At 48.0% G+C, this 143,485-nt stretch overlaps 1 protein-coding gene and 1 long non-coding RNA gene across 3 annotated transcripts; both read left to right on the forward strand.

Annotated features, from left to right (window-relative positions):
- Positions 1 to 45,944: 45,944 nt before the first annotated feature.
- PTP4A3 (protein tyrosine phosphatase 4A3) lies at positions 45,945 to 89,214 on the forward strand. 2 transcript variants are annotated; one of them, XM_064643400.1, is made up of 6 exons: positions 45,945 to 46,075; positions 77,768 to 78,590; positions 79,936 to 80,028; positions 83,570 to 83,700; positions 84,007 to 84,081; positions 84,562 to 89,214. In XM_064643400.1, exons 2-6 carry the CDS (start codon positions 78,486 to 78,488, stop codon positions 84,677 to 84,679), a joined length of 522 nt encoding a protein of 173 aa, XP_064499470.1. In that variant the 5' UTR covers positions 45,945 to 46,075; positions 77,768 to 78,485; the 3' UTR covers positions 84,680 to 89,214. The 2 variants fall into 2 exon arrangements, with proteins under 2 accessions (XP_064499470.1, XP_064499512.1); XM_064643442.1 differs by lacking the exon at positions 45,945 to 46,075 and adding an exon at positions 46,930 to 47,037.
- An 11,038-nt stretch (positions 89,215 to 100,252) lies between these two features.
- On the forward strand, positions 100,253 to 101,969 carry LOC135415712 (uncharacterized). Its single transcript, XR_010431250.1, has 2 exons — positions 100,253 to 100,471; positions 101,582 to 101,969. It is a non-coding gene; the product is annotated as an uncharacterized LOC135415712 (long non-coding RNA).
- The last annotated feature ends 41,516 nt before the right edge of the window (positions 101,970 to 143,485 follow it).

Consider the following 143,485-nt stretch of genomic DNA (forward strand, 5'->3'; position numbering starts at 1 on the left):
TTGGGCTCATTCAGCTGTGGTTGAAGGAGGATGCACAAAAGTACTTCTCAATAATCTTGTGTAGGTTTAAAAAAAAAGACACTGAACACTTTGTCGCCTGTTTTAAGAATTTATCTTTTGCTATTCAACAAAAGTAAGCAGATTCCTGTGATTCCATCTAACCATTTCAGTAGGAACTTCATATGAATAACACTGAAGAGCTTGTTTTCTAGTTTCTTTCGGTGGTAAGGCTGGGACAGGGGTTAACATTCTCCTAAGGTAATATTCTTAAAATCCTCTAAAAAACATCAATCTCTCATGAGACAGATGATCACCTGGGCATGAAGGAGCCAAAATTTAATTGTCTCTTTCGAGCAGAATCATACCTAATCTAAATTTTCCCTTTTATAAATTCAAAGTCATAAAAAATCCTCTCTCCCTCCCTTATTTGCTTTAGTTGGTCTGGATAAAGGCTACTTTAAAAAACACTCTATGCCTGTGTATTTACATACAGCTTAACATAATGAGCCACTAATCTTATCTGGGGCCTCTAAGCAGTACTGAAATATAGATTGTTATTAATAATGATAGCACTTACATGTTACTGCTGCTGAAATGCCAATCCTTCCCTCCCTGCTTGCAAATGCAGCAGAAGGGTATGTTAGCTGAAATTCAAATTATTATGTCAGGAAAACAACATCAACCACAGCAGAAACTCTCTGCTTTTCTGAACATGTTCCTCCTTTGAGTGAATTCTTGTAGTGCAGATTCCTAAACCAAAAAAATTAAAAAAAAAGTAAGATACTACATGTGGGAAACTTCAGATTGAGGTTTCAGCTGAACTGAGCTGACATAAGTCAGGCAAGTGAGACTCTACCAAGCCTGATAAATCAGAGAATAACTTTGGAGTCTCATCATCTTCGCTGATAACTGATGGAAAGGCTGTTCATGAAGGTCCTTGATCCCAAGACTCAGAATATGCAGCTTAGCTGGGAAAGCTGCCATGACTCCCTTCCCAAAGTTGTCCAGCTCTGTTGACCACAAAGGCGCCTCTCTTCAGGTTTTCCATCCTTACAGTAAGTTAGGAACATTAGTTGCACAACAATATTCCACCTGTAAACAACATTTCATGGAGACAGAGACATTGTGCTGAAACATGTTGATTTTGGTGAAATATTTGACAGGAAATTTGAATTGTTTTGACTTCCTCATTTCACTCTGGCATTGAAATGCTTTGTTTTGGTAAAAACAGAGAGAGTTTGTTTTGACTTTCTTACTCTGTTTTATTTCCCCCTAATTTTATATTGCAATCCTTCCAATACTGTGTTTATATATTTGCCTGTTACAAAAACAGTTCCTTCAGCCATCTGAAAATACACTGAGATGAAAAAAAATGAGTATATTTCATCTTTTCTATGACTAGTATTGATTACTTCATCACATAATGTTTGTACAGTCACTGATGTTTGGGATGGCTTTTTTTTTTTCTCATTTCACTAAAGTCCCATCTTGCCGCAAAAGCAATTTTCAAAATGGCAGCTTTTCCCACAGACAGGAACATTTATTTACCATCAAAACTAATGTGCTCACTAACAGTGTAAAATCACATTCAGCTGCCAGGACAGTTAATTTGCCCACTGCCTGGCCACGGCTGCCCTTTTTCCTGCTGATTTACAGGCCCTCTTTGCACAACCTTCCCCTTGCATTGGAATAAGTTATCTGGCCTCCTCAGTGGGGAAATAAGATACTATTTCAGGTACAGTGCTCTAGTGGAAGGTGTTCCTGCCCGTGGAAGGTGTTCCTGCCCATGGAAGGGGGTTGGAATGAGATGATCTTGAAGGTCCCTTCCAACCCAAACCTCTTTGTGATTCCATGATTCTCCACAGTGTCCACAAAGGGCAGCTTGTGACTCCTGGTTCAATGCAATGGAAAACCATAGCAGTAATCAGGTTAATTTTCACATTAATCCTTGCGAGGGTATGCAGGAAATCTAGGAATATCTCCAGAGACTTGAGCACCTTGGTTCTGAACGACATCCTGGTAGGGTTAATGGATGGTGGCAGTGTATCTCCACCCCTCTTACCCCTAGAATGTCATCTCACATCAGCTTTTGATCCAAACAAATCCCAGCAATTAGAGCTAGGGAAGATCTGTGCAATCTATGGGCTGGGAACAAGATCTTTGCTGAAGATTTGCCCTTGCTATCTGATTTCTGGAAGTCAGGAGAGGCAGTCCAAGTGTCCACCTGGAAGTCTAATAACTGAAATACTAAGCTCAAAGCCAGGTCTGTGTACAACACTGTGCCATGTTATATCCCATGTGAACGCAGCCCTGGGACCCCCCCTACCACTGTCCCAGTGCAGTAAACCCCCTCCTATTCTGCATAGCCCAACTGGTGTTTTCTAATGCTTCAGGGTGTGATTTCAGGCTGCTCTGATATGTATCCGATGTTTCCTTTCAGATTTATAACCATTACCCCCCACTTAACTCTCAATATTCTTCATACCCACCATGCATGAAAACTCTGATGTTTTATTCAGGGGCTGTTGTCTCTGGCCAGACTTCTGCCAAATTAAATACCAGCAGCATAACGATGCTGTTGCACGGCTTCAGTTTTAATTCTCTGACAAGGTTTTTATTGCTCCAGATTTTGACTAACATATTCGTATTTCTCGATGCTTTCCTCGTTCTCACTTCTATTTCCACCTCTGTACTGCTGTTATCTATTATTACCAGGTTGCCACAGTAACTGCATTCCTCAACACTGCTTATTTGTTCCACACCAATTGTTATATGGACTGTGTTTGTTCCCATCCTTGCCAAGGTCTTGGTCCTTTATTTTTTTGTGTTGAAATTTCGCCCTTATCTTCTCCCCTTTGTCAGTGGTTTGGAAGCTTTTGGCTGCACATCTTGGAGCAAGAAAGAAGAGAGGTACCTCCTCCTCCAAGGCCCCATGTTCACAGTTCTTACTGAATAGATTGCTGTTTTCTGAGGCAGTTGGCTCTCACCCACCATTCCCTGCATGTCATCAAGGTTTCCACCTCCCTGACCATCCAAGGAGCAAGGATTCTCCCTCTTCATCCTGGTGCTCTCCACAGGACTGCCCTGGGCTTGAGATACAGCAAACTGCCCACCCAGCAACTCTGTCGTGCAGTAACATCCCCATGGGCAGCACTGGGCAACCGCAAATCCCACTCCACGCCAGTGCACCCTTCCTGAAATTGTTAAACGAACTCTGCACGTTCGGCAAGGGGATCTCCTTCACTCTCTCTGTCAATCTCTGTGTTTTGCTGCCCTCTCCTGCTCAGCCAGGAAACCTCTCAAATCTCTCAAACCGGGACTGCAAAGCCCCCCTGGAAATTATAGGCTCCCTCATACCTATGACAGGTCTCATGAGAGCAGAACATCCCTGATGGGAGCAAAGTGGCAGAGGCAGCAGGTAGGTACAGAGTGTTAGTGGAGACCAGGATTAACGCTTTCCAGGTTCTGGAAAAACACCCAGCCATGGAGCAAATGCTCTGCAGAAGGAGCAGTAATGTAATGCTTCTGCAGCTTGACCCAAGCACTAAAGGGGGCATTTTCCAATGCTCATCTTGCCCTTGGTGTAATGAAAATGCTTCTCTCCCCTTTTAGTCCATCCTACCCTTTTTCCTTAATTCTCAGCAGCTCAGGGTGTGGTGGTGGGAGGAGGACAGAGAAGTGCCAGCATTGCAGACATCGCTGCAGTGGAGCCTCTGAGGTCACACTCTGGGGCTCCCAACTGTCCCCCCGCTGTGCTCCACTCCCTCAGTAAAGCAGCAACAGCAAGGTCGGTGACTGTGACCACCTAAAACAGCAAAGAGCAGTGATCCCACCCCCTTCATGCAGCCAGGGAAGCACCTCGCTGCCAATTTATCTGCCTCGGCAATGTTATTGCCTACAAAAATGGGACTTATTCTCCATTTCAGGCATCACTGGAGTGATTTCATGGTTCTTTTACTGATCTATTGATTAACGACCTTGCTGTGCTGCAGAACAAAAACCTTCTTGGGGCTGAAACAGAAACCCATCACAGAGGGCATGAACTGCTACATTGCTGCTCAGGCATCAGGAATGGAGCTACTTTCTCCCGTTAAAACTATCAGAGGTAAGAGGAGACTGGGGCTGATTTTAGTGTTTTCATTCACTTTATCCCTGAAGGGAATGCAAACGATTCCTCGAACTCTCTCCTTGTGATCAGATGCTGAGACATCCCTTGGTAATGGAGTCAACTAAGTCATAGAATAACTGAATCATAGAATACTTTGGGTTAGAAGGGACCTTTAAAGATCACCCAGTCCAACCCTCCTGCCATGATCAGGGACATCTTCAACTAGATCAAGTTGCTCAGAGCCCTGCCCAACCTGACCTCGAAAGTTCCCAGGGATGGGGCGGCCACCACTTCTCCTCTTCCTTTGCTGCTCTCAATTGACAGCTGTACAACGTTATTGAATCCATGGCTTGCTTTAGATATCAAGCTGTTTTCCCCACCTAAAAACAGATTGGCAAAAGTTTACACACTGCAACGTGTTTTACATTCGCTACTTTTTTGTATCCTTTGTAATTTTTTTCTCTCTGAACCCATGGTCAAAATGCCAAGAAAGGTACCATTGACAGCAAAAGATAGAAGTTAATTACAAGAAGGCTGGAGAGGGAATTTTCACAAGGTTTTGCAGCAACAGGACAAGGGGTAACGCCCTTAAGCTCAAGGAGAGTAGGTTTAGATTAGATATTAGGAAGAAATTCTTTACTGTGAGGGTGATGAGACACTGGCACAGGTTGCCCAGAGAAGCTATGGATGCTCCATCCCTGGAGGTCTACAGGATGAGGTTGAATGGGGCTCTCAACAACCTGGTCTAGTTGAAGGTGTCCCTGCCCATGGCAGTGGGGTTGAAACTAGATGATTTTTGAGGTCCCTTCCAACCCCAAGCATTCTATGATTCCATGATACTCTGAACGTAATTCCTACCTGACTAACACAGACATCAGGTGATGCTTGTTCCACACGAGCAGAGAGGAAAGACTAAGGCCAGGGTGGTGCTACAGACGCTGCACAAACATGGACATGGGCATAAATGTGACAATAAAAAAAGTCACGGAGGAAAAAAAAGCTGAATGAAAATAGACCTTGAAAAGTCAACTAACATAATATTTACTGGATTTTCATAGAATAATTTATTGAGCAAGATAAAATGACATCAGCCCATAAAGACTAAAAATAAACATATTGTAAGAGTTATGCAAGCATAAGTGGAGGAATATAAAACAGGAAGAGGGATATATCCAAGACAAGGATGGGATGAACAACCAAGCTACCCCAAATCTTTCCCAAGAACATTGTAAGTCCCTTATAATGATGTCAACATCTGAAGCTAAGGAACTCCATGGGGAAAAAAAAAAAAAAGGAAAAAAAAAGAAAAATAAGGAAAAAAAAATAAAGGAAAGATAAGAGAAAAAAAAAAAAGGTGGAAAATGGCTGGGAAAACTACTCCAAAACCAGTTTTATTTTAAACTCAGATACTAACATTTGCACTGAAATGCTGAGCCACAGGAGTATGGAATCAACTGAGCCTGTAAAAACAAAATAGGCCACATTATTAGACAGCACTTTTAAAATTAGTTTTGATGTTCACTTAATTATATCCCCTTGGCTGAGTCAGAAAAACAGAATCTTACCTTATTATTACCATTTCACATTGTTTTGAAGGTCTTTGATTGGGTTCAGTGGATGATATTAATGGGATCTGTCAAAGAATAAGATAATCTTCATCTCAGTGAAACAGTTATCTCTCCCAAAGGCACGTTTTTTGATAAATGGCTCTTTCATGTAGACACAAGGCATCGAGTCATGTGTTCAAAATATAATGCCTTACATGATTAACAAAAACTTAACATGGGAAAGGTATAATGTACTTAAGAAAAATCTCTTTATTCCCAAGAAGGAAAAGAAAGATGGGGTAGAAAGAGTAACACATACTGCCAGATCTACAGCAACTGCATCCACTCATGGTATAATTATTAAAATTCCACAGCCCTCCAGTGAGGTGGGGGTCCAGGGAACTTAGGACCATATATCATCCAGAAGTGCCTAAAAATGTAACTCTGTTGGAAGAAAATTCCTTGATAAGTTTATCAAAATTACTACCAGAATGAGTAATTTCTTCCAACACAGTTAGAAGTTGTGTGTAAAATCAATCAACTCAGTGAAAGCAGAAAGGTGTGTTTGTCAAAGCAGTATTACCAGCAAGGAAGCATATCACAGCAAAACTGCAGCAAACTGCACTTTTTTTGCTCAGAAAAGCTATAATTTGGCAAAGAACTTCAGCATGTGCCCATATGATGAAGTATATTACATATGATGGAAATCAAGCAGTGAGGTTGTTATTCCCCAGAACGGTGTAACTGAATTTCCTCCATTTGGCAATTAACAGAGCATGGGAAAAATACTTTAGAAATCCAAGAATAAATATATCCAGAGAAGTAGCAGCACCAGTCTGATTGGTACAAGACTCTTGGCTATGATGTCCAAACCTCACAAAGCTTGTACAACTACATCCACTACTGATTCACCTGCGATCGAACACACTACAAACCTACCAATAAACCAGAGTGCCTCAGGCCTTTTTGGAAACCTATTCTACATGAGAAACTCGAGAATCCTGACTTCTATTATTTATGATTTAATGCAGAATCTCTAGGGCTTTGTCAAGGCTGAGGAACGTGCACGCTCCAGGGCATGTGACAACCTTCAGCTAATAGAGGTCAGGAGGAACAACAACACCTCCTCGCTGGCACTTTGTCCCATGGCAGCAGGAATATCTGCAGCTTCTCAAAGTGTGTGCTATGAGCTATTGCAAAAGGCAAGTACCTGACCTTATCTGCAATTCCTTCATCTCTGGCCACCAGGATCATCTCCATGAGGATCTCAAAGAATATCAGTAATGGGACATCAGCTCATGGTAGGATGCCTGGGATGATCTTTGCTTCTTCCCCAGCTAAATGCAACCCATCCAGAGGCTTGAGTGTCTCTGTGTAAGGTGTGTCAAACCTGTGCAAGGTGTGTCTAACCTGTGCAAGGTATATCTAACCTAAAAGGAGATTTTAACAAGGTGGGGATCAGCCTCTTCTCACAGGCAACCAGAGACAGGACAAGAAGACATAACCTCAAGCCACAGCAAGGGAGACTCAGGTTTGACATCAGGAAGAATTTCTTCACTGAAAGGGTGGTTAAGCATTGGAAGTGGCTGTCCAGGTTGGTGGTGGAGTCACCATCCCCGGAGTTGTTCAAGAAACAACTGGACATGGCACTTAGTGCTCTGGTTTAGTTGACATGGTGGTGATCAAAGGCTGGACTCGATGATCCTGGAGGTCTTTTCCAACCTAAAGGATTCTGTGGGTCTGTGATTCTATTCCAGCTTTCAGGTTAAATCTGAAGAGTGCAGGAAATGTAGCTGTACACTGAGAACTGCAACTAGAACTGGAAATGTGGGGAGGACAACATAATAGGGGGGATATTCAAAGAGAAGGGAGGATATTCAAAGACAAGTGAAGAAAAGAGATTTGCTAGGTGTAATGTCACCCTTTACCTTTTTAAGTTAGTGATGGAGCAGCCTTGTGACTGTGAAAAGTGCTAATCGGAGACCTCTGGACTCAGGTTTCACAGGTTATATGATGGTTTCCTTGCCATCATATAATCTGGGTTTCCCAGTCATCTGCAGGGCCCTAGTTCCTGATTATCCTCTGACACATAAACATCAGTTCAATCCCAGGCTGTTTTGCAATGAATCAGTCTTGTAGAAAACAGCCCCCACTTTGTCATGGAGAGTTTTTACCCTAAAACTGTTGCTCAGTGAGCAATGTGCATGAGATTTCATGAGGTTCAGCTCTCCTTGCCTTCCAGTGTGTTCAGAGTCCCAGCTGGTTTTGCATCTCCACAGCACAGAGCCCAGTGCAGTGTGAAGCAATAGGTCTACTCTGGAGGAGGCAAGTCCTGGTCACTGTGGAGGAATAGTGTGCATAACCAATGAGGAGAATAGGGAAAGGGATGAAAGAATGACTGAGAAAACACAGGAGATAATGTGATGAAAACCCTAGACCTTGTAAGTTCTCTATGTTGATCACGTTATTCCTACTCAACAGTGTTTCCCACTGTAAAGCACTCAGTTACAACTCAGCACTGCAGTCCCTTTCCCCAGTGTGCTGACCTCCCATCTCACCTGCAGAAATGATGGCCAAACACAGCAAAGCTGAACTCTGCAGGGTCAAAATTTCTCCTGGAATCGTTACAGCCATGGTATGCTCCAGTCTGTCCCAGTAGGGCTGCGTGGAGCTTTGACAGAGGAAATCTGGGCCCAGTCCTCGAGAGTTCGTGAACCTTTCAGCAATACTGGCCCCTGTGCCAAAAAATCCTGGGCTGACATCCAAGAAAAACTCCAGCTCCAAGAACATCCCGCCTTGCCAATAGCTCTTCTGCATCCATCCACCCAGCTCACACCAAGAAATGCTGGATGCTCTTTTCATCTTAATTGCACCCCCAGAAGTGGTGAGGGATCTTGCAAGCAGGAAAACAAGTGAGAACAGAGAGCCAGGTGTCTGCTAAAAGCAACTCCAAGGATCCTTTCTGCTCTCCAGTAGCTGGTTTAACGAGTGGGTATTAGTTCACATGAAATTACAGCTGCATTCCTGCAGAATTATACACTCCATCCACATCTGTTCTTTTGCTGAATATCGAGGAAGAGGGAAGGAGAAGCTATTAGGCTTTTCCTCCCATTCTGCAAGCATTTGGGCATTTGGTTTTATGTATCTGTTAACCTACTCTGGGAAAATGACTTTCCAACACATGGCATGAACCCAGGGAGCTGCAGACAGAAAAAGGGATTTGATGGTGTGTGCCACTACAGACAATAGCTTTATACAGGCATTGTTAGGACAGGCACAACCAGCCCACAGCTGCCAGGCTTCATTTGCTCCCCACACAGTCCAGAAAAGCTCTCATGGACCTGAACCTCATCCCTGGACCTGAACCTCATCCCTGGACCTGCAGCAGTGCCAATCTGCCAGGACCTGCCTGGTTATCTGACCCCTCGGTCGCTGTGGGAGATAAGCAGAGGATGGACAACTCAAACTCTCTGATGGCTACTGGGACTGTGTTGTGCAGCCCAGTCAATGCCACCCTGATGTCATCGAGTCATAGAACATCCTGAGTTGGAAGGGACCCACAAGGTTCATCCGAGTCCAGCTCCTGGCCCTGCATAGGACAACCCCAACAATCCCACCGTGTGCCTGAGAGCGTTGTCCAAACCTCTCTTGAACTCTGGCAGGCTTGGGGCTGCGTCTATTTCAATGTCACCTTGCTGTGTCCTGTCCTGCCTGTGCACTACCCTTGGAGCACTTCCAAATCTCCAGATATGTGTGAAATATCCACATTTTTCAATTCTCAGCTGTAAGGAAATCCTGGCATGCTGCAGGTGGGAGCAGAGAGGCTTCTACGTTGGAATCACAGTGTGTACCCGATGTTTGGAGTCTCCTTCCAGCTCCTTTTTTCAGGAAGTTGGGATATACTCAGGAGATTTAGACACCCACCAAGCAGCAGCAAAGGGCAGCATGCTCTGTGCTGGGGTTTGAACTTCTTTCAACCACAGGGTACACAACAAGTAGCTCAAGGGTTTACAAAGCGCTGGCACATCAAAGAAATCACGATGTGGATTTATTTAGGTTTAGTCAGACAGGGTTGGACAGGCCTAGACAAGCAGGCTGCTGTCATTTGCGCTGCATTCCTAGCTACTGCAGGCTCAATGAGCAGTGAAACTCTGCCCATCATAGATGTACTAAGTGGGCAGGATAGCAGTGGAACAGCTTAGCACCACATCACTATAGAGCCTGTACCACTGACATTGATTTTCCTTTCTATCAAGGAAAAACAGAGGGAAACTGCTTCTAGCACTGCCACCTCCAGGAATTTCCAATCGTCCATGCAGAGAAGCCTGTTATCATGGCTTTGCAAATTATAAAGGAAGCAAAAATCCTGCTGCTGATTTGACAAGCAGTGCCAGCCCTGTGAGGAGCAGGTTCAGGTCCTCCTGCCACCTCCCATTCCCTCCACCGCTCCGAGAAGGCTGTTTGATCTCTCTGTGTCCTTCACATCTGCCTCTGTAAAATCAGGCTAACGCTGCTGACCCAGAGGGCTGTTATAAGGAGGAAGGTCTTCACTTATCTCTGGTACCACACAGAAGGAACCAAGAGAGAGCTTAAGGAGAGGAAAAGGGAATTATGTTCTGCTGCTTAATTGAATAAGCTGCTGTTTGCAAGTAGTTGGGGGAAAACACTCGAGTGTCTGTGAGTGGGGTGAAAGAGGAGAATTCCTCTAATTTATGTCTCGTTGTCACTGAGATAAATACGGGTTTCTCTTTCTTAAACCATCTTGTCCAGGAGCTGCTTTATGCTGATGACGCCGCCCTTGTTGCACACACAAAAGCAGCTCTGCAGCGTTTAACATCCTGCTTTGCAGAGGCTGCTGAGCTCTTTGGGCTGGAAGTCAGCTTAAAGAAGACAGAAGTTCTCTATCAACCTGCACCTCAGGAAGTCTTCCTTCATCCCCATATCACCATTGGCCAATCAGAGCTCAAATCAGTTCAGCAGTTTAATTACCTAGGCAGCCTCATCTCCTCAGATGGTAAGACTGACGAGGAGATAGACAACAGGTTAGCAAAGGCATATAGTGCTTTCGGAAAGCTTCATAAAAGAGTTTAGCGAAATAAACACCTAAAGAAAAGTACAAAGATCAGTGTTTACAAAGCCATAGTGCTGTCTACTCTCTTATATGGATCTGAATCATGGGTCATCTACCGCCACCACCTGCGTCTCCTAGAATGCTTCCATCAACGCTGCCTCTGTACAATCCTAAACATCCACTGGTCAGATTATGTGACCAACACATCTGTTCTAGAACAAGCAGCAGTCACAAGCATTGAGGCCATGTTACTGAGAACACAGCTGTGTTGGGCAGGGCACGTCTCTAGGATGAAGATGTGCCTCCCTAAGATCCTGCTTTATGGTGAACTTGCCACTGGCTGCCGCAAGAGAGAAGCCCCAAAGAGAAGATACAAGGCTCCCTGAAACAACATCTCAGCCTGGGCCATATTGATCATCATAACTGCTCTACTCTGACCTCCAATCAGGAGGCCTGGAGACACACCATCTATAACGCTGCTGATGCCTTTGAGAACGCACACAGGATCACCCTTGAGGAGAAAAGGCAACGCAGAAAGAATCGTGCCTTGCAGAATACACCATCTAAGGAGTCTTTTTGCTGTGCCTTTTGCAACTGGTCATGCCTATCTCGTATTGGCCTTTTTAGCCACCAACGCGCTTGCAACAAACGTGGGTACAGCCCTTCCCAAATTTTTGTTCGCAAAGCCTAGCCGTGATGATGATCACCTAATACTTAAACTAGTGGCAAGCTAAGACCTGGAAGTTTCACCTATTTGTCTCATGAAAAAAATTTTTCTCCCTTCAGCTTCCCACCCAGTCCAATTTAAAAACTCCAATTTTGCTGCAGATTTACCCAGTAGTGGAACTGGGAGGAGTTTAAGCCTGTTTTCAACCAAAATGGTGGAGAGCCCGGGGCCCATCGAGCTCTCCTGCACATCAGCACACTGCACATCAGGATCTCCCCTTGAGCAGGGATACCTTTTAAGGTTACTCCTTGAGCTTGAGAGAATCCTTATTGTGTCAGACACTTGATAAATTAATTCGGAATAAGTGCACTGAAACATTGACATCTTAGTTAAGTGATATAAAGGATTGATAGTACACATAATCCTTTAGGTATAAAGCACTGACCAAGTCTGAAACTAAGTCTGATTCCAGATGCACCTAAGCTCCCCTCTGAGAAGGAGTTTAAAATGCAAGGGTGTCCTTTCTAAACCTCATGACTCAGTGGGAGGGTGTCCCTGACAGTTTAGTCTGCCGCTGTCCTCTGTGCAGTAATTAATCAAGTGTACCTTGATATCGAATCTTGTTAAACCACTGTCACATTGATCACCAAACTTTGTTAAATCACTGATTTATATCAATAAACGTGTTGCTTCTTCTCTGTTACAAGTGAAGTCCATCACTCCATCTGTGACAACCTGATCTGGCAAAGTCTACACTGGAGGTTGCCAGACCAGCTGTAGCCCAATCTCAAAACAGGCAAAGATTACAGAAAGCCAAGATCAAACACCTTCCCACAGGCTGCACTTTGCCTTCACACACTCCTCAACCCATGTCATCTTTATCCCAGCATTCATGTGTGCAATGCAAACACTGTTTGGGGTTGGACCCACACACATGTTGAATTAGCCACAGGAGCACAACTTTGACGACTGAATATGGTTTTGGATGAGGATCTATCAAATCCAGGCTGGAATAAAAGACAACTTAGAACCTTCCCAATCACCTGACATCACAGGTAGCACTCAGATTTGGAATATCCACATGTAGGTGTTGACCTGTACCTGTGGGATAGTGTTTAACTTCCCATTAAAATCAGCACAGACTATGGGCAGCACTCAGGTGCTTAGACATATGTCTCCAGTGTCATTTTAAATACCCTGGGCAATCCTATCTGACTTTAACTAAAGCTTCAGCCAGGCACAGCTCTCCTGCATGGCCTCTCTCTACCACAGTTTGGGTACCATGGGCTATGTCAAATTGCTCTAAAAGGTAAAAAAATCAAGTCCTTTCCATGGTAAGCAGTGTCAGCTGAGCCTGGAGAATCATTCACTCTAACACAGATGCTTGTGAGCTATTGATCTAGAGAGAAGTCAGTCACTCATAAGTCCTGTGCTATTTCTGTCTGGCCCATAGAGATTTTTGCATGCCATGGGGCATGTCAGATAGCACTGGGAACCTTCATTTGGCAAATGAATCCCACCTTTGTGCACTAGTGAAAAACAACGTAAAATGCTTCCAAAAAGAAATCATACCCAGTGTCAATGCAAATGATCTCATGAGGTATAATACAGCTGGCAAACAAATCCAGCCTTGTGGGTCAGTTTTTCTTTCTTTTCTCTGAGCGAAATTCCTACCTGAAATTTTAAGCCTGCAAGTCTGCATTAAATAGCAGCATCTCACTTAACTAATTTTACATTTATATTGTCTCTCTCATGTGTTTGCTGCATGGAATGCTCACTGTGCTCCTTGCCAATAAGCCATCCAGGGAAGCAGAACCACATTAATGGTCGGGGAAAAAAACAAAAGCCAGTCAATGAGAACATCAGCGGTAATTTCAGGATGAGAAATTCATTCGTGTCTTTATTTGTGCCTGGGAGCTCTCGTTGTTCTTAGTAAGAACCCTCGGGTATGAAAAGTGGATGTGATTTCTAATTTAAATAGCATTTGTATAACCCTCCAAAAATGAATCTTCATGAAATGATAAAGCAGGGCTCTAATATTGCGTTTTGAAGGGCGCCACATGTTCTGAATAATGTTGTAGGTGCATAACTGAACAACAGAGACAAGCACCACTGCCCTTTCCAGGACAGAAATGGGACTTGGATGTGCCTCAAAGATATCATGTAGCTCCATGAAAACACAGGGTGGATAGAGGATCTGTGCTTCTGGAGCAGAAGCATGGGGAGTATTCCCTGAGGCATTCCAAGAGGTCATCATGGCAACAAGCTGCTGCCCCACAAAGGATTGAAGGGATGCCAATGACACTGATCACAGAATCTTAGAATATAGAATTATATAATGGTTTGAGTTGGAAATGACCTTAAATATCATCTAGTTCCAACACCCTGCCATGGGCAGGGACATCTTCCACTGGACCAGGCTGCTCCAAGCCTTCTCCAACCTGGCCTTGAACACTTCAGGAGTGCCTGAGTTGGAAGGGACCCAGAAGTATTATCAAGTCCAACTCAATATTTGTTGGGATGTGCTATAGTGCAGATCATGTCTCATTCTGAACATCTGAAATAGAGAGTGATACCTCCAACCCTATAAACTTTTGTCAAGGTGGTGACATTGACAATTAGATGTAAGACTCTCCACTTAATGGATAAGTGGAGTTTGCTTAATTATTGCAAATTATCAAAAGACATTTCTTTCTCTGATGTGACATATCAAACCCTGCTACAGAGCTCATGTGGATACACATGTTGGTACCCTTTGCACACCATAAATCAATGTGGTATCTCTCACTTATCAGAGAATCAATAATGTACCAACAGCCCTGTCTAACGGACTGCCAGACCCTTAGATATGGCGTAAAACACAAACCAGCTTGATCACTTGATAAGGTTAAAGCAGGAAAGAATACATTTATTTGAAGATAGACTTGCATCACTGGCCTACAGGTACAGGAAACCATGATGTCAGATTTTATTCCACTGTTGTAGAACAAAGATCTTCCTTAATTGCCACAGTATCTCAGATAGCTTCTGCCTCCTGTCCTAAGTGAGGTTTGGACAGGAGATGGAATCTTCATCCATGGATTCTATGTTGTTCACACTGTCTAAAGCAATTTGAGTGTCAAATATAGGTTTTGAAAGTGTCTTTTGCATTCTTCCTTTTAGATCCATCTCCTGCCCTGCAGTGTGAAGGAAATCCTTGTGGTACAAAGGATTCTAGATCATTTAAAATATCATTTCCCAGTCTCACTCACCTTCTTGCGGTCACTTCCTTCTTATTTCCTACACTATTTCCTTCAGGGTTTTTAACCTCTGTATTGTGATCCTATGTAGAGTTTAGGGTCAAGTAGGCTGAAAAAATATTTTAAATACATTAAGTACTACTCATATTGATTCAGAAGGTTGAGCGGGTCTCCAGCATGTGGCTAAAGTAATTGCTCTCACTTCCTTGCTCCACAGAGCAGCTCAGGGTACCCAGCATGGCCTCCCAACACAGCAGGGGAGAAGTCAGAGCATAAAAACCACATTTCTCTTTTATCTCAGAAAATAAGAACAAGTGATTTGCACAGTCAGCATCAAATGGGCATCGATGACGTGAAAACCAGGTCATTGTCAACCCATCTGCATGTTATGCTGGAGGTTAAGGTGAACTTGAGGGAGTGCTGGCTGATGGACATGAAAAAACCAGCTTGAAATCGGAGGTCTGGTGTTGAATTTCTCTGTCCCAGGAAAAAACAGTTCCCAGCAGGAAGAAGTTTTTCTAATGTGCCGGTGTGGGAATTAACCCCTTCCTCTGGAAATAATTTTGTCTTATAAGTGAAAAATTATCAATTCTATGGCTGGATTGATGTCAAAATCCACTTTAATGACAGATTAAAAAATTATCAGAAAACAATTCTTATCTCAATCATACACAGAGGGAAATTGTGGCAAGGAAAGGGACTGCTGGGAGCTCAGAGGGGCAGGACCTGGAGCTCAGGGGTTTGTGGCTGGTCACTTTTTTGAGTGCCTGTGCATCTTTTTTGGCCCAGAATCTGATGGTATATACAAAATTTTTGAGCAAAAAAAAAAAAAAAAAAAAAGAAAGGCAGTTAGAAGTCTTTTATCAAAATGGCTCAAAGAGAGCCCAGAGATCTGAGCTTTCAAATCTGAAAAACTAAAAAATGCCATCTACAAAAGCACAACCTTCAGAGGCGACTCCCACAACTCCAGCACTTGTCCACATTAATCTGCTTTAAAATGGCATTTTTAGTTTCTCCACTAATCCTGAGCAAAACGTGCCACGCTGCCCACCAGGGTCTCCCTTCTTTTTACTTACCCCATCCCAGCCATGGTTGGACTGGACACATGGCCAGCACAGGGTCTCTGAGCAGTGTCATCCTACATGGTCTTAGTCCTTCCCTGCCCCATTATACCACAGCTGTAATTGCTTTGCTTCTGTGTCTTCACAGAGGAGCCTCTAAAGTAGCCCTGTTGTGTTTGAAAGAGCTTTGAGGCAACACCTTCCCCAGGACCAGGAGACCACAAAAGGCAGAAGAACCCCTAAAACTGACCTTTTACTGGAGCAGTCTGGGAAAAGCATCTTATCACCACACAATTTCTGCAGTCCATCCTCTGCAATGTTAATGCACCACACAGAGTCTGTGGAAATGGAACCACACCAGAAACCACAGGGTTCCCAAAACATGGATATAAATTATGTCCTCTCTACCATCTCCTACAGTGGTGGCCCATTTGAAAGATGTTCAGGCTGAGGAGAGAGCTGGGAAGATAAAAAATGTAAAAAGGCACAACAGCCCTCACCCACTCAAATTCCCTGCTCTGGGAAGAGAAGCCTGGGAAGTCTGTGTGGCTGTGGCTCACTGATGTCAGGCATGGAGTGGGGGTCAGTCTTCAGCCCCTCTGGAGCTGACTCCCCACTGCTCTGCACTGGGAGGACAGCCCATCTCAGAGATCTGAGGTCCAGCTCCCACAGCTTTGATATCTCCATCCTTCCAGCCCAGTGCTCAGATTTGCCCAAGCTCTGTTCACTGCAATGTCAAGATAACAGCCTGGGAAGAGATGGAGGTGCCCCCATTATAGAGTCAGTTCACACTTTGAGGGGTTGATCTGGAAGTCTCCTGCTCTTCAGCTCCAAGACAACATGCCAAACTCCTTCCCTTACATGGTAAAAATAAAAATCATGGAATCACAGAATACCCTGAGTTGGAAGAAACCCACAAGGATCATCAAGCTGAACTCCTGATCCAGCCCAGGACAGCCCCATGGACCACACCACATGCCCAAGAGAATTGTCCAAACACTTCTTGAACTCTGGTAGGCTTGAATGCCTTCTTCATGTACTCTCTCTTATACTCTGCCTGAACAGACATCACTAGTATATTAGGAGAGGCATAAGGGAGAAATTCCACTGTGAGTTACTCAAAGAAAAATAATATGCCTTTCTCCTCCATGCTGATTAAACATTTGTACATTTTTATTTGACTATAGATCAACTTCTGGGGGTAAAAATCTATATCAAAAATTATTTGTGTTTTCATTGCAGAGGTTTATTTGGCAAATAAAGTTAATTTGGCTAATTAGAGAAAGGAAAGAAAAGCACACTCCCTTTTACTGAGCAATAAACAGGGGGTAGTGAGTTAATAAAATAGAAACATAGCTATCATGATGGAAAGAGAGGGTTTTTCCAGCTTTTCAGCTTCATCTCAGAAAAAGGCAGGGCTCTGCACTCTCTCTTGAGTAACCAGAACTCACCCAGCAATGGTGGATGGCTTCACACTTCCCACATTGCTCCTCTTGAACGTGTCCAAAAAGCCTTGCAACCACTGCAACCCTGTTTGCTACTCATCAAATCCACCCTGTAGCCGCTCTGCCTTTCTTCATCCCTTAAGTGCTCTGAGCCATGATCAACAACACCTGGCAAAGGAGCAAAAGGAGCCTGTGGCTGCTGGGTTAGCACTGAAACTCCTGTCTGAGAAAATGGGCTGTGGGAAAGAGGTGAAAATGGGATTCAATCTGTCAGGCACTGATACATGCAACCAGTGTTGTGAAACTGGAGGGGGAAAGCTCTTCCTGGGGAAGGAGAGGGCTGTGCAGGATCACCCTGAGAGCCCTCATGCACCAGGGAGGTACAGGGAGGTGCACACCAAAGGATGTCCCCTAAGAACAGGTCAGCCTGTACTCTGGGGGGTAAGTGCTCCTACACCCCATCAATCTGCAGGTCTCCCTGCACGGAGCAGGATCCCAGAGGAGGATGTAAACCCCGGGCACTACATGGGCAGAACTCTGCCCTTCGCTCCAGGTCCTTGGGTTCAGCCACAGGGTGGGCAGAGCCCAGAGGCAGTTTCACACGACCTTCCTCCCTGAACCAAAACTGCTGACGTCCACCCAGCCCCGTTTCTGGGCACAGATCCAGGCCTTGCCTGTGAAAGTTTGTCCCCCTTCCAAAACACATCAGCTGGAGTTGCTGAATCCCTGAACCTGCTCTGAGAATAACCCTGGGCTGCGGTTCACCTATGTACGAGCACAGTCTCGGTTTGCCTGGTGCACAGTTTTCCAGCAGCAGCCTGGAAACCCCTTGCAGATTCATTAAATGAATTAAGCACTAGCATCCTCAGTTCATAGACCAAACTCTCTCTGCCCTACGCAGTTGTTTTTTTCCCTTTTTTTTCTTCTGTTAGTCTTATTTTCTGCCTAAAATAAATAAGGAAATTATTCCTTTGAGAGGTGTCCTTATCTTTAACAAGATACCTGGATTTCCATATTAAGAGACTGATTCTTATTTCTTGGACATAATAAAAAAATTGCCCTGGGGAGTTCTGATTTACATTCAGCAGCTGGCGAGAAACCTATTGATAAAAACTAAGTATTCAAAGAAGAATTGGACAGACTGTGTCTGAGGATTATCTCTCGACCTAAATAGATGTGTAAAAAATAAATAAAAGCAATAAAAGCCATTCCATCTGAACAGGGATAGAGACAGTCTCCTTTTGCAGTAAGAAGAGCCATTACTATAGTTCTCATTAATGGAATCAAAGAATGGTTTGGGTTTGACATGGGCAGGGACACCTTCCACTAGACCAGGCTGCTGTCTCTGGGACAGTGAAGGAGAAAAATAAACAAATACTGAATTGCAGAATAACATTTCATGTAGTGATTTAGCCTCACTCTACTTATGGGTTGGAAGGAAATTAGTTTAAAGAAACATGATAAACTGATAAGTGCATTGTGGCAATTCATTCCTTCCTCCAACACAGGTCCAGTCCAGTCTGGAGGCTTCTTAGCTTTAGTGGGCAGAGGTAAAGACTATCACAGTGTAAAAGGTCTGAACTATGTTTAGCTTTTACAGTAGCCCTCAAATGGCTAAACTTCTTATTGAAAGTCAGACAATCATAGAATCATTTGTGTTGGAAGGGACCTTAAAGCCCATCTTGTTCCAACCCCCTGCCAGGGGCAGGGACACCTTCCCCTGGACCAGGTTGCTCTAAGGCCCATCTCACTTGGCCTTGAACACTTCCAGGGATGAGACATCCACAATTTCTCTGGGTAACCTGTTCCAGTGCCTCATCACCTTCATAGCAAAGAATTTCTTCCTAACATCTAATCTAAATCTCTCTTCTTACAGTTTAAAACCTTTCCCCAGCCTGGATACTTACAACTGCTGTTCACGAACAGAAAAAAAGAAAACATTTCGGGCAGGAAAGTGATATTTTCCCCACATCAGCCCTATGGCTCAGGCCTGGGAGAAAAGATACCTGACATCTGCTCTGCAATAATTCTTGGAAACTTGGGAATGAAGAGAGTGAGGAGTGTGCAGGAAGGACTGCTGGCACTCCAGAGAGGTACAGTAGTGGTGTTGACCGAGAATGAAGGCAGACAGGAGCTGTCACATCACAGGCATGAGCTGTGACCTCTTCCCAGCTGAGCTCTGCATGGGCAAATACCAAAGTACCTGGGACAAACTGGGGAAAATAGCCTCAACTCCAGCCAGAAACTTCAGTGGGGAGGGAGGGGAAGGGAGCAAAACAGGATGTTTTCAAGGTAGGAGAAGCACCATCTCTTGAGAAGCCAGGGGCATGCCTGCTCTCCAATGGGATGGCTCTGCATCTTCCTTGTCTTCCCTCAGGGTTTTACCAGCTCTAAAAAGACCCTCCAAACCCCTCATGAGGCCAACTCAGAGGATTTAAGACTAAGATCATGATTTGGGGATGTACCATGATGATGTTCAGGTGTGAGGGATTTTTGCAGCACCCTGAAGAGAGATGGGTCATTTGTAAGGAAAATAAAACAACTGGCTCCCTGCTTGGCCTTGTGTTTTCTCAAGGAGGCAGATGTTTGATTCCAGGATTTTGGCAGAGACTTGTGCACCAGAGATAAGAAGACCACAGAAAGGAGAGAGCAGATAGACAGATATCTATGCTGAATCCTAAGTATATCTGTCTGAGGAGGGTGTAGAATGTATAATAAATGATTCCAGCAAAATGCCATAGCCTATTAACTAAGTGAAAAACTAATTTTATAGAAAATCTTTCACACTTTTGGAAATAGGTAGCAGCCCTATTTAAGGCTACCTGTTGGTAAACAAGCCCAGTTCAGTGGAAATCTTTCACATTTATATGAACCCTAGGATTTATATGTTTTATTAATGATCAGCAATGTCATATTTATCAACCTATAGGCCAAGAAAGAAATGAACTGATGAAAGCTAGAACTTGTGCTTGGTTGGGCTGACTGCTCCCATCGTGGTGACTGGCACTCAGAGGCAATCCAGTCAGCTCCAGACACTGAAAAATCCTGAGTCAGGCCTTAAAACCCACATGCCCTTCTTGAAAACCCACAAGAGAATTTGACATTTATGAATAATAATAACACAAACAGCAGCAGCAACAACCTTGGCGTCTTACCCTTGTCTTTCTGCTGTATTGCCAGCTTGTATTTCTCAGCTAGAGCTTATTTTTGATCATGAAGTCTGAGAATATAATGGGTTAGAGGGTCCTAGGAGCTGGATGTATCAGAAAAAAAAATTATATATTGCAAAACTAACAGTAACACAACAGCGTTGTGCCTGGCATCTTTACAAAGAAGAAATGATTGTATTTTCTCCATTCACCTAGACAAATCTAGCAAGTATCTGTCCTCTCAAGCAACTAAGAGAATTTATGGAACAGTAAAACCCTGATGAATAAAGCCAGATAAGGAGCAATAAATGACTGGCTTGAAAAAAAAGAAAAAAGAAAAAAGAAGAAAAAAAAAAACAAACTTGCCTTGCAAAATGCTGGAGCTGCTTAAAAACCATTGGGGAAGAATTAAGCAACTTCATAGCTGATTTCAGTCTGCAGGCTCTGGGACAACAGTGGTTTGCATCCCAATGACCTTCTGCACATGAAGCATTTTTAACCCCCTTTTTATATGTTGTGCATTTGGACATTTTTTGTTGTATCCTTTTCTCAATTTATTCAGTTTTGCCTTGACAAGGCGGAATAAAAGATCAGCAATGGGAAAGACAAAAATATCCTTGATTTTCATTTTCCAAAAATGGCCAGTTTGGAGGCAAAAAAAAAAAAAATTGTTTTGTTTAGTGGGTTAAGGCAAATGCCCCATTTTGAAATACAAAATGCTGTCTCCAATCCAAACAAACCTTCTGGCATTAGGAATTATGTGATTTGATTGTGCAAGTCCAACGTGTCTCAGCGGACTTAGGGCAAAGGGAGCAGCATTGGGCATGTTCAGGAGCTGCAGTCACAGCTCTGGCCTCTGTCCCCGTCTCCCTCCATTTCTCAGCAACCTCCAATCTGCTGCCTCAGTTTCCTTCCGTGCGAAACACGCTAAAAATAGCAACTGTCCTCCCTGAGGAAGCTCTGAGGAGTAATTAACTTGTGCTTGCAAAGTGTCAGCAAGCACTAATTACTATCATTATGCAGGAGAGGAGCAGTCAGGTTTGCTTTGGTCCTAATGGTGCTTGTTTTCCTGGACTCGATAAGCCACGGCGTCAATGAGCCATTGATGGGGCTGTAAGTGACTCCCCAAAGCACTGCAGCAGGTTCTGAAAATACAAGCATTGACAAATTAATTCAGCTCTCCAACAGCCTCCGGGAAAGTGAAGGCTCCAGCCTCCCTCTCATGTTGCTGGGGGAAAGGAAAGAAAAATTTATTCCCGTTATTCCAGGCTGATAAAGTGCCTGGGCTGAGCTGCACATCCCTATCCACCCTTTGATTTGCCCTGCAAGCTTAATGTTGTCACACGAGCATCATGGTGGCTCTGGTGCAGCACCTGGAGCCATGCCCTGGAAGCAGGGAACTGGGAATGGATTCATCACTGATCCAGGCTAGTGCAGGAAGAAAGGGAGAAACCACCTGTTTTTCAAAGGAAGGAAAGAGAAGGAAGAACATAGCCTAAGGAAAGAGTCAAGGCTTGCCCTGTACCTTCTGGCCAAAAATCAGGTCCTGGGTAAAAACTAGGAATGGTTTAGGGAAGGATCAGAGATAGGGACATTACTAAATTCATCTGTGGAATAGGGACTTCTGATGGCAGACAGGCCTTTTGTGAACACAGGGGTGTTACAAAATAGAGGATCTGATGTGCCCAAATAAACATTTATCTGCCTGGGAGAACAACAGCTTCTCTGTCACCCTCAGCTTTCACATCAGGAGAGTCTGCCGGCTCAACAGGTCTGTGCAAGTTCAACCAGAAAGGTTGATCCCGTGGCAGGGGGGTTGTAACTAGACGATCTTTAAGGTCCCTTCCAACCCAAACTATTCTATGACCCTATGAAATTACAGTGGGGTCCAAGAACATGCTGTTATTTGCAGTCTGCAGAGGTCCATCCTCCGCAGGACCTTTCCCAGACAGTGCTCCAGAGATGGGCATCTTTCCTCACCATGGCACCACCAGGGCCTGCAGATCAAGAAAAGATTTTCTTCAGGGTTGAAAAGAAAATAGCCAAGCTCAGGCTTAAGTGCAGGCTGGGAACCACAGCTCAAATTTAATTGCACTCCCCAATTAGACAACTGAAAGAAAATAATCTTGCTGATTAGTGTCTATTTGTGAAGACCTAACGAAGCAGGGAGATGGGAATAGTCTTTGGCCTGGACATCTTCCAAGGTGGTAACAGTAAAAACGAGGAGCTATTCCCACAGTCCTGGGAAGAGCCAGTGCAAAGGAGTCCTCTTTCACAGCTCTTTCCTGTCTTGCAACAGTTTCTTAAGTTAAATACTTATATATGTATGTTCATTCACATACCCTAGCAAAACAAGGCAAAATTTCAAATGTTAGTGTCTGAAAAGTGGAGCTAATCAAGCAAAATACCTTCAATCTTGAAATTTCCCTTACAAGACTTTAAAAAACCTTTATTTCAAAATACAATCTGATCTTTCCAAGTACAAAGGCATTTATAGATTAACACTTTAAGTATAAAGCCTTTGAAGTCCCTTCTCATCTCTGCAAAATGTTTTGAAGATGGGAGAGTTCAAACTCATCCTTCCCTAACAAACAGGCTGGGAGGTCTCTCACCTTCTGCTGGTGAAAAATTAACACTTACGAGTCAATTACTGCTACAAATGTGGGGTGAGGGCTGATGCGGACAGGGATGTGGAAGAGGTGGGAAGGAAGAGGCAGCCTGGTGTTCAAATACCACTGAGGAAGGGTGACAGTCCCCCAGCAGGAGAATCTGGGGCAGGTCCCACCAGAACAGCAGCAGTGCAGAGCAGCTCGGCTGTGTGCAGGGCAGGATGGTGGGAATCACAGCTCCTGGCATAAAGCTGGGAGAGAAATGCTGTGAGGCATCTCTTGCTACTTGGAAACAAAAGATCCTTATTTCTCCCGGGAAAGAAGGTGCCCCTTTAGAGCCAGATAGCCCTGATCTTTCTGCTCCCTCCAAAGACGCTGCTCGCTCCAAAGACCCTACAGTTAGTAGGACTGAGCTGGAAAACCCAGCCTGTGTTACCCGAATAGGACATTAGATGTCACCCGCGCACTGCATTTAGTGTCTGTTCCCCCTCTCATGATCCTCACTTGGGAAAGTACCGCACATCCCATTTCCCCCCTCATCCCACGACCGCTGATTCAAGCTGGGGGGGGGGGGGGGGGGGGGAATCTCAGGGGGTCACATGGGCCAGGCACCTGAGATGCTCTCAGTGCCAGGATAAATGCCCGCAGCTGGGGATCCGATATCTCAATCTGGAGAAGATGGGATTGGAGAACGGAATCCACACCCCCTCATCCTTCAAGAACAAGGTGGGTATTTGGCAATAACCCAGCAGAGCCAGGAATCATGAGAGGGACCAAGATGCAGATGTTTAACTCTGAGCACAGTCCCTGACCCATCCCAGTCAGCACTGCTCATGCCTGGGAACCCTTTGAGGGGGGCTGAAGGGTTTGGAGACAAGTCCCCACTGGGATGCACCCCTAATACAGCAAGAAGAGAGTTGTGTGTACAGTTGTGTGGAATTTAAATGTTCTGTGCCACACACATCCCATGGTCAGGGAATAGGTTCTCAGAGGAGACTGTAGGCAGAGATGGCTCAGGGGTGCCTGGATCAGCCCCACTTTGTCAGGCAGCCAGGGTGCTCTGCACCCCTCAACCCTGTTCCCCTGGCTGAAGGTCTCCTTCACATGACCTCTCCTCCAAGGACTGCTTTGCCCTCCCGTTCCCTTGCTGAAGGAGGGGAACCAAAACCCTTGGAGCATGGCCACGAGGCTGGAAAGCTGGGATGGGGCCAACTGAGCAGCCCCACACTGGGAACCACCCCTGGTGCCCCTTGGGCACTGTCCCAGCCCTACACCAAGTGGAGCAGGATCTCCATGAGGCCTGACAGGGTCTGGCAGCAGGAATCCCGTCATCCCACAGCTCCACGGATGGGGGAAGGAGGCCGACCTCATTAAAGCCATGGAAATCCCCTTCCACATTCCGGGCTGCGGTGTTTCCTCTCTTGCAAGGGCGTGAGGCAGTGGCAGGCAGGGGGAGGCACTTTGGGGAACATGTTTACAGAACTGCTGCCAAACCACAGGAAGTCCCAGCTCCTGGGGATGAAGAATGAGAGGAGGAGGAGGCAGATGAGGCCAAGGCTCTGTCAACTCCTCTCCGCTACCCCTGGCAAACAAAAGCCAGAGCACAGCAGCGCTGTTATGCTGGGCCATGTGGGATGCAGGAGAGCCTGGAGAGTTCTCCCTTTGCTGTTTTATCTCAGAGAAGCTCAGCAAGTGAAGTCCACCGGCAAAGGGAGGGAAAGGGACCTGGGAAATAAGTTTTCTGCACACATCTAGTGTTAAGCACACCACAGTGGACACCAGAGTTTTTGGCTGTGACAACTGAGAACAGACACTTACAAACATGCTCATCATGCATAAAACTCATACTCAGTTGTCTCAAACTGATTCGTTCTGATTTCTAAACACCATTAATTTGTTGTGCTCCTATTTACCCATCCGAGGGACGTCATCTTGTGCAGTTCCCCTGGGTGTCTGAAGGGCTGGCAGCAGAGCATCCCAAGCATCCAAGGAATCTAGTGGAAAGCGTCCCTGTCCATGTCAGGGGGGTTGGAACTAGATGATCTTTAAGGTCCCTTCCAACCCATATCTTTCTATGATTCTGTGATTTTATGAGTCTGCTGCCATCACCACCACTCCCAGCCCCAAGATGCCACTTCCCCAGTGAGGCTGTCAAAGGTTTCGGCAACAGCTTGAAGATGCTCCTCCTTTGATGAGAAGGTGTCGGACACCACTACAACACATCCTAGAATGGCAAAGAGCTCTTGAGAGTGGGCACCATGGAGCTCTCCTCTGCTGACCCCACCTGAGCAGGATTTGGGCAGCAGGTCCATGCAGCAGTAAATGATTCACATTCCTCTTCATTTGATTAGGGACAATAGCCTTACAGCAGTCAGGAAGGTTTTCTTTGTGAGATCACAAGATCTCACACTTGCGGCCCTGGGTGACCTTAGTTGCACCCTCGGTGAAGACCTTATACTCACAACGGCTTAATGGCTTTAAGCTGTCAGAGGGTATATTTAATTTAGATATTAGGAAGAAATTCTTCCCTGTGAGGGTGGTGAGGCCCTGGCACAGGTTGCCCAGAGAAGCTGTGGCTGCCCCATCCCTGGAAGTGTCCAAGGCCAGGTTGGATGGGGCTCTAAGCGATCTTGTCTAGGGGAAGGTGTCTCTGCCCATGGCAGGGGTTTGGAACAAGATGATCTTTAAGGTCCCTTCCAACTCAAACTATTCTGTGAATCTGTGATAAGTATCTACAGAGAAGCACTGCTCACCATTCATCAAAGTACTCAGTACAGCTACTCCCTGTCCTCACCATTTCACTTGTTCAATGAGGACAGACACTCCACACCCTGATTTATCTATCAACATTTGCAGGCAGAAAAACAAACTACCTACCAAAACATTGTCTCATATTGCTCAAGCCATCCCGAACTGCAAATTAATTCATAACAGACTGCATTTAAGACCTAAAGAAAAACACAAGTTCATTTACTGGACATGCCATTTCAGAATGAATAATATAACTCTGGTTTAATAGCCACTAAAGAGACAGATTCAATAAAAGAAAGGACCAGGGTTTCCAAGAGGTTTCAGCTCTTGGAATATCATATTCAGCTCTTGACAGTGAATATCATATTGAACATAGGCAGGAATAGAAGTTATTGTAGTCTATATAATCAGTACTTCCCTCCACCCCTGTTTGGTAACCACTTTATCAAATCACAGATGCCCAGAAGGAGTTAAGTGTTGCTGGAATACCTTGCAGTCAAAATCTTTGAGCAGTGTTCATTATCATTAATTAAGTGTATACAATTCCAGTTCCCAGAAGAATGTCCTTTTATATTAACTGAGCTATATTTAAACTCAGGAGAATTCAGCATACATTTTTAATAGAAATTGAACAGAGAGTATTGACATTTCTTTTTTGTTTACAGCAGCCTTTTAACGTCATTAAACCATCATGATGATCCAGGGAGACTGTACTTCTCCTTTTCAGCTAAAGACCTCAGTTCTTTAAACCTGTCCTCCCAAGTTAGATTCCTGAGATCATTCTATCACCCTATTCTCGACCTAGATTCAGAAATACATTGCCTCACTTCTGAGTAGTAAACCCTGAGTTTCAGGGTAGGTGAAATGCTTGGTTACACCTCCCAATATGTTCTTTGCTGTCTCCAGAGGAGTGTGGATTTCCTGACTCACATTTCCCAGTAACCAATTGCCCAAACTGGTTGTCCCCCTTTCTGTATTTGTGCATCTGGATATTCCTGCCTTATTCCACCCCACGTGCCTCTCAGCTGAATCTCATCCTCTTTTGGAAGGCCATTCCTCCACCAAGTTGAGGTCACCCTCCATCCCAGTGTCATCCTCCAATGCCTGTCTCAGTCCTTCCTGACTCAACATGGCCTGCAGATCCAATAATTCTCCACTGGATTCACTCCTCCATCCTGCAGACCCCTCCTCACCATCACCTTCCTGCCTCAGGAGTCCCATTAACAAGCATCCAAGTCTTTGTCTGTTTTAGGAAAAGATCCCTGAAGAAAGCCTTGCTGGAGCAGAGACACATCTCCCTTTCCAGAACAACTCCCAAAAAGAAAATTTGATTGATCCAAATGTTTCTTCTTGACCAGCCCCTAATGGCTGATACTTATTACCTTGATACCTGTCATGTGTTTGTAAAATGGTCCTTTAATTACCTGTCCTTCGCTTGTTTTTTGCCAAACTGTGTGTTTCCTACCCTGTTGACTCTCCCATTTCACTGTAGAGACACTGTACACCCAATCTTACTGGGACTCTGTCTCATCATCTCTCATCCTTAGCATGAAACAACACTGTTATAGGTCACTAGGGGAAAAAATCCTCTCTAAAACATGTCTTCTAAATATTCACACTGCCTTCAGTGAGAGTTAGGGTGCCATTCCTAACCCTAGTCCATCAGGCCCTAAGATAACACTTTAAGTGCACAAGTAACACATCACCAGCTTCACTAAAGGTCTCCAGAGCTTTGACTCCGGCTTGTAACATTGTCGAGACTAAATGTCTCCATCCGTGGGTAAAAAAATGCTTGTGATGCTTATCTGTTCCAAGGAACACCTGTGAAATGGATTCACACATGACTAAGGACTTCCAAGTCTCAGAGGGACAACACATGAGCCAAATCCTGCTCTCATGCTCAGGACTGTGGGTCAGCCCAGGACTGCCAGGGCAGGTTTGTGATGCTCAGAGGTGATGGAGCGTGACAGCTGGCAGAGAAGCATCCTCCTAATATTCCTTGCTAATATTCTCTTGGAAATACCTCCTCCCCAACAGTTACAAGTCAGGAACAAGGCTTAACCAAAGTGAATTACAATGGACACTGTCTGCTCTCCCAGGATCACCCAGTCCCAGTGGTTGACATCTGTCCAACCCAGAGCTGTGGTGTACAAAATGCAGTTCTCAAGGTGGTTAATGGAAGTTGGATGAGCACTGCCAGAAGTCTCCTTCCTAACCCAAAAAAACTTCCATTCCCTAGGAGAGAAAAAGCAGTGGGAATAGGTTGTGGTGTTCTAACCACATGTGAAACAACTTGTGTTCACCTTGTTGGAGAAATGAGAACCCAGAAATTCTTCAGTGCTTCCCAGCCAAGCCCATACCCCTGTCCTGATGGGAGAGCAAACATTTCCATGAAGGCTGGGCTGAGGAGTGAGGAGAAAAACCAAATACAATGAAGAATTGTCTCCCCCTCCAGCAGCAGCCCACAGGATTTATGTGTGGAAGATGCTTTGTATCTGGTGATGCGATCGAGACTTGTGCTAAAGTGGCCTCAGGGGACTTTCAAACACAGTTGACAGAAGTACCTACATTGAAAGCCGCTCCCTGGGATCCTTATACAACCAAAGAAATAGCAGTGCTTCCTTCCTGGGGCTTCTTTATAGATCTTCAAGATACCAAGCATGAATTCCAGCCTCCTTGTTAGTGGAAGGGTTTTTCTCTACTATTTTGGAGCAAGTTGCTCATGGTTACAACTAGGAGGAATCAGAGCTTGCATTTCTCTCACTGCACAGCTGAGACCTTCTTCAGACTGCTCATCTCTCCTGTGTGATACAAAATTGACCCCAAAGCCAATCCCTCCTTGCCAGAAAATAGAAGTGGTATGATGCAAACAACAGGACAAATCAACCAGCCAGTGCCAGCCCTGTGTCGGTCAGTCAGCTTTCCCTCCAAAACGAAAAGCAAAGCAAGCCCCAGAGGTCTCTCCTGCTCCAAGCAGGGCTTTGCAATTATAAATTATCCCAAGATAATCTCTGTCCCCAGCACTGCTGAATTCACCTCCGCTGGGTTTGCCGGGGGATTAATTGCTGCTGCATCGGCTGCACTGCAGAACAAAAAGCTGGGGATGCAACAAACTCCTAATTACTACCCTCACTCAGCAAGGAGTGATAAATTTAAAGCCAAATACATGAGGAAACACTTTTTGGTTTAGCACAGTCTGCAATTAGCAGCACAGACCACTGCTGGGAAGGGAATCAGGGCAAACGAGACCAGGTATTCAAAAGGTGTGAGCAAGAATGGAAATTAGGGTGGCACTGAGTGAGACAGCAACGCCCAGAGCTGATTCTCCTGGCATCAGCAGGCACCATCCAAGGACAAACAGGTCCTTCTTGCTCTTCCCACATTCTAGAATGATGTTTGACAGTGCCTGGGTGCAACATCCACCTTATCCTCTGGTATTCTTCTGCTCCCATGCAGTCAGGAGACTGCATTGGTGCCAACTTCTAAGACCCTAAATTCAGAAGAGCTGTTCCAGGGCAGCCCTCCCATCCCACCTCTTTCCCTGATGGACCACGTCTCACATGGGGAAATGCAAAGATATCTGAGGAGAGAAGACACCCAGATGTCTGGTGCCATTGCAGAGCACTGGACTTGTTTTCCAGCTCAAAGTCTCTGGTTATCTCCTGGATATCCTGCCTGAGGGTGAAAAAACAAGGAGGTTCATATCTGCCAGAAAAGTCTCCAGCTTACAGAAGTCACCCACAGCCCCACCATCCTCGTCCATGGTGGGAACAAGCAGTAAATACACTGCTCCTCACTGAATTTGGGCTGGATCAGAGGAAAGCTGTGATCCATGGGATTGCAGGAAGGCCCTGAACACTGGCATTGTGGTCACTCTGGTGCTGTGGGACCTCCAGGCACATGGAAATGTGGTGAGAGCTCTGGACCCAAAGGCTCAGATGAAACACCAGAAGTTCCATGGCCCCGAGTGGGACCAGGCTGGAAATCTGTCAACCTTTCTCACAAGATTTCCTCTCTCCCTCCCGGTTCTGTTTGGACTGGAAACACCATGAGAATAACTTTCCTCCTTGCATTTCAGCAGTTTTGCTTCCGGGCCTGGGCTAAACAAGGAAGTGCAGAGGCGTGGGAACTGAGGGGAGACACAAACACACGGGAGCTCGGGCTGAGCAGCTCCAAATCTCTACGTGCGACTCGCTGCCTCCATTGCAGAGATTCTCCTGCCAGCTGAACTGCTCTGCATGGGCTGATGCCTTCAGGTGGAGGTGGTTAATCCAACCTTCCCTGTGGGCCAGATCCTTCTCTCCCTTGGGCAGTAAAGCAATCCCAGTAATAACCACTCAAATCTTATGGCTGTGAGAAAAGAACACTTGGACCAGGACCTTGATGCCTTTTAAAGACACATCACCCAGCCCACAGAGAGTACTTGGACACAGAACCCAAACCTCCAAACCTTGGTCCTTTTTCTGCCTATCATGAGCTGTGGTAAAAGTGTTTTGACTTCTTGATGCACTCAGAATCTCAGCACCCTGAGAACAGAGTCCATTTCAGGTGTGGAGTACCACAAACCATCGGCACTCAGTGCAAGGCTGAACGATTCCTCCAGGATCCAAACCTCTTCACTGCTCTGCACTTCAGCACCCACTGAGAAAACAAGGTGTGCCCACAGGAACAGGTATGGCATGGAGGGATGAATAATGCTCCTCTTTCTGCATATATATTTCAGGACAAAATTCCAGCATCACCACAGGCTAACGCACCACCTAACATATGTTTAGACATTCAGCATCTCAAAGCTACAAAGAATGAGGAAATGCGAAGGAGTTTTTCCCATCCCAACCAGCTTGCCATTCAAGGCATTGCTCTTTCCCATAAGGCTCCACCATGCTGGCATGGAAGTCTCTTTGGGATTATGTGGATCTATTCAGCAGTTCAAAGGTTAATTGGAGCTACACCAGCATTATGAGCAGAAAGGAAGGGACAATTTCTAGCGGCAAGGTCATGGAGCTACTGAGCACATCCCTCTGGAGCATTCATCATTATTTAATTATCACTGTACTAATAGCTGGCATGAATTAAAGTATTCAGGGTCTCTTAGGCTTTGTGGAAGAAGCAAGCTTTCTGTTTTTTTTAAGGACCTCAAAATAGGAGATGGTGTAGCATCCTCCTAGCCCAGCTGTCCCTGTTTCTGAGCACTTAAGGCAAACAACTGCACTTACTTGGCTACACAACTTCTAGACAGGACCTGGCCCAGACCATGGGCAAAGTTCAGGTGCACTGCAAGGACAAGCAGACAGCACTGGCATTAACCAGGAGAGGACTCAGTGACTAGAGAGGCCATTTAAATGGCTTTAAACAGAAAGAGAGTCCATTTAGATTAGATACTGGGAAGAAATTCTTTACTATGAGGGTGGTGAGGCACTGGAACAGATTATCCAGAGAAGCTGTGGATGCCCCATCGCTGGAAGTGTTCAAGGCCAGGTTGGACAGGGCTTTGAGCAACCTGGTCTACTGGAAGGTTCCTTGCCCATGGCAGGGGGGTTGAACGAGATGATCTTTAATGGTCCCTTCCACCCCAAACCTATGATTCTATGATGCTATGTTTTCCAATTCCATCTGAAAACCTGGCTGCATCTGCATACTGCTTAGCACCAAGGGATCTCCATCCTGCCAGAGGCTCCTCACTGATCAGGTTACATCCAAATTTGGGCCCATTAATACCTGTTGCAAAGCCATCTTCCCCTCTGGGACAGTGCTACCTGCTACCATCACCTAGCCAGGTTCTGCTGTCCTCTTCTCTACACTGAGCACCATTATGTGCCTGCTCTGTACACCAACATTAACTGCACAGCTGGAACTGCATCCCCAGAGGCACAGGCACAGCTTCTCCACACCCTTAGCTCAGAGAGAAGCACAGCCCTGAGCCATGACCTTCTCTCCCTGTCAGAAAAAGCAGGAGAGGTAGAAATGCACCCAAGAGACACCCTGTGACTCTGGTCCCTGCCAGCTCTCTCCAATCTGCCCTGCCCAAGGCACTTTTCCCTGTCACAGTCTGGCACATCTATTTCAAACACGGGGGATTGCCACATATCACAGGGAACAAGAAACAGATTCCCACTGGGGAAGCAGGGCCCTGGAGCAGTGTGGCGTCAGTGACATGCCCCTGAGGTTCAGGGAAAGAGGACACAACTGCTTGTTAATCCTGCTTCCCAGCTGGTGATTTCTAGGGATAACCTAGCCAGGGAGTTCTAGGGAAAACTTTAAAAGAACTTCTAGCAATGCACTGTGAGAATAAAATCCCCAGCACTGCAGCTCACTGGGAGGCAATGCTGCTCATTACACAATAAACCATGTGAACCACTGGACACAGATCCAAGGATCAGGAAACAAGCAGGAAAATCTCTAGAAAAGTCACCTCTTTCATTGCTTGGCATTAGGAACCCAAATATGACCCCCTGTGCTGGGGTAGATTACGTGGTGGCTCTGAGTCCACCTTTCAGCCCCACTTCATGATTCCAGAATTTTCTCATGTTAGCTTGTGCTTTTAATTTTTGAAATTACTCATGTTCACATGTCCATCCCCACCACATTCCCCTCCTTGCCCTTATCCCAGGCCCTCTTCCCCAGCTTCCCAGGCCATCGTGAGCCCTCAGCCTGTTCTTGACCTCAGCATTGCAGTCTTGAGCTCTTTAGACTTTGCCTGTGACTTTACCCATTAGCACTTTTATTAATTCAAAGATCTTTTGCCTAAGAGGAGAAAAAATAAAGCATCCTGGAAGCACAAGGTAAGGCCACATGGTTGCACCCCCAGAAGACAAGCACATGATCCACGGCCAGTTGGATGCTACATAGCACAGTCCTGCTACTGAGGGCTAAGAAATGAATCAACAGGACAGTTCTGCACCTTTACACAGGCAAAAAAGAAGAGGTAGGGGTGAGAAAAGGTAAGCCACGAAATCAGAGCTGCATTACTCGGCATGGTCAGTTTGTCACTGCAGTGTGATTGACCACCTGAGTCACAGAGGTGGAATTTATTTCACTCAAATTTAGACCTCTAAAACGTAGAATCTTATGTCTGGCCACGCAACTTCAGCTTCTTTTGCAGTCTGTGATTCATTTGACCTCTCTCAGACACTATTGTAGATTGAATCACTCTCTGGTTCTTCCTATTTCTCTGCATCCGCAACAAAGGGAGTCAGTGATGACTGGTTCATCTGAAGCCAGACATCTCAATCCTACATGCCAAAATAAGAGCAAAGGAATCCCACTCTGGGTATTGTCATTTCTCCCTAATTGAAGGGCTTAAAACTTTCAAAGCAGAAGGACAATGACAGCTGAATTTGTGGTGGGGCTTTTCATGCCAACATTCAGAGACTGTTTCTCTCCTGCCAGCTTGCTCAGCTTAATTCATGGGAATGTCTAGAAACAGGAACCCCTGGAGCACAGCAAAAAAATGAGCCAAGCTCTGACATTTGTGTGAGCAACCAGTTCTTAATTATTTGACTAATACTGGCATTGTACAGCAACCATGTGCATAGAGGGGTCTGCAGAGGTTTCGTTGCCACAGGGACCCATGGACAAATCTCCACATGGAAGGTGGGTCGGGTGTTTCTGCAGTGTTTTGGGTGCAAGAGCACAATGCCAAAATGCAACTCTTTTCAGGGTATTTGAGGAATTTATAATGAAACTACCCTAAAATATAAGTTGGGTCAGGAAGGATCGAAAAGCCAGGAAAAGTGGGCTAATGCTGATCAAAGTAGGAGATGTATCACAAGCACGGAGCAAACCCTCCAATGTTCTGGAAAGGGCAAGAGTATGCTGGAAGCAGGACTGATGGGAAAACCACAGGAATGGGGTTTTCTGCACAGAAAGGACAAAATTACCCTGGGAGGAGGCTGCAAAGAGGCTCTCTGAGCCATGAAAATGGAGATAAAATTACTAATAAGCCCCTGAAGTCTGGATACCTGGGGAGATGGGGGTTCTCCCTTCACCAAGAGATAGGTCAAATACAACTAGAAATTAGAGTTTTCTCATTTCAGCTCCACACCCCCAGAATTACTGCTAGCAGAACAGAGCCAGGAGGGAAGGAAATGTCTTGGGCTGTACCCACAGGCTGCACTCAGACCCCATGGGGCTACAGCAGGGCCAGGAGGAGAGCGCTGGGGAAGGAAGTCCTACAGCAAGGTCGGACAGCAGCTGTCTCCAGGAATGAATCCAGAAGCAGCATCCTCCTGGGATGGGCCAGGAGGATCTTGTGTTGACTGACTGCCCTTCCTGAGTTTGGGAGGAAATTAATCTCCCACCGTGGGCTTCAGTTTATTTTTACATTGCAAGTTAGACTGAAGGGAAAAAAAAAATCATAAAAAAAAAATTCTATTCCCTAAAAGGAATCACAAATTTCACAGCGACCTAAGGAGATTAGTCAAATCCCTGTGACCGTCAGCAGTTTCACTTAGGTCAAAGCCTGGCATAACTCAATCTCTGTGAGAAGAGAGGAGTGGCATGGACTGCCCAGCTCTGCAGGCAGCCCAGCCTTTCCAAAAGGGCCCTTTTGCAATATCTGGAGGGAAATATCCCTTTTGCAGCCCTGCAGCAGAGAGGCACAGTCAGACTGACACAGAGTGCAGACAGCGAAAGGGAGCGTTATCTCTTCCAGATACCACAGTGAGACCTTCCAAGCTGGGAAGCAGGAGGAGGACCAATTTCCCAGGCTAGGAGACATCAAAGGCTGTGTGAAACCTTCCGAAAATGTTCACCCTGAATTTCTCATGCATGGGTGGGCATATGGGATAATTCTCTGTAGGGTCAGGGAAATGTAGAAAGTGGAGCAGTCAGGTTCTGATTTGCCTCTTGCTCTGGGGGAGAAAAATGGAGAGAATTTAGCTCAAACCCTAAAAATAAATATGCCACCCATAGGTCTGGTTTTGTGCAAAAGTTGGCCTGGGTTAGGTAGCCTAGGGCCTTTTTTGGATTAAATCATTTCCATCCCCTGGCAAACATGTCTGTGTTAATGGGCTCACAGACACATCAGCCTTTCAAGCTGTGCATCAGATTTCATCCAGGGGATCAGTAATGTGGTGCTGCTGCTGTGGTACTGCTGCTGCGATGCACTCAGTGAGCAGAGGGGTGTTGGAAAAGGAAATTGAGGACAAACTTTTGGATCTGGAAGGGTTCCAGGACAGGCTGGATGGAGCTTTGAGCAACTTGGTCTAGTGGAAGGTGTCCCTGCTCCTGGCAGATGATCTTTAAGGTCATCCAGCTCAAACCATTCTAAGGTTCTATGATTACTCTAAGAAGAAATAGGACTTTCAGCTCACACTCCGGAGCTTTAAAAAGATCTGCCTCCTTCTCAGTAAGAAGAAGAAGCCTCCTGATAGAAACCCAACATTAAGTCTCCTGCTCTGTCCTGTGAATACATGGTATTGCTTTACGTAGTAACACGAAGCCAAAGAGGATGGGAAAGTCCAGTGTCTTCCCTCCACTGCAGAGAGGCAGGAGACTTTTGCAACTGCTTATCTTTCCTTGGTAAAGTTGTAGGTGCAGTCTTTAGAAGAAATAATAAATTTTGCAATTCTTAGCTCTCCTCACAGGGACACTTGCTCTCTCTTTGTGGCTTCTCCATCATTTGAACTCTACCAGCAGTACCATCCCCGAAGCTTTCAGAATTATGACTCGGGAAGTGAGAAGTCCTTACACTAATTTAGAAACTAAAAAATTAAAAACAAAACAGCAAAAGACAGCCGAACCACAGGGACTTTCGAGTTGCTTCTGGTCATGGAGCTTTTAAGGTCAAGAGCGGGACAGTCCCGTTGCAGCGTTTCCAAGAAACATCACACCTGCTCTTCTATCTGCCGTTTCTTTTCTGGTATTGAGTGCTCTTTGGGGCAGAAAGCATCTTTCTGTCCTATGAATGTGCAGCATTTAGGACAAGGTGCCTCTTCCGGACACAGGAAAAATTAATGTGAATTGTTACAATCAGCCCTTTTACCTACAAAATACATAATCTCAGCAAAAACACTTGAGGTGAAATCAAGACAACAGATGGGATAAGGGGAGGCAGACAGCATCTCTTGTCCATAACAGCTGCCCGCATTCTCAATCTTTGGTATTTGCTCCTGACAGCTTTCCTGTGAGGGAAAAGGAACACAACACAGAATCATAGACTCATAGAATGGCTTGGATTGGAAGGGACCTTTGAAGATAATCTCATCCCAACCCATTGCCATGGCAGAACACCTACTACTAGACAAGGTTGCTCAAAGCTACATCCAACCTGATCTTGAACACTTCCAGGAATGGGGCATCCACAGCTTCTCTGGGCAACCTGTGCCAGGGCTTCACCACCCTCACAGGGGAGAATTTCTTCCCCACATCTAATTTAACCCCACCCTCTGTCAGTTTAAACCAATTCCCTCTTGTCCTGTCATTACATGCTCTAGAAAAAATCCAAAAAACCTTCATTCGCTTTCTTTTAGGCCTCCTTTAGGTACCAAAAGGCTGCAATAACATCACTCCAGAGCCTTCTCTTCTCCCAGCTGAACAACCCCAATGCTCTCAGCCTTTCCATGATGATTCCCACATTGCTGATGCACACAGAAAAGGGCATCCAGATCCAATTTTTGATAGCTGACATTGTGTGAGCTCCTGAAAGCCCTCTCTTGATCAGGTTCTCACTTTGATTAGCACTATACCAACAATCAGGAAGATATTCCCACTCCCAGTTTACAGCCCACACACCTCTGAGGCAGAACAGAAAAATGGAAACATGGCCCCTACCTCTTCTAGTGGAAAAAGCAGATCTAGTGGGGTGAAAGTGACCCAAGGTTCCATAGCACTATGCTATGGAAAGGTTGGAAATGGAGCCAGAGCTTCCCAGTCATGTGGCTGACTCAGACACAGGCAAGCTGTGCCAGGACTGGGAGCAGCTCCTACTCCCCTATTTTTGCACAGCATCACATCCAGCTACCAAAACCAGTCAGATCTCCCCCATCCAGCCCTCAGACATGTCTGCTCTTGGCCTCTGCCAGATCAGGTCCCTCTGAGCTGGGATTTGCAGCCCAGCCCCTTATCCTGCACTTACAATACACACAGACCACACAAGCCCTGATCTGCTTGACCAATTGATCTTTAGTCATTCCCAGGAATCCTGCAAAGTTGCCTTGCAAACTACATGGCTTTGCCACTTATTTCTGCTGCAGATGATCTCTTCCAGCCCAGAATGTCCCTGACCCTATGATTAAAGTTTTGTTGTTTTTTTTTTTTATGGAGTTGGAGCTTGGAGAAAGACATGAAGAAGCCTGAACACTTGTGTCTGCTGCAACAACCGGACTTTGCAGACAGAAATGTAAGAGCTACTTCAAGAAGCAAAGTCTTCAAAACACTTGATCCAGATGGAGGAGGAGGATCAACATCACAGCAGTGCCTGCTCCTCAGGTGTAGCTATGTCAAGGCTGAATTCGGTTCCAGGCTCACAGAATCATTGAATTATAGGATGATTTGGGTTGGAAGGGACTTTAAAGACCATCTAGTTCCAACCCCCTGCCATGGGCAGGGACATCTTGCCCTAGGCCAGGTAGCTCAGGGTCTCATCTAACCTTGCCTTGAATACTTTCAGGGATGGGGCATCCACATAATAATAATAACAATAATAACAACAACAATAATAATAATCTTCCAATGTCCACATGAGGGAATGTCCTCTGTTATTCCTCGAACATCAAGATGACCCAAAGCTGGATTTGCACTAAGTGGGTTCAGGTTGGACAGAGGTAATGTGACCCTTTGCTCCTGATGATTTCACCAATGTGACATTTGTTCTCCTGCCTTTCCCCAGCCTCCACCCCCAAAAAAACCTGGAAATGCAGTTCCCTAACTGGAAACACACATATCATTGTAACATTTTCCAGACCACTTTGCAAGAGGTAAAGTGGGATGAATTTTTTCAGCACAGCTTTAGCAGAAACTCACTGCTCTTACCTGGCCCTTCCATGTCTGTCTCCTGACAGATTCCTACAGCAATCTCCAACTCCTCTTGGCTTCGCCTTTTTGTGGTGTTTGTTTCTTTGCCCTTCTTAAATAAACTATTGGCAGTTCCCATGGTAACACGCCTCATTCTTTCTCACTCCTCCCTAAAAGTCTATTCCCATTTAACAGGCTTTTTAAAAGGCTCTATTTATACTTCCTTTTGTTATCCTGCCCCTGCTCCCTTGCAGCCAGACAAGGGCAGGCACAGAGCAGTGCATGCACTACCCTGTGTTACTAATAATGGCCATCCATAAACACGAGAGCCAGCCGTGGGGATCAAAGCTGTGACCTTCATCAGGAGATGCTTCTTAGAGCAAGAAAAAGGAAACCTGAGGCACGGCTCGGGAGGGAAGCACTGTTAGCAGGGGCCATCCCCACCTTCCCACTCTCCAGAAACGTGCTGAGGGGCTGCAAGCCCCCTAAACCAGCCAGCATGTGAAAAACAGCCTTGCTGTCTCTGCAGGCAGTTTCCACCTCCCCCCTTTTCTCAGTGTCAGACATTCATCTGCATTACGGGTAATTGGATAAAGAGAAAAATATGAGCTGCGCTTTTTTTGCTTCCTATTCTGTGAAAAGAAAAACTCCCCTCCCCTCTATGCTTTTTCGTTTTAAATCCCGGGGCCATTAGCAAGCGTCAAGGTTTATTTCCTCGAGGTTCATTATATCATTTAAATGCAGATTACAATTTATCTTAACCCTTAGCTGAAGCGGGTAGGTGAGTTTTTATGATGACAACTTATTGTTTTGCAGGCATTTGTGCTAACGAAAAACAAAGGATCTGACACAGCACAAGGACAATTTGGTTCCTTTCTCCATTGAGAGGTTTCACTTGTACCGTCAGGCTAGTGCCAGAAACCACACATTTTTTGGTCATCTTTAGGGTGTTCCAGGAAACATATTGTCGACAGATCTCAATTTTTCAGTAGAAAAGCAAGTAGAAGAATGACTCCCCAGCCCTCCCCATCTTTCCTCCACATAAAGCTTTCAAGGCTTCTTTATTGATGAAGAATGACCCTAACAGTTGTAAATCCTATTTTTTTTTCCCAGCTTGTGATCTCTCCAGCCTGGCCAGCACGGGAAGCCGTGATGGCCTCTAAGTGCCTCTCCAGAAAGGGTTAAGGTATTTCAAACTACAGACTCAATAAGCAGCTCACAGAAGTGTCCTGTCCCGAGGGCAGGATCAGTGTATGAGAATTTGCTCAGATCATTTAATGTTTGTAACTTGATTTCCTGCCGGAAAGCTTCTGTGGGCGGAGTTTCTGCTGAACCAGACAGAACTAGAGCTATTTCCTTCTCCAGATTGCTTGTGCATGTCCAGTCAAGCTAAACTGAATTAATAGCAACCGGCTTGTTTCCCCCACACACCCCTTCCCATTGACTTCTTGCTGTGGAAATACGGGAAGTATGTGATAATCTTGCTGCCAGGGCAAGTGCCTCAGGAGATTGGATGATCCCACAACCTCGGGCAAGTCCCATTCTTTCTCTGAACCTCTGGTCCACTTCTTGTTATATTCTGGAGAAAGGATGTCCTAATGACCAGTCTCCTGCCCTACTGATTTCCTACATGACCTTGAGAAAGTCACTTAACCTCTGCCTGCCTCCACTTTCCATGAAATGGAGAGGAAACCAGCAGAAGGCTCGGTCACTCTGCTGCCACCACCAGTGTTAAATCATGGCCCGTGAGGACTGAAAGTAAGATTCTTTCCAGTTTAGCTTAAGGACCAGTTGCTATTGTCCCCTGGAACAGTGCAGACCTGTGGTGGATCACCAGAAGCACTTCTGCAAGCAGAAAACAGCCCTGTTACCCCCCATGCTCCCAGCTGCAAACTGATTCAATCATCCCCTGCCTTGACCATCCTGGGAAACATGAGTTTCCTCCACATTTGTCGCTGAATGCAAACAAATCTCCTTGGAAGGGGCAGAGCCTGCTTCAGGTGCTGTTTATTTACCAAAGTTCTGGGTTTCACCAAAGTAGTCTAAGTTAAACCCCATCGAAGATGCTTTTATCTATACTAAGAACATCCACACAGGGATGAATGCATGACCAGCCAAGTGAGATCCCATGGATCTCATAGGGGAGCAAATCGGAGCTGGGGCCAGGGATCTACTCCACGTACAGTCTCAGGACTCTACCGGTTTGAATGGTGTCGGGTCATGTCATTTGAGGTTCACCTGGTAATCCAGACACTTCAATATTGAGGTTAAGATGAAGGTGGGCAAGCTCCCTTCCCTCAGTCAAGTTTTAGCAGCAAAATTTGAAAATCCTCCCAGAGTAAACGGCAAAGTCACCCCAAACAAAAGAAATTAAGCACTGTGGGGTTTTTTCTCATGGGACCAAGAGATGAAATTCCTCTGAGGCACAGAGAAATTTCTGAGTGGCATGTTTCTCACCCTTTTCCAACTGCTGTCTCCACACCAGCTTGTCAGCCCCAGTGCCCAGTCTTTGCTGGACGCCTGGGGCAACACCCTCTCCCCCCACTCTGATAGTATCATGTCCTTAGGATGTGTCTACACTCCCAGGCGGAGCTGGTTACGCAGAATAGTCCTTTCCTTAGGCCTGGCTAAGTCTGGAGGCCTGGGTGTGAGATAGAAAGTAGGCACTGTTCCTTATCATACAAGGAAGATTATGCAAGAATGTCCTTTAATGAGGAAAACTGAAGGCGCTTTGAATAGGTATGTGGGGTTGGCTGCAGGTAACTCCTGGCAGCCAGCAGAGTTCTTACAGCATGTACCATCCCAGGTTTCCAGTGCCAGATGAAGTGGGGCAACCAGCTGCCCCACACCAACCTCCTTAAATCGAATGATCAACTCACCTTCTCTTACAAAAAAAGCACAAAATTTGAGGACCACACCACTGAAAGGACCATCACCAGGACCTAAAACTCAAAAGGTTTTTCTCTTAAGGTTACTTCATCTCCTTTCTGATTGCTGGCTTGCATGCGTGGGAATGCAGCGTGTATGGTTTCATTTTCTTGATTGCAATCATTCTGCAGACCACCTTCAGGCACACCAGGGACCACCAGTAGTGCAGGGACCGCATGTGAAGGAGCCCTGCCCTGGGAGACCCATCCTACCTTCCCTGATGTGGTTAAAATGCCATTCCACATTGCAAGGATTTAACCACGTTCTCAGCCCAGAGGAAAGCCCTGGACTGCGCTGTGTGCCTGAGAAAGCAGGACTGAGCTTCAGCTGTGTAGGAGGGCAGCTGCAAGAAGCCAGGATATCTGCAGCAGCGGTAGAGTTCCCTTCACAGCCTCCCCCGTCTCTTTGACATGCAAATGCAACCTCTGAGTCTCTGGACCCAGCTCTTTCTGTTCTGAAGCCTTCGCTGGCTATTAATACCTGAGGAACCTGTGAAGTAGGCAAACAAGGTTTTGATGAGTGTGGGAAAAAGAAAGGCGTTACCATGTATGAGTGAACTTCAGTTTCGCTCATGTGCTGAATTAGTCAGTGCCTTCAAGTGAATTCCAAGTGCTGGTCCAGCTATTAAATGACTCTTCTAATGGAGCTAAGTGCTCCATTTTGAGTCTCTCCTGGAGGAAAAGCTAAATTCAAAAAATAAAATAAAATTTGAATCAGAACTATTGCATAGATTTTGGGTTGGGGGGGTGTTGGGGTTTTTTTCTGTATGTTGTTTTGGGGGCTTGGAGGCTTTTTTTAAGCCTTTTTTTTTTCTCTCCCAGAAAGAAACAGCATCCACTAGTCAATACATAGCAGCTTCTGGGACTTCTGCAAGCTGGAGAAATCTAGTTTGCTTTTCATGCCATGAATGTTATGTCTGTGTCAGGAAATCTCATTCAGATGTTGCAGTCCCAGAGGAACATGATGTGATAACTACTTCACCAAAGGAGCAGAAGTACCTGGTGTAGAGAGTCAATACACAAGCTCCAGTGGCTGAGAAATTCAGTGGAGGACTTGTTCAATTTGAACAGCTAGTGGATGGGTAGGAGGCATCAATGTGGAACATTAACGCTGACATCTCAAGAATTCATGTTTCACTTCCTACCCTGGAGGAGTGAGTTCCTCCTGCAACCTTTCCAGACGAGAATTATCACTTTTCTACTGCTTCCTCCTCTAACACAGCAGCCGCGAGAGGTGTTGTCTGCAGGTGGCAAAAGCAGAATCATTTTTTCCCTCAGTGTCTTGGCTTGAAGAAAGCTGAGTTTGGCTGAAATGGAAATGACAGAAGGGGCAGGGAAGGACCATGGGAAAAAAAAGATTACAGAAACTCAGACAAAGCAGGTGTATGGATTTCATTTCCATCCTTTCTGCAAACATGGAGGGCTTCATCCAGGAAAGTGTCCCAGCTGTAATACAAGCACTTTGACAAGCACACATTAAAACATAGTCAGGCTTTCCACTAACACAGCCTGGTGGGATTAGCATCTCTGCAGAGGTTACAATCCTTCCACATTGCTTTTCAGTGCATTAGGCTGAAAAGCATGCTCAAGGATGCTCATGTGCACAGGAGATTGTCGATATTTGTGCTGAAAATCCATTCAAATTTAGAAATTACAGCTAACGTGAAGCCTACTTGATCCTCTTAAGGCAGTGACCTGATTGTGGAAACATTTCTCTCTGCTTTTTCTCTAAAATACAGAGAAGTGAAGCAGGGTGAAGATGGATTAAGTCTTGCCAGGAGACCTGAAGGTGTTCCTCAATTGCACCGCCTATCAATTTTTAATGCCTACATCCCCCACTCCAGCTTACAATGGATAGAAGTTCCCCTGCTCAGGATATTCTCTGATTCTGTGGTACCCAAAGAGCAGCAGTAAAACTGGTATGAATTTACACTCCTGGCCAAGAAGCCATGCTCTCAGGCACAGGAACCCTTCAGCCTCACCCATGCAAGAGGGATTAAGCTGGAGTTTAACAGTACTTCTGAGGGAATGTGGTGGAGCCTCATGCTGTTGCCCCTTTTTCTTCTGCCAGACCTGCCGAGCTGAGATTGTGCTTGAGTGCTGCAATTTTTGCCATGTGACATTTCAGATGGGAAGCAAAGAACAGCTCTGCCAACCACTGCTCTCAGGTTCTCTGCTAAATAAAACCAGATTGCTGGCGTTTGCTGTGTCTGAAGGAGAGGCGGGCCTGTCATTTTTACAAACAGTAAAGGATACAGAAAAACAAACGTATTCCCTCGGAGCCAAACGCAGTTCCCCATCATGCCTGGGAATCCCCGTGGAAGGGAAAGGGGTCATGCTGTTTTAACAAGAAAAGATTTGACCAAAAATACCCAACCAAGCACAACAGCTGCAAAGTTATTTTTCTTTGGTTCTTTTTGTTTGTTTGTTTCAGTTTTCAATATTTTGGCTTTTAAAGAAAGCAGTCTCAGGCAGGCTTCTCTGTTTGTCCTACCATCACCAGCTTTAGCAGGAAGACTTCTGCCCTCCAGAGCTTTCCCTAGGCTTTGCTAGACTGATTCTAACACCACCAAAAGTCACACCCTGAGTATTTCATTAAAATCTTTGACGTGAATAACAGATAATTTTCTCCCTTTGAAAAAGTAGCAGGGACTCAGACAGCAGAGCCTAAATGTCAGCAGCGAGGGAAGTCACAGGTTTTATTTCTGTTCTCAGCAGACGTCTTTTCAAGGTGTGAATTTGCTGATGTCTAACCAAGGTTAAGCTTATGCTTTGCCTGGAGAGGGGAAGGGGAAGGAGAAAATGAAAATACCTTTCATCCAGTTCTGGGTTTCAAACTTGCAGACACCGAATGTCCTGAATATCCTTTGGAATCAATCAACACATTCCAAAGTTTTATCCAAGGATCCATTTTATATATTTACGAGCATACACTGTAGTTCCATAACATTCATCGCATTAAGAAACACCGGTAAAATTAACTTTTGTTGTTGTTGTTTTGGGGGTGTTTTTTGGTGTTTTGTTGTTGTTGTTGTTGTTTGTGGTGGGGTTTTTTTTGTTTGTTTGTTTTTAGTGCATTAAGAAATTCCGAACCATTCGTTTCCTTTTTTCTTTTCCCCTCTTTTTTTTCTGTTGGAAACCATCATATACCAAACCAGCCTTTCTCAAGTTCTGCTGGAGGACTTTCTGTAGGTCATGACAGGTCACAGCTGTGTTATGTAATGACATAACACGCATCAGGGGAGGTTTAGGTTGGATATCAGGTAAAGGTTCTTCACCCAAAGGGTGGCTGGTCACCCAAACAGACTCCCCAGGGAAGTGGTCACAGCACCAACATTTGGAACAGGCATTGGGACAGTTTAGGAAGTGTTTGGACAACACTCTCAAGTATTTGGTGGGATTCTTGGGGCTGTGCTGTGCAGGGCCAGGAGCTGGGCTTCATTGATCCTTGTGGGTCTCTTCCAGCTCAGGGTATTCAGTGATTCTATGATTCCAGGTTGCTCCTTAACCAAAGAACAGCTGTGCATACTTTTAACAATGTTCTCAGAAACATGAAACACTGTCAGACTGTTCTTGCTTAGAGGGCACTGGTTTAGTGCCTTTCAGGGAAGAGGAAAAAATACCCTTGAAATGCAAGCACATCTGAGGATCTCCTGATCTTCATCTCTACGTATTTGTGTGCGTCTCCTGAGGAATCACCTCATCCCTCAGTGCCTGTTACCCCAAAACCTCTATGATTCTTTTAATGCCCTTGGCTGTCTCTGTGGTGATTTCTGCTAAGAAAGTCCACAATAAATCAGAAATAAATGAAAAAGGTAACCTGTGATGACGTCAGGTGTTCTGTTCCTACTCCTTTAAATTTATGGTAGTTCTTTACACCTCAGATCTAGACAGGAGTTTATAGACAGAAAGGTCAACAAGCCAAGGTGAGACCCTTGGTTGTAAAGTAGCAGCTCCTGAATCATTCCAAATCCCGAGGGAGTGACCCACTGGGTGACCCCGCTGTGCCTCACACCACTGCTGTAGTGTACCCAGCACCAGTAATGAGAGGTGTTAAATATATCCTTTATAGCTCCTGGAATGGGCAGCCTCCTCCCCACATCCAGCCTGGCCTTTGGGAAACCATGGATATCTGCTCACGGTCAACACTGCACTGAGTTTGGCCTGTGTTGCTGCCCCTGTCCCTCCTCAAGGCCTCCCCTTTGCCTTCCTCATCTTTCTCTTTGTCATTCCTTTTTCTTATTTCCCCCTTTTCCTCCTCCCCTTCCTCCTTGTCATTATCACATTCTTCTCCTTTCTTCTTCCTCCTCCTCTTCCTTCTTATCATCTTCATTTTCTTCTTCTTAGAATCACAGAATGGTTTGGGTTGGAAAGGACCTTAAAGATCATCTCGTTCCAACCCCCTGCCATGGGCAGGGTCACCTTCCACTAGACCAGGTTGCTCCAAGCTCTGTCCAACCTGGCCTTGGAAACTTCCAGGGATGGGGCAGCCACAGCTTCTCTTGGTAACCTGTGCCAGGGCCTCACCACCCTCACAGGGAAGAATTTCTTCATAATATCTACCCTCCTTCAGCTTAAGGCCATTTTCCCTCGTCCTGTCTCTCCATGCCCTTGTCCAAAGTCTCTCTCCAGATCTCTTGGAACACTTTTGGGCATTGGAAGGGGCTCTAAGGTCTTCCCTGAGCCTTCTCTCCAGACTGAACAACCCCAACTCTACCAGCCTGTCTTCATACCACAGGGCTCCAGCCCTTCTTGTTCTGTCTTCCATTTCTCATTTCCTTTTTCTTTTCCTTTTCCTTTTTCTTATTACTTTTCTTTTTCTTTTTTCTTTTTCTTCTTCTTTTTCTTTATATTTTTCTTTCTTTTTCTTTTTTACTTTTCTTTTTCTTTTTTCATTTCTTTTTCTTTTTTCCATTTCCTTTTCTTTCTTTTCCTTTTCTTCCTTTTCCTTTTCCCTTTTTTCTTTTTCCTTTTCCTTTTCCTTTTCCTTTTCCTTTTCCTTTTCCTTTTCCTTTTCCTTTTCCTTTTCCTTTTCCTTTTCCTTTTCCTTTTCCTTTTCCTTTTCCTTTTCCTTTTCCTTTTCTTTTTCCTTTTCTTTTTCTTTTTCTTTTTCTTTTTCTTTTTCTTTTTCTTTTTCTTTTTCTTTTTCTTTTTCTTTTTCTTTTTCTTTTTCTTTTTCTTTTTTCTTTTCCTTTTTTCCTTTCCTTTTTCATTTCCTTTTTCCTTTCCCTTCCCTCTCCCCCTCCCCTCACACCCCTCGCCCCCATTCCCGCCCCCTCCCCCTTGGCTCCGCCCCTTTCCCGGCCCCGCCCCCTCATCGCTCCGCTCCCCCCCGTCCCCATTGGCTGCGCGGGGCGGCACGTGAGGGCGCGGGGGCGCGCGCGGGGGCGGGGCCGGGGGCCGCGGGGGCGCGCGCGGGGCGGCGGCGGGAGCGGGAGCGGCCGCACGTGCGGGCGGGGGGCGAGCGGAGCCGGGCGGGGGCCAGTGCAGCACAGCCCAGCCGAGCCGAGCACAGCACAGCCGAGCCGAGCCCAGGCAGCGGGCAGGTCAGTGCGCGGCGGAGGAGGCTGGGGACGGGGCTGCGGGAGAGGGGGAAGCGCCGGCGGTGGCGGCACGTGGGTCCGCCCGCGCAACAATGCGGGCGGGAGGGGTCCGAGCGCTGCCGGCCGCGGGGCCACCGCAGCGGGGCTGGGCAGACTGGGCGGCGGTGGCCCCGGTGCAGCCATCTCGTGGCTATGGCGGCGGGACAACAGCGTGCGTGACCCCCCTCCCCGCACCGTGACCCCCACCTTTCCTATTTCCCGTCTGATTTAACTCAAAATTAAAGGAGGGAAGCTACAGCGCGGGGGGAGGGGGGTCACGCACGCTGCTGCTCGCCCGGCATACCCCCGTGGGGAGGCCACGCGCGATGCCGCAGTCCCCTGCCTTGTGGTACCACTCGGAGCATCCCACAGACCCCCATCCCAGCCCCGTGGGTGGGATGCGGCGCGGACGCTGAGGGGGCTCCGCGGGGCCTCTCCACCCCTCCCGGCGCCGGACGCAGCACTCGGTGTCACCAGGGGCCCCAGGGGGGAAGTTCCATGCTCCATCCAGGCTGTCTGGACTCGCTATCCCCATGGATGTTTCCCACCTCTCCGCGTCAGACGGATGGGGCTGCGCTGGCTGCATCAGCTGCGGCAGGGACGGCCTCTCCCGGGGCATGTTCGGGACAGGCTTCCAAGGGAAGTGGTGGAATCACTATCCCTGGGAGTGTTCGGAAAGCGTGTGGATGTGGCACTTGGGGACATGGTTCAGTGGTGAACGTGGTGGTGCTGCTGCGCTGAGGGTTGGACTTGGTGATCTGGGAGGTCTTTTCCGCCCTTAATGATTCAGTGATTCGATATTTGAGCATGTCTCGTTAGGCTGACGAGCCTTTCGCTGGTGGGGGCTTGGGAATGCCAGTAGTTCCCATTCCCAGAGCAGGCAGGTCACCTATCAGGAGGACACCCTATGCCTTTCTCTGCCGTAGGTAAGGTGCATTTTTGCATACAACAGGGATTACTAATCCAAACAATTAGCTGGAATCTGGCAAGTTTGTGCCGCTGCCAATTTCCAGTTAATTCAGTTACAGCTTCATCTTTCTGTGGAAAGGAGCTGAAACATAAACGAGGTGATCTCGCATCTGGAGCTGCTGGGTTGGGTTTATGTGCATCCTTCTGGCTCAAGGAGGATCAGCAAGAAAACTGAGCCTTCATGAAGTCGTGTATTTATTCCACAACAATGGAAAAAGAGTAGTGGGGATAAACGGGGCTGGTGACTTGTTTGAATACAAAATATCATGAATCTCCCCTGTTATGAACTGGATTTAAATCCTACTGTTGCAACAATTACTAATTTTTTTGTCATAGTGTATGTTTAAAATGTTGCAGGTGGATTTGAAGCTCAGGGCTTTGTGGACCCACCAATATTCTGCACCAATATTTATATACATCCAGGATGTATATACACTGTGTTGTCACTAGGCTTCAGAATTAACCTTCCAGGTGCTGGCTAGTAGGGGTACAGTCCCCCACAGCTGCTTTTTGGGGATGTCAGGTGCTAGTAGCAAAGACCAAATTTGACGCTTGGGCAAGGGAAGCAAGAGACTTTAACCTTTGGTAAGTGCTGCAATCTGAAATTTGTTCCTTTTGGGAACATTAACTTCCACAAGGCTGGAAATAATCGTGTCATCAGCGTGCCACGAGCCATCGCCCTGTTGGCTCTGCTTATGGAGAGGGCTGCTTGCAGAAGCAAAAAGCTTTTGTTACAGCTGTTTTATTTTTGTGTGTGCCTTGATAGCTCAAAAATCACTTGCCGGCTTCCAGTCAAGGCAATCCTGGATGAGAAGCATCCGCTGGGATCGGCCTGTTAAGTGCATTTCTTTGATTTGACAGCAGAAGTGCCCATGGAAACGTCAAAAACCCCGACGTTTAGGCATGTTTCCAGCTTCATCCTTCCCTGCAAGCCATGGAAATGAGTGGCTTGAAAGCCAACAGCACTTGATATTAAAATAGCAAACAGTAAACATGGGCTCCTATCAATAACTTGGGGTTTGTCTTAAATTATGGTTTGGGGTTTGTCTTAAATAGACGCACGTTGCCATAGGGAATCAAAGTTTAGCATCCAGACGTGCTCAGCGGGGTGGTAGCGTCTTTGGACAGGGCGTAGTGTACTTTTATAGCATAAATTAAAATTAAAAAGGGTTTTAGCTGTGTAGCAGTGCTGTTGTGTAAGAAAATTGCCAATTTTTGGGCTGAGACCGCGTGGTTTCTGGGCATCATGTGCTGTGATGTGTTGGTAGATGGTGTTCCCGGGCGGCTTTGGACGGGGAGAGCGAGTTTTACCGCTCTGGGGCTGAACCCTGCCAGAGTTTTTCAGCCCTAAAACGAAGTGCAGAGGAGGCTTTGTGTGTGCCATGGGTAGCCAAACTGAAAGCAAAAATAAACACCCGCAAAAGCTGGGTTTTTTTTTTTGGTCGTTGACAGAAAAGGAAAGTGCCGGTGCAGGGGCGGGCGTGAAGTCCCGTGTTCATTACGCTCTGAATCTGGAAAATACATATTGTGGCACATGGCAGTGGCGTGCATGGCTCATTTTTGCATCTTCTCTTTTTCCCTTCTGATTTAACCCAAAATTGAGGGAGGGAAGCAGCACCCATCGGCCATCGGTTGTATGTTCATTTTTGCCAAGTTACGCCACTTTGCGAACACGAGACGCGGCCGGATTCCTGTGGCAAGGAGCCCTTAAAATTTCAACAGCTCTACCTATAAATACAGTCGCCGTGAAAGGCAGTCCAGCTTTACAAGAAAAAAAAAGCAACCACACTCTTTTTTTAGTCTCGCTGTATCTGCCTGACTTTAGTGCCATGCGATGCATCTCTGGCCGAGTAGTGAAGTCGAGGCAGCATGGAACATTCAGTCTCCTAATTCCTCTTGCTAATTTACGTGAGGAATGGGTGCAAGCAGAGAAAAAAAATTCGTTTTAGTTGTCCTGGAGGTTTTTGGAGTTGGGGTGGTGAGGTTGGGTCTGTGCAGCCTCATGGCCTTTGCAGAGGGACCTTTGGTGATTGCTTGGTCGCGGTTAGTCCCCAGGAGCTGCTGCGGGGCAGTGTAGGATGGAGTCTAAAGCATCCCTTTGGTGCAAAGCACGTCCCAGGTGAAAATTAAAGGGGAAAAAAAATAAATAAAGAAAGAAGCTGGCTGCCACCTTGCCCCAGAGGTGTCTGGGCTCACCCGCTGTTCTCTGATGCAACCTCAACTGCCCAGGGAGCTCAGGGGCTGGTTTTGGACATGCCCAGGGTTGCCCAGGGACAGGCTGGGTACAGAATGTTCTTGGCGCTCCTCCACACCAGTGGGAACCCCCACCAGCCCCAGATGGATGCCGTGGGGAGGTGGCCACTGTGCACATCCTGGTGGAGAAGACAGCACTACCTGCAGGGCTGGGATTTAGATGGAGAAGCTGCCAGGGAGGGTGGTTTTGCAGCATAGCGATGCTTTTCAACCTTTGTAGCCAGAGCAGCTTCGGCGTGGAGCCCTAGGTCACCTTGCAGTGCCAAAACCTGCTGGGTACGGTTGGGATGGGGCATGGGCTGGGAGGCGTGCGGGGGTGGGGCGGGAGAGCTCTCCGCGGCGAAGTGCTGCGTGTGCAGTTGGGCGAAGTGCTGAGCCCGGGCTGCGCGGGAGCTGCAGACAGGCAGCGCACGTGACCGTCTGAATTTCAGGGGATTGCTGGACCGCTCTGCCAACAGCATCTCGCGGCTCATCGCCTGCGATATCGCTGCTTTTCCCACCACCACCATCCTCCTTTTTTTTTTTTTTGTCTTTGTATTTCCTTTCCGCTTCCCCACCCTGCCTGATTTCCAAGCCGAAGCAGGAGGGATGAACGCGGATGCGGAGGGTGGCTGCAGCTGCACTGGGTTTGTATCCAAATGGGTTCCTGGAAGGCAAGTTTTTTTGTTGTTGTTGTTGTTTTTCAGTCTTAAAAATATTTTTACAGCAAGTTTCTCACATCGGAGCTGTTTGGCTGTCAGGTTTAGTTTCCCATGACATGGAGTGATTAGAGGAGGGAGGGGAAGGAGGGGCTGGATGCTGGTTTACATGCAGATCTCTCTGCAGAGGTACCATCACCTATTGATGGTAAATGTGTTCCCTCTCATCTCTGCGATAGTTCTCAGAGATTTCCTCTTTTACGTCACTTCAGTTAATAAGATGTTTAACTTGGGAGCTGGGGGCGATGTGGCGTGTTATCATGTTGCAAGGAACACTGGGGATGACGAGTTCCCGCACAGACTTGTGCTAGGGAAGATCATATCAATGCTGTGGAGAACAGCTGGGTTTGGAGTCAAACCACTGCCTTTCACCCTTAATGAACCTGACCTGGCTGTGTCTCACTCTTTTTTATTATGACCATGATTATTATTTCCCTTCTAATACTGAGAGAGGCAAATCAGTCCTCTCTGTCTGCTGCATTGTTGGAGTCAAGGGTCCACCTTGATTTTATTGAGCAGATTGTGTCTGCCTGGCTGGGCTTTGGCTCTTTTTTCCCCCCTTTTTGGGGACCCCTGAAACATTTCATGAGGGCACTTGATGACTTTTTTGTGGTGACATTGAGATGATGCTACAGGTGCAGTGGCTGCAGAGCCAGAGCCTCTTCAGGAAAGTCCTTGACTGTGCGTTTTGAGTCCCATTCATGTCACTAGTTGATTTTAAGTTAAGAAAGCATTGCTGTTGGACACGCCTTGACCAGGAATAGCCTGCCTCCCTGCTGCCACAGTTTGCCAGGCCAGCTCATCGAGAGCGGGCGAGTTGGTCAATAAACGCTCCGAGCAGCACCCTTGGGAGTTGTAAACCAAAATAGGAACACTTGTGTCCTTCAGTCCCTCCTTCCTTGCCAAGTTGTTTTCTTCCCCCATCTCCTTCTCCAAACTGCCACTCAAACCCTCTCATTTCTGCTGTGTTTTTCCACAAATGTCTTTTGAGCATGACAGCAAGGAGAAGAAACCTGGCACAGGGCCACGGGTGCCACGCCATGGGGGACTGATGCCTGTCAGCCCAACCTTTGCCTGTGGCTTTGGGGGCCCCTTCGTTTTGGGTGACTTGGCAGCTGCACGTGGGTTCACATCTGGCAGCAGTTGGGCTTGGAGCTGCCTCTGTCTGCCACCAGACCCATCCCACCTGCCTGCATCTCTTCCAGGGCTACCACCTCATCTCTGGGGCTTGAGTCAAGTAGCCCAGGCACGGTGACCAAGATGTCCCCATGGAGGTGTGGAAAGGGGAAGGGCTCCATAACGCTCTCAGGGCAAGGGGGACATAGAGAGTTTGCAGATAGAGCAACCACAGCTCTGGTGGTGGCATTTTCCAACCTTCCAGCACGACCTGTGGCTCACAGTCCTGCCAACACTTAAGTGCTGACTTGCTGTCAGTGATTTTGCTCAATTACTCTTTTCTTTTTAAGACCAAAATGCTTCTTAAAAAACAACGTGCCACCGGCACTTGGTTTTTGAGAGGTTCACAGCCTCTCAGCTCAGCTTTTGCTCCAGGGAAGAAGCAACATGGTTGGATGCAATTTTCATCCCTCGTGGGAACAGGGTCTTAAAAAATAACCCTACCACATCCCAGCTCACGCCCTCACACTGCTGGATGTGGGAGTTAATTTTTCTTGTTCCTGCCATGCAGAACAGCCCCTCTCTGTGCTTTTGCTGCAACCTGGGACAAGGGGAATTTCGGGTGCAACTCCAGGCTCTGCTGGCTCGGCACATGTCCCCGAGCTGGGTGGCTGCCCAGGGCCCCCTTCATGTGAACGGGGTCAGCAGCTGGGAAATTGCAGAGCAAAGTGCCTCCCTGGTAATTCCCAGCTGCTGTTAAAGCGGCTTTAAAATAAATTCCCTCAAAGAGCAATTCCAAGTATTTGAGGGTTTGAACTTTTCCGGAGAAGGGTTTGGGAGCTGCCGGCTACCACGCTGCACCCTGGCATGCCGGGGAAAGGCGCCAGGGAAATTGCCCTCATTATCCCAACATCTAGAAAACACTTTTTTTAATGTCTATATGATGTTTGTTTATTAGGTGCGTGTGCAACACAATGGTTGGAAATGGCGCGCTGCTGGAAGCAAAGTTTGCTTTAAATTGGGAAGGTGGGTGGCTAAGCAGTGTCCTGGGCTGGAGGCAATGCCCAGGGACCCTCACTGTGCCATCATACCTGACCACCAGTGCTTACCTAGGGGTCCAGCCCAGCCGAGTGCCCTTCGCCGCACATTCCTCATCCAACTTTGCTTGGTAACGTGGGCACAACAGAAAACAAACTTTGCAGCAAGCTTTGCTCTCCCAGAGCCCCTGAAGCTTGCTTAAAAAAAAAAAACAACACCAACTTTGGAGCAATGTGGTCTTTTTTTTTTCTCATGCTTATGAAAATTCTCATACCAAACCAGTAACCTCTTCTGCCCCCAGTTCATTATTTTTTAAGGTGGCGTTAGGGGGCATTTAAGGGAAGGCTTGTCTCAGCCTCCGTGTCCCCTCCTCTCCTACATCCCGTCATGGCAAATTACAGCTTCATCTGTGCTTGTGTGACAGGCACTAAAAACGGGAGGTTTGGTCAACAAACAGGAAAATTAGTCTCATGCCTGAAAGGCCCTGGATGTGCCTGTGCTGATGCTCCCCAGGGTGCTTCATGTCTGGTGCAACGCTGGTCACAGGGATGTCCCCATGAGACTGGGTACCCCGAGCAGGGGACAGCCAAGCTTTTCCCAGCAGGGACAGTGCTGGGCTCCTGCCCAAGTCCCCTCTCCACTGGGCCCTGGCACCAGTGCAAGAGCAGCCAGGCTGAAGGCTGGTAATTAAACCCATGATCCAGGTCACTCCTGCCCCTCTCAGTGCCCCAAACGATAGGAATGCTGATAGCAGGACTGCATCCAGGCAGGGATATTACACCTCTATGAGCTCATTCAAGGAGCTTAGGAATGAACTGAGTAGTTTAGTGTAAAACCACCCTAGAAAACCCATTGCAGCGGGGAGTTTGTCCCCACACACCCTTCATTGCCATGGCTAAACTGTTCCCAGCTCAAACCCATTTTGTTTGTGGGCTGTCCTTTGCTCTGACAGCTTCTTAATGAACTTTCTATCCTGTATGTGATTTTAAAATATTTCTCTTTTCTTTTGTGGACATGACAGAGCTGTCTCCTGAGGTGGCAGAAAATACATCTTGCTTCTTAAGGTCGGGTTGGGAAACCTGCACATGGCACAAGGAGGTTTGCTGTGGATGGGACAACACCGGGTGCAGACCCAGCCCAAAGTCGTGTCCACTGGACCACACACTTAGCTCCCTTTTTTCTTCCCTTCCTCCAAAACTAATCCCTCCAGCCCCTTAGGCTTTTTTTTTTGTTGTTGTTGTTGCTCCTCTCTGAATTCCTTCTAATTTGCAGGCTCGCTGCCAGCATCCAACGCGCTATAAAAAGGGGACTTGTTCTTCAAGCTTCCCTCCGGTACGCAGCGTTTGCACAAATAGCAACACGCTTGACAAGTAGGTCTGATTCCCCCTGCTATTACCCAAATGCTCGTAGGGTGCTCAGGGAGTAGAGCCACTGTCTTAAGACAAGCCAAGTTTAATTTCACACAGGGCCCTGAGCCCAATTCCCAGCCGGTGTTTAAGCTCCTGTCAGCTGGAAGAACGGTGCCTTTTTATTTTCCTCCCCATGCCGCTCTCTCCAAGAGCAAGTAGATGTGGTTTGCACCCCTCTGTACCTTGCCAGCACAGGTACAGCTGCCACATGGGATGGCTGTGGCAGAAGACCCATGTCCTGCTGAATCCAGCCCCAAAGCCACCACCGATTTTTGGCTGGTCCCCCCCACCCCATTACAAGCAGCCTCGACACAAACCCCCTGCCAGTTTCCTTCTTCAAACTAATGAGCCGTTTGACCCTGGCAAGTCCTCCGGGAAAGCTGTTGCCAGAGCCTTGCTGCTCACACGGATGCAAACTGCTCTCGTTTCCAGCTGAAATTTATTTGTGGATGACTCGTACCCATTTGGCCTTGTTCTTCTTGTACCCGCACTGGCTTTTAGCTCGGATGGCTCTTTTCCCTGCTCTGGTGTTTATCCTCTGGCAGGCTGTGCCAAGAGCCCTGGGTCTGCCAACCTAAATAACCTCAGAGTTCCTGGTTGAGGGTGGATGGAGGAGGTGTAAGGGCATCTAGGCTTCCTCATTTCAGCAGTGGAGACAGCCCCAGCAACTCCATCTGGAGCCCACCCTCCCACTGACAGGGGAAAATCCACCATGCTGCCTCTGGACATCCTCACCAGGGACAGTCCCAACCTGCAGAAGGACCTGCACTACTAACAAAGGCTCTCAGATTTGAACACATCTTCTAATTTCAGTAGCACACTTCTCTTTTGTGGAGCAAAAGATCAGAGTTTTTTTCCTGATGCAGCCTTCAGCAACACCCTTTCCTCTTGTTTTGGGTAGCGCTGGGGCTCACACTCCTGCCTGTGCTAATCTTGTGCTAATCTCAGCCCTGGTCTTGTGGAGCAGAGGTTTCCAGTGCACGGGTGTGCCAGGCACTTTGCTCAGAGGCTGAAGTGGATTTACAACATTAAAGTTCATCAGTGCAAAATACACACATGGCTCCTTACTACTGGTCCCCTTTTGGGGGTGTTGGACCATCCAGGATGGTATGGGAAGAGCTGTGAGGTGTTTGCTCTCCCCCCAGGATGGTAATTTCCCACTTTGGGGACTCATTTTCCCCATACTTTTTGCAGCTGCATCTTTGCCATGAGTTTTCTTTGCAGGTTGATGCCTTTTATGTGCTTTCTTTTGAAGCTCTGTGCTTATTCCCAGTGATGCTGAGGTGCTGGTTTATCCATCTTGATTTAGACCCCTTCCTTGTCTTTGGCAGGCAGAATTCAGCTGGTTCCTTTGATGGAAGGAACGATGCTCCAGGTGCCATCATTCACCAGCTCCTTATTTCCTCCAAGTTTTCCTCTAGTTACAAATTTATTTTTGTTTACTTTTTTTTTCATCCCGCCTAATCTAAACTGTATCAGCGTGTGTCCATTTGAGGCAGGATTTTATATCCCCCTGCAGTGTCCTTTCATCATTCCATGCCCTCATTAAACCACACATAAATTGGCATCATTGAGGAGGAGCTGGGCTCTGCAGTTATTAGCAGGATTATTCTTATCTTTCCCAGTTTCCAGCAAAACTGCTGGGCTATTGTAACAAAATTCCCCCTAATGCTTGTCTGGGCTTTTGGGGAGAGTGATGCCGATGCAGCACTGAGCATCAGCAGCAGATACAAGCAGGAAACCAGCAGACCCCATCATATCTTTCCATGTTAAGTGATTTTTTGACCCCAAGCTCCTCTTCTCCAGGCCATGGTTGTTTAGTACATCAGGCTGGGCATTAACTTTCCATCCTGAATCTTTTCTGAGCAGCCCGTGGGCTCCTTTGCAGCTGCAGCATCCTGCGCTCGCCGGTGGTATCGCTGCTGTTGCTTTTTGCGTCGTGTTTTCTCACTGCCTAAACCAGCATCCACAGCCTCCAACACTTACAGTGGGTGCAGCTGGGCGTTTTCTCTCTGGAATCGATTTTCCTTGTTCCTCTCTCCCCATTTGTTTGGTTTCTCACTGTATTTAAAACCAGGAGAGTCCAGTGTGTGTTTTGCAACCTTCTGCTCCTGTTATTCATTTCTTAGAAACGAAGGGGAAGGAACCACAAGCAATAAAGAGCTCGAGGTTTGAAGACTGGCTGTTTTATTAGTCAAAACTAGAAATGCAGTGACTGAAGAGGGCAAGAGGAAATCCTCGCTGCAGATGTACCTCATTTAAGTTTAGGCTCGTGTAGGTCAAATTTTGGGGGCTGTGGATTTCCTCCTGCTCCAGTTTTAGATGGAGCTGTTATCACTGCCATTACTGCAAAAAGCATCTTAGTTTTTTGCCTTTTGCACCTCAGTTTTGGACCCCCCAGGCTGGCTTTCCTGCACCGTGCCTGTCTGACACTGGAGGAGCAGAGGTGCCCATTTTAGTGACATCATGGCACCTCTTGCAGTGGGATTGCACATGGCTGATGGCAAGTGGGTGTCCATAAACCAGTCCCAAGGGTCCAAATCGTGTCAAGGAGGCTGAGTCTGGCCATCAACTGCCAGGAAGAGGGGATGAGGAGCAGCAGGGTGGCTCAGATGCCAAAGCCAAAGACACTCTGAAGCCCAAAAAGGACAAAAATAGGCGACTGGGTCATTCAAGAGGGTTTGAGGATGCTTAAGATCTTCTCCCTCGGAAGCAGCACTTACCAGATGAAAGGGAATGTCTTCAACCAGGCATTTTGGAGCATCTGGTTTGTGTTTGGTGCTTGGGGAAGCAGGGAAGGCTGGAAGGCTGCTCGCTGGGTTGGTGGCTGGGCGAGGAAGAGTGTCCTTCAGGGGATACAGCTGGTGGCTTACGAAACACATTTGACACCAGGAGCAATTTCCACATCTCTTCTCCCTTTTGGACTGCGTTGTCAATAACTTTCCAAAGTGTTAACTCTGGGCATGAGCTGGATTTCTGCTTGCGGGAGGGTGAGGGGCCATCTCCATGCAAAGTGGCGAGTAGGGGGATGCCCACGTGGTTTTCTTTTTAGGTTTTGCTCCTCCTCACTACAGAGGAGGCATTGGCATGTAATTACTGCCAGCTTTAATCCAGCCAGACCAACTGCCTTTCTGGCAAACACAAGTACAATAGGAGCCAAAGGTTATTGCATGCCCTAAATAAAACCATTGCAGCCTTGGGGCCTCACCCAAGCCCAGACCGCAAAGCATCCAGGACCGGCTCTGTTCAGTATTCCTGAGCCCAGAAGAGTTGGTTTGATGGCAGTGACCCATAACTTGTTTTTTCTTCTTTTCCTTCTGCCACCTGCACGCTTGTGGCCACTGCGGCACCTGCCAGGAGCAGCACATCTGGCCAGCATTAGCGAGCCCGCCACGGAGTGTGCTTGGTTCAGGGTTTTCCTTGCTAAAATCATTAGTGGCTTTAATTGAAAGCAGAGGTGGGTGAAGGCACGTCCCACAGACGTGCACCACGGTTTGCATGGCTCAGCCCAGCACATGGCTGTGACCAGGGGCCTCACAAACGACTGCCAGATGCAACCCAGTGTCCTGCCATCCATGGGATAGATGGAGATATCAGGCACCACCCAAGGTCCCATGTGGCCTGGAGGAGCCACCCGGGAGCCCATGCATCCCACCAGGCTTTTCTCCCAGCTACTGCTCCCTACTGGGATTTACACTGAAATCTGAAGGGTTTAACTTTCTATCCCTGAGCAAATACAGCCCAAAGTGATCCAAATGCATGACCTCACTCAGATCTCAAGAAGAGGTAAATATTGCATCACACTGAGCGTGCTGTATCCTTTGCCCCAGTCTGAGATGCTCTGCCCTGCTGCAAGGACAAGCCAGGCCAGGGAGGAGGTATGTGGTGGGAAAGGCTTTCTCCTCACCTCACAGTGTAATTATTGGTGTCTCGTGTCTGCAATGTGATGGACACTGGTCCTGCCCCCATGCAAGGCTGCTCTGGCTTCTGGCATCCCCACAGAGCTGCCAGCAGGGAGGAATTGCGTTTCACAATTCCAGGCTCCCACAAGATTATTGGAGGGAGAGGAATGTGCTGGAGAAAATATCCCAACTGCTGTTAAAAGGCACAGCTTTCCCTGCCCCTCTCTGGGTCAGCCATTCCTCCACCACACCAGACACCCTCCTCCAGCTGGCAGCACCCGCTGGAGCCAGCACGGTGTCACCTCCCCATACCACCCTGGGGTTCGTTTGCCCTCCTGGCCTCCCCTTTATGTGCAAATAATTGCAACTGTGATAAGCAGGCTCTTTTATGAAGAAGCTCTTTGCTTTTCCCTGGAGCTGCTCCTGGGACAGAGCTCAGTCACTTTATATCTGGACAATAAATCTCCAGGCTCTCCAGGGCACACCCTCCACACAAGGCAGTAATGGGCCTGCCAGATGCTGTTCTGTCTGGGTGAAGAGCACGCCAGCCAGTTGCAGCATCTGTAAATCATTTGCCAGGAGAGCCCAGGCAGTGAAGGAGTCTCAAGCTGAATCCCTTTTGGCCAATCCTTTCTAATCACGGTGAAGGTTTCTGTGCTACCCAGAGCACAAACATCTGTGGGCTACAACAGCCCGTGGTCCCAGGGTGAGAGATACATCCCACACGTCTCAGGAGGAAGGTGGAGAAATCTTTCTCCTTGGTCCTTCTGCTTCTGAAAGGCATGAAATCCTCGCCGGACCAAGGCTAAGGTATTCCATTTCCCTGATCCTACTCTTTGCATCTGCTGTTGCTACAAAATGCTGTGAGCATCAGATGATAAGGTGTGGTCCTGGGCAGTGGAAAGTACTGGGGAAGCTTGAACTGGTTTGATGTTGAGTCATTTCCTGGGTGATGGGACATGGACAAGGCTGAAAGTGGGGATGGCTTTCTCCGATGTACCTTCCCTGTTGAGCCTTCTTTTGGGGCTCCACAATCCCAGTCCATGTGTTTTGCCTCCAGCAATAGAACACCTACAAGTTCTCTGCAGAAGATCTTGTTGCATATGGGGATGATGGTCAGGCTGTTGCACTCTGGTTTCTCTCCCAGGCTAATTACAAGCCTCTTGGCCTCTCTTAGGTGGCTTTGGCAACTCTGGCTCCAGTGCTGGGGAGTCCTGGCCACAACCATCAGGTCTTTCCCTGACTTTTAGAAAGCGGTTGCACTTCTTGTGTGTCTTTTCATTGCCGGAAGCTGGTAAGTGGACAGATCCCACACAAATAAACTTCTCAAGGGCAGAGAGTCAAAATATCCCTGGGCTTGTTTGGTGGAAGAAGGTTAACCAGCGTGAAGTCTATGAATTGCCGCTGACCCGACTTTGTTGACAAAATACAGTGTTATTAATTGGAGTTGCAGGCAAACTGCCTGGGGATATTTAGAAGGAACTTTTCCATCACGAGGGCCAAAATCTCCCTGGGAGAATATCTGACTGGGCTCTTCAGAGATGCGCCTCGGGCTTGGCCATGGCTCTGATCTGGGGTTTTGTTGCTGAGGATAAGGTGTGTCAGTCTCCCACAGTGGCCATGGGACTGTAGGGATTCACTGGCAGCAGAGCTGCAACAGAGGAGGAGGCCACCAGGTGACATCAGGTGACTCATTTAGAACAAGCCTAAAAGGTCTCTGTTGGTCTAGTGGAAGGTGTCCCTGCTCATTGCAGGGAGGGCAGACTAAATGACATTTAAAGGTCCTTTCCAACCTAAACCATTCTGTGATCTTTATGACTCTAACAAGGCTTCTGGGTCCCTAAATTGAGGTTTCTGCTCTCAAACTGAGTCCTACCCACAGCATCATTGCCTGGGCAGGAGCAACAGCTTCATGGTGAAGGTGAAGTTCAGGAGTGTGACCTGTGCTGCTCCCAGCATGGTCCTAAACCCCAGCAGCTGTTCACTGCTGCGTTGACATCCCTGACACTCCCTGTCACCCTGGTGGCTTATTTTAGACCATAGCAGGGCCGTGGTCTGTACATGTCCCTGGGTGCCATCGCAGCATTTCAAACCGGAGAGGAGCCGCCACCGTGGCAACTCCAGAGCCGGCTGCTCCTGTCACGGCTGGCAAGTTCCTTCACAGCCTCTCACGGCAGTGCGTGATGAGCAGCTTGCTTCCCTCGGCCTGGGAGCGAGCGGAACACCCGCGCTGGCGCGGGCCCAGCGCAGAAGCTGTGGGAATCCTCCTCAACAGCATGACAGCAAAAGATCCTCTCAAGCAGGGCCGGAGCTGGGAGGCTCTCTCGGAGGTAAAGCCCATACCGGTGCAGGAAGAGCTCACCTTGGACTGTGAGGTTTCCTGCACCTGTGTGGCTGAGTGTGCCAGAAAGCACCCTCAGTGCGTGCCAGGGTGATGGAAATTCAGCTGTCAGCGCACAAAACATGCCAGTGCGTGTCCTGATGTGCTTTGAGGAGGGGGGTAGCATCTGGTGGAGGTGGGCAAAGGGGCTGTGCCCTCTCCTCAGTTTCTCTGAAAGCTGACAGTCACCTCCTAGGTAAGGTCAGCCACGTTTAGGTGGAGCCTTGTATGGGTGAACTCTGCACCTCAAGGGCTGCCAGGTCCCTGTAGCCCACAGGTGAAGCCCCCTCTTCTGGGATGCTCAGCCTTGCCTGTTTCAAGTTGGAAGAGCCAGTGGGAGCAAGATCCATATGCCTGTTTCTGCTGGGCTGCCTCTGGACATGGTCTTGCCTGGGGTGAAGTGGCTGCAGGGGTGGAGGGTCCATCGAGGCTGGAGTTCAGAGCAGCCTGACCGTTCTCTGCAGAGCAGCCGTGGCAGGCAGCCCACGTTTCACAAGTGGGGTTTTCCCATCAGGCTCTCCAGCTGCTATAAATAACAGGAAACGTTTTGTCGTTTTCTGCTCCAGAGAAGGTCAGGGGCTGGATTCTGGTCTTCGGAGCTTTAATAAGGTTGGAGATTTATGCAGTGTACCCAGAAGTCCCCTGAGACAGCCTGCCTGAGGCTGTTTGGCTCCTTGGGTGGAGAAGTCCTGAATGCCAGCCTTTGACAAAGTTACCTTAGCCACCCTTTGTGAGATGTCAGGTCCTGCTAAATCCTTAGCGTGCTCTTCATCTGCGGATGTTAACTCTTGGATTGCTGCCACACCAGCTCATGAGAGGTTTGAACCATCCTCTTATCTGTGGTAGGAAAAGCTTCCACTGTGGATGCCAGGATGGATAGACACAGGGACACCAGCCAGTGGTCTCTTGAGCTTACTGGGAGCTCATCTTCATGGAATCATAGAATCTGCCCTCATGAGAGCCCACCTGGAGTACTGTGTCCAGGTCTGGGGTCTTTAAGCACAAGAAAGCCATGAATCTGTTAAAGCAGGTCCAGAGGAAGCCACAGAAATTATCAGAGGGCTGGAACACCTCTCCTTGCAGTTTACCTGGCTTGTGCTTGAGCAGGGTGGAAACCCAACAAATCAAGTGGGAAGATGCATCCTCAGGACTTTGCTCAGACATCTCCACAGCTTTTCTGGGTCATGGAGAGCCACAAGCACCAGATCTGTGCCACCTGTCGCCCCAGCAGCCGCCCAGGGAGGAGGCAGAGCCTCTGTCTGTTGCCTCTCCCATTTCCCCAGCAGATGCAGGAATGCTTTGATGTCCTCTTCCCAGCGCCCAGCCCCAGGATTAACCACCAGTCAGACCCCTTCACTGCCTCCAAATAAATCTCCTAAACTCAGACAAGCCCTGCTCAGAAGGGTCCCAGCATTCCCCTCTTGCAGAATGAGGGTTAAAAATAGCTTTTCTCCTTGCACCTGCCACTCTGAAGCCAAGACTGCATTTTATTTTTAAAGCCTAGGTTTCCTGGTGGTTAGCTCCTCTCCTAGGGCAGAGAGGTTGGGGACAAATAGAAAAATTATCTGTCTAAATGGTACAGAGAAGGTGGGCAGCATGGAACATGCCCACGTTAGAGACAGTTTGGAAGAAACCCTTCCCACCCTAATCTCTTCCTATAACCTCATGCTTCAAAACCAAGGCAGGGATGCAGCTCCAGGGATGATCCTTAAAAAATATACTGAATTTTGCTCCTTTTTCTGTGTTTATGAGAATGTCTCTAAGGGTCTATTGGGTCTTCAGGCAGATCTTTGAGGCCTGGCTCAGGAAGCCTGGCTCAGCCCTGCTTAAATGGTTTCAGTGAGGCTGAATTATTTTTTGTTAAAGCCCATGTGTTTACATTTCATAAGCCTATTTTAAAACATGTGTATACAAGAGCAGACTTATTTATAAGGCAGATTGGCCTGCTGTGTCCTTACCTGACTTAAGTGTCAAGGAAGCAGCTTTTTTTTACTTTTTACAAGCGCGATTTAAAATAAAATACTGGTTTGCTGTGCACCAGTGGATCTGCCCAAGAGGAGGTCAGGGCAAGGTCTTATTTTCCAACTGTAAAATGCTATTTTGCTTGTTTGTGGAGCTTCCTCTCTCCAGTCACCATTTTAGGTTAATATGTTAATGACAGCTATAGGTAAAAAAAAATCATTTATATTCCCCAGAGTCCTGGCAAGCCTGCATTGCCAAAATCCCAAACTAGCCAGGCTTCCCAGTGAAACAGCTTTTGGGAACTTTCCATCAGTAGAGCAGGATTTGCTGGGTGACCCGCTCGGTCCAGGTTCTTGGCAAAGTTTCTGATTTCAAGTCCCCCAGGGAAATTCTTGAGAAAGCCTCTGTGGGGGGATCTTGGCATTTTCTGCTTGCCCTGGAGGAAGGATTTTATTCTCGGTTTGAACCATATGAACTGGTAACACACCAGTCCAACAGCAGGAAGGTGAGGAGCACTTTATGGTGGTGCTGGTCGATGTTGGAGTATGGTGAGATGTGTATAGACCTTAACAGCAGGATGGGGAGGGTGAGGAGAGCCCCAAGGAACAACTAATTTACAAGAAAGCAAAGCGAAACTTTGACTGTAGGACATGAAGTTCATCTCTCACAAGGGACGAGAAGCCTGTACGTGTTTTTATGCCTATGCTGTGAGAACTTTTTCTGCCTCTGTCAAGCTTCCATGAAGCTCGTGGGGCTGGGACATGAAGACCTAGGAGGTGGGGAGGTGAGCAGATGCCGTTACACCCAGGAGAGGGCTGAAGCAGGCGTGCTGTGGGGGGTGGTTTTCCATCCAGCAAAGCTGTAAACCAAAGCCCTGACCACTGGTGGTTATTTAAAGACTCCGGCAGCGCTTCCTGCGATGGGAAGGTGCTTGGCCCACGTTCAGGCTGGGCGACTGCTCTCTGCAAAGCCAAATAAACAGCAGCCACTTGAACTTTCCACCTTGTGGGCTCCGCCAGATGCCTCATCTCCAGGCTATGGCCAGGCACCAGGCCTCAGATGGGCTTTGTGGACAAGCCTCCTTGGAGGGTTCAGGGTGATGGCCCACATTTTGGGGCTCAGGGGTGCTTTTCCCATCTCTGAAGGACCCTAAGGGAAGAGTTTGGTGCTGCTTGGAGCTGAGAGGGGGCATCTGTGAAGGGAGATCTGTGTCTCAGAAATGGGTTAGGATGCTCTCTATGCAGGTCCATGTCCTTCAGTGACCTTGGGTGGGGCAAAGGGAGGAAATTATGTCCTTTAACCCTAGATCTCATTAGATGCTAAATTTCTCAGAGGAGCACAATCCAAGTAGCCAGCACAAGGAATCTCATCCATCCATCAAGGCACAGTGGTGATGTGTGACTGCAGACCATCTTACCTGCAGGATGCCAATGAAAGCATTGATGGTTCATAGTGATGCTTCATCCATTGGGGAGGTTGAAGGTGGTCCCTTCCAACCTCAACCCTTCTGTGACAGTCGATGTGAGATGTCAGACACTTGCCTGTATTTACTTTGGTGCTTTTCTCAAGTTGTAGTTAACATTGTGCACGTCCTTCCCCACTCCTGACCCTTCCCTGGTGACCTGAGATGTTTCAGCAACTCACATGAACCCTGCAGGGGAGGCTCCTTCCTCACATTCAGCAGCAGCAGCCCCTCAGCCTGGGAACTTCTGCAAGACTTGGCAGCAGGACCATTGCAGGAGTATTTCACACAGGACCCAAAAATATTGCTGTGAGTGCAACGTTGGTCAGCCTGAACGCAGGGTCAGGTCCCTCAGAAATCAGACTGTTGACGAACAAGCTTGAGTGTATTCAAATGTTTCGTCTGATTTTCTTGGACTGCAGAGTTTCCAAGGGAGCCAAAAAAACTGGCTGCTCCTCTTTGTTGACTTTGCAGGACCAGAAATACAGCTGGGTTCAGTGAAATAATGAAGCTCCAATTCTTGTGTTGGTGTAGCAGAGAGGGAAAAAAAGCTCAATTTTGAAAAGCTCAAATGTCTCTTTGGAGATAAAAATACAAGTCCAAGGTGGTGCTCTCTGACTGTGCTCAGCATTGGGTATGATCACTTGGGCAGCCCCAGGAACAAAATCCTTGCTTGACATCCCTCTGAAGTTCTAGCAAAGAAGCAAATCCAGGGGCATTTCACTTGATCAAGGTCAAAAAGTGGGCCCAGACAGGCTTTGGGGAGTGCAGATATGAGCTGTGCCGACACTGAGCTGGGATGACAGCACGGGAGACATCAGGCAGCAGCAGAGAATCACTTAAACTGCAAGTGAACCCTGAAATGACAGCAAATTAGAAGCAAACCCACGTTTCAGTCCAGGCTGGCCGTGAATCAGCTCTGGAAAATGAAAGACGAAACTTTCTGACTTCAGTTCAAGTTATGAACTTATAAACTCCCAATTATCTGGTTTTGTGGATGTGAGCCAGAGACAAACATTTTTTGAGGCGAGTGGATGGGACAGATTCCTGAAAATGAACTCATTGAAAAAGGCGTGATTTGGAGAAAAAGTTTGTCTCAAATTCTCAGATTTTACAAAGCTGGGTTAATGTGACATGAAGATATCTTCTGTGTGTCTCAGACCTGCTCTTGAGCATCCTCCATCCATTTACTGCTCTTTACTGAAATGTAGGGGCATGATAAATCACTTCCAAAAATGGAAGTTGAAAAAAATAATCAGATTTTAAGCCCATTTGAATGATGACAAATGTGCAAAAAGCTTTTGCACAGGACAGCCATGTAATCTTATTCTATTCCTCCCAAGATAACAAACCCAGGCTGTCAGTGAGCTGTGGGCAAGTGGGGCAGCCCATGGTCCAGCTTTGTGATTTCAGGGCACAGCTTTGGAGTGGGAGTTGGAATAGGAATGGACCACATGTGGGTGCAGTTTTTGTCAGCAGATCTTACTACTGCAGGGTTTTTTGCCGATGCTGTTCCAGAGCAAGGCTTTTTTTCCCACTCCGTTTCCCTTTAAAATACTGATTTATTTTTGCTGTTGCTTTAAAAATGGCTGTATTTCCCCCAAAACTGCCTTCAGGCTTTACAGAACCCAGAATATCTGCCTGAAGCTGGGGATGAAAACACAGCATAGGCGTCATGCAGGCAGCTGGGCAGCAGTTCCCTCCCACGAGGTGCTAAAATTGGCATCTGCTAAAGTTAGCTGGGAATTCATGGAGCTGTTGTTTGTTTTATTGAAGCGGACAGGTCAAGAACCAGGGCTTTATCAGCACCCTGGCATCAAAGGGATGCAGCAGCAGTCCTGGATGCTGGGAATCATCCTCGTCCTTGGTGCTGTGGCTGCAAGCTGGAAGGGTGGCTGGGATGTGCTCCCGGTGAGGAGCTGGTGATGCATCACCAGTTTGGAGGCAGGGACACTGCAATGATGGTCCTGCCCAGCCCCTCCCCGTGGTTGTGTCAGTGAAGTGGGTGAGCTCAGAGTTGATCCTTAGTATTTAAAATCTCCTGTTCCTGCACTGTGCCAGCCCTCCAGGGAGGCTGCAGGTACAGCTTCATGGGAGAGGTCAGTTGGCATCTCCAGACCGTGCAGGGAAGCCCCTTGCTGAGGTCCCCGGAGACCTTCAGGTGCCACCATCCAGTAGAGCTTGAAGGAAGTCCTTCTGCTGTGTTTCCAGTAAATGCCAGCCCAGGACTTCTAATGACAGCAGAGTATGTGCTCCATCTGTTTGATGATCGACACTTACAGTAGATCTGGATGGGTGGGGATATTTTATCGACCAGCTGATAAAAGAGAATGCCAGGGAAATTCCCACATGGGAACACGCAGCGGAGTTTTGCCCCGTGCCTCAGCATTGAATTACAGGGCTCATTTAGTAACTCTTGGCTGCCTGTCCCAGTGCTGCCCACAGTGCCGTGCCACCACTGCCTGTTTGCAGGGAGATGAACTGGGAACGGATTAAGCTGAAAATAAACTTTTTTAAATTTATTTTTTAATTCCCCCAAGGCAAGATCGACTCCATGGTGCCTCTGCCAAGATGGCCATTGATGTCACGATGACCTCCTGCTGGCAGGGCCGAGTCTAACCAGATACCTGCTGGCTTTGCACTGGAGCACATGAGCCCCATGTCCTGTGGCTGGAGGGGACATCTTGAGTATCCCTTGGGATGTCCCACTGCGACCCAGCCCATCCCTGGGCTGGTTTTGCTGTTGGTTGTCATGTGTGATGCCAAATTTAAATTATTTGTGAAATATCAAAATACCCTTTGTGCTGGCTGCTGGGAGTACTGTGTGCACATCTGTACCTATAGGGTTTTTCTGCCAAGATACTTGCAATAGTACGGATTTTGGCAGGGAACCAGGTACACACTCTCATTTAGCTTCCTCTCTGTACCACAGGAGCTTGTAATTGATCCTTAAGTCAGCACTGGATGTTCTGCAAGGCCTCCATAGGTGTTTCTTGGTGTTGCATTTTCTGCTCGCTGCATTCTGGCTCTTTAGGAAACAACATGAGAAAGAGATTCCTGGGATGCACCCATGACATGCAGGATTGAGGATGGCTGTTTGCCTCCTTGCCCAGGCTGAAACCCCAGGAACAGAGGGTAAGGACCATTCTGGCCAGATCTCAAAGCCAATATTTAACCCAGATGGATGAGCAGCTTTATGCTTGTTTCTGGCGTTGCTTTTTCATTCACCTCCTTTGCCTTTTTCCCTGCCGAGAGGCAGAATGTGTGCATGTGCATCTCCAAAAACACTTACTATCACCAGTTGGCTTCATCCTAAATGATGAATTTGGGCTTACAGCTTAATTTACCCAGGGAAGCTCATTTACTTTCAGCTTGATTAGAGCCTGCTCCAGTGCAGCAAGGGTGGCTGGGAAATGCCACCCACGCCGGGGTGTCAAAATGCCTCTGAAACCATCCGGGAGCCGGAGCCGGGGAGCCAAGCGGAGCTGGAGCAGCTTGCGTGTCTCCAGGCCATTAAAGCTCACCCCTGGGGCTGGGGAGGATGTGCAGAGCATGGATGAAACACTGCATCCTGCCTGTCCCATCCCTGCTGGATCTGGCCGTAAGAACCGAGGAAGTTTTCCTGCTTAGCAGGGTGGGGAGGCTTCACATCTCAGCCTTTATTTAATGTTCAGGTGATAAAAGCTTTGCTTCCCTGCCTGGCGCTGTCTGAGCAGCCAGCACGTTCAAACGCTTCTCTTTCTACAGGGAATTTGCATCTCCCTAAGGGCAGCAACCAGATTTATGCAAATATCCAGATGAAAGAGAGTCAAAGCCAAAGCGTGCTCATGAGTAAGCATTCCTGGGGACTTCTGGAGCAGTCAGACGCTCTCTTTCTGACCTTTGGGCATTTTGAGGAGAAGCAGCATGGTGATGCCAACTGCTCCTCTGGCCCCAAAATAGTACTGTGTGATGATCACTTCACTTCCATATTGTCCCAAGAGTCTGAAACAATGTTTTGGGGTTGAAATGGGGTTGAAACGTCCCTGTTGTTGGAATTGCTTTGCTTTCCATGGGGTGTGACATCCCCACTTGTGTTGTTCGGGTGATGTTCCACAGTAGCACTGTGGACAGGATGGATTTCCTCCTTGTCCTGCGATTCCCTTGAGAATGTGGTCCTTCTCCAAAATCACCCAGGCACAGTCCATGCAGCCAGCTGGGCTGTGCTGCACAACCTTCTCCTTGCTTTCCCTGCCAGGATAGAAAAAGGAGAAAGGATCATCATCCCACGGCAGCTTTGACATGAGATTTTTGCTCATGCAGATCATTGCAATTTCCCTTCCTGAGAAGCCAGGGCGTTTGCTGGCTCTTACAAAGCCGCTGCTGGAAATCCTTCCTGCGAATGACAGAAATAGGATTGGATGACTTTTCATCTTCTGTATTGAAAGACAGTTCATTCAAGTGCAAGAAGCATCAGGATCTGTATAGTTTGCCATTCTTTTTTTAGCTGGTTTCGCCTCAAACAGCGGCTGGGAGCAGCCTTGGCATGCCAGAGCATCACTGCCTGACGAGTGAGGATGTGATTTAAAACATGATTGTCTGGAGCACCAGCAGCTGCTTTCTGCTTCTGTTGTTCAGACCAGAAGGGAACTGGCTTGGTAGTAATTGGGGAGCCCATTTTGGCAGTCTGAGACCACGTCCCAAGCTACAGCATTGTAGGACTCTGGTCCTAAGGATTTTTCAGCCCTTTTTTCCGATTTTCAGAGAGTCCTGTTCCAGCGAGGTTTTTTAATACTTTGATTAAACTTGAATCCAGTTTGGATTCCACTTGATGAAGAGGCAAGCTGGGAGCTGGGTGGAAGCTGATGTGGAGAACCCTGGGTAGGGGTCACAGTGCCACCTGGCCACCCTGACTGTCAGTCACTCATAGAATCAGGGAGTGGTTTGAGATGGAGAGAACCTTTAAAGATGGTTCCAGACCCTATGCCATGGGCAGGGACACCTTGCATTAGAGCAGATTGCTGCCTCCAAGCCCCATCCAGCCTGACTTTGAACACTTTCAGGGATGCAGCATCCACAGCTTCTCTGGGCAACCTGTTCCAGTGTCTCACCACTCCCATAGCAAATTTCTCCTTATGTTCAATATGAACCTGCCCTTTTTCAATTCAAAACTGTTGGTTCTTGTACTATGACAGGCCATAGTAAACAGTTCTTCTCCATCTTCCTTATAAGCTCCCTTTACTGTATTGAAAGGCCACAATAAGATCTCCCTGGCCACCAATTCCTGAGCTGGAGGAAGAGCCACAGTTGCATCCTCAACTTTTTAAGCCCCTATGAGCCCAGCTGCAAGGTGCATTTCCAGGGCCTTTGAATTTCAGGAGCTCCATAGCTGGAAAATGGCCTCAAGTTGCGCCAGGAGAAGTTCAGGTTGGATATTGGGAAAAATTTCTTCACTGAAAGAATGGTTAAGCATTGGAACAGCACCATCTCTGGAAGTGTTCAAAAAAACAAGTAGACATGTCACTCTGTGATACGGTTTGGTGGACATGGTGGTATTTGCTCAAAGGTTTGACTTGATGATCTTAGAAGTCTTTTCCAACCTGAATGATTCCACAGTTCTGTGGTTCTAATTTGCAGATGCTGAGCAATCTGAGTTCTGCACTGCCTTAATCTCCTTCCTCTGAAGTAATGCTCGATTCTTCCTTCTCCTCCTTCCGGTTTGGTCCCCCATCTGCCCTGGTGTGAATTGGGCTGAGGACATGGGGCAGTGCTTTACACACCAGGCAGGCTCTGCAGATCAAGTGGAGACATTGATGTCCCACCAGCAAGAACAGTTGCAGCTTTCAGCATTTCATCCCCTTTGATCTTTTATTTGAAAGAAAAACCACCTTTATTTGCTCTACAAGCTCCCACGGGTGGGGGTCAGTTCTTGGCACAGCATCCTTTGGCTCCGGGTTTTTGCGCAAGGGCGGCAGGACCAAAGGATTTTGTCCCTGTTGCTGGGGGTGGCTGGGTGCAGGAGGGTGGGAGAGGGCACAGGATCAGACTATGCCACAGTCATGCATCCAAAACTGGCAGCTCAGAGGTACCCACCTTTGTCCCTAGAGCTTTGCTGACGTGTTGCTTTTGCAGAGCGTTTGTCCTGTGGCAACTAGGGAGCTGTGCTATGGCTTTTTGCTGGAGCTAAGGAGTTTCCTGGAAGAAGGTTTCTGGGCAAATCATCTCTGCAGAACCTGGGCTCAGTGGGATGAGCCAGGAGCACAGTGTGCTGAGGATCTACAGCAAGCCTGGCCCCTGCCAGATCTCACTGCATCCCACCCAGGAGCAGGCTGTTTTCCCATCTCCCTCCATTTGCTCCATGGCTTTTAATTGTCCTGGCTGACACCCATCATGTTTCCCCACACACAATGTCTCTCCATATTATTAGTATCCCTGAGGGGACATTTGCATACAGCATCTCTGTCCCATCCTGCTGGAAAAGGGACATCCCTGGAAGGGCCGTTTCAAGTGGTGGTTTCTGCTAAGGTCAGGGCTGGTGAGGATGAGGAGGAGCCAACTCAGGGTTTTCCATGCAGGATGGTGGCTGCCTTCAGAAGTGCTTCGGTGTCCACCACAATAAGGGAGAGGGCCAGTTGCATTGCCATCCCCCAGCATCCTGTCATGATATGTGTGACCCCATCTCCATCAGGTGAAATGTGTAGACCAAATAGTGCAGAGGAAGAGTGAGATGGTTTGGGAGGACAGCCCTTTAGAGCACAAGGTCTGGATGGTGGAGGAAGCTCAATGACCCACAAACTCCATCTAAAACCCGGTGACATTGGCTTGGAAGAGAGGCTTTTCTCTAGAGCATGGCTTTTCTGGACAATGCTGGCCGTAGCTGGATGTCACCAGAGACGATGCGTCCATGGGGTTTATCACAGGCAGAGAATGTTCTGTCCCACATTGCATCCCCAGCATGTCATGGAGCACTATTTCAACACTGTCTGCAGGTCAAAATCCACCTGTTGGGTAGACTAAGTCCCCTGGAGCCCCTATTCTTCAGCAGCAGATGTCCATCAAAGCTACCGCAGCCCGGCAGCATTGGGGGTTGTGCAAGGGACACCGATGACGCAGACAGGGCCACGATGGCCTTTGGTCAGGGCTGCTGCTGACCTGAGGAGGAGGTAGGACCAGGTGGTGTGGGGACATCTTCCCATCAGAATGTCACCACTGAGCGGGAACACACCAAAGAGCAAAGTCCAAGTCTGGTGGAACACAGAGGGTTTGAAGACCAGGGGACGAAATAGTGGTCCTGGGATAAGCAGTGGAAAACACTAAATGCAGGCTGCACTTCTCCCAAAAACAGCCCCCCCAGCACAGGCTCAAGTCGTACTTCCGAGGGGAGGTCATGACAGCCCCTCCATGCCCTCCCCAGCAGGGTGCTGCTGCCTGTTTACCCTGAAAGAGGCATTGTTCTGCCCCCACCCCCAAATTTTGCCATTCAGACACGTGCCACAAGTACTAAATTCACTCAAAATGCTGTGAGAAACCACAAGAAAAGATGAGCAGGTGTTCAGCCACATCAGATATTCGGGATGGAGAGACAAGTGGCAGTGACAGTTGTTGTAAGGGACCACTGGGGTCAGCTTTTCCCCCCCGTGCATGTTTTGGGACAAGGATGCTGCTTTGGGATTCATTTCTTTCCAAGGATGCTCTTGGGCAAGGCAGGAATCCTGGAAATGCACAGTCAGATGCAGAATTGCTTTTTTTCCCCCTGATTCCTCTAGCTGGAAGAAATCCCTGAAGGATGGGGGGGAGGTGGCCCCAGTATTTGGGGTGCCTGACTTCCCTGTGCATCAGGCGCCGGAGCGTGGGGACTGTCCGTCCCCAAATGACCAAGCTTTTCACCCCACCACCAAAAAACCCTCCAGGGCACACCCTCTGCAGATTTGGGAAGCAGCCAGCCCCAAGCCTGTTATTACTTTTCCCTGTGGAGTTGGCCTTTCTTCCATCTCCCTTTTTTTTAAATTTTTTTTTCTTTTTTTTCCCTTCAAATCCAAGCCAGGAAAAGCCTCTGAGTCGGCACCAAGCTCCTCATGGCTGCTGAGGAAGGTGGTGGAGGGGATATCTTGAGTCATAAAACCAGGATCTCTCTGCAAGCAATGCCACTGCCTGTTGCCCATGAGTCATCTGCTACCAGGGACAGGGTGGGAGGGCTGTGTTCAGCTGGGGGGGTTCCTTTTCCCCCTCAGTGCTGAAGGTTTGGTGCCTCTCTGAGGTTTTTATGATCTTCTTCTGGTAGCTGGATCTCTCACGGTGCAAGGAGTTAGGTTAGAAAAAGCCATCCATGGAGACTGCAAATTGGAGATGCTTAGGGTCTGCAGGTGAGGGGAAAAGCTGAAATTCCAGCTAAGGAGCTGGGAGATGTTGAAGGGATGCCTGGAGCACCTTATGTTTCCTCTGGGAATTGCCTCACGAGCTCTGGACAGGAGATGCAGCCCCAACACCAGTGGCATCACAGGAATCCTCATGTCAGCACAGGGTCCATGTCCCATTGGGGTTGTGTACCAGCACCAAAGTGGGTGAGAGGCAAAAACAACTCCCAAACAACCTTTACAGGCACTTTCCACACTGTGCCTCAGCCTCTCTTCAAAGAAAAGAGGTGCAAATAAAAGATAAGAAAGGGTCAATCATGTTACCAGGGCCTCTGGTGCATTCCCAGCTTGCACAGTGCTGGGAAGACTGTGCTCTTCTTTTTATCAGTCTGGCTGGCTCGCTGCCTCAGCTTCCCGATTCCTCCCTCTTTCCTGGTCTCCCGAGTGCCTGCTACTTGCAAATCTCCATACCAGCATCATGCTGGCACCTTTCCCTGCTGCCTGAATACTACCAAACTATTCAAATCCAACTGGAGCTATAAAATCAGAAGCTGTACAGCTCTCTTCTGCAAAATCACATGTCAGCCAGCATTTACCACCAAAAAGGAGGAAGATGCATGACCTGGTTTATCTTGCAGGTGTGTTTTGGTGGGCTTCCTCTCCCTCTGCAGTTTTAATCCTCCTTGCTGCTTTGCTCAGAAAACATCACCTGCAGCAAAAGAAACAACGAGAGAAAACAATGACCCCTTGGAGGGAAAACCCCACCATGGTTCCCTGGCAGATGGTGCCGGGCACTGCTCTGCTCCTGGTAGCAGATACCCCACATCCACCACAGTACCCAGCACAGCTTTTCTGGTGCATCCCCCTGTGCTCTGTCCAGCTCTGCACCTGGAGCGGGATGTGCCGGTGGCTGCTGACGCCTCTGCCCCCAGATGCGGCTCCTGCCGGGGGTTTTGTTTCCGTCGCTCTCCTCCCGGACCTTTCCTGTTTCCTTCCGTGCAGATGCGACCGGAGGAAATCTCAGCGACTTGGCTTTCCTCTGGCTGTGTCCCAGCTGCGGTCACAGGCTGGGGACAGCACTGTGGCTCTCTGCATCCTGGGACCTGTCCTCTGTGGCAGCAATGGCAATGGTGGCAGTGGTGACACTGGTGGCAATGGCAGCAGTGGTGGTGCTGCTGGTGGTGGTGACACTGGTGGGAGTTTGGTGACACTGGTGGCAACGGTGGCAGTAGTAGCAGTTGGTGGCAGTGGTCACTGTGGTGGCAGTCATGCTGGTGCTGGTGGTGGCAATGGTGACTGCTGGTGCTGCTGATGCTGCTCATGCTGGTGGCAGCAGTGACGCTGGTGGCAGTAGTGGTGGTGATGGCAGTGGTGGTACTGCTGGTATTGGTGGCAGTTGTGCTGGTGACAGTGGTGGTACTGCTGATACTGATGGCAGTGGTGTCAGTGGTGCTGCTCATGCTGGTGGCATTTGTGGCAGTGGTGGTGCTGCTCATGCTGGTGGCAGTGGTGACAGTAGTGGTGCTGGTGGGCAGTGGTGGTGGTGCTGGTGGTGGTGCTGATCTAGTGTGCAGCCAAGCCTCACAGACCTGCTGCCCGTGGTCACACATACCAGTGACGGCAGTCCTGTGCAGAACTGCTACGTGGTAATAACTGGGACTGCTCAGAAACGTGCATTCAGTTTTCAGGGTGGTGGAAGTGCTTATTGCAGAGGTGGGATTGGGAGCAGGGAGAGCAGGACTTGATCAGCCTTAAGGGGAAAAGGCTGGTTGATGTCTTGCTACAGGGGCTGGAACCAGGAGAGAGGTCAAGGAAATGCAACACAGATGGGTGTTTTGTTGTATTTCTCTGAAGGTGAACTTTGAATGGGGGATGTGCTCACTCAGAGACAGCTATATTTATATACGGGTGAGATACATATTCCTTGGGTGAGCAAGAGCCTTTGTTCCGAGTCCCACTGCTAAAGCCCACGTGGAGAAACAGTTTGGCTCTGCAAAGCTTCCTTTTCCTTTGCTTGGGGAGTTGCTGTGTTTAGAAGAACCTGACTCCAGCAGCTGCATCCCGCTACCCCATGTACCCGCAGCACAGCCTTCAGGTCTGGCACTTGCTCACTGCTCCAGCCAAGCTCTTCCATTAACTGTGTGAAGAAGACCTGACCTTCGTTTTGCATCTGGTTGCCATGAGGAAGAGCAGCCTCATCCCTGCTGTTGCAGGATTTGTCCCTGGACAGCTGGGACAAGGCCAAGACATGTGTGTAATGGAGCTGCCACACTGCAAAGGAGTATTTTGGAGACCCCTGTGATCCCCTCTGATTTGGGGTGTAAGACAAGGAGATGATGGCTCAGTGGTCCCCATCTCCAGAGCAGCATCCTTCATTGCTCCCTTGCCACACCAAAGTGTGTTCACTGAATCCTCACAGGGCTCTTGGCTGCTCAGGTTCTTGTGGAAGAAGCAGAAACTTCCACAGTCCTGGTGCAAAAAGAATTATAGAATCACTAAGGTTGAAAACCTGAGATCATTGAGTCCAACCACTAACCCAGCACTGCCAGGTCCACCACTAATTGCCACATCCATGTACCTTTTGATCATCCCAGGTATGGTGATTCCACCACTTCCCTGGGCAACCTGTTCAAGTGCCTTACCACCCTTTTAGGGAAGAAATTTTTCCTAATATCCAATCTAAACCTTCCCTGGCACAATTTGTGGCTGCTTCTTCTCGCCCAGTCACTTTGTTACTTGGGAGAAGAGACTGACCTCCACCTGGCTACAACCTCCTTTCCTCAGGCTTCCCCCTGATGGGTGTGAGCCTGACAGGCCAGCGCTGCACTGCCAAGCATCCTCATCCAGGGCTTGCTCACTGTGTCCTCACATGCTTCCTCTGGATCCCCCATAGCACTCAAATAAGAAGGATTTATGTATGCTTGGCAGGTTATTAATATTAGCTGAAATTCCCTTTTCCACATTGTTCTGCAGTGCTTAATATGGAGATCAGCGCCTCAGCCTGTAGCGCCAGGGATGATTTGCGACTGAATATCCATTAGGGATTTATGGGCTTCGGGGCTGAATTGCTGAGACGTGCAAGTGCCAAAATACTTGAAACGCTTCCATTGGACAGAAGAGACCTTGTGGGAAAGGAGCACTGGCTGTTCCCGTACGCAGGCGGTTCCCACTAAACCTCCGTTACTGGCAGCGAGCACACCCAAGCCAGTAAAAAACTGTGTGGGATCCGGAGCGCCGATGGAGCACGAACTGTGTGTTGGATGGGTGGCACGAGTGAGCCACTGCTCCTGGTGGACACTGGTGCTCACAGCGGCTCCCATTCCAACAGGGTTGCTCAACGGGTGGGATTAATCCAGGACACAGTTAAACATGGGCACAGTTCATATTAACGTGTCTCTGCAGCCACTTAAAACAAGGTATGAGGTTGTTTGGAAGGAGGATTTGCTGTTGTTCCTTGAGCACCTCTGGTGTAGTGTGTCAGATCTGAAGGGGCAGAAGGCAAGATATCATTAAGCAAAGTGGAAGTTGGAAGAGCCAAGAGCCAAAAGCTTTAAAAGGAAAAGCAAAAGATCCTTGAGTCCTTTGTTTGAGAAACTGGGTTTACAAGGGGATGTTCTGGGGCTATACCTGCTTTGCATCAGCTCTTCCCTTTGAGCAGGCACCTGTGGCTGCCCATCCCTCCCACCTCCCATCCCTCTGGAGGGTTTTAACCTCTGTTTTCCTTTAAGTGAAAAAGATGAACCTTGCTGAGGGGTTTGCCAGCAGGTTTTCTTTGGGAAACATCCACTAGCTGGGCGGCTGATTCTTTTCATGATTGTGCTGGCCCGCAGCTCAGCAGCTGGACGTGTAGGAGCCACATAGCCAAAACTAGCCCAAAATTACCCTCCAGAAATACCATATGGAGTCTTATCCAGCCATGGTGAGATCATCTCAGGGGGAAGCAGACCCCACAAACAAAAGTGATGGGTGGGATCATCACTGGAAAAGTGTGGCGAACACCAGGGGAAGAGCAGGTTTCCCAGCCCATCATGCAGGATTGTTGCAAAGTTTGAGCAAAGATTCCAGCTGCTGTGGTCCAGGTGGGGAGGGTCAGCTACCTTGGGAGTTTCAGCATTGTCTGCTCTGAATCACACCTAAAGTGCTGCTGGAAGCCAGGTCCTGCCTTGCTCCTGTCCTTCAGCCAAGCTTTCTGCCTCCATCAGCTGCTAAAATCTGATTTCCTCAATGGGAACTGGAAATTTGCCCCCAGAATGTCCCACTCATCCCCTGCAGCCTAAGTAGGGTTTGAACTTTGCAAGAATATCCCTGCAGGGCTCTGGAGTAGCATTACCCCATTTTTTCTGGGCAAAAAAAAATTAGTCAGGAGTGATGGAACATGGTTGATGAGAAAAGTCCATGATTTTAGCAGCCAGACTGGGCACATTCAGCAGAGCAGCCCTGCTTCCCCTGAATCCTCACCTGGCTTTTTTCCCCCTTTGCTATTTGACTTTTTCATTCCTGGGTGCCACTGGAGAAGCAGGAGCTGGCGAGCAGGTTGTAAATGCTGCTCAGGCATGGAGGATCCCATTGTCAGCACCCAGGTGCTGTGATGAGCTGGTCAGTGCTCAGCTCACCTCCCTGATCCCACCTGTCTCGTTACATCAGAGTAAAACAATCCAGAGGGAAAGTTTCTGTCTGCTGGGGCATCGTGAGGAGAGGTGAGGGGGTGCCTGCTGGCCTGGCTCGAGTTACTTATGTGCTTATGTTCTATTTTGAGGCTCTGGCCAGGCGACTCTAAGCAGCCTCTGACCAGGGGAAGGAGCAGCTTCAAAACAAGAGTCCGGTGGGTAAACAACCTGGGGAGGCACCGGGTTTCCCTCAGCTCTGAGTGGGGCTGGCAGAGCCCTCACCTCCACCCAGGGCCCATCATCTCTTGGATTTTGGCGTTTCCACAGTGGGAATTGATTTATTCTTTTTTTTTTATTTCCTCCTGTTGCCATCCTTGAAGGCAAAGATGCCACAGGTACAGAGCTAGAGTACTTTATAGGGAGCGATGTGCCGGCAGTATGGTGATGCAGATGAGCAAGCAGGGAGACACATCCACCGCTAAAGCTAGTGAAATCATACACATGTGACTCCCTCCTCTGCCTCCCCTCCCCAAGAAAGCTCATTTGCAGGCGGCTTAGTTCTCTTAAGAGCATTAGAGGTGCATTTGGTAGACATGAGCCGCTCGAGCAGCGCCGGGAGCATGTGGCCGATTAGGGGCAGTGGCAGCTGGTTTCGGGCACAGCAGGCATTTGGGGTGGAAATACTCTCTGTGCTTTCCAGGGACGCAAAGGTGAGGTCTGGGGGGACAGGGTGGGTGTCAGGGTCGGCTCGCGTGGCTTGGGTGCTTAAATCCTCCAGTGGATGTAGATGTTGGGTGGCACAGGAGAGAGAACAAGCCCTTCCCTGCCATGTGCTTTTCCCTTCTGTCTAACTGTGGGTTACCTCCTCTGGCTTTCCAGTGCTATTTCAGCTCTTCAGATGATATTTCAGTTTTATTTTTAAATACCACCTCGCTTTCTAATCTGTGATCTTCTGCGAAGATGAGGATGAACAAGGCTGGTGAAGGGACTGGAGCACAAGCCCTGTGAGGAGCGGCTGAGGGAGCTGGGGTTGTTTAGCCTGGGTAAGAGGAGGCTCAGGGGAGACCTTCTCACTCTCTACAACTCCCTGAAAGGAGGTTATAGCCAGGTAGGGGGTCTGTCTCTTCTCCCAGGCAACCAGCAGTAGGACAAGAGGGCACAGTCTTAAGCTCTGCCAGGGGAGTTTTAGGTTGGATATAGGGAAGAAATTCTTTACAGAGAGAGTGATCAGACATTGGAATGGGCTGCCTAGGGAGGTGGTGGATTCACCATCCCTGAAGGTGTTTGAGAAGAGACTGGATGTGGCACTTAGTGCCATGGTCTAGTTGACAAGGTGGTGTTGGGTCAAAGGCTGGACTTGATGATCTCAGAGATATTTTCCAACCTAATTGATTCTGTGATTCTGCAATCAGTGATACTGGTATGGGCTGTGGTGGGTGATGGTGCCTTCAGAGGTACCCCCACCAAGCAGGGGCTTCCTTGAGGAGCACACTCTCACCACAGTGTTTCCCTTTCCCTCCTCTGCAGCCTCGCTCCCTGCTGGGATTTATGGAGGTGCTGAGGAGCAGCTGTGATCCCCGCAGCCCCCGGCAGCGCACCCTGTGAAGCAGTGCCCGGCCGCCCTCACCTCATCCTGCCCAGCATCCCAACCCTCCGACTCAACCATTCACGGCTCCCGTGCATGGATCGCCCCAGCGAGGCACCGCTGCCGGACGCCGCCGACGCCGCCCCGTAGGCTCCCGGCCCCCCGTGCCACCCCCAAGTACTCCACATACCCCGATGGGGTAACGTGACGGAGGCCACCCTCCCGCCACCACCACCCCCCATATGCAGAGGCCTTTCTAGAGCGCCCGGGAGCGCGCAGCGCTGGAGGCGGCGGCCACTTGCCGTCGCACACACACACCGAGGACACCGACACTACAGCAAAGGGATTTCTTTTTTTTTTTTAATTATTATTATTATTATTATTATCATTAATATTATTTTTTTTCCTGCCTGGCTTTTCCCTCCTCCCTGGGGAGGGGGCTTGCGGTGTGTCAGGAAGCCGGCGCGCTCCCACAAGCTGGGATTATTTGCACAACGTCTGTATATTGAGTTCTCGATCCTGTTTTATTTTTATTTTTGAAGCGCTAAGGGGTTGCTGGGGGGAAAGTGGGTTGGGGTTTTTTTGCCCCTCCAAGCCACACTTTTCTGGGGCTTTTCCCCCGCCGCTGTCAGCAGCACCTCACCCTCCCCCTGTCCCACCATGGCCCGGATGAACCGCCCTGCGCCGGTGGAAGTCTGCTACAAAAACATGAGGTTCCTCATCACCCACAACCCCACCAATGCCACACTCAACACTTTCTTGGAGGTAAGGAGGGGAGCCTGGAACAGGGGACCGGGGTCCAGCTGCACCTTTTGGGGCTAAAAGCTGATGTTAAGATGCAACCAGGATCAGTCCTGTGTAAATGAGGCAGCGGCACTTCCCCTTTGGTACCACGGCCCCTGGTGGCATCCTGAGGCAGTGGGTATAATCACTGCCAGCTTTTTGAGGTGGGATGTTTTGGAGGACCCCAAGCATCATGTTTGGGCACTGTAGAGATGGAGAAAGTTTCTCCATTCCTGTTGCATCCCCTGCCAAGTCCACTGGGACATCATGTCATGGGTCTTTGCAGCAATGCATCTAGATGCACACACACAATCCCCAGCATCTCCCAGCACCTCAGTAATAATCCGAAATATCCCAGTGTATTTCCAATGCCCAGAGTGGGTTGGGTGGTGCTGGAGGGCTTGGTGTTGCATGAGCCAGCAATGGTGTCCTGCCTGGGAGCTCAGCATCTGTGTGAGTGCCACTGGCTCAGAGAGCCATTGGGAAGGTGGTTGTGGTTTGGGGACAGCTACCCCATACCCTGCACATCGTGGGGACCACACCAGTGGGAAGGGAGAAAAATTCCCCTTTCCTCCGGCTGCTCAGATTTTTGGTTGAGCTGCCGAGCGTGCGGGGGGTTCAGCACGGTCTGGTGAGCTCACACGGGGAACAAAGGGGGTGGATCATGGACAGGGATGATCTCATGGTGCGAGGTCGGTACACCGGCACGTAATCTGGGGGCAATCCTTGTGCCGGGCAAAAAGCCATGCTGGAAACAGCCCAAATCCCACGCCTGAGCCTGCAGTGTGTTGGAGCGATGATGGGATACAGCAGCAAGGCTGGGAAGGAGGCCCTGAGCCATCTGTGAGATGCCGAGTTTGATCGGCAGGGTGTCCTACGACCCCCCCAGCCACCTCCCACCTGCATTTCTGCCATTTCTGCAGCAGGAGTGTGACATCAACAGGCACAAATAATTCCTCCTTCAGGGAACTTGCACTCGTGTTGGGGATGCTTCTTTGCCTGGGGTGTGATGTCTCTGCTGGCATGGCTGTCAGGACTTAAAAATAAATTGCCCCACTGGCACTCATGACTCCAAGGAGTCATGAAGGTGCTGGTTGAAAATCCTACTGTGGCCACTTGAGTTTGGTGTCCTGGGATTTCATGTTTCCTTGTGCCTCTCAGGCTGGATGAACCATAGGGGGCTTACTCTAGGGTCCAGAGATGGGGCATGGTATAACTTTAAGGTCCATAGTTGTCTGTGTGGTCATAGCAGGGCTGGGATATGTTGGGGTTAACTGGGGTGCAACTGGCAGGGTTTATTCAGACCTCTCCTTCCTTCCCTCCCCAGGACCTGAAGAAATACGGTGCCACCACAGTTGTGAGAGTGTGTGAAGTGACCTATGACAAGACCCCCCTGGAGAAGGATGGCATCACCGTCATGGTGGGTGGGCAGCAGGATGGTGCTTAAACATCTCATCTCTCGAGGCTGCTGAACACCCTGAGAGACCAAAGCAGCATCACGCTCGCCCAGGAGCAGAGTTTGAAGGCCAGCTGAGCCGAGATGAGGCTGGTGCTTTAAAAAAAGAAGTGCTGCCCACACACCCGAAACTGTGACTCATCCGGCTGAGTCGGCAGCTGCCTTCCCTGCCTGTTGCTCAGGCTCTAAAGCATCCAGGGATGAGAGTGCCTGATCCCACGTGGAAGATGCGCGTGGTTCCCATTACCCGCGGCGTTATCTTATCCTGGGGGGGTGGTGTGAGGGTTCTCTGCTCTCCCAGCAGCAGGCTGGTGCAGCTGCGGGGATGAAAGGGAGCAGGCAGCAGGCTGGGAAAGGCAGAGCAGGCAGCTGCCTGGGCTGCATCTTGGCTGATAAGTAATTGGAGATGATGTCAGGCGTGATTGCCCTGCCAGGGAGTTCAGCTCCAGCTGGAAAGTAAGGCTCTGCTCATTATTTAGGGAAGGGTTTGGAAGTGCCTCATGCCTCCTGGGGTGGTCTACTCTGTGTAGGTCCTCTTTATATAGCTCTCTCTGCATAATCTATATCCTAGAGAGAGAGCAAGCTATATCCTAGATTCTCAGGGATTATCCTATATCTCTGTAGATACAGATTCTGCAGATACAGATGTCTCTAGGTATAGATGCACTATCTCTATAGAAGATATCTTATAAAGATAGCTGTATCCTACTTACAGAATTCATATGGTGGAGATCATATCTGCTCACTTACACGCCAAATTTTCTGCCTTTTACCCCATTTCTAACTGGAGTCCTCCAGTCTGAGTTTCTATATCTAGGATATATGTACCTCTATACATCTCTTACACAGAGATATATCTGTATCTAGGATATGTTTTATACAGGGAGTTAGAGAAACTATATAAGATACTGTATAGAAACTAAATAGCTTGTATTTCAAAGTTTCTATAACCATATAGAAACCATATAAGGCAAATCATATAGAGAGATATCTATATCCTAGCTATCTATTGCCAGATGTATCTATGTAACTACAGATATATCTCTATATTTAACTATATCACATAAATCTGTATACATATTTGAGATATGTATATCTTGGCATATACATTTTTGGTGTATCTATATATAATTTTTTTATATATATGTATCTTGGTATATGTATTTGACACATATATATATCTATATCTATATATATTGGAACACAAGAATTATGAGGACAGTTGAGGGAGCAGAGGGTGTTTAGCCTGGAGAAAAGGAGGCTCAGGGGAAACCTTCTCACTCTCTACAACACCCTGAAAGGACGTTGTTGCTGGGTGGGGTCCTGTCTCTTCTCCCAGGTAACAAGCAATAGGAGAAGAGGAAATGGCCTTCAGTTGCACCAGGGGAGGTTTAAATTGGATATTATGAAAAATTTCTTCACTGAAGGGCTTGTCAGCCACTGGAACAGGCTGCCCAGGCAAGTGGTGGAATCACCATCCCTGGAGGGATTTAAGAGATGTAGATGTGGCACTTAGGGACATGGTTTAGGGGTGGACTTGGCAGTGCTGGATTAATGGTTGGAACTGATGATCTCAGAGGGCTTTTCCAACCTTAATGATTCTGTGATTCTATATTTAGACTATGCCTATATATCCCATCCCTTTCTTCAGGGAATAGAGCACAAGCCAGCTGAGGCCTGACTGCTGTAGCATGCCTGTGTGCCAGCACCCACAGCCACAGTCACCCCACATGTACAGGGATCCTGTCCCAGGCACACTCACTGAGTGGTTGGATGCTTCCTGTGCTTGTAGCTCCTCCATGTGCCACAGGGAATCCCAAGCAGCTTCTAAAGGTGGTGGCAGTCACCAAGTCATGCTGGAATGATGGAGCAGGTCCAGAGGAGGCCACAAAAACGACCAGAGAGCAGGAGCACCTCTGCTATGGAGACAGGCTGAGAGAGCTGGGAGTGTTCAGCTTGGAGGTGAGAAGGCTCCAGGGAGACCTTAGAGCACCTTCCAGTGCCTAAAGGGGCTGCAAGAAAGCTGGAGAGGGACTTTTGACATGGAAACTGAGTGACAGGGCAAGGGAGAACAGCTTTGAACTGACAGAGGACAGGTTTAGATAGACATAAGGAAGAAAGTTTTTGTCATGAGGGTGATGAGGCACTGGCACAGGCTGTCCAGAGAAATGATGGATGCTCCATTCCTGGAAGCGTTCAAGACCAGGTTGAATGGAACTTTGAGCAACCTGGTCTAAGTGGAAGGTGTTCCTGCCCATGGCAGGAGGTTGGACTAGGTGATATTTGGAGGTCTCTTCCAACACAACCCATTCTATCACACAATGATTTTGTGGTGTGGTGCGTCCTCCCCAGTGCAAGCCTGGTGACCTGCACTCGTGGCTGAAGTGGTGCTTTGCTGGCACTGTGGGGAGGAGGTGGCCTTGCAGGACAGGCACAGGCTGTGCAGGGTGGGCTGGCTCAAGCATTACAATACCCTGAAGCCCAGCATGCTCCTCTCCTAGCAAATCCCAGCAGAAATCACATTAGCTGTTCAAACAATGAAATGAAGCAGCTTATTTTGCCATCTCACACCAAGGATGACTCCAGCACAACTCAGTGACTTACTCCTGAAAAACTAGGATTAGGGCCCCTGGCCTCCCACCCTTCAGGGCTCACCAAGCCCTCCAGGAGATGCTGCCTTGCCTGTCCCTCTCCCGGTGCTGCATAGCCAGTGGCCATGCTCCTTCTGCCAGATCTTATTTTGGGGGCAAAAATCCCCATTTTGGAACACTTGGTTCTATCCACTTCTTCACCAAACTCGAATTTTGAGCCCCTGCAGGTTGAGGATGAAGCTCGGAAGAAGATGGGCTTTTTTTTTTTTTGTCCCTTAAAAGCCTTTCCTGAAGGTTTATGTTTAAATGGCCTCATTTGGAGGGGTCTGTCTCCCTGTCACTGTTTCTAGGGCTGTGTTAGGGGGTTCCCAGACCATTCTTTCAGGACTTGGGTGTTCCCCTTCCCATCTATGTGTTTCAGGAAGCTGAATTTTGGCACTACATCAGGCTCTGAGATTTCAGCCGTCTCCAAGCTGCCTTTGCTCAAATTCCCTACAACGTGTCTTTGCGCTCCCAAGTGCTGGAATTAGATGGGAACTGGTGGGGGGGGTAGGCACGTGGCCCCAAAGCTCAGTGAGGTCACCTGAATAGGGAGGGTGCAGGGTGTGGCCATCCTGGTCTGCAGAGGCAGGGGGGTCGTGGGGACCGTGTTGTAGATCCTGTGGGTGCTCCCAAAAACTGAACGTGTCCATAGGAGATGGGAAGACCCCAGACCTGGACTTGCATGGCTTCAAACCCTGAGCTAATGCAGCCAGGGAGTTCCTGTGTGCTGGATGGTGCCACAGAGCCCCACAGAGCTGCACTGTGAGCCCAGTTCCTGACACAGTCATCCAAGGGCCCAAACACTGTTACCCTGAGTAAAAAACAGCCCCTGAGAGTATTGACAGTGTTTCTCTCTTCCCCTGACCTTGCAGGATTGGCCCTTCGATGATGGAGCACCTCCTCCCAGCAAGATAGTAGAAGACTGGCTCAACTTGCTGAAGACCAAGTTCTGCGAGGACCCCGGGTGCTGCGTGGCCGTGCACTGTGTGGCTGGGCTAGGGCGGTGAGTCCGAGCTGAACATCCCTCCTGCCACCCCACTCGTGCAGAGAGAAGAGGGAAAACCATGCCTGCCCTCCTCCTTCCCTTCCCCAGTCCCCCTTTGAACAGAGTTTTGTGAAACCTCATTGAAACCATGCCTGCGCTGCTCCTTCCCTTCCCCAGTCCCCCTCTGAGCAGGGTTTTGTGAAACCTGAGTGGGAATAGGTGTTGGAATACAGGGCGGGATCTGAGCTGCCTGAGCTTCTCCTTGGAGTTTAAATGATGTGATGTCAGTGTGGCTGAGGAGTGACCATCATCTTTGCCTTTCAGTGCTCCTGTCCTTGTTGCACTGGCCTTGATCGAGAGCGGGATGAAGTATGAAGATGCCATCCAGTTCATCCGACAGTAAGTCGGGTGGTGTTTCATTGCTGGGAGAGAAAACAGCCTCTGTGTGAGGGAACAGAGAGATCTGATGTGTCCCAGGGGGTTTTTGGGGGGTTTTGTTTTTCTCTCCTTTTGGGGAAGAAAAGGGAGGTGTTTGCATTCAGCACTCTGTACCTTTGGATCAGGGCTGCAGGAGGCTGTGGCAGCAGCTGGGAACCTCCCTGGGGGGCTTTTGGCAGTCACCACTTCTGCCCCACGTGTTTCCTCCCCAGCTCTCCATGAGAGTCTCTCCATTGTCCTGAGACTTCCAGGGCGGATGAGAGAGAAAAGCTGCTGGGGGCAGTGCCTGTTCTCCATCCTTGAAGGATGCACGTGTCCTCATCCTCCAAAATCCCTTCCTGCTCCAGGCAGGGCAAGTTCAGCACCCTCACAGGGGTGGTTTGGGATGGGGAGGTCTCCTGCCACCCCACTGACCATGCTGACCCTTCTCTGTCCCCACAGGAAGCGCAGAGGAGCCATCAACAGCAAGCAGCTGACGTACTTGGAAAAATACCGACCAAAGCAGAGACTCCGATTTAAGGACCCTCACAACCACAAGAACAAATGCTGCATCATGTAACCTCAATGACCTCTTGCCAAAACCCGTGCACACAGACACCCGGGCACTCGCACACATCCCACCCCGTCACCCCCTCGCCCAGCCCTGCGCTCCCTCCACCACCACCAGGGCTGGGGTGGGGGACACGGAGCAACATCAGTGTGTTCCAGCACCCACAGCACAGCCCCAGAAAAGGCTGTTCTCTCCAGCTGCAGCCCCGAGGAAGGAAGGCAGCTCTGCCCATTGACTCTTGGCATTAGTAGGCAATGAGCTCGTGCGACAGTTCTTCATCACCTTCCTCCTCCTCCCTCTCACCTCCCCGTTGCACTGAGAGGGGCAGGCGAAGGGTGCTTGGTTTGGGGTGATGCAGGCAGGGCTGTGCCGGCTTAGAAGGGATGGGGGAGCAGGAGGGCCAGAGCACCCCTGGAAAAACTCTTTCCCACCTCTTCCTATAAATAAGGGCTGCAGCAGCAGGGAGGGAGGTGGGGATGGCGCGGTGGCCTCGGGGGAAGGTGGTGATGGCAGGGAGAGGTGACAGGGGCTCTTAGCTCAGTGCTGGCCTTGTGATCATGGGAAGGGCTGAACTAAGACCCCCAGCACTGTTCCCTTTCTCCTGGCTCCTCTGCCACTTCACCATCACCCTGTTGCCTCAATGCCAGCTGGGATGCTGCAGATGGGGCTCACTGGGGGTTTGCTGCAGTGAAGGCAGAGCCACTGGGGACCTTGGGGACGTGTCAGGGCTTTGAAGCACCAGCTTTGCCAGGATCAGTGTAGGGTCAGCACTGAATCCCCCAAAGTGTTGGATACTCTTACTTATAGCTTCCAAATTCAATGCACAGGGCAGTGGGTTCTCTGCTGTCATGTCCCCATCCCTGAGTCACGGCACAAATGCCAGTTCTGGGAGCAATGCCCTGAGGACACAATGTGCATCTCAGGGCACATCCATGTCCTCCACCACTGCATTTGCTGGCCAAGGGGCTGGGCTGCATCCTTCCTAGGGGATTTTGGGTGTGCCTGGCAAGAGCACATCACCAAATTTTGCACCTGCCTTTTCCATAACTGTAACGAGGCGCCTGACACCCTGAAACCCCCCGATGTGTGCCCTGGTGGGGTGGACTCAGAGTTGCCCCTTAGCTGGGACATTCAACATCTCTCAACTTTCTGCCTTTGAAAGCTTGCAGCAGCTGGAGCAGTGAGCACACAGGGGGTGTGGTGGGTTTTTTTCGTTTTAACAAGGATGAAAAGAAATTTGCTAATTAAAGGAAAAAAAAGAACTCTAAAAAATACCCTGTTTGTCTTCCGCACGTCCTCTGGCCCTTCTTTCTCCCATCACTGCCCAGTGGAGCCCAGGAGGTGACCCATGGTCCCCCAGACTGATCCCCAGCACCAGGTCCCAGCTGGCTGCCATCCGCTGTCACCAGGGCACACGTGTGCCCCAATGGAAGCTCCAGGTATCCTTTGGACTTGCTGCTGCTCACCCTCAACTGCAAAGGATCCCAGTTGTTGGGGCAAGGAGGGCTGGTCATCCACCTTGTGTGGTTTTAGGCTGCCCAGCTTGTAATGCCTTCAGTGCCCTGTGTTGGGTGTCTCCAAAGGTTTGTGTGCCTTCCGAAATGTAGATATCCAGAGACATTTACTTCAGAGGGTTCAGCCCTTGGGATAGGTGATGAGGAAGGCTGGGGAGACACCTTCAGTACCTGCAGAAGGGCAGGGGATAGCTTTGTACCATGATGTGGGTGGGCAGAGAAGGTGTTCGTAGCAGTTTCCAGCACCACTTCTGTCCTGATGGGAGCCAGCCCCCCTGCACATCAGGGATGGCCATCCCATGGGATAGGCTGTGGTACCAGGTGAGGTGGGGACCCTCCACACGTGGCTCTGGAGTTGTCATGTCACACACCTTGGGCCTGTCCAAGCTTCCACATTGTAGGTCAGCCCTTAGTCCCTTGAGTTTTCTCCTGCCTTGTCCCAGGCTGTTGGTTCCCATGACTCGTGGAGAAGGCAGCAATGGTTGAAGAGTGTGTGTTTGTTGGGAAAAGTGAGAAATTGGGCCTGATGAAAAGGCCTGACCCTGTATTAGAGCACCCTGCTGGGCAGGTCACCATTCCCTTCCTGCCTGAGTCTGTCCTGCTGCTAAAATAGGTGCTGCTTCATCCCCAGGGACGTACGTAGGAGGTAGCTTGGCATTACAACAGGGACAGCCCCTATCTCTCCTAGCCAGGAAATCTTGCAATCCCATGTCCTTCCTTGTGGGAACCATTGCTTTCTAGGCTTGGAGATGGAGTTTTCCTCACCCATGCCTGTGGGAGCATCACATGGAACATTGCCAAGTGGTCCAGCCACAATGCCTTTGAGTGGAGTCAGGCTGGGGACAGAAAGGCTTGAATTCAGCCTCCTTTGGCCACTCCTGAGCAAGAGTTCACTCAGACCTCAGCTTGGTGGGCTGTTTTGGGGCAAACACAAGGAGGACAGACTTGGCTTTATGTAGCATCAACCCAATCACCTTAAAAATAGAGAGCTTCAAGCAGTCCTTGACCTAGTACAATCCATGTGGCCAAACCCTGAGCATCTCTGGCTGGCAGAGTGGCATCTTGATACTCCTCAGTCTATGAGTCACAGCAAAAAAACCTCCAAATCATGCTGCTTTAATTATCCTCACTTTTTTCTTTTTTTTCTTTTTTTTTTTTCATGGGTATCTTCCCCCTTCCATCCTGCAATGCGCTGTCACCTCCCCGTGTGCTGCTCCATGAACAGGACACCTTGGCAGCCCAGGAGCTGCTGTCCTTGCCTGGAGGGCTGAATCCAAGGTTTCTCTGGGTTGGACTGCGAAATATTGGGGATTTTTTTTACATGGACTTGGGCTCCTTCCTCTGAGGTACCAGCTCCTCAATGTTTTGGCCTAGAGTGAGTTACGAAAGGGAAAATTAGGTGGTCTTCCAAGGGGGATTTGGGTTAGAAATCTCAAAGAAGAACCTAAGACAAAAGTCTTGAGACAGTTGGGCAAGAGGGAAGGTTAAGCTCAGTAGACACAGCAACAGAGTGTGGCTAAGCAGCCAAGGGCTCATGGGTTGGTCTTAGGGTCTCTCCTTGTATGTTAATCCTTGTTTTACCTTAGATGCCAAGGTGTTGAAAGGAGAGCCTTAAAAATCTGATGTGTTTGCCAACTCTCTTATTGCTGCTTGTTTCCATTGTGTCCTGGCAGATGTCACAGGGAACAGACACCCCACGGCTTTGGCTACAAACCAGCCACCTCATCCTGCCCTTCTCTGCAGAAGCAAAGGCTCATACTGGGTTTTATACCTCCTTACACCTATCCACCCCCTCACCCCCTCCATAGAAAGCGCCTGTCCTTCCATAATTTACAGGAACAGGGCTCCAGACTGGTAGCTAGAGCTATGGAGACCCAAGGGATGGCAAAGCAGAGATGGCCTAACCATCAAAACAAGAGATTTAGGGCTTTACCCAGCAATCAGTCATGGCTGAACCTTGTGTGGGGAAATAAATCTGAGCAGGGATTCCTAGTTGTGTCCTCTCACACATGTGCTCTTATGTGTCCCTTCTGTTCTTCATTTTCCAGTAGCAATGGAGCACATGGAGGAGGTGGTGGTGGTAAGGCAGGCAAGGTGGCCGTCACAAATGTCCAGCTCTGTATTTAAGAAAGTTCTGTTGACACGTATTTGAAGACTTTGCATTTGTAAATTCATGGTCTGAATCTTGCAGTCAGGCTGACACTGTAGTGCTTGGGCTGGGAGCTTCAGAGGAGGAGGTTTATGAGGAACAGATTTCCCAAGAAAGCAGAGTCTTCCTCTATCCACAATAGAACGAGTCCTTTTCTTTTTAAATTTTTTTTTCATTGGATTTGTTTGGTTTTTATTAGTCCCACTGGGAAAGCACACAGGGAGATTCGTGACTTCCATGCAGTTTCCAAGGTCTTACATCTTAGTTGCTTCCAGCGCGCTGGGTAGGTGCAGTTTGACGGGTGGGTTTGGATGGGATATTGTCTGGTGGGAGAAAAATGTGGCTGGTTTCTTAGCAGAGGGGGGATCCTGGGCTGGCTGTGGTCCTGCTCACAGGCTCTAGCAGACATTCCCGGGAAGGGGGGCGTTCCACTGAGCTCGGCTTCCCTTCAGACGATGATCTCCCAATGAACTCTCCCCTTCCCTGCTGTTCCTTTCTGTGCAACAAAGAGCTGCATATTTTCCTTTTTAACCCCCTGGGCAATCATAGTAGTATGTAGATTAAGCCCAGATGACTTTTTTTTTTTTTTTTGTTGGTTTTGTTGGTTTTTTTTGGTCTGAGCCATAGCTAAATTATTATACCCAATGCTTTTTGTATCAGACGGCATCACTTTGAATATGCAGATGAGGTATAGGATCTTGACACTTTATAACCTTTTTAAAAAGAAACCTGTCTGTTTACTTAATGTCTTGTGTAAAAAGGAAAAAAAAAACAATGTATGCCTTCAGTAATCACTTTTTTGTTGTTGTTGTTTTTTGAGTTTTATGAAATTACAGTGGTTACACTCCAGCAGCGAAATAAAAAGCGTTCACTGTTTTGTACATCCCTGTGTGCCTGGTGCTGCTGATGGGAGTTGTCCAGAGGTTGGAGGCAAAGGCTGAGTGAGACTCTGGCCAAGGGTGAAAGTGCATGGGGGGATTGTTCAGGCTGGAGAAGAGAAGGCTCCAGGAAGACCTTAGAGCACCTTCCAGTAACTAAAGAGGCTACAAGAGGGCTGGAGAAAGACTTTTGCAAGGGCCTGAAGTGACAGGACAAGGGAGAATGTCTTCAAACTGACAGAGAGTAGGTTTAGATTAGATATAAGGAAGAAATATCCTGTGAGGGTGGTAAGGCCCTGGCACAGGTTCCCCAGAGCAGCTGTGGATGCCCCATCCCTGGAAGTGTTCAAGGCCAGTTGTAATGCCAAGTGTTCAAGACAGGACTTGGAGCAACCCGATCTAGTGGAAGAGGTCCCTGCCCATGGCAGGGGGGTTGGAACGAGATGATCTTGAAGGTCGCTTCCAATCCAAACCATTCTGTGATTCTATATCCAGTAGAGCATGGCCCAACCTTGTTTGGACCTGGGAGTACACCCAGAGGAGACTACTCATACTCTACCCCATCTGGTCAGTGCTTCACCACTGGCACAGACCACCTGTCAGACATGAAAACAGGCTTTCCACATAAAATCAATTGGGTTTTTAACTCTTCCCCCCATGACTAAGGAAGGCAAAGACCAGAGTCTCCATGGTGGCTGAGGAGACAGATCCTACATGAACAGGCTAGTAAGCAAGGAAAGATGACACGAATCGTGTGATTTCCCAAGTCATTACGCAGAGTCGGGTGGGAGAAGGGGGAGGAAACTCCCCAAGTGCTGCTGAAGGCTCAGGAAGGCTTTTAAGCCAGATGCCAGCTTGGAAGAGGGTAGACTTGAAGCGGGTGGTGTGGCCAGAGCTGTCCTTGGATTCTCCCAGCAATTCCCAAGTGCTAGGCAAGGCAGATCTTTATCTCCTCACAGGCTTTGAACCACACAGCTGCAAGGGGCACTGCCTCTACCGTTGTGCAAGAAGCAACTGGGCCTTCAATCAGCCTAATTGCTGCCTCACCTCTCCACCAGGAGGGCCGGGGGGACTGCTGAACACTGCGTGTGCTCTGGAGAAACACCCACCCGCACTCCTGCCTGTACACGCTGTCTCCTACCTCCTGCATTCCTCCTTGCTCTCCGTCACTGAACAACGTGCAGCCCTGTGCAAGCCAAATCCCAGCTCTCCATGTTAGGCTGCTGCCACTCCATGCACAGATTCCTGCCCTCCCTAAGAAAGTCCATAAAGTTAGGGGTTTACTGAAAGGTCTAAGTTGGCCACTCAGGGACCTGTCCAGAGAAGCTGTGGATGCCCCACCCCTGGAAGTGCTCAAGACCAGGTTGGACAGGGTTTTGAGCAACCTGGTCTGGTGGAAGGTGTCCCTGCCCATGCCAGGAGGTTGGAACAAGATGATCTTTAAGGTCCCTTCCATCCCAAACCAGTCTATGATTCTATTCTATGGTTCTATGATCTCTTCCCAACCGGTGTCATGGTGCCTTAATCCATTCTCAGTTGATGATGTTGGTACCTGCAAGCCCCATCACAGCCCCATATTGCAATGCCTTCAGTCCTGCAAACACTAACATCAGTGAGATCCCTCCTGCTCTAGGTGGGTGTCCCCAGATTGGTCTCATCCCTGACTCCCTTTCCAGTCATCAGAGATCAAGAGACAACACTCCTGAGAATTGATTCAGGAGGGACTGATCTCATCCTGGCACGGACACTTCTTCCAGAGCTCCAGGACCACAGAGGGACCCCAGACCCCTTAGCTCACACAGAGACATCCACACTGGAGACATCCAAAGCTTTGGGAGATGACCCATGGCTCATAGCCCACTCTGTCCGTGTTATTAACCCACCTCAGCATTCCAGCTCTCCACAGAGCCATGGAAGCAGAGGTTGCAAGGTCTCAATAAAACCTCAACCAGCCATAGTCCAGGCTCATGAGACTTCATAAAAAAATGCTTTCTGAGGGTCGCCTTGCTCCTTGTTTGCTATGTGCTGAACCATGGTGAAACCTTTTCCTGCTTATTTTGGACTACTGCTGGCTGTCATAGCCAGCTCTGGCTCTCCTTGGGCACAGCACAGCTCTCATCACTGCTCCCAACAACCTGCTTGGGATCAGTCCTCTGGCAACACCTCCACCTGAGGACATCCTGCTGCCTGAAGGGTCTTCCAGCTTCCCTCTAGGCCCAGGGAGTCTTGCACCATCACCTGTGCAGGGGTGAAGGTCTCACCTCCCCCCAGGATCTGTGGGTCTTGGCACAAGGCACAGGAAGGGGGAGGTTCTGCCCTGCTTCTTGATGAGGTATCTGGAAACTCCCATGCACTCGGGCTGGGAGGGAAATTAAAATGTTTGCAACAAATATAGCTGAAAAGTCAAGCGGGGCATTAGGCACCGCTCGGCAAAGGTACAGGAACGCCTATCGCCGGGGGTGGGTTTTGCCCTGGGAGCTTTCCCTGCGAACAGAACAAGGAGGGGAAGGACTCTGCCCTGATTCACGGGACCATCTCCACGGTTCAGAAAGGGCGTCCTGCAGATTCCCTGCTCCATACCATGACCACAGCAAGGAGCAGTGCTGCCCTGCCTGAGCCACTGGCCGGGCAGCACCTCCAGGCAGAATCTGTTTAGGCCAGGGAGAGCAAACATTTGAGTGGCAGGAGGGGAAGAGGCTTGCAGGGAGCCTGGAAAGGGCTGAGTCACTCGCTGTCGGCGTCAGCAACTGAGGAGAAAGCGTGACTGCCAAACAGCCACCTGGAGCTTCGTCAGCTCATCCTTAAAAAAATAAAAAAAAAATTAAGAAAAAAAAGAAAAAGACTCAACTGACAGCTTCTCCCGCATCCCACTGGAGAGCTGCATGTGCCGCACGCAGCCGGGGAGTTCCCCGCAAAAGCAGTGGCTGTGGAAAATGCCCTTCCCTGGCTGCAGGTGCCGGTTTCTGTTGCAACATCTGCCTTGGGGCTCGCAGAGCAGAGGAGGCTGCGCCGCTCTCCCACAGCAGCCGGGCAGCCTCCAGGGACGTGTCACGGCCAAGCCGGGGCTCGGTCCAAGGACCGGGGGCGGGAGATGATTAGAGACCTGACGGCTCGGCGCTGAGAGAAGCACGACGCAAAAGCTGCCCCCGCCTCGCAGAGATAACTGCGGCTGACTTCAGCCAGGCACTGACTCACCTAAGCCGGGGCATCTCGTCTGGATATCAGGTGGAGACAGGGAGAAGCAATGCATTTAAATGAGCTTTGATCTTTAAAGCAAACAACGCCAGCTTGTTTTGCAGCGCTCAGGTAGCCGTGGGTGACAGGGAAGGACAGCCAGGCTGGTTTTGGGGGGCCCCGTTCAAGGCTCAAGTTTTTAGTGGATGGATGCTCAGCACTCAGAACAAGAGCTGTGATAAAGGGCTGTCGTGAAAACTCACCTGATGCTGCCAAATTCCAGGGCTGAACGCTTTGGGGCTCTATCTGGGTTGCAAATCTGCCAGGTTGAGGGAGACAGCACAGCTGGGCAATGCAGAGAGACACATGTCTGTAACTCCCCCAGCTGTAGCCAAATGACATATCTGGGAAGCAAAGTCTAGTCCTTCTCGTTGCAGGTCCTCAGTTTGTTCTATCTCCAGTCTCCATCCTGGGAATATTTCAGGATAAAGCTGTAAGCAACTGGGCTGACCCTCAGCAACAGCTGCCCTGTTTTGAGCAGGAGACCTCCTGAGGTCCCTTCCAGCCTGAATTATCCTCTAGTCCTATGACAATGCCAGAGAAGAAAAGGGCACCTTACTCATAGGGTGCAAAACTGGGTCACTGAAAGAGACTCCAGAGAGATACTTCCCTCAGGGCATGTACCTTCTCCAGACACTGCACGTGTTTCCTCCAGCTCCTTCTGTCACAGTTATGGTGTCCATGGCTGCCAAGAGGGAATTATGTCCAGACTGCCTGCTCCCCACACAGACAATTCAGCATCCTCTCCCAAGTGTGGACACCAGAACTATATATTGTACCCAGTTTCATAGAATCATGGGGAAGAGCAGTCAAGCACCGAAACAGGATGCCCAAGAATATGGTGGAGTCACCATCAGTCGTGGTATTTAAAAGACAGGTAGACGTGGCATTTGGAGAAATGGTTTAGTGGTGAATATGCTGATGCTGGATGGTTGGACTCGGTGATCTTAGAGATCTTTTCCAACCTTAATGATTCTATGATTCTATGATTTTATTTAATGTCTTCGTAGTAAGAGAGACTGACTGGTCCTTGTGGGTGTCTGTCTTTTCCCACATAATTTTTGTCCCCTCCCAGCTTCCTTGGGAGCAATTCCACCTTTATTTCCAGCTCACTGGTGAAGAAGGCTGCACGGCTTTGGGCCAAGGATTTTCCACTGTAGAAACAGATCTAGGCCTCAGCGATTCCACACTGATCACCACTCTCTGAGATCTGTCAGACAGCCAACTCTTAGCTCATTTAACACATGCTCTACTGATGTGTGGTGCTTTTTTCCCCTCACTGGAATGCCACGCTGTACAACTCTAATATTTACAAGGATGTCGCATATGCACTTATGTTTATGGACCAACTTTGAGATCCAAAGGAATGAAGTCAAGTTGGTACAACAAGATCCTTTTCCATAAAACCACATGGACTTGCATTTTTTACATTTCCGTTCTTTATGTTTCTGTTCTTATGCTTATGATCCCGAATCAGATTTTAGATCAGCTTGTTTTTATTAACAATCAGCCTGTTATTATTAGCCTGACATCACTCCTAGACATGTCTGGCCCACAAAGCCAGTTGAGCTGCTCAGCAGGCTCCTGAGGCTTAGCACCACGTTAGCAGGGGTACCAGAGAGCAGGAGAAGATGCTGGCCCATGCATCAGGGCCTTTGCACTTCCCAAGGAATTGAGCTCTAGGCTTGCTTGGGTTGAGCCTGAAGCAGCTGCTCTACATCCAAGAACCGATTTCCTTATTTTGTTTTTAGGAAACTCAAGTAGAAGACAGATATAATGGCAGCATCTAAACTCAGGAGAGCTCACTGTGTCTCTGTGCACAGTGGCCAAGCAGAGGAGATGGTTGTGTGGAGCCTGGCAGGATACACCAGGTGAGACCTGAACTCACCTCTACAAGCTGTTGGAGAGGCACAGCCACAGTGACCCTGAAAAACTCTTCCTGTGGGACAGCAGTGTGCTGTGGTCCTTGACTCTCGGGCTGTGGGACAGTAGGGATCAGGCAGGGTGTGATTATAGAATCACAGAATCATTAAGGTTGGAAAAGACCTCTAAGATCATCAAGTCCAACCATTAACCCAGCACCACAGTGTCCACCATTAAACCATGTCCCCAGGTACCACATTTACATGTCTTTTGAACACTTCCAGGGATGGTGACTCCACCACTTCCCTGGGCAGTCTATTCCAATGTCTGACCACCCTTTCAGTGAAGGGAGCACAGCTTTAGGGTGCACAACTTTAGGAAGCTGTTCCTCCTGTGAAAAGATTAGGAAGCCACAGCACTATTTCTAAAACATCAAAATCTACCCAAAATCAACGGTGAAGCATCTGATATGTTGAGGCCACTGAACCACACCATCAAACCCCGTGTGCCCATTTCCATGTGGACCCTCCTGTTGCCTCATCACAGACTTTGCTTGGGGCTGTTTGTCCTCATTTTATTACACAAGTGCAGCTTCCTCTATAATGGGTGCTTCAATTTCTGATCTTCTGAGTCCCCTGGAAACCCCTAAAACTTCAGTGTGAATAAGAAGATGCCTCAGGAAAAATGCTTCAGATTTTGGACCATGACAGATCCTGGTGCCCAGTTCCACCGCTCCCTCTCCCTGAACTCACACCCACCCCAGCCTTCTCCTCTCGCAGCCTGTGCTCAAGTAAAATCATTTCCACACTAAAAAAACCCCGCCAGTCAAAGAATCAGCCGCCCACCCGTGCTCTCAGCCTGCCACCGGCGTAGAGAATCCCCGTCCTTAAGGACACAGCCTTGAACAAAAGCCAAGGAAGTAAAAAAACAAAACAAGTTTCTCTGCAGCCTGACCTTTTATTGTCTGTGCGGGGCTGCCAAGCCAAACTGCGCTGCGGGTCCTTCCCGCTCCCTGTATCCCGAGGTTCCTCCCCTCCCTCTGCTCACGCAGTCCCAGCCCTGGCTGTGTCATCGGTGCTTCCCAGGAGTGAGGAAGACAATAGGGGGATCCTCGGGGTGATGTGGGCGGCTTCCTCTGCCTCCATCCAAGGAGGTCCTGGGGATTGGCTCAGCGCAGGGTGGGATCCGCAGTTCCTGGCAGATGGAGCAGGGAGTGAAGGTGGAAAAGCATCTGCAGCCTGGTGGGCTTGGCAGCATTAGAAGGACCGAAGGAGACACATCAGGTTCAAATAATTTTCTCCCCTTCGGGGCCCACACAAGACACTTCAGGAGAAAAGAATAAAAACAAAAAGAAAAGATAATCCCCCTACCAGTGCCTGGCGCCGGCTGCCAGAAGGAAAGCTCGGCTCAGGGCTCTGCTTGCCTCAGCAGAGCCTGCCTGGCTTTTGCTGCCTCTCACATTTCCCCAGCAGCCCCCGGCTCAGCTCGAACTCCTGAGGACACGAGAGGAGCTGGAGCATCCGAGGGCCCTTTGCTGGGACGTGGGGAGCTGTGCCCTCCCTGCCTGCGAGCACACAGCCAGGGCTTGTCCACATCACACAGAGCCGGCTGCCTCTCATTTGCAGTGGGTGATAAATCCAGGCGGGAGATGACAACCCAGCAGGATGGATCCAAGCGTCCTCCTCTTTCAGTTCCCTTCCTCCCATCACACACAGCTGGGCTTGCCCAGTCCCATCCCATCCCATCAAGAAGCCATCCCTCCTGGATGGGGAAGGAACTCCAATGACTGGAGCATCTGCTCTGTGCTTTTTGGTTCTGTTAGGAAGCAGAGGTTCTCCTGGCCTCCCCTTCCTGCTGGAGGTGGAAAGAGATACCATGAGGTCTCTGCTGTTAGACCATGCAGGTGTTCAGCCACATTGTCCAGCATGGACTCCACACTGGACACCACCATGGTTTGGTAGACAGGATGGGTGAAAAACCACCTGGTCTCATGGTTTACTTCACTGTCAGCATCCCCTCCTGCAAACAGGGCTGTTCCAAAGGGGATTTACAGAAATGAGTGTTTTGCTATGGACAGCCAAGAGTGGGGGTGCCCAGCCATCCAGCATTCCTTCCACAAGCCTTGATCCAGCCCGTCACAGGAGAATGGGAGGTGCTTTAAAAGCCAGTGTGCTGTGGATGAGGCTGCATGGAGACCCCAGCACTGAGGGCTGGGGGGTGTCAGCGTAAGCCCTGGCACTCCTGTGACACCCTGGAGCCTGGAAAGGGGCCAGAGATGTCAAGGAGGAGGGCGAGGCCAAGCAGGTTGTGAGCAGGATAATGGCAAAATAAAGAGTTGTATGGAGTTTCTGCCAACCCTTTACTCCGTGGCATGAGGGAATAGTCCATGCCTGCAGAATGATGCATCATCAAGAATGATGCAACCGTAAGCCCAAAAGCTGTTGTCCCACCTTACCACCCCTCCTAGCCCACGCCAATGTTTCCTCCTGTACATCCATGCCCCTGTCACTGACCCCCACTTTCCCCATCCAGGGCAGGGCTTGGCTGACCACATCTGCACGTTTCCATCTGGGAGAGCTGATGATTTGGGACAGGCTGTAGGCAATGCCTTTGATGTCTGGGGCTGCTGAGATGGCTGAGCAGAGGCAGCAGCAGGTTACAGCGGTTCCCATGGATCATAGACTCATAGAATGATTGAGGTTGGAAGGGACCTTTAAAGGTCACCTAGTCCAAACACCTGGCAACGAGCAGGGACATCTTCAACTACATCACGTTGCTCAGAGCCCTGTCCAACCTGGCCTTGAATGTTTCCAGGAATGGGGCATCCACCACTTCTCTGGGCAGTGCTTTACCACCCTCATTGTGAAAACTTCTTTCTTATATCAAATCTAAATTGGCTCTTTTTCAGTTTAAAACTATTGCCCCTTATTCCATCACTACAGGCCCTACTAAAAAGTTTGTCTACACCTTTCTTATCAGCCCCTTTTGGGTACTGGAAGGTGCTATAAGGGCCTACTCTCGAGCTTGTCCAGGTCCCTCTGGATGGCACCACCTCCCTCAGGCACATCCTTCAGGATGGAAAGGCACAGCTAAGCCCATTTTTTCACCAGTGAGACTCTGCTCTCCAAACTGCCAAGCACAGGGAGGGCCCCCTCAGTGTCACAGTCAGTCCCAAGGGCAGGGGTTGCTTTTCCCCTGCAAATCTGAAGGGAACAAAATCTCCTTGAGGGCTCTTCTGCTTGGCATCATTTGGATTGAAACTGCCCGGATCACTCACATAAATCTTGCTTCTTTAGGAAAACAAGGGAAAAAAGCTGGGGTGTGGTGTCAAAGCAGCTTACTGTGCCAAGAGCACCCCTGCTGGGTTTTCAAAGCCTTCCCTGGCGTCTTGCAACCCTTCCCTGTCATTGGCACTTCAGAGAGATCATAAACCACCACTGGACTGGCACATTTTTGGGGACCACCAGCCCTGGAGGTGATGGAGAACAATGTCTTCTCTGCAGACCTACACAAATTGCTCTGAGCCCAGCTCTGCTGCTGTCCAGGGTGGACAAGCTGTGGATTCATCCCATTCTGAGGAAAAAAAGGGCTCATGACTGTTTCTCAGCTCTGGCCCCTAAAAGGAAAGTGTGGACCTCATTGAGGGGATTTCTGCACAGTCTAGTACAGTTGTGCTCTGGTTTATGGTGCATTTTCCATCACACCAGACTTCTTCTATAATAAAAAATGAGAAGAGATGTAGGAAGATACAAGCCTCAGGTTTGGGCTTAGGCCAGGGCTGGAGACATGCTGGACTGGGGAAGGAAGGAGAGCTGCGGGATGTGGCTTCATACTGATGCTCGGTTACATTTGGGAACACCTCGTTCAGAGCTGGAGGCTCGTGGAGGCATCTCAGAACCTGCCAGCAGCCTGGGGAGGCAAACATCGCTGTGAGCTGGAAGAGGAGGCAGCAGGAGAGGGCATGGATGCAGAGACAGCAAAGGAGGCTTGGGGTGTAGCCTTGAATCAGCCACTGATCTACTGCTAAATCAATTCTCATCTTTTAGAGCAGCCTAGATTCTTTTTGGGGGCACAATTTTCACTTGGTTGTTGTGAACAGTGGCTGGTACAATGGGAATGGCTGGGGCACATGTCTGGGATGGAAGAACTGCAGGTCCAGCTGTCCTTAGCCCAGCAAAGCGCTGCCCCAGCTGTACATGGAGCATCAATGACCTCTTCAGGAACCCAGCAGCACCATCACACCCTGGACTTCCCCACATGAGACAATCAGGGCACGGTCCTAAGGCAAAACTCTCTGGACTGAGTCAAGAGAGGGAAATAGAAGGGATGCAATTCATGGCAAGGCAAACTCGCTTCTGCTTCCCTCCCCCCACTACACCACCCTGGGGGAAACAGTGGGGAAAAATAAAAGGCTAAAGAAAATAAGAGTCAAAATAGAATAAAAGAGAGCACCTAGGAGCAGGGCTTTGAAACTCCAGTTTGAGTGGACTTGTCCCTGGGCCAACACTGTAACAGCTGGGCAAGGCCAACCTGACCATCCCCCAGGCAGGCCTCATGCATGGCAAATATATCAGCCATGCTGGCAGCAATCTTTCATTAGTTTCTTTTAAAAAGAAAATTATATAATTAACTGCAGGCCAATTAAACACATCAAACAATCGTTGTTGATAACTTCTGTCACCCTGTGCTGTCAGGAAATGTGAGAGTGGTAAAACAGGTCTGTCCCTCGGAGTGGGAGTAACAACAAAGTGAGATTTGCCCTCATCCAGCACCACAGCCCCAGCCCAGGCCTTCTGCAAGAGCAAAACACACGCTGCAGAAGTTTCTTCTGTTGGTATGAGAGGGACCAGAGGGACCAGTCAAATAAAAAAAGCAAGTCTGTAGAACAGCAAGTGCAAAAGGTCCTGGATTATTTATAAAGGGCTTTTAAGTATATCAGGCCTAACAAGCGCTTCTGCAGCCCACACTTGTGCAGGTGTGCCACCAGCAGTTAGTCTGGTGTCTTCTGGGATCAGTGCTGTTGAATGTGCACCCCTTGCCACAGCCCACTGACAGAAACAAGCCTATGGTGGTTTGGGCAGGAGAAGGGCTGGCTGGAGGATTTGCGTGGAGCATCTTTCTTTGGCCAGGTGCTGGAATGTCACCTCCTGGGAGTAGGCAAGAGGTGCTTGCTCTGACATGCAGTTAGGACTTCAGGCTGGGGCAGTTTGAGGATGGCTGTGAGTGTAGGGCAGCTCATCCTGTGTTAAAGCTGGGGACTTCACCCCAGGCTGCCCAGACACTGCAGCCTGTTTCCCACAGGATTTCAGATTCCCTGACTTCTGTTTGTCTAGTTCAAGGTGCACCCAAGACTCTCATGGCTTGAAGATGTCAGGGATGGGCCGTGTCTGGTCACCTGGATGCCGGAATATCATGAGGCTGCCCTACATATCTCCTGCCTTCCTGGCTTCTGTGGATGCCACCAGTGTGGGTCCCCAAACCGCACAGCACCATGGCTCTGGGACACAACAGTGGGAAAACACGCATGAACATGAAGCTAAGAGCCCTCCACATGCTCCCATCAGGAGGGACAAGGTGTTTCCCAGCCCTTGACACCCCAGGGCTCTCAGCTTTCTGCTGCAGGCTCAGAGGAAGTCTGGCATCCACAGTGGGTTTGCCATGAATATTTTTCAGTGTTTCTCACCTACTAGTCCAGGCTCTGGAAGAACTGCAGCCAACTACAGCAAACTGGTGCTGGAAAAACTATCGGTGTAAGAAAAACAGCCCCAGGATGTCATTGTTCCAGACAGTGCCGTGCATGAGGGTAGGAAGCTGCTGCAGGCATAGGTCTACTGCTCCTCAGGCTCTGGCCTGCAGAAGGGGTCTCTTGTATCCTGGAAGAGAACAGATTCACCAGGGATGGTGGATGGACCCTGTGCATAGCCAGGGATATGCTGTCACAATAGTTACAGGAGATTGTTCTTGAAATAACTTCACTGCTGCTGCCTTTGGAGCAACTAGACCCAACCTTTCTTGAATGAAGTCTGCCAGGACCAGCCCATGCGTTTACTCCTGCATCCTGGCTTTTAAGAAGCCCAGCAATCTCCAGAACAGTGGTCCTAGGAGGGTGCAGCAGAGAGACTGCTCTTCCAGAGTTTTTCCAAGAGGAGCCCCACATGACCCTGTACTGAAGCCATGCACCTCACCTTGGACTTTCAGTGTGCCTCAGTTAAAGTATTCCTTGAGGGGTGCAAAGGCTGGGGAGTTAGGAGCTGTCTCCTGATGGGCATTTATTAGTAGCAATGTACAGAAGGTGTCTTCCCCTGCTGGGGATCAGACACAGCACAGGCTGGGTGCATCCCAAATTGAGCAAAATATCTAAGTATCCTTTCAGCTGGCTAATGGGACTGGATGTTCATGGGTGCCTACATCAAACTGGGTAATGGGAACTGAAACCTGTGAGATACCTTGTAAATGCTGACTCAGATCTTCTTCTCCTCTAAGTCATTTGTATTCATTACTTATTGTGCCACCATCTGGGGAGCTGACACAGAAAAAATGGTCCCACCATGTGGTGAGGCGGATAGATATGAGTAAAGGCCTTAGATTTTTTTGGCCTTTATCTTAATTACACAATTTGAATGCTCTTAGGGGGTTTCTCTGCTTTTTTCCATTTTCCATTGCAAATGGAAAAGGGAATGATGCCTTGTGCTTATAGGTGGCCATATGATGTGCTTGCTTATTGGGCTAATAATTACTGGGGAAAGGTTAACGAAGGGCAGATATTTGAATAGTTAAATCCTTTTTTTTTCTTAGTTAAGCAATAAAAAGGGTTGAATGCCTTGACTGGTGGATCCATAAGAATTGTGTTCCCTGTGTTCTTGGACTAAGTTAACAAACATTTACAGGCTGGGACTCTGTGATTTAAGCACTCAGCTGTGTGCTTAAATCTCCTTGGCCTCATTGGTGCTTAAATGCAACCTTGTGAAACGTGCTAGATGTGAGGACCTTGGATTTTTTGGATAACAAAGACAACATTTGTCATTGCCAAACTAAAGGTCACCAAGTCACATTGCTGGCTAGCACAAAGCCCTTCATCCCTTTTGTTCTCCCTTAAATGGTGAAATAGTAGCTGACTAGGTGATTTTAACTTGTTTTTACTCTTCTTTTTTTTTAATGTGGCAATGCTGTTGGTTTCTAAATTGCCTGTATAAAAATCTTTTAACCTGAGTTCTAAGTTTGTGCTTTTTTGATTTGTTTTTTTATGGTGCTGGTGCTGCTGTAATACAATCAGGAGATTTTTCTCATATCCACCAGGAGAAGAAAGTTTGCTGAGAACGTCTGATGTCCCTTTTGTGTGTGAAAATGCAGAAGGACTCACTCAGCAGGTGGCCAGAATGGTTGCTTCTCATTCATCTCTAAACGAGGCTCATGGAGCACCTCAGGAGATCAAACTCCCTTATATTCAGTGTGTGCATTTCTCTTTTCCTTGCTCTTGGACTCCCTCTGCTGATCTCAGTGATCTGTTAGACAAGAAATGCTGGTGCCAGAGCCAAGCAAAGTGCAGGGAGAAAACAGCTGGACAGCAAAAAAATGAACCAATTCATCCCAGATGAAGATGACCTGAAATTCAGAGGGCTGAAGGGAAACAGCCACAGTGATAAATGTAGATGTGGCAAATTCAGTCCCTGATTTCTTTTGTCTCAGGACCAGTGATAGGACCGGGGATTCTTGGACTGTCCTGTGCAGGACCAGAAGCTGGACTCGATGATCCTTGTAGACCCCTTCCAACTCAGGATATTCCATGATTCTATGATTCTATGACCCTTTTCTTGGCATCGTGCCCCAGTGTGAGATGAGGTGACCATGTTTGTAAGGGCAGGGCAGGAGGCAGCTTTCCACTCCTCCACCCCTTTCTTCACACAGCAAAGCTGTCCAGCGCTCCCTTTTCCTCCCCCAGCCTTGCAGTTACAGGGGAGGTGACCCTGTGCAACCCAAAATACACAGGATGAGGGGTACAGATGGAATTTACCTTCCTTCATTCTCTCCAAACCATGACCAAGGACACCTGTCTGCCTCTCACCCACCCTCCTCTGTGGATGCCTCTTGGTCCTTTGGGGTGATTTTTAGCTCTACCAGCATGCTACCCCTCAAAAAAAAACAAACTCAAAATTAGAAGACTCATTGTCCAGAGAAGCTGGGAATGCCCCAACCTTGACAGTGTTCAAACCCAGGTTGGATGTAGCCTTGAGCAACCTAGTCTAGTGGAAGGTGTCCTTGCCCATAGCAGGGCAGTTGGACTAGGTGATCTTTAAGGTCCCTTCCTACCCAAACCATTCTGTGATTCTATGATTTTTATGATTCAGCTTTGGAGGCCTGAAGAAACACAACCCACAGGGGCTCAGTTAACCTTTCCCCAGATAGCCTTGCCTTTCCTAAGCCAAAAAGATAAGAACTAAGAGGGCTGCTGGGAAGCAGGGGAGAAGCACAGAGTTGCTCTATGTGTCCTTCTGAAAGTCCCAAAAGAAAAAGGTCCCTGACAAGGAGTTTATTTTCATTAAAAATGACAGGCCCAGCTCAACCAGTCAAATAAACAAAGCAAGTCTGTAGAACAGCAAGTGCAAAAGGTCCTGGGTTATTTATAAAGGGCTTTTAAGTATATTAGGCCTAACACCAAGATAAATCAACCCTGCTAGGATTCCAGAGGCATATCATATGTGGCTCTAGCTGTTGTCAGCTTTCTCCTGGAATATATTTAGTGGCCTGTTATCCTCCAAAGCCTCCTGGCTTTTTCCCTAGTGACTCCCCCTTGAAAATTAATACATTGGGACCAGACATAAGTTCCTGCCTTCAGTCACATGTTGACCAGCTCAAATCTGTAGAATCACAGAGTATTTTGGGTTGGAAAAGATGTTAAAGGTCATCTCGTTCCAACCCCCCTTGCCATGGGCAGGGTCACCTTTCACTAGTCCAGGTTGCTCCAAGCCCTGTCCAACCTGACCTTGAACACTTCCAGGGATGGGGCATCCACAGTTTCTCTGGGGAACCTGTGCCAGGGCCTCACCACCCTCCCTGTAAAGAATTTCTTCCTAATACCTGATCTAAATCTACCTTCTTTCAGTTTGAAGCCATTCATTCCCCCTTGCCCTGGCACTCCAAACCCTCGTCAGAAGTCCCTCTTCAGAAGAGTTCAAATCCTTGCCATTGCATTCCACGAGATACTGTGCTGCCCAGAATGTTATGGAATGGCAAAGGACACTGTCCCAGACCAGGTTCACTCAAGTCAACCAGGTTAGTTTCTTTCTTGAAACAGGTTAGTGTAGCATGGGTCCTTGTATAACAAGGAATGAAGACGCTCCTCGTGCGGTGGTATGGTCAAAGAGAACTTTTATTCAAATTTCCCCTCTTAAATCCCTGTGTACCATGTGACTTCTTCAGCCAATAGAGTTGTATGTGACTGCGCATGTCCCCTCAGGCCCCTCGGCCTGGCACATCCCCTGTGCATCCAGACATGCTCCCCACACATCCCCTCTCTCAAATATTTAAAGAAGTCACAAAAAACAGTGTAAAAAAACAGTGCAAATAACCAGAACATTGCAAACTACCAAGCTTCGCAGCGACCCAGCGCATTGCTTCGCTTAGCTTCTTAACTCTAACATAAACCTTTTAAAACCTTATATTCCTATAGGGTAGTGCAACTTGGATAACTATTTTATTAACTTGGGGCCTTTAGCCCAACTGTGTGTAAACTATAACTTTTATTAATCTGAGGGTTTTTTAATAACTGGGGATTTCAACTTTATTCAAGAAACAGGGTAAGCATATCAAAACTCAATTCTTTCAAAGTGACCTTGTGGTGTAGGTAATGTGGTTTTGTGAAGTATTCTGTGTTTTTATGTTTTCCAGTCACACAATTCTCTTATTCATTCACTCAACTCACACACGACGGCCGTCATCATTCACACACAAACATACACACACCAGTATTTGCAGTTTGCTTGTCACCACATTGGTCATTAACATAAACTGAAACATAACATAATTGTTTTTAAACTCCTGAGTTATCTGGTTCCTGCAGCTGTGATTGTGTATTCAAATAGGGTTTTACACACCTGGAGGGAATCCACTTCAGTTCTTTTCCTGTTGCCACACAAGCGTAACCTCTCCCCCAAGTCATAAGATCTAAAGGTCCTGTCCACTGTCCCGAAATCAAATCTTTTACCATGACTGGTGGCCTGGGAGAGGCAAACGCCTGAGATTTGTGCTGCTTCTCATATCTGCTTCTTTCAGCACTGTCACAATTTAAAAAATTGATAACATATGTGGCTTTCCACAAACGTTCTTGCGGACTACATAGCTTCTCCCCCCCTTTTTGTTTTATTAGCATCTCTTTCAGTGTGCGGTGTGCTCTTTCTACAATTGCTTGTCCCGTAGGTGAGTGAGGAATTCCTGTAATATGTGAAATTCCCCATTCTGCTAGGAAGTTCCTTACCTTTTCAGAGACGTATGCTGGTCCATTATCACTTTTAATTTGTTTTGGAGTGCCAAGGGTAGCAAAACAGCTTAGCCAGTGTCTTATTACATCTTTGGCTTTTTCACCTGTGTGTGTTGTAGCAGTGATGTACTGTGAATGTGTGTCTACAGTTACATGTACATATTTCAAGGGGCCAAATTCTGGGATGTGTGTAACATCTGATTGCCATATTTCATTGGATACTAACCCTCTGGGGTTAACACCTTCCTGAGATGGTATAGGGGTGATTTTTTGACAGTCTGGACAAGACAATATGATATCTCGGGCTTGATTGATAGTAATTTTGAATTGTCTCTTTAGAGAGCGTGCATTCTGGTGAAAAAATGAATGGGACAATTTTGCTTGCTCAAGGGTCCTAGGTACTGTGTTGAACATTGCTGCTTTGTCAGCTTCCCGGTTTCCCTCAGCTATTGGCCCTGGCATGTCAGTGTGAGACCTGATGTGCATTATATAGAAATCAAACTTTCTGTGATTGACAAGGAACCAAATAGAACGCATTTCAAACAACAAATGAGGGTTAGAAACATTCCGAAGAAATGAACATTCCAGACGTGAAACTAACCCTGCAGCATAACAAGAATCAGTGACAATATTAACAGGTTGTTCAGAAAACTTTTCCAAGGCAATACGAATAGCAGCCAGTTCTAGAACCTGTACAGAGCATTGGTTCATGACGTGCACTTTTTGTTCCTATTGTCCTGTATCAGGATTCACCCAAGTCACTGCAGCCTTTTGTGATCGTCCAGATGCATCTGTAAAAACTGTGAGGCCTTTTATTGGCTCACTCCTGCATCTAGTTGTGGTTCTTAAAGGTAAATTACCGATTTCTGCCAAAGTTTGTGCTTAGGGAGATTAACTGAAATGTTACCATCAAAACATGCTAAGGCAGCTTGGAACTCGGCGTCGTCAGCCAGCATCCAAGCAAAATTGTCCTTCGTGGCTGGAATGTAGATGACTGCTGGATCCCTTCCATCCAGTTCCTGTAGTCGAGCTGTGCCTTTAATAACAAGCTTAGCAAACATTTCATTAATTGTCCATACAGTTTTAGGTGGGGTGTGGGGCAGAAATAGCCATTCTAGAACCAGCAGTGGGTCCTTTTCAGTCTGGTCCCACTGAAACAAGACTGCAAATGGCTGGTACCTGCTGGGAACTAAGGCCAGGCAGATTTGCAGTTCAGGATTTCTCCTTCTGCTCTGCCTAGATTCTATTGCCTTGGCACAAATGTCCAACGCCTGTTTTGCCTCTGCTGTCAGAGACCTTTTAGACGTTAGATCAGAGTCCCCCTTTAGTAACACAAAAAGAGGGTGTAGCTCCTCTGTGGTTAAGCCTAGAATAGGCCTTAACCAATTAATAGCTCCCAGGAGTTTTTGCAACTCATTTAGGGTTAAAGTGTCTTTTACCTCGAGTTGCAGTGGCTGTGGGGAAATCTGTTGCTGCGTGATTCTCCATCCAAGATAGGTCCAGGGCTGCGATCGCTGGATTTTCTCTGCTGCAACCTGCAAGCCTGCTTCTTGGACAGCGTTAGTCAAGGCAGTAACAACAATTTGCAGTTCATTTTCTGTGGCCATGCTTATTAGAATATCATCCATGAACTGATATATTATTGCAGAGGGGAAACGCTTTCTGATGGGTTGAATAGTATTTGCAACTACTGTTTGGCATATGGTTGGACTGTTCTTCATCCCTTGAGGGAGAACAACCCAGTGATACCTTTGCATAGGCTGTGAGTTGTTTAATGCTGGAATGGAAAATGCAAACCTTGGGGCATCCTCGGGGTGCAGGAATATGGTAAAAAAGCAATCCTTTAAATCAATTATTGTCAGAGGCCAGTTTGCTGGGAGCATCGCAGGTGAGGGTAATCCTGGTTGCAATGTTCCCATAGGTTCAATGACTGCATTTACTGCTCTGAGATCCTGAAGCATCCTCCATTTGCCAGATTTCTTGGGAATGCAAAATACAGGAGTGTTCCAGGGACTATTTGTTGGCACAATGTGTCCTGCTTCTAATTGTTCCTCTACAAGCATTTTTAAATGTTCAAGCCTTTCTTTTTTCATGGGCCACTGGTCTACCCAGACAGGCTGGTCACTTTTCCAGACCAGCTTAATCGGTGCTTGGGACGGCTGACCAATGGCCCCTATTGAAAAACCTGGCTGCTTGCAGGAGGTATTTGCATGACTGTGCCAAACTGTGAAAGTATATCACGTCCCCACAGAGAGCAAGGGATTGGAGCTATGAATGGAGCTACCTTTGCTAATTGTCTCTCCGGCCCCAAGACAGTGAGTATTTGAGCACTCTGTCTGGTTCTTTGTGTACCTCCTACCCCTTGAATGATTGCAGCTGGGCAAACAGTAGGCCAGTCAAGTGGCCACTCCGAGTCCCTTATGATGGAAATATCGGCTCCCGAATCCACAAGGCTTGTAAATCGGTGCCCATTAACCTGGCACGTCATGAGCGGCTGTGTGGCTGTGATGGCTGTTGCCCAGTAAACTTGTGGTTGTCCCGTGCTGCCAAAGGCCCCTGAACCCCGCTCCCTCCCCCCCTCCCCTGCAGGTGACGCACTGTAGAAGGGGATTAACTGAGCAAGCTTCTGTCCTTTCGGGATGAAGCAGGGGGGTGAAGGGGTCCATGCCATTATTAGAATCTCACTATGAGAATCTGAATCTATTACACCTGGCAGCACAAACAAACCCATTCTGGTAGTGGAGGACCTTCCAATCAGTAGTGCATGTACCCCTGGATTAAGGGGACCCCAACACCCAGTCGGGATTAGCACCACCTCAGTGGAAGTTATGAGGACTGTGTCTCTGTTGGACAAGTCCAGCCCAGCGCTGGCTGCGGTGGAGGAGCGCAGATTGCTGGCTGGGGTGTAGGGGCACAGAGCGCTGGCTGAGCTGGGGGGGCGCAAATCGCCAGCCTGTTCCCTTGTGTCGCATGTGATTGCTGTACCGGGGCGTGCGACAGCGCCCCTCGCCTCCAGTTTTTTGGCATCCTCCTTGCTTTGGATTGCTTTCGAGGTACCAATGCTAGAGGTCTCTGAGGGCAGTCCCTTTGGAAATGGTCGGGGGCTCCACAAATGAAGCAACCTTCTCTGGGTCTGGCCCCCTGCTGTGTCCTTAACTGAGTACTCAGTGCTACTGCTAGCAAATCTGATTGATGTGTTAAAGAACCTACTTCTTGGCAGGCACGAACTAATTCTGAGATACTGCAAGTTTCCCTCTTAGGAAGGGTTTGCAGAACTCTCTGGCAGTCCACATTAGCATTTTCAAAAGCCAGTCTTCTGCTAAGGATTTCTCTGGCTTCCTCATTTTCAATCTGCCTATCCAGAGCAGATTGCAGCCGATCTAGGAATTTTGTGTAAGGTTCTGTTGGGCCCTGTACTATTTTTGTAAATGACAAGTTTGCGTCTCTGTCTGATGAGGGTAATTTCTTTATTGCCCGCAGGGCATGCTTTGCAATGACTTCGTATACCTCTCTATTGTAGCCGGTTTGTGCATCTATGGAACGATAGTTACCATCCCCTGTGAGTTGGTGTGCTGATACCCCTGCTTGTGGGTCATTAGCATAGGCAGAACAGATTTCTCTAAAATCGTTCAGCCATACATTGTACTGTGTGTTAGAAAGGCTTATTTGTAACAGGGTTCTCCAGTCATGAGGCATGAAGATATATGTGGAACTTAGTGATTCTAAAAATGCAAGCGTGTTAGGGGATGAAACACCCGTTTCTCTTATTAACTGTCTCAGTTCTTTGGTTAGTTCATGTGGTAATGGTTGGAATCTGCGGCTTTGACGTGGGCCGATAATTACTGGACATGCTTGTATAACTTGTAAGTCCCCAGTACGCAATGCCTCTTCTCTACATAAAGCCTACCTATCAATTGTGCCCTCTCGGTATGTCGCTTCATCCCTTGCCGGCGGAGCTATCCCGAAATCCCCCTCCTCCTCCCCCCATTCTCCCCATTCCCCCCCCCCTGCAGCTCCGGCGAAAGCGGCTGCCTGTGGGTGGGTGGTGGTGGTGGTTGGGGAAGACGGCGCAGGGGCGGGGAAGGATGGGTCAGCGTCCGTATCGCGTGGCGGGCGAGATGGTGGTGCCCGCCCCTGGGCGCGTACTCGGCGTTCATGCGTGGGATGGGTTGGCAAGTAAGCTGGGCTAGCCCCCCCACCCCCGTCACGGGACCCCCTGCTGCTGTCCCACGGACTGGAACTTCGCATTTGAGGTCCCGCTCCCTCCCGCCGGTCCGTGTCTCTTGAGTTTCCTGTTCCCTTCCCCAGAGTTGAATTGTGAACGGCTCCACCCCCTCCCCCCGCCGCGGTTTGTGTGTTTGAATTGCGGCGCGTAAAAGTGGGGCTGCTGGTTGCAGCGTGAGTGGGGGTGTATGAGTTCGTCGTTCTTTTATGGGATCTGCTTAATGCAGTCATTATAGCTTGCCAGGCTGGATAAGCATTGTTTGCCTGGGAATCTCCTCCCTGAGCCCTGAGTTTGATAAGGTTGCCTATTTTGTCCCATATGTGAATGTTGAGGGCTTCAACTAGAGGCAGTTCTGGTACGGCTGCTTTAATGAGCCGCACCAACTCTGAGAGTTCAGCCCTTGTAACCTGAACATAGTAAGGATTCAGCAGAGCAACCAGTGCTTCTGTGTCTCGTGATAGTTCGGTAGGGAAAAAGTTTCCCATGTTACCTTTGAGCCTCGGCGCTGCTGGGGTGCGCTGCTGAAGAGGGTCTGTCGGTTTGTGGATTTGTGTTGGGTCACTGTCGGCTGGGCTGTGGCGTCCCGTCGGCGGCGGCTGATGTCCCGGTGCAGGCGGCAGACGGCAAGCGGCGGCGGCGGCACGGGCAGCTGTAGCGACGGACGCGGGGGCTGGCTGTAGAGGCGGTGACGTGGGGTTGCGGCGATCGGCGTGCGCGGGCTGCAAGCGGCGAACGAAGCGGCGGCGCTGGCGGCGGCCTCTCAGTCACGTGGCGACGGCTCGGCGTGGTCCCGGCTCCGTCTCCGGTGAGCGCGGCGTTCGCAGCGGCGGCAGCGGCGGCTCCGGGGGCTCCCGCGGTTCGCTGGGCGGCGCGGGGGTCGGAGCGCGCTGTATCGGAAGGCGCGGCTCGGCGCCTCCGTAAAGCCCGCGCGGTCTGAACACGGCGCAAGGGCTTTTGCTGGCAGTGCTTTTTAAGCACGCCGCAGGGTCAGTGAGCAGCAACGAGCAGGCGGGGAGCCGCGGCCAGTTTCTGCTGGACAGAAAACTGGAACGGGGGCTCCGCGGGGGTCAGCGGTGGCTGGGGTTGCTAGGACGCGGCAGCGGCAAGCCGCTTTTTGCACGTGGTCCACACAGTCGGTAGCGAAGGGTCGCTTTATGAAAAATGACCGACACTTAGGGAACAAACAGGCCTTTCCCTGACGATCTTAAGGTGCTCCGCAGCTCGGGGCTCCGAGCTGCAGCCACGTCTCGCCCAGGGATCAGTCTTAGACGTGCGGAATGCGTTCCAGACAGACTCACCGTCTTGATGTTGCTTTGACTTTCTTCGCTCTCTCGGTGGCTGTTTTGACCTCTCGGTTTCTTCTTCAACTTCTTTCTTCTCTTTTTCTGTGCACTATCTTACTATTTTTGAGCTCGCTAAACTAAACTGTCCGTCTCTTAGATGCCACTAAGACCACGGATTATTGACGTCAAGGTTTTTTGCGGTAAAGACTCCCGTCTCCGAAAAATCGAGACGATCCCGGAGTCACCGGCTAATCTCCTGATCTAGGATATTTATCTCACTTAATATAAGCTAAAAATGTCCCATCTGGGTCGCCATTTGTAGCATGGGTCCTTGTATAACAAGGAATGAAGACGCTCCTCGTGCGGTGGTATGGTCAAAGAGAACTTTTATTCAAATTTCCCCTCTTAAATCCCTGTGTACCATGTGACTTCTTCAGCCAATAGAGTTGTATGTGACTGCGCATGTCCCCTCAGGCCCCTCGGCCTGGCACATCCCCTGTGCATCCAGACATGCTCCCCACAGGTTAGTCAGTGCAGAGGGTCACCAACTTCTACCACTGCGAACTTCAGTTCAAATAAATCTGAGCAATTAGTGCTCAGCTGTTCAGAAGGAAGATGAGGATGTTTTGGATCTTGTGGCATTTGTTCACATGGCCGGTTAAAGCCCCTGCAATTTGAATAAAAAAAACATAGGTGATTTGTGGAAGGGACAGAAGGGGTTGGCTCTGCTGACTCTGGGATGTGGAACTCTGGGAATCAAGGCAAGGCCCAGAAGCAAAGCAGGTGAGAGCCAGGCTTAAGGTAAAACCTGGCTCCTTCCCTTCAAGAGCTGAGCCCAAAGTTCATAGAGCAGCTGGAGGAAATTTAGGGATCTGGTCCAGCCCAGATGCAGAAATGCCTCATTTTCTGACAGCAAGTTCTTCATGTTCAGACCATGGATGAAGTCAGTGATGGGAAACACTCACATGTTGGTGACAGCCAGCTCAACCTCTCTGCATTTCAGGTCACTCCTTGCAGTGGCACGAGCACAGAAGAACTTCTTTTTGGGTGCTTTCTTCTCCAGTCCCACCAGAACAACTCTGTATCTTCCCAGAGCCAGGGTGCAGACCTAGTCCAGTACAACATGACATGTCCAGGACTGCAAAGAAGAAGAGGATTTGAGTCTGGGAATCGTGGTGTGATTGTTGGAATTTTCCTGTGCAGGGTCAGGAGCTGGACTTGATCCTTGTGGGTCCCTTCCCACTCAGGATATTCTATGATTGGCTATGGAACTGTCTACATGTCCTTTACTTTATTCTAAGGGTGCAATATATTGTCCTAACACTGCTGTTAGATGGAGTATTGCCACTGATCTCCAACTGCAGCATATGGGTGTCCTAAGGGTCTGTGTGGCCTTCCATATGAATCTCTTGGGTATCCTGAGGTATTTTGAAGAGTACCAGCTGTTTAGGCAACGTCACCATTCTCTGTAGGTTCCCCAAAACTTGAAAAAAACTCGTCCCATTTAGTGCCTTGCACAGCAAAGCTGGGGAGAGTCCCATTTCCAAGTCTCATTCCTAGCTTTTATTGTTCCAGGTCCTGTTTGTAAAGGATGTCACATGAGGGGAGGGAACTTTAGAGGGAAAATGTTCTTAGAGCAATGTTCAGATGGGTGCCCATCATTGGGATCCCAGCTCACTTGCCAAAAAATCTGGCTGTTTTTTCATTTCTGCTGGAGCAATCTGGACAACTGGATTCGCTCTTCCAGAGAGGTTTTAGGACAGGCTTTTTGTCCTCATTTTGTGATGAGGTCAGGTGCCCCTGTGTGCCACTGCCTGGGAAGGTGATGGTGTTCTTCTGTCATCTCAAGGCCAAGGCCAACATCACAGGTAAGTTTTCTGAGGGAATGCAGAGAGAGAAGTACCTGGTTTAGGAAATCCTTTGGATTTGCTTTTTGGTACTGAATGCCTCAGCTGTTTCCAACTTATTGAAATTAACTTCAGTTTAGTAACACCCAATAATTGCCTAATTGGTTTTAATGAATTGACTACATACAGCCCAGAAGATGCCAGCTGGGCAGATCCCCTGCCTTTCTGAAAAGGCTGCAGGAATTGTCTGCTGGAACAATTGCTCAGCTGGAAAGGCAAGTCTTGCAAAATCAAGCTTCGCTGTGAGAAAAAGCTGTGGTTTTGCTCAAGTAATTCCATTTTTCTGTTTGTTTTTCTTCCCGGAAAACTCAAGTCAAATGTCATCATTTGAATAAGGTTGGTGCCAGACATTTGCTTTTAACTTTGTGCCATGACACATACAGAGCCACAGAAAACTCCTTCTTTCAGGTGATGCCTGTGAGCAATTTTCCCTTTTTCCTTAGCCAGACAAGAAGCAGATGAAAGCACTGACACTGAGGAAAATAAAAATTTGTCTATTGAGTCTTACACAGGAACTGCTGTAGTTGTTTTACCCTCTGGATAGGAAACAAACCTGTTTTTTCAGGGTGACACTCAGCTCTCCATCTTACATAATAAAAAATTAAAAGGTCATCTGTCTTAAAGACAGAAGTTAGCCAAATTTTAGCAACCCCATGGACTCAGATGCTCCCTGTAAAGAGCAGGAGTCCAGCCTCCTCTGCCCAGTGCTTTGCTTGCTTTCCTCCATTTCTGCACTCATCAACTTGCTGTTTGATGCCCCAAATATTTCTGAGGGGAGAATCAGGCTGAAAATGCTGAGAATGAGGGTCATCTCTCCTTGAGCCGGGTTGGGACCAACCAGGATTGTTCTGACCAGCTCCACAATCCCAGGCAAGCATTTCCACGCTGGAGCTGCTCACAACCGGTTAATTCTGGAAACTTGCACCAGATGGCGTTACCAGCCCATCTCCAGCTTCATCTCTTAAACAGGAAAGGCAAGTTCTTAGACATCCCCGAATTGTTCCGGTTTAGGGGTATTTTGTGTGCTAAGGGCCAATACCTGCAGGAGTCCCACTGCAATGGTCCATGTCACGGTGTGCTCCCTTAAGGACTCACTGTTGTATCCTGCCAATATCCTGTGAGGAACAGAGAGACAGGAGAGCAAATAGCCAGCACTGTGTTCAGTTAGCATTTACAGAGATGGAATCATGTCTGGATATAAGGGCTAAGAGCGGAGTGGGGATGGAAGGTGCCGAGAGCGAGATCAGGGCTGAGCAGCAAGAGCCATGAAGAAACAGTTCTGCCCTTTGGTCCAATAGAGTCACAGAATATCCTGAGCTGTAAGAGACCCACAAGGATCATTGAGTCCAACTTCTGCTTAGGAGACTCCAAGAATTCCACTATGTGCCTGAGAGCATTGTCCAAATGCTCCTTGAGCTCTGGCAGACTTAGGGCCATGACCACCCTCACCCCATATAGATACATAGATATTCCCACCTCAGTGGGTTAAAAGCAGCTTGCACAGAGCCCTGGTAAATGCACGTGTCTCTGCTCACTGATCTCAGCCCCCACATGCTGTGACACCAATTTTACAGTGACGTTAAACAGGTTTTGTTGTCTCTGAGTTTTTTGGGGCTCCCCTCCACCAGTTTCCCTGCTCAGGGAGACAAGCTGCAGCCACCTCAGTCTGCCTGGCCACAAGCATTTCCATCACCCTGATGTATGTTCCCAGTGCTCCCAGAACCTGTCAGGGAGCTGCTCAGTAAAGAGGAATTGGATTTATAAAGCTCATTCCTGGAGAGGAAGTGCTGGCAGGGGGACAGGACAGGTCTTGCACATTCCAGCTTTACCTCTGGTCAGGTGGGATCACAGCTCTGCAACCCAAAGGGCTTGTCCTGCTGTGGTGAGTGGGAGGTAGAACTCATGTCATGAGCTCTATAACTCATCTCCTGCCCATACATTGGCTTGGACCGGGATGCAGCAGGAGCAGGGCTGTGGACTGTGTATGGAAACACTTCCTGCGTGGATACAAACAGTGAGGAGCAGAGCTGGACAGAAAACAGGCCTGTCAAGACATCAGGTGAGAAAACTAATCTTTTTCTGCATGAGCCTCTGACATGCTGGTCTGAAAAGCAGCAGCCAGTGGGCTGGGCTGGCCACATTGTCTATGCAGCCAGATGCACAGACTGAAAGTGTTGGTTAAAAAATGCAACTTCCCAGCCTAGTTCTTCTCTGTCCAGCATTTTTGGTTACTATTTCTACCTGAACAAGACTGTGAATGTGATTTACCAGTTCAGAGAGGAGCCTGGCCTCCCTCCTATGCAGAGGTGAAGGATGGCTCTGGAAGGAGGCAGGGAGAAGGTGGCTGGGTTGAGGAAAACAGTCTGGCCTTACTGGGACATGGTATTTGCCATTGCCTGCTGCAGAAATAATCACCTTCTCTGTGGTGTGGTGGTTTGAAAGTCCTGGTCACAGCCAGCAAAAATTTCCATTCTCCATTTCTCCCCTGCAAGCACAGCCTGATCCCAGGGGAATTCTGCATCAGAATGAAAATATGTCCTAACATTAACATGTGCAAAGGTTTAGACCAGGCTGTCAAACAAACCCTGATCACTCGTTGTTTAGCAGTTATGGATCCAAGCTACGTAAATCGGTTACAGAATACACTGGGAATCCATCCACCTTTCTCTTCTGGAAGTCCTCAAGGAATTTAGCCATGGCGTGTCTAATGACCAGGCTGATCGCTCCAGGCAGTCAGGCAGATGTGTTTGCAGGTGGTGTTGACCCCCTCTATGACAGGATGAACAGGATAAGCACCATCTGACCATGGGAAGAGCTCAGGGAAGGCACGGAGGGCAGGATGCAGCAGCTTGGAGTTGGGTACCTGCCCAGGGTTGTCTCTCCCCCTCTATTCAATGGGGTGGGTAATAAAATGATTTCCTTTCTCTCAGAACTTCTAACTGAAAAAAAAAATAAATCATCAATTTTTTCCCCAGAAAATCAGAGAGAATGGGGCAGGTGCAGTTCCTTTTTCCTGGCCTGTCCACAGACAGGTCTCTTGCCATAGTTGCCATCTCTGTTCCATCCTCATCCAACTCAACTACCCATCTTCCAACCACTGCCATAAGTGAATCCATATTTACCCCTTTTATTCCAGAATCCTACAGGCTGGAAGGCTACCAGCCCTTCCCACAGCTGGGCTCAGAGCCTTCACAGTCAAAGTAATAGAGCCCAGTACATGGTCAGTCTTCATCACTGCAAAAACCTGTTACTGTCACATCTCCGTTACTCTGCTTTTTAAAAACTGGTATTCACAGGAGCAGGGATTTGAACCACTGTGATCCCTGTGCTGTGGGATCTTCACATCCTCCAGGCTCAGATAAAACAGCACACAGGCTTCCTTCCTCTCTGGTTTTGACCCCAAATTCAGTCCAGGACCTGAGAAACTTTTCTCAACCGAGGTTTCATTGAAATGGGTATGTTCCCATGGAAACTTTCAGTTTCAATTAAATCAGCATTTTTCAATGGAATAAAAAAAATCATCAGAAAGCACTCCAGTCTGTCTTAGAGAAATTTACTAATATTTACCTCAAAAGAGACCCTCATGGCAGACTTTTTTTTCACTATCAGGATGTTTGGGAAAGGCTCTGGGCTTTCAGGTTAGGCTCAGCAATCTTCTTTCTGATGTAGAAACAAGGCATGGAAGGTTTCGGATCAATGACTTTAATACGTCTTTACTTGATTAGGAGTGTTAGTGTTGGCCCTTCTTAGTTTTGCTGAAAAACTTTTTCTGGATTCAAGGGCATAATTATTGCAGTCTCTAAATTCTTCAACTGCACAGGGAAAGGAGGCTGAATCCTTAATAAAGACTTCCTTCCTCCCAGTGTTATTTATTCATTGGATAAAGATAGTCTAAAATAAACAGAAATTACTGGTAAAGACTTAAAAACTTCAGTGATTAAAACATCATTTCTCCTGTGAACGCTCCACATAAATTCCTTGATTCTTAGGACACTATTTCTCAGTTTCTCCAGTTCAGACTAAATGAACTCAGATGGTAGACAAAGCCAGTCTTTATCACCAATAAAGGTTGTAGATTTTTTGGAAATAAAGCACTGTGCCCTTTGTGTTTTCTGAGCTGGAGTTCCTTAAATTAGGAAGCAGTTAGGACAAATCGTGGCAAAAAAGAAATGTTTTCTGGCTCCTGATCCTGCTAGAACTCAACAAATATGCAAAAAGATGGTCAGGCAAAGGATTTGATACCAACAGAAGGAAAGGACTTTCCTTCTACACAATACATGTAATTAATTTGTGTGACTCTTTGCCACAGGATGTTATGGAGGCCAACAATATGCATGAGATCACAAAAGATTTAGTCAAAATTGTGAAGGATTTCATTGGGACAATGTAGCACAGTGACCTTGGGGCAACTTCTGCATCAGGAAATCCCTTAAATACTGACAAGCAAAGGCAGAGTCTGCCAAGTGTCTTGCTCTGGCCATCAGCATTTCTTTCTTTAGACCCACTGAAGGGGCAGCAGACTGAGATGCGCTGACAGAGTTTAGCAGTTACTTATTGACCAGGGTGGCAAGGAAAGATTGGGGATTAAGGACATAATTCTGTATTTAACAGGATTTGGAGAACAGATTTTCAACTGCTGTAAATCAGTTTGTGTTCCCAGTTTTCCAGGAGACTCTGGAGATTTTCCCCTCCCAAGATCTGCCTCTCCTTTTTTTTTCCAGAATGCCAGGACATCAATTTCCAGCATGCCCTCAGAAGCATGGATTGCAAAGGGTCCTAGCAAAGCTCTTGAGATGTATTGGAGGTTTCCACACATCCCTTCACTCTCTGGACCTTCCTGAGACCCTGACTGCAGCTCTGTGCCCACACAGGCTGTGTAGATTTCGTGAGGGAGATGTTCACACACTCCATCATCCAGTTGCAGGGTCAATGAAGGTCAAAAAGGTCAGAAGCTGTGTGTTTTCCTCTCTTCTCCCCTGACCTTAAGCCTTTTTCTCTCCTTTCAGAACTGTGTTCAGCAGGGAGGTGGGGAATTTCTTAGGAGAAGTGCCCCAAGAACAGCAACACACACCTCTTGGGCTCCACCAGTCACTTGGGCTTTGAGTGGCTGAAGAAAGGTATAAATCAAGCCTGGTAAACTAACCATGATAAGCCAATCCTCAAAAATAAAGGCAGAAACCCTCTCTTGCCAGCAGAAAGATACTGTGATACTAAGTACAGGGTGGGCAGCTGCTTGGCAGCCCCCACTCATTCCCACAGGACAACTTTATCTGTTCCTGCAGGATTTGCCACCATCTTATAACATTGTAAGGTTCCTTTCCCTGTAATTCCCTGAATAAACTTTTCTAATATCCATAATGTGAACTGATCCCAGCTGCTCCACAGGCAGATGGCTCCATCACCTCAGATACTGACATAACACTCCAGAGCTTTGCCTTCCCTGCTTCCCATCCCTTGTGATACCCTGTTTCACAGGAGCAATTCCCAGACAGCAGCTCAGCAACTAGAAACGATATGTAGAGGGGGATCAGCTCCTGCTCTGAAGGATTTATGCCAGCTGACTCAGATTCTGTCGGCAACCAGGGAGAAATGTTGTCTCCAAACAAGGGTAATTTGGCTGGCAAGTTTTGGGGTTCCTGCTGGTTGACAGAGACTCAGCCCGGGATGGTGGCAGCCCCTGGAAAACAGGTGATTTCAGACCTTTCCCTGATGGTTTGATTAGCACAGATCCCCTGCAGAACTGAGATCATCCACCAAGTTGTTTGGGATGAGAGGCTTGGGATTTATTGTCCTCTGAGACCAAAATATGGTATTTCTGCTAAAAGCTGAGAGAACGTTAAGAGACCTGTGATGAGTAGCTTACTGCAAGATGGTAAACAGAGAATTAAAATGTCACATTCCCATTTATTTATTTGATTGAATAAATATGGGTCCTAAAATGGCAACATCCACCTCTGAACCAGTGGCTCTGCCAGTGTGGGGTTCAGTGGGGTTCTGGCATGAACACCTCACCCAAAAGCAGATGCAGGTGGCAGACCCGTATCTCTGCTGCACAGGGGTGACCAGGCTTAAATATAGACCAAGGTCTGGTGCACACCCAGCGTTCATCACACTCACTTCTGTCAGGGGCCTGACAATTAGGGAGGTTTTCTGTGTGTCTTGTCTCCCTGGAGATGAAACTGGGCATCCCTCTGGGTGCATGGGAGAGGCTAATCCAGAGGTGGCCCATCCACACCACAGGAAGAGGCCCTAAAGCACCACAGCCACACAAGGCAAAAGCAGCAAACATCAGCCTCAGAGGCATGATCCATGCTGCACTGCATTTCAGCTTTCCTTCTGCCTCCAGACTAGGGAGACCCACACGACCACTTGCACCAAATACAGACAGCAGTGCCACAGACTACTCCTGCCCCCCATATGCTCCCATCACCCAGCAGCCAGATAAGGCTGTTCCGTGAAATCAAGTGCGACAGAGACATATTTCAGAGTTAAACATCCTGCAGTTCAGAAGGGGCTGCCAAAGGGGAAAAAAAAAATTAGTTTCCTTCCTTGCTTTACATTTTTCCAGCATTTTACAGCTGGATACACCTTGAGGTCTTGCTGGTGTTCATTAGTCTTCTCTCCCCTGTCCCCACTGGATGGATGCATCTCTGATCCGGCACAGGCCAGGGACACAAGGTTTTGGAACCCTGAAAACCCAATGCCTGATACCAGGAATCACTATCCTTTTTCCCCAGTGCCAGTTCTGATGTCCACTGCTGTGTGGTTGTGGATCTCAAGACAATGTCACTGTGCCCTCTGAGAACACCTCCTTTCCTAGGCATACTTTGGAGCCCTCACGCATCTCTAAAATAGAAGAGAGCACTGGGTCAAGACTAGAGAGAAATCGCAGGTGTCCTGACACTCAGTTTTCGTTTCAGCATCACTCTCCTTCCTTGTACCAAAAGAAACCTCACCAGGAGGTGAGGTTCTCTATTACCACACAGTTTGTTCTTTGAAAGCACTTTAAAAGCACTTCATCTCCCTTTGCAGTGGTGCATCCTCTGTCTCCTGCTCCCAGCTCTTGATCCCTTCCTTGTCCCCAGAGAGAACCAGATGAAAAAGTAGTTTCTCCTGAACCTTGCACACAGTAAAGGGCTCAGAGTAACCCCAAAAACCTGGGGCAGTTTAATCATATGCTGTTTTATCCATTTAACTGACTCAGCTTTTTCTTCCTGGACTGCTTTTGCTGACCCTGGGATGCAGTTTGCTGCCCTGCCCTTGCAGCCCAAACCATCTTCCCAAACCCAAATCCCTGCAGTAATCCTGTTCTTCATCAAAGAGGAAAGTCCCTTTGTAGCAGATGTGCAGCAGCAGAGAGGTTTTGGCTCTGCCCATGACCATCCTTTCATCCTATGGCACCTTATCCTCTCTCTGGGTCCAACCACTGTCCCATGTTAGACACTGATGTGGACGTGAGCTCCTCCAAGGAAAAGGAGACCAAGGTGCCAGTGGATATTACAGCACTGACATCTGGATTTACACTTTGTTCCTCTAGTCCAGACATCACTTTTCACAGCTCATTGCTCTGCTTTCTGTCCAGCCCTGTTTCTAATTCCCCCTCCCTCCCCTCCCTTTACATATAGATATTTTATTGCAAACACTCTGGTTTTTATGACCGGATTTTTCATGCTCTGGACCACTTCCCCCATCAATTCTTTTGTCACTTTTACTGTCAGCTGCTCCTGGATAAAAATAACAAGAATAGCCAGGTTTCTTGTGCTGGTCTCTGCTCCAGGAGAAACCTGCAGAGAGCAAAGGTAAAATTACACTGAATATCCTGTCAGGAGAAGCAGTTGTTAATAATAATACACTGAGTGAAGCGCACAGTGCATTATAACTCACTATTTAATTGAAATGCTGACCTTCTCTGAGGTCTTCTTCTTCTGACCAAAGAGTGACCAGGTGTTCTCACAGTCCACCCCAGCCTGAGCTGGAAGCACACAGATCCACCTGTAATTTTCCATAGAGAACCTGTTCCCATCAGAGCTGAGCTCTGTCCTGCTCCCACCCAACCATGGGACCCACCAGCCCCTCTCCCAGGCAATCCATACTGACTGATGTAAAAGGCATCATGCCATGAAGTTAATTCCAGAGGAAAACTCACCCATTCACAGACCCAGCATCTTGCCTCACAGCCCCATACCAGCAGTGTCTCATTAGGAATGGGAAAAGCTCCAGGGCCGGGAAAGCCAGCTGGTTCTCCTTGTCTCAGTCAATCCTTGCTGCAGCTTTGCAGCTAAGAAATCAGAATAATCCCTAATTACACACTTGGAGCAGCTAATGCTGGTTTTCTGCCACCTCAGAGTAACTAAAACTAGAGAGGGATCTTCATAAAACCCACAAGAGTTCAGTCAAGTAGAGCTGATTCTGTTTCTACTCTTATCCCAAGCCCAACAATCATTATTTCTATGTCAGCAACTGTAGTTCTGCAGGGAAACACTCCTGGGATCATGTTGGAATGTCATTTTCTATACTGGTAAACCACAGGCACAGTTATGACTGTTCTAAATGACTCTCCAACACAAAAATCAGGAGTTAGTGCCAGGCTTTCCCACCAGGTAGCTTGCATACAGCCACCTCTCTTCGGATGTAAAGAGCGCTCAGCAGTGCAGATGTGCCCAGGTCATTCCCACTGAGCTCAGGGTAGTAGAGAATTCCCTGATGCTGGTAAATTTACTGTTGCAGACATCAGTGGCCCATGAAGATGAGCTGGCATCACATCTGCTGCCCTTCTGGCCTGAGCATTACTCAAGATGTAGAGCTTTGTAGGACTATTCCTTATGGGACCAGGAGTCAGTGTGACAGCCAGGGATTTTGCTTGTGTTCATGTTTGCTTACAAAAACAGTGACTGTAACTCATCTTTCACATCAGTTCCCAGCTGCTGTGACCAGCAGACCTGCTCTCTGCTGGTCTCTGTCTCCAGGAAAGCTCCATCTCCCTATTTGCCCTCCTCCAAAGCCGTTCTCTTGGCCCACCCACCAACACCCAGGCCTGGTATTAGGAACTCCAAAACACCTCCCAGCCTGAGCCTTTCTGTGCCTCCACTTCTGTTTCTCTTGCTCTTTGTATTCTCCAAAAGATTTAACCTTTGCACAACAGACCTTCCTTGGCTGGTTCTCAGATAGCAAAGAGAAGGCACAATCGGGCATTTTTCTTCTCCACAGCAGAAACCTGTGGGCTGCAGTTTTAGCTTTTTCTCTTTCCCTTTCCTTTCCAAGGCAGGTTTGACTGTGTTTCACATGGCAGCACACAAGGGTTAGTGAGGATTCATTTGAGCAGTGCTTCCCAAAGTTCCATAGAATCCTAGGATGGTTTCGGTTGGAAAGGAACTTAAAGATCATCTTATTCCAACCTCCTGCCATGGGCGGGGGCACCTTCCACCAGACCAGGTTGCTCAAAACCCCAACCAACCTGGCCTTGGACACTTCCAGGGATGAGGCAGTCACAACTTCTCTAGGGAACCTGTGCCAGGGCCTCACCAACTTCACAGTAAAAATTTTCTTGCTAATATCTCATCTAAACCTGCCCTCCTTCAGATTACCCTTTGTCCTGTTGCTGCATGCCCTTCTCTTCCAGTAGATTGCCATTGTCTGGCAGAATGAAAGCCAGCGCTGAAAAACAAGCAGGTACTGCTGCTCTAATGAGAGAGAAAGCAAAATTCATTTCACTTTACTGCAGGTGTCCAACAGTCAGACATTAAATATGAGCTCATCATTTAAATTTTTTGTCTTATTAGTGTCTGAATGGACTGTCCCATGTGTATTGTAGCTGAGTGTTTTCAGATGTTAATTATTTCTGATAAAAATATCTTCCTATAAAGATGGAATATTCTCCTTTAAGTGTTTGCATATCTGCCATATAACAAGGGTTACAGTAAATGAGGTCTGGATTTGGCATAGAATTCAGCTCCTTCCAGGGGAAGAAAAACTTGATTTAGAGTCTAATAATTTTCTTTTGAAAATGATGCTGAAAAAATAATTTCTCAGGGTTTCTTCACAAGCGTAGAAGGCAGCTCATAAACACCTGGATAATGCAGCAGCTTGTCTCTAGGGATATGAATTTCATTTATATTACAAACTAAATAAAGATACTGAAGTTGCACAGGTTTTTCATTTGCATTAATGAGACTGAGAGTTTCACAGACAAAATGACACAATTGTGACTACAATTGGCAGGAGAGCACAGTTCCCAAGCTGACAGGAAAAAAATTTCCTGTCCAAATTGGATTCAGTAGATGCCTCATTTTTCGTTTCCTAGAAACTGGAAGCTTTCCAAGCATAGTGCACACCCACCAGAATTGGCATCTTATCAGTTCCACAGCCAGCAAAGCAGAGATTGATACCGACTGTGCTGAAGTGCCGGAGGCAGCACCCACATTCCCCTGCTCCCGGGGTTCGCCACTCTGTAGACTCACCCAGGGCTCCAAAACTGGCAGGTTCAAGAGTTCCTGGCCTGCAATCCTGGCCAGGTTCCACTGAAGCCTAACCTTGGACTCAGTAAAATCACTTTAAACCCAGGGGTTTTTTTCAAACAAAGAATTTTGTGTTTGCTGAACTGGTATTTTCCCATGACTCTTCGGCAACAAAAAAATAAAATCAATAATTCCAGTTGCTACAGTAGGTCTTTTATGTGCCTGCCCTTGATTTTACACGGACATCTGTGCAACCTCTCCTGCCCAAGGAAGGACCAAGCATACATAACATAACCACATAGCCAATAAAAGTGGTTATTTCAGACAACCTGGAAAAAGGAGATAAAACCGCAGATTTAAAATAACTTAAACCCAGATGAAGTCAAGGTTGAAATCCTATCAGCAATTTTCAGGTAAGCAAGTTACAGGATGCAGGTGCCAAAACAAAGCATTAGAAATGCTGGGAAACCACTTTAAATTTAAAGAAATCCAACCAATTTAATGTAAAGAAATGCAAAGTTAAGATAGTAAAAAATACTAACTGTAGCAAGCTCATGCAAAACCCCACTGTGCTACGATATGTGCTCTAATTCTATTTTTAAGTCATCATATAGATCAAGATGCCCAAGGTCACGTCTGATACTTTCATTTTTCTCTCTTGTGATGCAATTCAGACAAAATTAACACACGGACGTCAAGAGCCTTAAAAAAAGCAGTTTTGCAGAAGTCCATGTAGGCAGTGGAATTTTCTTGCAATAACAGTCTTCTTGCTGGAGTTGTTTAAATCTGGATGAGGCACTTGAGAACGAAGCAAAGAGACAATCCCGTCCTGCTCCTGCTGGGGCATGTGGACAGGATGACCTAACAAGTCTTTCCCATCTGCCATCCCTGTGGTTCTCTGAGAAATTAAATCCCAGGAGACCCAGGGCCTGATCCTGAGAGGTGAACCCAGAGGACCACACTTCACCCTACTTAGGCTTTGCTATTAATAAGTTTGTGTCGGGGCCAATTACTGGCATTTGCCTCTTTCTCAATCCTTTCAGTCAGAACCTCTTGGCATTTAACGATGTGATTTTTCCAGCAATATGTGGATTGCGTTCACTTCTATGTTTTTCCCAGCTGTCTGACTAAGAAATGTGGGCCGACTTGGTGAAATCGAGGGTGCCAGTGCTAAAGAGATGGGCAAAGATGTAAAAGAAATAAAAAAATCCCCACACCCACATTTTGCAAATATTTGTGCAAAGTTAAAAATGAATCTGCCTCTCGTGTGTCTCCCCTTTGCTGAGTTTACAGTGGGAATGCCAAAGGATGAGTTTTCTGGCAGTGAAACTTGGTGTATAAAGCACACATTAAATGAACATTCAAAAATACTTCAGGAGGGTTAATTTTCATGGCGCAGCCTCATCCTAGATGTCATTAATCTCACCAAAGATCAAAAACATTGCTGTTTAATCTGTGTACCCTGCAAAAAGTTAACCAGACATGAAACTGTCACTGACTGAGAAATATTTACTACCACTAGATGAAGAATAATATCCCATAATGTGTACAATCAAGAAAACCTTCATCCCCTAGGGGATAAATTAAAAACAGAAAAGGAGGCTAAACTCCTGGTATGTGTTTTTTAACTGAATTAAGTTCTCAGCCTTCATTTCAGTTTTTTCATATGTACCTTCCAATATGGGGAAAACATTTGACAACCTCTTAGAACTGTTCAAAAATTTTTGGTGGGAAACTACTTATTTGTATCAAATCCACCATTTTCTGTCAAACTGGGAGTTCACACAAGAAGTTTCCATTTTTCATGTAATAATTTTAGCCAGCAAAATTGCCCTGGGACAGACATCTCAGTCAACATCTAACGGATTAGAAATTAAGTCACAGAACAGAGAATGGTTGATGTTGGAAGAGATCACTGGTGGGGTCATCTGGTCCAACCTCTCTGTTCCAGAGTGAGTTACTGAGAATTTGAAAATTATTTTCACTTGACTTTCAAAAACAGAAAAACTGGAATTTTAAATACGCTAAAAACTGCATGATGTTTACAGAAAACAGCCTTTTTCACATGCACATTCGGGGGCAGAAGGTGGCCTTCTAACACATCAAAAGTTCTTCCCCATGTGCTGGCACTGCTGACAAGATCAGCAGCAGTGTTGATGCCATCCTACTGTGTCCTGTGACTGGCAGCTCCAAGAATTTGTCGTCACACCACAATGCGCTGGATTCCTTCCCCTTTGTGACCCAGTGGATCAGATGCCCAGGAATCAACTGTGGAAAAAATGCTGGAAAAGGAAGATGGCATCTGGCAAAGACAAGAGCCTCCAAGTTACAAGAGCTACAATTCAACAGTACACACGTATATTGTAATTCCTGCAGCAAAAGTGGCTACAGAGATTTTCCAGGCCTTTTCTTGCTGACATAGACAGAACTTACTGGATAGAACTTACTACATCTATTCCATAACAATCCTTCATGAGTCAATAAAGAAAACCTCTATTGAGCCCAACTTCAGATCAGAATACCTCTCCTTGACACCTCAGAACAAGATATAAAGGGATCTTTTTGTGTACAACTGGGTGATTTTCACCTTCTGATCCATTCCTTGGTTTCCATTTGCCAAGTCCTGTCCAGTTTTCACAGGACCACTGTTCATGGTGGAGGTGAGGAATGGCTGCCCAGAAAGGCCACTGAGAAACAGGAGGATCAAAGGTGAAGATGTCCAAGTTGAATGAAGAAAATTTAGACATGGTGCCTTGACAGATGGTAGGGACCTGGGAACAGGCAGGAGCATTGGAACCAGATGGTCTTTCAGGTCCCTTCCAGCCCAAACCATTCTGTGATTTTGTGTGTGTGATTCTATGGCATTCCTGGCTCTCTCTACACTTTTTGATACTAATAGATCTGTGTCCATCTTGGACAGAACCACATCATGCACCTGAAGACAAGGTAACAAAGAGAACCTCCTCCATGCCATGGTGTGGTTATACTCATCATTCCTGCCCCTCCACCCAAAGCCTGTGTCTGGATGCTGTTGAGTCCTTCCTGGTAGAATGTAGGACTGGACCTACTGCCAGTGATGGAGATGACAGCGCTGTGGTCTCTGTACCTCTCCAAAGGATCTGGGCATAGAAAGTTCCCACCAGCACAGATTTCTCAGCACAGTCCTGGGAAAGCTGTCCCAGTCTGCCCAAGCCAAGGCACGTATTTCCTGTCCAGATCTGTCCAGCCCATGCAAAGCCATGCCCTTCCCAAGGTGACAGATTCCAACAGGGAAAAATTCATACCTGTTTATCTGAACCCTGAGAAGAACAGAGGCAGCCAGGGTGGAAGAAATTAGCACTGCTCTGTGCCTGGTAGATTCCTGCGTCTGTACCTCATCCATGAATGGAGGCTATTCCTCTTCAAAGGAAGATCATGTTTCTCTCTCAGTCAACAGCAAAACACTCATGACTTCAGTGGCAGGAAACAGCCTTGGGGAAAAAAAAGGTGAAAGAAAGGCAGCAAATTCATTGTTGCCATAAATGTGTCTGATTTCAGCTTTCTATATGCAAAGGCCTTGTGTGAGCTGACCTCCTCCATCACCACCAGCCCTCAACCTGCCTGTGGGTGGTCAGGGCAGGTTCACAGCAGGGTGGACATAGATCAACGAGCTGCCGAGCATCAGAACTCTTCTCTGCCCTGCTCCGAGGGGAGGTCCCACGGGCTGAGATCTCCCATGTTAGGTAGTGCTCAGGAGACACGCAAATCTTGCCAGTCCATCGTGCCAGACCCAGGAGACAGATGAGGGAAATCAGACGTGGGGCTGGGAGCTTCCCAGCACTGCCACACAATGTTATGATTCAATGGTTGCTCATTCCCTCTGAATTTCAGAGGCCGTGTGTGTCAACATCATCCCATGCTGCTGACACCATGCAGATGAAGGTGATAGTACCGGGAAAGAGGCATCTGGGTGTTGTTTCTAAATGCAGCTTTCTTCAGGGTTCTTTATTTCCCAGGGAAAGGAACAGAGCCCAGGCTCCATGGTAGCTTGCCAGGGAAGGATCCTGGAAACTCCAGCTCTGGGCATTTCACCTGTGAAACATCCTGGAGGTCCACAGAAAGCCCAGTCTGCCCAGCAGCCTCCACATGAAGCAGGAGAGAAACATAGCAGGAACCAGGCAGATGTGCCCTACAGTCTATTTTGCTTGGAGTTTTATGGACCCAACTGGGCCTGTTGGCATGTCAGTGCCATGCAATATTCCAAGGAATGGAAGGGGCTGAACTATACTACCCATCATGAGGGTAATTATTCTTTGTTTGTCAGATCATCACTTGGGCAGTTAGTCTGGTGGGGCAGAAATAGCTTCTCATGTCATCTATTTAAAAAACCTTGCTCATGAAAATCCCACAGAGAAAATTAGAACATGATAGACTTGGAAACACAACTGTTCTCTTGGACATATGCCAATTTCTTTTTCTTTTCCTTTTTTTTTTTTTTTTCCCAGAAAGAGAAGTGTTGACAACCTTTACGGGGGAGGAGGAAGAAATATTTTATAAGACGAAAGAGGGAGGCAGGTGCAACATGAGCTCTCATCTCACCGAGCTGTGGCTGTCAGGAGAAGGATTAGGGCATGGGATTCTCGGGCATTCATCTCCAGCTCCTGTATAAACAAAACTCTTATCCATCAAGTGAAGGCTTTATGTCCCAGGGAATGTAACATTTTTTTTCTTGAGAGCTCTTCAAAGGAAAAAGAAATGTAGTTCCAGAGCTGGACAACTTTCTTTAAGTCATCGTCACAGTTGATGTCACCATAAATAAATAAAGGAACACTGGGGCCAACCAAGACAAAAATGTCAAATTCTTCCTTGAGCAGTTACCTTGCATGCTCTGAGAGCAAAGCAAGCTCTTGCCCAGCTGTCCAGAAGGGTCTTTGGAAAGGAACAGAGCCTGAAAAGGCCACAGAGACCCAATTGCTGACCCATATTGTCAGGAGTGCCACCATTTCCCTCGATGGGACAGAAAAGCCCCAAGAAAATTGTACTCCAGGCCAGTCCTTCCTTGTCATCCCTCACTTTGCAAAGTGCAGGGTACAAAAGAAATCTATGTGGTGTGGCCAAGAGTTTACATGTGGAAGATGGGGGTGTTATTCTGAGTAACAAACGTTTGTTCTCTCCTCCTAAATCTGTCTGAAAGGAATTAAAATACGATGAAATGGTTTGCATGACCTGCACTTCGGAGGCAACACAGGTTGAGACTCCCTCCAGATGAGGACACCCAAGTTTAGGTGCTGAATTTGGTGCCTGAATTTGGTGCCTCCACTACAGGCACTGGAGTTAAAGTCAGCAACCCTACAGCTCAATCCAGCCTGACCCACACTAGATACCCAGCTTGGGGTGGATTTATTTGCCTGAAAGGAAACACCTAGAAACATCTGAGGGTCCCAAGGGTATCTAAGTCATCCACATGAGGCTGCTGAGATAAGACACAGGATCCATTTCAAATGAGGACTGTTTCAGCAATTAAATCCCACCCACAATGACCTCTTGTGGGTCAATGACATGGACAAATCAGGTACCCAGATCCATCCTCAGGAAACCTAAATGCTGTGTTTGCCTAAATGATTCCAGAAAATTTGGAAATAGTGCTAGGCAACTGTGCTCTCACTTCTGATAGCACAGAAACCCATACCTTCAGCTCACAAGAGTGCCAGACCATCATTTCTCCTGAACACTCTGAGGAGACACCTCAAAAGAATCCCCATTCTCCATGTCAGTGTCATGCTGTATTAACACAACCCCTTGATTTTCAGAAACATTCATTATATATTGGGCGTCCCACTGTTTTTGCACCATTTCCCACCTAGTTTTTTGCAGTGGGTTTGCTAGTGATGATGGAACCACCATCCAAATTATCCTGTTTGATATGAGTTTCTTCATCCTAGGAGGCTACATTTGAATGTCGGTCATGTCAGCCTATGACCACTCCAGCTCAAAAAATAAGAATTCAGAAAAAAACTGAGTCACTAGAGGCACTGTGTCTTCCTCTCTGTGTCTGAACCCAAGGTCAGTATCTCCTCAGTGCTATTGGAACATCTCCACTTGGTGTAGATGTCTCCACACTGTCAGTTCCTTCAGCATGGAGGCTGAAGCAGCGATAAAACCTAAAAGCATCCATTCTTCTACTAAAATAAAGATTTCTTTGACTTCATCCAAATTGTTTTCATTCCCTGGCTCCAGTGCACCAAGCTGTACGTACATCACCTCTCCTGGACCTTTCCTCCATCCCCTGGGACTAAGAGAGAACAAGATGTGTGAGTCAGCATCCTGCCTCCAACAGTGGACGCCCGAGAAAGAACATGGGCTTAGAACAAATATATAACAATATTTCCTTAAAACACTTCCCAGCATTCAGCAGCTTGTGGGTTGGGAATTTCCCAGGTAAGAATAGGGATCTCTGCATTTCATAGTCTTTAGTGAACTTTTCTTCCAGACTTTCCCAGTCTCTTTCTGAGCACATGCAAACTTTCCAAATCCAGAACCTCCTGCGGCAAAGCACTCCGCAGTTTTTATAACACACTATGTTAACAACTTCTTCTTTTCTTGAGCTTGGATCTCAGTAACTTGTGTTAGTGTCCTCTAGTTCTTGCATTGGCAAGGGCTGGGAAAAGTCATCCTCTGGTCCCCACCTTTGGGTACTGGAGTAATATTGTCATAAGTCCCAGCAGTCCTCACTTTTCCTAAAGTCCTAAAATCTGGCAGCGCTGCTTCTCACCAGAGCAGGTCAGCAGAGGGAGCTGATGGTCTGAGCCCTTCCAGTAGCTGATGTCTCTTTGCATGTTGCAGCTTTTAATGCTCAGTCTAAATATAAAACAATACCCATTGTTTTTCCCAGCTGCACAGCTGAAAGCTTCAGAGGAATGAAATCAAATATCCAAGTAAGGCAATGCAGTCCAAAGGAAGAATACTGGTACACAAGAAGATGTTTTATTCTGAACAAAGGCAGATTTCAGAACTTGTCCTAAGACAGCAGCCAAGAGAATGAGAGAAGCAAGAGAAAAGAATCCTGATTCAGACTCCTCGACAATGTTGACAACTCGACCTTGGCATATTTTTAGCTAGTTGCTCTCATGTGTATTAGAATATGAGAGATCCTGCCTTGAATATCATGTACCAGTGGGATCTGCAGGAGGAAAGCTTAACTTCTGTTGGAAATCCCCTTTAATCCTAAGAGACATCTGAGGTCTCTGTGCCTCAGTTTCTCCACACATTTATGCTTTGTCTATCTTTATTATAGTTGCATCAGGACAAGGATTATGTCCTAGAATCACAGAATCACAGAATCACAGAATCACAGAATGGTTTGGGCTGAAAAGGAACTTAAAGATCATCTCGTTCCAACCCCCTGCCATGGGAAGGGACACCTCCCACTAGATCAGGTTGCTCCAAGTCCCATCCAACCTGGCATTGAGCACCTTCAGGGATGAGGCATCCACAACTTCTCTAGGGAACCTGTGCCAGGGCCTCACCACCCCCATCATCCTCATCCCATGTTCAGTTGGAGGAATTACTCATCTACAACTGCCTGGAAAAGTTCAGTTTCCAGAGTCTTCCCCCAAATTCTTGGGAACCTCTCCCCTGACCCTTTCCAGCACTGTAAAAAGACTTGGCCTCAGCGTGGGGGAAACCAGGAGCTGGGGGGAATGTTGCTTAAGAAATGAGATCTGCCATGAGATCCAAGATATGGGAAGCTCTGTCTGCAAACTCTGATTTCCCCACGTGTCCTGAACCTGAGCCCTGGACCCACCAGCTGAAACGGGCTCCCTGGGAAGCCAACTGCATCACAAGAACCAGGGGCATGATGCCCTCCAGTCCTCCAGAAACCTCAGGGGGAGAAAAATCTGGTTTTGGCCTGATTTGGACCCAAACCAGCTCATAAAAAAAAAAAATTACAACCTAACACTCGATGACATTTCCCGACGAGCAGAAAGCCAGCGAGCTCTCCCTCCCCTCCATCACCCCTGGGTTTGGCATCCTCCAGGGCCCACGTGCTCTGGCCAAGTTTCATTTGATCTGCAGCGCAAAGGAGCCTCCACGTCTCCGTTTCTGGCAGCTGGATTCCACCACCGGGTAATTCTGTGGCTAAACTGTTTAAATAACGTTAATGGCTTTACAAATTCACTTTCAAAACAGCCTGAAGTGTAAAGCCAGCAGAGCTGAAGCCTCATGCTGGGGCTTAGGCGTGTTTAGATAAGAGTGGGTGCAGAGTAAGCTTTCTACACGAGCTACTCAGGAGCCAGGAGCCAGAGATATCTGTAACTACCTCTCTTCCACTGCCATGGGGTAGACATTTGCTGCAGCAGGGCAAGGACTGAAAGCCAGCACAGCTGGAGGCTTTGGGATTAGTATTTTTGTTCTTCTTGGCAGCCAGCTCCCTCTGTGGCAGGTGCTGTTGGAGAAAACAACAGCAGAGCCATGGGTGTTCTCAGGTTTTCAAAACACCAATAAATAAAATTTTAAAAAAAATAAAAATAAAAGGGTTTAGCTGAGAGTGGGGAACGTATGATGAAAGGTCAAGCTTTAACACAGGGCAAATCTGGCTCATACCCACCTACTTGAGGCAAAAATTGCAGTTCTCTGGCAGGTGTCCTGCTCTTAGCTTTTATTCAGGATGCTCCCTGGCTCCTCAGTTGGTAAGGAAGAGGTCGAGGAACCAATGCAGCATGCTGGAGAGCAAGACTCAGCACATGAACCCAGGGAGAGCGCAATCCACAGGGATAAAAGTCCAAAGGCAGAGGCAGAAACATGGCAATGTGGGCAGGGGCCACATTTCCCCATCCAGACCTTTTCTGGATTCAGCACAGGAAGCTGCGAATAGCAGAGCTCTCTGTGACTGTGTGTGTTTGCACACTGGTACCTGCACAGGCTTTGTGTCCACCCTGCAGGCCATGCTGTGATTGTGACAGTCATAACAGCATCACACAGGATTATCTGTGCCTGTTAGCAGCCCAGATTTCACAGAGGTCACCCCTTGCATCCACGTAATCGCAGTTGTACTGAATAATCTCCCTTGGCCAAATAAAAATAGGTTTAGGCTGTGTTTGTGCTTTGATTTACATCAGGATAAATCAGCTGTTCTGCCCCAGTGGTCAGCTGTCTACAGGCAAAGGGAGAGTGAGATAAGGTCAGCACAGATCTTTGGAGTGTCTGAAGCAGAGATTTAATGTCTGATAGCATGGCTCAAACCCGTATTTAGGAAACCAAACAAATTCAAAAGAAAAATTAAGTACATGTTTTAACAATAGGAGGGATAAACCACTAAAACAAGTCAGTAATGGGAAGAGGTGGATTTGCCAGTTCTTGATCCCTCAAATCAGAACCAAAGGCTTTTCTAGACAAACATCATTTACAGCAAGTGAGATGCTCTCTGGAACACCCTTCATTACAAAGCATGGAAGATTTGGGGTTCACACTAAGCAGGAAAGATGGGTTTGCAGCCAGTGTGGAGCCATTCTAATACCAGCTGAGAGGAAAACCAGACATGACCAGGTAAGACCCAAAGGCCAGACACAATCCACACTCCCAAAAAGGCATTCATCCTGTCCCTCAAAGCTGTGTCCCAACCTGAACCAGAAGCTGAGCCATCCCTGGAGCCGTTAAAAAAAACATGTGCAGGTGGCACTTGGGGACATGGTTTAGTGGTGGACTTGGCAGTGCTGGGTTAATGTCAGACTTGATGATCTTAGAGATCTTTCCCAACTTTTATGATTTTATGATTCTATGAAACCACTGGGCTCCAAACATGCTCTGCACAAAGCTGATGGTGGCACAGACCTTGCGCAGTCCCAAGGCTGGGTTTGGGGGGACATTTTCACACTCAGAGCTGGGTTTAGGCACTCTGTGGGTCACAGTTCACCCTGTCAGGCCTTTTCCCCATTGCACAGCTCTGTCACAGCTTCCATTTCACTCAGAGGGGACTGCCAGGAGTCACTGCTCTCTCATGAGTTCCTCCCCTCCAAGTGATGAGTCATTTTCCCAGTCAGCTGAACACTGGAACAGGAAAAATGTCAATATACACTGGTCCACCAAGCTGCCCAATGTCCCTCCCTTCCCCTCCAATTGCAATCCCACAGATTCTGTGAAAAAGGACTTACGTCCAGAAAGATAGGAACAAATCATTCAAAATGGAAAATTTGGGAGAAATTACTTCAATTTGTCAGGCCAGTAGATGCTTCTCAAACATATTGTTCAATCTGTGCACATCTGGAGTTAAAACAGATGGAGAATAAAAGCATCCAGAGATTCACATGTGATGGCTGACTACTGGTCATCTACTGGATCCTTTTTCTTAATACTTCCTCCCAGAATTGTTTTGGGCAATTTACTGAGGAATGATGCAAAATCCCAAGGCTGCTGAAGTCAGGGAGAGGTCTGCCAGTGACTCTGAAGATTTGCAGTGTGGTTTTAGCCTTGACAGGAAGAGAGACATCAAATCAAACCACAGAGTCATAGAATCATCAAATATCCTGAGTTGGAAGGAACCCACAAGAATCATCCAGCCCAGATCCTGACCCTGCACAGGACAACCCCAACAATCCCATTATGTGCCTGAGAGTGTTGGCCAAATACTTCTTGAACCCTGGCAGGCTTGGTGCTGTGACCACTGCCCTGGGGATCCTGTTCCAAATGGAACAAAGAGGATTTGGAGAGAGGCAATCTCTGGCCAGCACAGAAGGAAAACCAGTCGTTTGCCACAGTGGTGGTTGTGGGGACACTGCAGTAAACACAGGCCACTGCAGGTCAGGGCTGGCCAAGCTGGAATCTCAAAGACAAGCAAGTGTAAAGGAGAGGGTGGAAATAAGAGGTTTGAAGACAAGCTGTATCCATTACTAATGCTGTCCAACATGGCAACTTCCTCCTGGCCCAGCAGCAACCCGGAACATACCACGGCATGGTGATGGACATACCACAGCATGCTGCCTGGGATGGACCTGGGCCATAAATCCCAGCTTCTGAATCCAGACTCATGTCCTGCAATGGATACTGGACAACCTGTCTCCTTGGCATTGCAACCTGTTCATCACTCACCTCAGCTGGGCTGGGGTCAGGTCCCCCCACAGGCTCTGTTCAAAACACCCACAAAGGAGGCAGCACAAGTCCATGTTTGCTGAAGATGGACACAGCACAGTAGCCTTCCTTCATCTCTCCCCAGGAGAAGGCAGGCCTATGATCCCACCCATGGAGGTTCAAGGGGCCTTGCTCTTCCCATCCCCTCAGTCCCCTTTTCTTTGTGGCCTATCCAAGGTTGTAGGATGCTAAAGGCATCTCGTGCTGCTCCAGGATGGTTGTGGCTCCTCCTGCTCAACCTCTCCAGCAAGAGTGCCCTGCATTCCTTCCCCAGCTCACTGCAATGCCAAGATTCGTGGCTCTTCTCCTGCCATAGGGAAACTCTGAATTTCACCACATTTCCTGCAATAGGAAAACCAACACCAAAAAGTGCCTTTTTATACATTCTGCCACCAGCCCCATTTGTTCCCCTGGTCCCCTGCCCATGTTGGGCACAAACCCAACATGCCCCATGGTGCTCCCCACACAACAGTCCTTTGGGGTGCCCCTGTCCCACACCATCCCCTACCCCTGAGTCATCACAGATGCCACCCACATCCACAAAAATGTGTCCCTTCCCCATGGAGCAAACCCTAGTCATTTCCATGCCCCCAGATGATGGTGCACGTGTAGCAGAGCAGATTGCCCAGGGAACACACCCCTGCTGACCAAGGCATGGGAAGTATCTGTGGTGCAGCAACCTCTCTCAACATGGGCAGCTCTCTTGAGAGCTGAAAAACTCAGCAGCACATTTTATCTTTGAGGTCCCCAACCTGTTGTCATGTTTGGTTCCAAGTGGCCAAAAGCCTGAAAATTTAGAGCTGGGAAAACCACAGGGAGAAAGATGGACAGGCGCCCATTTCCTTACAAAACTAAGCTAAAAATAAGGCAAGAACAAGCCTTGAGAAGCCGCCCAGGCCATCCCTTTGTGCCGAGGTGGGACCACTTCTACGAAAGCATTTGCGACAGACAATATTTTTAGCCCCCTCCAGCTCCTCCCCAAGCACATTGTGTTTGACCCCACCATCCTTCTCCTTCATGTCAGGGGCACACCACAGGATCACCCCTCTCTTTGAACAGTAATCCTTCCCTTTTCAGGAGCTGTTTAGAGACCTGGAGGCTGTTCACCATCTCATCCTCCTCTTCCCACTCCTGTTTCCAAATCCATGTCAGACACACAGGCACCAGCACCCAGGGATTCCAGCACTTGCACCCAGTCAACATAAGTCACTGAAGCAAAGAGCTCTTCCTTGATTTGTACAAAATAAAATGGAGTACAATTTGTTTGCATTCCATCTATTTCTTTATGGCTAATTTCTGCCTCTTTACTCCATGGATAAGATTTTATTTCCATCTATTTCCCTGGGAGATGTTTTCCTACAGTGAATGCCATCTGCTCGATTCTCTGGTCCCTCCTCGGACCATAAACACCCAAATTTCCTTGTGCTCCTGAACATGAGATGGACCAAGCAATCATATACAGGGTAAGATGGACAAAACCTGAGGGTGTTCTTCAACCCTCTGAAACCCACGTCCTCAACAGGGGCCACATCCTCAGGAATGCCATTCCTGCTCTTTCCAAAAATCCTTCTCTCAGCTACACCCTGCCTTGGGAGTGGTGTCCAAGGAACCTGACTCTCACCTCACCCCGTTTTGAGTCAGAAAATTTGCCTTTCCCCATCTTCCTTCCTTTCTCCCACTCTGCCCCTATGGACCAGCCATCCCCTGTGGCTGTTTAATCCTGACTAAGATGTTCATTACTGTCTCACTGCAGCAAAATCAGAATTTTGTCTTTTATGTTGGGAAGTGAGGTTCTCCTTGTTTGGGGGGAAAAAAAAAGGTTGAGGATTTATTTAGGGGGGAAAATGTAATAAAATAAAATGTAATAAAATACAGTGCAATAAAACAAAATAAAAGCACAGACAGGAGTATAGTAGTTAACTCTGAGAGCCATTAAACCACACATTTTTTACTGCCTATGTCCATGATGGGAAGACTTTGATCTGTACTGAAAATCTGCCTTCTCAGCAGCCCTTCCTTGTCCAATGATTTCCAGACAAGGGTATGTCAGCCCTAACCACGGCAGCCAGCTTGAAATGCTCCTTTGCAGCCAAGGAAACTGTAATACAGAAGATGTGACATAAAGGGATTGGCAGATTCAGGAAGGTAATTTCCAGAAAAAAATCTTCTGGCTGGTGAGAAAAGGATGGAAAGAAAAACTTTTCTGGGACAGAAAAGCCTGTGGAGGGAGACAAGAGAATGCAGTGCTTCAGACACTCCAAACATCCGATTCTCCAGAATATAAAAATAAAACAAAGGAACATGAAGGGACAAACAAATGTAGGATAGGAACGAGTTAGTCAGAAATTCTGGAAAAGGAAATACTGCCTTTTCCAAACATACTGGACAGGAGAAGAGCATCCAGCAACTGGGTACCCAGGCCCAGCAGGATGAGGGATCATCGAACAGTTGCCCCTCATCCCTTCCCTCCTAGCTGGTGGCAGGCACAACACCCATGGTGACAGTCCCTCCAGGTCCATTGCAAAGGTCTGAGCAAGAGGAAAAATGGAATCTGCTGGTTCCTGATCCAAAGGGGAGAATGAGCTTTTTGCAATTTCCTCCTCCAGTGTTTTCCACTGCCACATCTCAGGGTAGCTTTGACTTGTGCTTACTGCAGCTGCTTTGCAGTAGGATAACCCTTCTTCCCTTTCCATGCAAAGCCAACTTATCCAGTTCTCCAAGGGACTGCAGAGGGATAGAAGATGCTGCAGGAGTCCCCAGGGCCCTGGTTGCGCAGTCATGTTCCTGGAAGGAGAGGGGATGTTTAGCCAGGGTGATTCCTGCTCACTACTCTCTCACACACAGCTGGAGTTGGCAGTTTCAGAGATTTGGCTCCAAAGCTCTGTGTGTGATTTCAAATCCCGCAGTCCTTGCTGCCTCCTTGCATTGCTGCTTGTTTTCCATGTCCCTGGCAGGTGAACAGGGAGGAGATGACACATACCCTCATGGGGCTCGGGTGATTATTGCTCTTGCTGCTCACATTTAACAGCCACACGTTCCCATTGACATTTATTTCAGATGCCTTCTGTTTCCTCATGAAATGTTCATAACCCTCTGTATAGAAAATTTAGCTGCTCTAAGGATCAAGCTGTGCTGCTCATTCCATGTGGGAAGGATCGGAAGTGGTTTAAGTGGGGGTTTAAAACTCAGATTGAAATGATGGGCTGGAACAACATCTTGGTTTGGAAGCACCACAAAAACCTCATCTTGGGTTTTGGCAAGCTGAAAGTTAGGAGTGAATTGCATGCCAGAGTCTTTCAGGCTGGAAAAAAAAGATGAGGGTTAGGAGGGATGACAGAGATTTGTAAAACCAGAACAGAACAGGAAGGGTACTGATTTTTCATGGTCTCTTTTAATGCTAAATCTAGGCTTTTAATCAAACCAACATAGCAAAACTTCAAGGCAAATGCAAGGTGTTCTTCATGTAACATGGTCAAACTGTGGAAATCCTCATCACAAGTTTTTATGGGTGCTAAAAACTGCACAAGACAACAGCACTGTAGGTGATGAAGAAAGATACAGAGAGTTGCTAAATATGTAAAACTAACATGCAAAGCTAACCTGCAACTCATGAGACCTTTAATGCGCAAGTATTGGAGTTAGGAAGAGGACTTGGAGGAAAAATTCCATGTGGGCTTACTGTATATGTACAAGCAGATCATAAAGCTGCAACTGCCCTGTGAGCACAGAGGGGACTTTCAATCACTCTGGGTTGGGTAGCACACAGCAGCTCAAAAATGTCCTTGCTCCTGTCATTTCAACCAAGAGAAAACACAGGCTGTGCAAAATAGCTCAGTCACTGACAAGGGACAGTTTGTTCCTTCTGTTGATTCCCTGTTCTGACAGGCCCTTCTCCAGTAATGATAGGAAGCTTTTCCTTTGTCCACCAATGTAGTCACTCCATCATAGAAGGCCAGTGGGTTGGTCAGGCAGGACTTGCCCTTGGCTGTCCCAAATCACCTCCCTGTCCTCCATGTGTCTTACGGCTTCTAGGATACCTGTTCCATGATCTCCCAAGGCACAGAGGTGACACTGACTGGCCAGTCATTCACAAGTTCCTGCTAGTTTGTTTTTTTTTTTTTTTTAATTAGTGCAATGTTTCCCTTTTTTCAGTCCCTGGAGATCACCTGGCTGCCATGACTTTTCAAATATCTTGGAGAGTGGCTTGGCAACTGCATGAGCCAATTCCCTCAGAACTCTGGGATATGTCTTGTCAGGTCTCAGAGACTTATGTATGTTCATGTTCCTCAGGTGGTCATGAATGTGATTTCCTACAGGGGGAGGGACTTTGTTCAGCCAGCCCCTGCCTTGCAATCCACCCAATTTAACTGTATAGATCGTATTTATGTTCCTGGGATGCTCCTGAGTAATTTACTGCTGCAGACACAGCCTGTGCATCCTCTCAGTTCCAGCCATGGTGGCACATGTGAAAACAAAACAGCACAAAGGCTGAGCTGCAGGGACATTGAGGTGTTGGACAAGGTGAGTTTAGCTGTGACTTAAACCCCCAGTGTTCCTCATGACATGTGTGGAGATGAAAACATTGCCCACCTGATCCAACCCTGGTGCTGATGTTCCTGAGCATCAGCAATATCTCAGCATTGATTAAACACTCAGTCTCCCCCTCAGCGTGTCTCTCTCCTGCTCTGTGCTCTCAAGTTCAGTCTTCCCTCAGGGGAGTTGCTGCACAACTTGGCTTTAACCAAAATAAACTGTCCTGGCACAAGTTCCTGTTTTTTAAGATATAACTTTAAAATAACAAAGAGCAGTTTTTGCCCTTCTTTGCTCTTACAGGCTCCATTGTGAAAGCTTCAAAGATTGTCACCTACAACACCACAGTGACCGCAGAGAACCCATCTATTTATTCTCTCATGAGAGGCAGTTTTGTAGCCAATGCAGATTTATAGGTTGAAAACAGTCAAGATTTTCCATTACTTGTAAACTTGTGGAAAAATCAGAGGGACAAAGACAGCTTGGGGCTTCCAAGCTATAAAACAACTCTCAGCCCATCTGATTTTAAGTGTTTTAGACTTTATATCAATATTGTTCTTCCACTGGGGGGGGGTAAGAAGAGGGACTCAGTAGGAAGAGGTACTCTTCTACCCCAACAGCAGGAGAAATCTTTTGGAAACAACAACAAAACCACAGGCCTGGGTAATCCCTGTTAATGAAAACAAAGCTGCAGCTCAGATTGCATGCATAAGCTGGAATCAGGCAGATTTATTCCCGTGGTGCTGTGAGACCAAAGAGATATCAAAGTGGTCCCAGAAGTATTTTGGAAACTCTCCAAGTGCATCCTTCTGTCATCTTCTCTTTCCTCTTTCAGTTTGAAGGAATCGAGCCCCAAGTGCTGTAATCCAGCTTGAATCTCCCACTCCGTTCCTCCTGTTATTTTAACTTTAGGCACAGCAGTCCTTTGAAAAAGTGCCCCGTTCCCACTGCCTGGGAGTTATGGGAAAAAGCTATCTTGGTCCTATCAGGAATGTGCCTCGCCTCTGCCCTGCAGTTGTGTTGCCTTCGGAGAAACTGGTGTCACGAAGCACTGAAGAAGGACAGGCCACAGCGTTCCCTTGGAAGAGCTGGGGAGAGGGGGGGACAAGTGGATCAGACTGTGCTGTCCTTTTGCTTCTTAGAGCTGGAGGGAAGTTGGAAACACCTGGGTTGTTTTTCCCTGCTTCTTGGGAATCAGAACATTTTAGAGAGATGGAAAGTTTAGGACAACATTCAGCAGGGATATGAAAAACCCATGCCCTGTGAGAAACTGGAGGCTAAATTGGACTTGATGATCTTAAAGGTCTTTTTCCAACCTTTATGATTCTGCAGTTCCATGATTCTGAGTGAGATGCTGGAGAGCACCTCACAAAGGCTGGGAACCCCCACATTTGCAACTGAATCCAGACTTTTCTGGCTGGTCTCCATTAACTAGGTCTCCACAGGGCATAATGGGAGCTCAGACACCATGGATACATGGACATGGAGACTCCTACACATCTGGGTCTCCATCTAGAGCTGAATCCCACTCTGGAGCTGGTGAGATGAATTCCCACCTACATGGCCAAAGGGTTTGGTGGGTGTGGAGACCATGGGAATTACACAGCAAGGGTTGAGTGGGGAAAAGCAGATTTTGTAGGTTGGGTTTGCTGCATGTCCTATCTGACACAGCTCCTGGAAGTTCATCTTTAAACACAAAGGTTCAGCCTCTTTGAAGGTGGAAGAATTTAAGTGAAAAAAAGGAGTCCAATGAGCAGGGACAGACCCACAATGTAGGCACCTGGTATTAGCCTTCTAGCCAGGAGGAATGTTAAGGTGGAAGATATTACATGCTGAACAGATACATCTGGCATTGCACAAGTAGAACTCCTACTCATGGAAAGTTAGGGTATCCTGCCCCAGATTCTCCAACAGAGCTGCAGGGAGTGACCAGGAGAGACACACTGAGAAATTGGGACACCCAGTCTCAGAGGATGAGAGCCACTGCCCTCCATCACACAGCTTATGCAAGCTGTGATGAAAGATTTGTCCGCCCAGGAGCTACAGGAGATCCACGACCTTATTAATCCACTTATCAGCCAATATTTCCAAGGGTATCTCAAATACCACTAAAGGCTCCCATTTGGGTGACTGGAGCCTGACCATTCCTGACCATTTGACTCAACCACAGATTGAGTTCAAGAAGTGTTTGGACAATGCTTTCAGGCACATGGTGTAATTGATTCTTGGGGTGACCTGTGCAGGACCAGCAGTTGGACTCAATGATCCTGATGAGTCCCTTCCAACTCAGCATATTCAATGATCTTCTCATACACCCGAACCCAGCATCTCCATCTGATTTGGAGGTTCAGCTTGTGACACTTCATTGCTCAGAGTCCAGAAATGGGTAGGTCTTTCTTCCCTTCATATCCATAGCAAAATTCACACTGAACTCTGAGGAGAGAGCCAGAAGTTGCAGCTCTCAGTGGTGGAAAATGCACAGACAAGTGATGAAGAGGGAAATCACAGAAAACAGCTTGGCTGAAGCTCCCCCAAACCACTGCCATTGCCCCCTTCACCTCAGCCAGCTCCTCAAGCACATGGACCCTCATTCATGAGTGAAACTTCCAAGGACATTGCACTTGGCACCTGAGGTGTATCCCCCAAATACCCTCAGCTGTGCAAAGCATGGTTGGCTCCAGTCTGGAAACACAAGCCACTCTGAGAAGGGCTCTTCTCCCACTTGCTGTGATTGGATAGAACTGGTTAATCCTTGGTGCTAGGCCAGCTGCCCAGCCTGCCTGTGGGGAAGACATCCAAACCTGAGTCATCCTCAAGTGATTCAGATTGTTCCCTCTAGCACTTTGAAAGTCTTCTTGCTTCAGGCCAGAGCAAGAAGGATTGATGGATACAACATGCACCACACTTGGCCACCTTCAGTGTGATTTAGGACTGGCTATTCACTTGCCCTCCACAGAAATCCATTTTCCACATATGAAATGAAGGAATTTGCACTTCTCTGAAGTATCTGAGTGCCTCAGGAGATGACCTTGGGCTAGCCAAGCATCTACTGGACCAGGAGCCCATAAAAAGCAAAGCAAGTGGTGAGTTAAGCCCTTGGTATGCTGCCCTTGCAGCAGCTCTGCATTGGCCAGAGCACAAAGCCCAGTCAAAGAAACAGTGTGTCCAGTCCAAACACATCCTAGAGCTGGGAACAGCACACTCTCCATAGACAGCCTCAGGATCACGCCGTTTTCCAGGCCCTGGAGAAACCTGGATGAGAATGCTAAGCCTCTTTGCTAAGCCACCAAAGCCAGGAGAGGAGATGATAAGCATCAAGCCACATGTAGTCACTGCTTCTGTCCATCCTCCCTTGGAGCAAGCAGGCTCCTCATCTGCAGGCTCACAGATGGGTGGGATCTCCCTCACTGAACATGCAGCCGTGTCAGTGTGTCTTCTGGTAAATAACTATTCTGCACCTAGAGGAGGGAGATGGGAAGAGCATCAGGGATATCTGGGAAGGACTAGGATGAGCTGGTTCTGCAGCAACACCCCCAGCACCACCAAGCTCCACACTTGGTCATCCATCTAGATGCTCACTGAGCTCACACCTGCCTTTGCAGGCACCCCAGGGAAGGTCATACCTCAATCCCACCTGTCTTTTGTCCCTTTTCAAAAGGCAATCCAGCAGCTGCTCAGATTCTCTGCATCCAATCTTTGGTCTTTCCAGCCTGGTTTCTGGTGGAGACCTCCAGAAATTTTCCTTTCTCTGAAAAGATCCTGCCTTGCCTTGCCTTGCCTTGCCTTGCCTTGCCTTGCCTTGCCTTGCCTTGCCTTGCCTTGCCATGTGGGCATTCTCCTGCCCAGGGCTGACAACAGGTGCCTCACAATTCCCATGTATCCTGTCCACTGGCTGACTCTACAGAAGAAAACAGAAATTACATAACAAAAGGAAATTGCCTGTGGTCTCTCTGCCCTTCAGGAGGGCAGGTGAGTTTAGATAGAGCCCACATGGATATGGTTTGACCTAGCAAGGAATTACATGCCAATTCATCAACACCCACACACACATGCCCACCTCTGGCATGGAAGATGCATCTCTTCAGGTGGTCATGTCTTAAGAAGCTGCCAAGAAGGCAGCTACTCGAAGTGGACCTTCTGGTTCACTTGCCAGATGCACTTGCTAAACTATCACAGGCAGGGATCAAAGGTATAATTATAGCACTTTTAAGACCAAGAATAACTTAAGAGGAGATTTAGGAGTCCTTTTGACTGAGTAATGAGCTAAAACTAAGAACAAAGCAGATCAGAATGTCACTTGCAAATACAGACTCTTTCCAAATAATGGGGTGTTAGAATAGTTCTAATTAGATCAAAGAAATAAAACAGAGGTCAGAACGAATACAATCTAAATGGGAGGTCATGTTTATGTCACCATGCCCCATCCAAAGCAGTCAGAAGTAACCTTGGAAGACCTCAGAATCAGAGGCCAATTCTGGTAATAGCACAGAATATCCACACAACCCCCATTTGTTCCTTAGCTCTTGATATGGGTTTGCATCAGAGCTGTCAGACAAAGAGGAGTAACATCACTTTCCCATTAATCTACGGCCCACATGGACACTGGGTGCATGGAATCAAACCAATATACATCTGAGATCTCCTTCTTTCCCCCATTTTCATACCCATTGTCTTTTGCCAAAAGCTCCCAAAGCCATCAATAGCAATAAATCAATAACAGTCCTGCAATCACTTCCAGAAATGAAATATGTACCTGTTTCTATTGAACTCCTAAAGGAAAGAGATTGGACTCCTTGCTTAAGCACACAGAAAGACTTTATAGAGTGCAAAATAAAAAATTATGAAATATACCAATGAACTAACTATTCCTTAAACATTTTACTGCTTCCTTTTGTACTTATACATCTTCTTGATGGCTTTGAGGCTGAATGGATGGAGGGAGCTTGGCACTTTGGTGCACATTGACTGAGCTCACACAGCACAGGCCCTCCAACAGGCCAGGCTGGTACAGTGGCACAGAGGGTGATGTTGGACGCCAAGTACAAATCAGGAAAGAGGCATTTTCTGAGTTCAGAAGGACAAAGACTCATGGCATTGTGTCCTTAACAACATCTGACTGAGTGCAGCACTGCAGTCATCTCCAAACAATGCTGAGTCCATGCTGCTGCAGCAAGGGCTAGTCCTGCTTCCCCTTCCACGAC

The sequence above is a fragment of the Pseudopipra pipra genome, chromosome 1, assembly GCF_036250125.1.
Source record: "Pseudopipra pipra isolate bDixPip1 chromosome 1, bDixPip1.hap1, whole genome shotgun sequence".
NCBI lineage: Eukaryota > Metazoa > Chordata > Aves > Passeriformes > Pipridae > Pseudopipra > Pseudopipra pipra.

Coding starts and splice junctions, on each gene's coding strand:
- PTP4A3 (XM_064643400.1), top strand. CDS start 78,486: ATGGCCCGGATGAACCGCCCTGCGCCGGTGGAAGTCTGCTACAAAAAC. Junction 80,029..83,569: donor AGGATGGCATCACCGTCATG/GTGGGTGGGCAG, acceptor CTGACCTTGCAG/GATTGGCCCTTCGATGATGG. Junction 83,701..84,006: donor TGTGTGGCTGGGCTAGGGCG/GTGAGTCCGAGC, acceptor TTTGCCTTTCAG/TGCTCCTGTCCTTGTTGCAC.